This window comes from Pteropus medius, unplaced genomic scaffold (assembly GCF_902729225.1).
Source record: "Pteropus medius unplaced genomic scaffold, Ma_sr-lr_union100, whole genome shotgun sequence".
NCBI lineage: Eukaryota > Metazoa > Chordata > Mammalia > Chiroptera > Pteropodidae > Pteropus > Pteropus medius.
In genome coordinates this window covers 5548447-5692625 of record NW_024349804.1, presented here as the reverse complement: position 1 = coordinate 5692625, position 144179 = coordinate 5548447, and the positions used below count along the sequence as shown (strand labels likewise).

The 144179-nt window shown below is 38.8% G+C and overlaps 1 pseudogene; it reads right to left on the bottom strand.

Annotated features, from left to right (window-relative positions):
* Positions 1–118480: 118480 nt before the first annotated feature.
* On the bottom strand, positions 118481–118597 carry LOC120583046 (uncharacterized; annotated as a pseudogene).
* Between the last annotated feature and the right edge of the window lie 25582 nt (positions 118598–144179).

Below are 144179 nucleotides of genomic sequence, written 5' to 3'. Positions count from 1 at the left end.
TTTGCCACAAGAGGTATAGTATAGGGCTTGTTAAATATATCGATTATCGAAAGTATCTCTTTCTTTGAACATATCATATGAAACAAATAAACAGGTAGATGGATAGATAAATAAATATGTGAATAAAATAAAACAAGCCAGCTTTCTAGGACTATAAAGAGATGGGGTGTTCTGTTGATTATCCTTAATGTAGAATTTGTGGCTGTGTAATCCGTGGGTAATTGCACTTTTGAAATCAGTACATTTTGTTCATTATCTTTTATCATGAGGTAGCCTTAATTCACTTGGTGCTTCAGTAAAGTTTAATGGAAGAATCTGAGAGTCACCCTGATCTTTCTTACCTGACAAATTAAGGTAATATAATACTCAAATCTAACCCAAGCTCAAAGTTACTAAATAATTTTCATCTGTGTTTTGTGTTGAAAATAATTTTAATATTAAAAGACAGCTGTAGACTGCTAATGACTTGAATACAGTTTGACTGTTTTCATGAAGTGCTCTGTGGGATGTCAGAATATTTAATTCAGGATGTTAAAAACATCCCAAAATGTCACAATAATTATATCACAGCAGGCAATTAAAACACTGGAAAATGCCAACTGACTAAGAGTGTTCCTTGTTATTTAGGAAACTATTAAGGACCTGACATATAAAGTAAAAAATGCTGGTTATAACTTTCTATTTCAATAGACAATTTCACCATCATATATGAAATTGACACTTAATACAGTCAGGGTCATGCTAAAAATGCAGCCCAAAGAAGAACTAAGGAAGATATCTCTATTTGATCTTTAACTTTATTATATCTATATTCACACACTATAAAAAACATTGTTTGGTTTTACACATCATACCATATGTGCTGTAATACCCTCCATACAAGGGTGTGTTAATTATGTCATATGTTGGCAGCCTTAATTGATCTGATTTTGCCATCCGAAATTATGGGCAATGGAATTATGTCCTTGTTTTTTAAATTGTACTTTTGTAAATCCTAATGGATTAACAATGTAATGCTGAAAGCCAAGGGCAGTGTTTGCTTAATCCCTGAGGATTTGGGTGTCATTCTCAGTGGGGATGTTAAGAACTGACTAGATGAGCTGGAGGGGAATATATTCAGGTAGGGCGAGGTACAGAAAACAAAGTGTACCAAAGTCCCAAGGGTTTAAATGCAATTACAGGCATGAGATTGTCTTGGGTTAGAGGTGAACAGTTTGTCCATACAACTGTAACATTTGGAAGAACTCTCTCAGTGGACAAAGAACCCACTGTTAACCTGAAGCTGCATTTTGGGGAGCTATGTCTGTTTATAATGAGTCATTTGAAGGGTTAAATGTTATCTTTAACCAGCACACTTAAGCAGGATTTGTTAAGATATGTAATTAGCATCATAGTATTCGTAGAGAGCGCTATTTTTGGTTTAGGGAAATATAATGGAACACAATCTCCCCGCCTTCAAGAAATATATGTGATTCAATGAGGTAATGTCATAAAGCTCCTCATGTGATGTCCAGCACAAGGTAGTTGCTTAAAACATTTAGTTTCTTTTTTTCTTTGTGAAAACAGATATCAACACAAAGAACTATGAGATAGAGGTAGCATTTGGGCTGAGCATCGAAGGATATATAAACTAAGAAGAGGAAGGCATATCTTGGAGTAATGTCCAAACTCAGGGAAAGATTTCAGGTTTATACAATTTTAGGGATCCTCTTTTAGAAAAACAACACAAAATGATCAGCACAAAAATTAGGGACAAAAGTGAATATTTAAAAATGAGAAAATAAAATGCAACAAATTACATATTTAAAAATTCTGACAAATACCTCAAATATCCAAAAATTGAGAAAAACAGTATTTTATTTTTATTAATTATCTACCTGCTACACCACTAGAATATTTTCTTTCCTTCATTTTTCAGCTGTGTACTTTTTAATCATGTTTTCATATGACAGTGATTTTATAGCTCCTATAGAGAGTCTAAGTCGATAATTCAATGTTTTTAATTTTTTTGGCATGGTAATCAAAAATTGATTTTTAACAATTATTTTCTAGAAAAGTTTTTAAGAAAAATTTTCTTTTTAGAAAAGCTTCAGAATTCATTATTTAAATGCTATGTAACAATTTAAGTCTGTTGTCAAATTTGGGGAAACCTCTATTAAATTTCTTCCAAATGCAAGTTGTAAGGTTTCAGGACATTTAAAATTTTCTTGTTCAGTGTAATCTTCAGTATCAGTAGAGTTTATGATACACATTAAGCAGTTTGTCATTGATGTTCTTTCTGCAGTGGAGTATTAAGAGTTACCCATCATCTTTGTTGATTTGAATATTTCAAGTCGAATTAGCAAGAAACAAATCTTTTCCCAATGTGTTCATATAACTCACTCCTCTTCATTAATTAGATTATCAAAATATCTAAGAGCCTATTCATTATTTCTATTCTAAATTTATTTCTTCCTCTTAATCATTTCATTTGGCATGATCTGAAATATTTCTGTTACAATTTGCTTTTCAGTGTCAGAATAAATTTTATTGGTTTAATTCCTTATCTTTATTGCTTGTATTTCATATTTTATTATTTTCATCTAAATTTATTAGTTATTTTGAAAGTAATTTAAAAATGATAAAGAAGATACTTGTCATATACACCCAAGTTAGGAGTCTGTAATTCCTCACGTATTTTATGGCTATGTTGTCATATACACACAAATTAGGAGTCAGTAATTCCTTACTTGTTTTATGGATACATTTTTCTAAATGGCAATAAAAATTACACAGTTAAACTTTATCAAATGTGCCATTCTCATAAAAAAAAAAAAAAAGGAAAGAAAAGGAAAAAGCCTTCCTTACCTTGAGATGGCTTGCAACAAGAGCACCATGTTATGAACACTAAACGCAAAGTAAGTGTACAATCAGCTCGACTTCCCTTAGCTGGAATCCCCCAAATGTCCTCGCCATTCCAGTGCTACCTGACACAAGAGCGAGTTTGATGGCGGGGAGTCGGAGTGGAATAGACAGCTGTCATTACCAATTTCAGTGAAAGTGTCTTTCTTTTGTAAAATTTTTGAAAATGTATGGCCACATGAATCCCTTACTAGGGCCCCTTCCAGAGACTTGGAAAGGTTCTATTCATTAGCTTTAAGATAATTCTCCCTTTGTTCAAACTTCTTAATATAGCTATTTATGATTTGGTTTCTGCTAACTTCTCCAGCTCAGTCTCTCATCACTTTTTCCCCTTGCTTTCTCTGCCTGAGCCTTATTCACTTTCTCTCAATTCCTTAATTCTGACCTGTTCTATGTTACTGTGGACCATTCCCTAGTACTTCTTTTGGCTAAATGTTTGTTATCTACATGCCACTTTAGAAGTCACTTGGTTTTTCTTGACTACCCAAGTGAGATAAATGTCTCCTCTATTTGTTCTTATGATATAATATATTAACAATAGTAATAACAACCAGTAATTAATAATTCCATAGTGCAATGTAATAAGAGCAATAATTAAAATCTATAGCATATCTAATTTTTTAGCATGTACTTGCTTTCTTAGCTGTATCTGTCATTAGAGACAAACTCTGTGAGAGAAGGGACCTTATCTTTCTACCTCTGCATTGTAACTCCATTTCAAGGCACTGTTCTGGGAACATTCAATAAATATTTATTGAAATGAGGGAGGTGTAGTATATTCTGGGCCGAGGGAATAGTATCAACAGAAATAGAAGTTTAAAAGACAGTGTTGGATAGTGGTTGGGAGAATAAGTTCTGGATCCAGATGTCTGTTTAAATCCCAGGACCATCAGCTACGTTTCTGTGCCTCAATTTCTTCACCTGTGAAATGAGGATAATGATAGTATCTGCCTCTCATGGACTCTGAAAATTAAAAAAGTCAAAATATGTAAGGTGCTTAGTACAATACTTGATACATAATAAGCACCTAAGAAATATTACTTATTAAGATGCATAGCTTAATCCCAGTCAGAAAGTTTACTTATTTCACACTAATCACCGTTCAGCTTTCACACCGACCTAGCATTTACAAGATAAGAGGTCCCTTTGAGCTTGTGGACTTTGTAGAGCATCAACCTAACCTTTTTATTTTATAGAGAAGGAAATGTAGTGCAGAAAAGCCAGACTAGAATCCAGATCTTGAAAAATCAAGCTGATGACTGTGATGAGTTTAGAACCAGAGGTTGGGCGATGCATGGCTTGAAGTGATATGGGAGCTAAAGGTGGTTGAGCTGTTCTCTAAAGATGGTGGTTGTGCTTTGATGCTGTGGAAGCTGTTGCCTACTTCAAGGATATGTGATTTCAGCAACAAAAAAGGGTCATGGTAGACTTCTGACTTGTAATCCAGTCCATACTGGCTGTACTTGGAGGTCATAAAGGCCAGTGCAATGGGTGGAAAGCCACCAAGATGATTCTGGATTCTGGCTCTTAGCCTTCATGTCAAAAAGCTGTATTAATATACCCTCCCCAAGTGTATCATCCCTTTACCTTTGCATGCCAAGACTCTCCAAACAGGAGGGAGCAGTCCCTCTGTGGAATTCAGCACAGAGGCATCTGGAATTGTAGGAGACCAGGGTAGCTCAGATTTTAGAGTTCATTTGCTTAGAGAGATGCCACATATACAGAGTTACAAAGAAACAAGTGGAAAAACTTTGTTAGATGACTGGCTTTGAAATTCATCCCAATGTACTGACTATTTTGCACGTCCTGTAAGATATTGCTCAAATAGCTGGACTCTCTATTCATATGTAATTTTGTTAGGAGGACTGCTTATCACTTCTGCTGGAAGTAAATAATAGGATCTTATCTAAAAACATAGATTTGGTCCACTGGATTCTGCTCTCTCTAACAATAACAGTGAAGGGCCTCATTGAACTCAGGACTCTGAGAGAGACAAAAGATTGGTTGAGAAACAGAATGAACAATAAGGAATGAACTATATTTATTTTACTAAATAGATAAATAAATGGACAGATAGCTAGCTAGGTAGAACGGCCCGCGATGGGTCTGGGTCTGATATTAACCTCTCTTCAGAGTGCTTGTTGGCAGGCAGTGCTTTTGTCAGAGGGGTTACAGTATCCAGTATTTCATTTATGCTCTGCTCATTTAAGTCACATACACTTCTAAAAATATTTATTAAACACCTACTATGCAATAGAATCTGTGCTAATTATTATGTACGTGAGGACAACTAAGGTGTGGTTCTCATCTTCAAGCAGCCTACTTTTGGAGGGGGCTGGTAGAAGTCCTGTGATCTGAGCCAGATAGGGATTATTTCTTTTGAGGGTTGTGTGTGCGTGTGTGTGTGTATTGTTCTTTTATTTCCATGTTGATTCCTCCGCTGGACGTCCTCCACGGGACTAATTGATTCTTGGTATGAGAATGTTTCTTTCTCAGCACAGAGCAGCTTCAGTCGGGTAGAGTTCAGTCTTTCACCATCAATTAGAATCCAACTACTGTATGTTTACTGCATTAGCTATTTCCATCCCAACCGGCTATCACACAGATGTAAGCCATGCAGGAAATAACACAAAGAAAAAATCCTCTGACTAATGCTTTTTTGCCTGCGATCGCTGAGGTGGGAAGAGGCTTATATTCCACTTTGGTTCGGAGCTGGAAAAAAAAATATACTCAAGGCTGGGTGTTGCCTAGAAGACTACTCTCTGTCACTCTTAAAGCCTTTCCTTTAGTAGTGTTTCCTGTCTCCTATAAGCAGATTCCCTCTGAAATAGATAACGTTTAGGATTAAGAGCTGTTCCTTTTGAAAAAGTTCAGTGCTCTTAGGCTTTTCCTGCTTGAAGTCTCCTATATTTTCTATGTTTACTCTTCTTAAATAGAGGTGTGCGAAGGCTGATTCATGATTAGAAAGACGAGGTTATTTGGTTCGCTTAAAATCTCAAGTGATTTTGCAAAATTCCCACATTTATACCATGTCTCTGTGTGTACATCGTGCATATTTAAATCTTATATTGTTTTTATGTAAATATTTTTTACCATATAGAGAGAGCTTTTATATCATTCATTTTCTTCTGGTCTTTAAATCCACCCATTGATTTAGCAGGAGCGTGTGAGATCACTACCCAGTGACAGATTAGGAAACTAAAAGTCAAAGAATCGACTTGCCTGGGCAGTGTGAAGTAAGGAGCAGAAACAGGATAATTAGGTATTTGTTTCTCTAGAACCTTTTCTCTTTCAGCAGTAACTTCCAGGTTTCACGTGGGGAGCCATGCCCTCCCCACCTTCTGTCTGTGTGGACCAGGTGGCACTCCACCCATCGTTTCAGAGGTGTATCTCGTCCTGAAGGCCTAAGACAATCACATCTCCATTGTCTGGCCCAGGGTTGAGTTCAGAGTAGGCCAGTGACCGACACATTAGCAGGAACATTGGCCTTTGGGGGAGTGGCTTGGAAACATCCTCTTTCCGTCTGGGTTTGCTCTTGAGATGAGGTAGGGCTGGAGCTGCTTACCACTGCATGGAGCCTTGGATGAAAGCCCAGCGAGCAGAAGGCAATGCCAGATAAGGAGAAAAAAAGAAACCACGTGCCGGTAATACCATCCATGCAGGTAAGCCCCAACATCAAGCCACACCTGAAAGTCTGCCGTACCTTTGGACTTTTTACTTAAAGTGAAAAGCCGTTTTCTGCTTAAGCCTATTGGGTTGGTTTTGCGTCCTAACTGCTTTAACTCTGTAGGTGAGTAAGCCATGGTTCCAGCTTTCAATGACCACAATTTCTCAATCTAGAAAATGCAGGTGATTTTCTAGCTTATCATGGCTCTGAAGTCACGATTCCATCTTGAGTCACGAAAGGTCATCGCACCAGCCTGCTGAGACACAATGAATGTTCCTTGGCGTCTGCCAGTTTGAGTTTATTCTTGGGTGTGGAGCTTCTTTCCCTATGGCAAATAGCTAATTTTCCCAAGGCTAATAGAACCTAGGAGGGATTTATTGTAACTCAAGATTTTGATTCAGAAAAGGTTAGGCCGTCTTTTAAAATGGTAATGGAAACATTAAAAAACTCAGTCAAAAGTCAACACCAGATATAATATATCCAGTCTGACAGAAAGCTATGCACTAAATCCATGCATTATTTTGGCTTTAAGTAATGTGTGTCTTAGTATATAAAAAGTAACTTCCCTCCATGATGATAAATGTGGTCTCAAAAATTTAGTCATGAAAACATGGTGCTTCATTGTTGCAGTGTTAAGCACAAATAATATTGTGCTTAACACAGAACCAGAAAATACACAGAACCAAAAAAGGGCCAAGCGATGGGGGAAGAGTCGCTGTTCACACCGCCCCTTTCCTCACGACCCTTCGAAGTTGCCGAGTGGGAGTGCCGCATGGAGGTTAGGAGCAAACTGCCAGTTGCTTCATGGCCCTTTTTTTTTGCACCGTGAGCTTTTATTACATTTGACAAAATGGTGTACACATCCTCTTTAAATCCTCATGACAAATCGAATGTTTGGGAAAAGTTTCTACAAAGTGAATTCTTATGGTGCCCTGGAACACACAAGGTATTCCACGTTTTTGTATATGTGGTTCCCCCAGTCTGAAATGCTGTTCCTTACCTTGTTCACTGAATGAGTCTCTGCTTACCTTTCAAGAGGTAAGTTCAAGAGCTTTGTTTTCTTCCTGGCTCTCCCTCTAGGCATTTGATTGCTCTGTCCATGGTCTCACTACTGTCCTTTGTCTATGGTTTTTATTATAGAACCAGTCAAAATCCATTGTACTAATTCTCTGCTCCCTGTCTCTGCCAGTGGACTTTGAGGACCTTGCACTCAAAGACTTGCTTGGCCCTGCAAGTACCCAGTACACGTTTGCTGTATGAATAAACAGCCTTAGTGGCCCTCATTTGAGTGAACCTTCTAACCATAACGATTATGGGCACCCACTGAACACTTAATGATGGCCAGGCAATTTATATACATTGCAGTTTATTACAATTTAATCTTTAACCCTGTAAAGTGTATATTATCCCTCTCCCCATTTTGGAGAAGAGAAACTGAGGCTCAGAGAGGTTTAGAGGGTTGTCCCACACGTTGCTGTTAAGTGGTTGTGCAGAGATTCAAAGTCTGTGCTCTTTCCTCCACATAACATCTCCAGCTTTGCTTGAAGTCGTTATTTAAAAAAAATTTTAAAAATGCTTCCTTTAAAACATTCCCTGAATATCCCCTTGAGGGTTCTGTTTCCTGCTAGATCCATGCTACCTGCTTCCGTCTGCAAAATCAAATAAGCTACTTTGTGCAGCTCCTTCCTCAGGAAATCTGGAAAACGGAGCTGTTCTTTCTAGGAACACGAACGATTCATCTCCATTTACTGGCCCAGCTTATGATTTTCAGTTTAACCCATTGTGGCTCACGTTCTCTGGGCTGGGATTGTTAGCCTGGTGGGTCTAAAAAAGTCTTTATTCCCACCAAACAGAATCATGAAGTGGAAGCAGATTTTTGGAAAGACTGGTTAAGAAAGAAGTTCTTTTAGTAATGGAAGCCAAACAAACATTTTGATTAAAATGATCTGATTCCAATTCTTTGCTTTGCTCCGCCAGTGTAGACCTGGTCTATACCTGTTACACTCTGCGGCGTACTTTACCCAGTCATTGCCAAATGCTGGTTTGTGAATTCGGCCTGCTTCAGGTTTTAATGAGGTTTTCGTCAATCAGAAGAGAAATCAGAAACAAAGAGAGAGTATTAAGAGGAAATGAGAATGCGCCTCCGAATATATATGTACCTATGCACAACACACACACACACACACACACACACGCGCGCGCGTGCGCGAACACAATTCCTTTTTGATAAAGATTGCTTTTTATTCTAAGATTATTTCTTTCTACCAACTTTTGGCATTAAAAGATTCTTCCTCTTAAGAAATTACAGTACAAATAGAGGATAATTTTCTTAATGCCTCTACCCACCTGACAAAATAAAAATGCCTTAGGAAGTCCTATTCATCTTGATTTGTAAATAAATTTTACGGAGCCATGAAATTCTAGAGTCCTGGAACTATGTCTCACTCCCTTTTGCCCCCTGGTTCTTTGGTTGGCTACAAATAACAAACCTCTCAAAGAAGGAAGATTAATGTTTTCAAAGTGGTTTCCTCCTCTGGACTGTAATCTTACCTGCTGTCTTTTCCCTTCGCTGGCAGTTGGAATATGATGCCTGTATCATTCATATAGGTTCATGTCTTAGCTGATTAAATAGGTTGTAACTATGCTTACCCAAGATAGGAAGCATCTCTTTCTTTCTAGGTATTGCCAGAATCTACACATAGTAGATGCTAAGCTTTTTAAAAACACATTTAACCACCTAGGAAGACCAGGTGCTGTAGGCATCAAAAAAAAAATAAAAAATAAGGGATTGTAAGCTGTAAGCTGACAAGGTCCTTGCAATCTGTGAGGTCAACCACGGGTTGCCGTGCCTAAAATAAATAAATAAATAAATAAATAAATAAATAAATAAATAAATAAATAAATAAATAAATAAAATAGATTTAATGTTAGGAATTTGCGGGAGGTGTGGAAATTAATAAGATAATAATGACAATAGATTAAAATTGATATTTATTAAGTGCTTTCTATGTACTAGGCATTATTTTAAGCATTCCATATATGAGACTCATTTAATCCTCCCAACGACCAATAAAGATAGGTTTTATTTTCATTGCCTTCATTTTACAAGGGAGAGGAAACAGATTACAGAGGGTTAAGTAAACTGTCTAGAGTCACATGGCTTTTACTTGACAGGGTTGGGATCTGAACTCAGATAGATTTAGCTTGAGAACTCAGCATTACTAACTCCACACCTTGCTGCCTTCTGCAAGAACAGTTCTCGTAGCTGCATCTGGAGAAGAGGGACAAGAATAGCAGCAGTGGTTGCAGCTAAAATTAGGATGATCCCAGGGCTGCATGTGTGCTAAGTGCTTTATATGAGTTATTTCAGGCTCACAACTCTGCGCAATCTGGGCTCCTATTATCCCACTTTACAGATGAGGAAGCTGAGGCACAGAAGTCTTGAATAATATGCTTAAGACTGAGAAGTGGCAGAATGTGAAACTCAAGCACAGGTTCGTCTGACTCCAAACCCCTTGAGCGATGATGGAATACTTGGATGAGCGTAAGATTTGGGGCAGGAAAATTTCATTTCCAGGCTCTCCAGCAGCCATGGCCATATCACCGGGCTCTCAGAGATTATTCCATCGTCGATAAGGAGGAGGAGATGTGTGTAAAATGCTTAATAAAAAGTAATGTGCTGCTTAAATGTAATTTATTTCTATGTGTGGCAGAGACTTGTTTCATTTCCTGGTCCTCTGAGCATTTCTGGAGATTCAGAAAGCTCACTGTCTTTTCTCTTTGCTTCTCTGGCTAGCTTTCCATACCAGCAGGCACCTCTGAAAGATTTGGGCTTCTGTTGCAGAGTAGCTATAAGAAATATATTTTGAGTTACCGATCACCTAGAACCACAGAAAGAAAATCAAGGCTGACAAGCACCATGCTCATTAGGCAGACAGTTTTATCCAGCCACAAAGATACTAGGAAAAGATATTTATAGCTGACCTTTCAAGATTAATAATTCCTGTGAAAGAAAAACTGTGGTATTCAATGTAATCTAAAAAAAAAAATCTTGAGTATTAAAGGAAATAATTATTTTACTATGTGTAGTAGTTTGTTACATTTATTAAAAATTTAATAAAATGCATATGCATATCTATCACACTTAAAAGACTGATAATGTAAAATCAGTGTAGTTTGCTTCTTTAAAATTGGATATGTGACATTCTTATGACTTCTAATTATTTTGATATTTTCTTTAAAATATGTGCATCACTCTTGTAATTTGAGAAAATAAAATTCCATAACAGTTAATAAGTAACTCAAAAATGGATCTTTTAGGCACACTAAAATCAATTGCTAAAGAATTCATGATTTTAAATGTTAGTGAATAAAAATAGAAAAAGATAAAATATTAACATGTTTCTTTTTCTTAAGTTTTGATCTCTTATTCTTCCTTTTGGCTCTACATTAGATTGACAACTAATCTCATGTTTAGATATCATGTGTCTGGTGAAGCTCTTCACTTATTTTATTGTCTGGACAAGTGAAGAATTAGGAGAATCTATTTTGTCTCCAAATAAATGCATTCTCGTTGAGGTAACTTCAGTTGAAAATCTTTATACCATACATAATTAAATGCTTTGTGCTTTGATCATAAAATATGTTATATACTGAGTGCAAAAAACCCCACAACTTTTCTAAATGGGAGTGACTGGAGTTTTTCAGGTGGGGAGATGAGAGTGGAGGCTGACAGGACACAATGTAAGTTCACATTTTGAGAATATTTGCTAAAGTTCTTGATGCTTTTGGTTTGTTGTTTTGGTGGAAATAAAAGGCTGTTACAAATTAAGCAGAAAAACAATTTAAAATAGTTCTGTAAAAATAAAAGCGTTTTCTGAATAGAAACACCTCATCCTTTTTGAAATTGTAAATTATTATAAAAGGATTTCAAGGAGATTTTTATAAAATAATCATGAGCACACAAAATAGACATTTTATTTATACATATTCCTTTAACATCTTTGTTCACCTATTGTAAAAAGTTTCAATATTAGATTTAAAAATTTTGAAATGACATTACATTGACTTTATTATTACCATTATTAAAGTGTACACAGTACCTTGATTAGGTTAGTTTCTACTTATTTAACCATTTCCTTATTTTTTTATAATTACGTTTTTTGTTTATTTATTTTTCTAGAAATGGCAACTACACATTCTAAGTTTTCTAAATATTTTGTTTCATTATTCCTATAATCTTCTTTGTATTTGTGTTTCTTGCTTTTTGCTTTAAAAAGTATGGTCTTGTTAATCATGGTTAACAATATAACAAACCTAAATATGCCTACAGAATTTTTTTCCTGTAGTGAGTTACTTCTTTTGGTCAAATTTTTCTTCCCTCTGCCTGTTACCTTTTTTGACATACTCTCATGATGAAGTCCTATTAATTATTTAATACCTAGCTCTAATATCTTTTTGCCGAGCCTTTCATTGTTATTGTCTAGCAGTGTTTATCCGTTAAACATAACTTCTTTATAGCAGAGAGTACATTGTAGTGTGATTATATTTAATTTCAAAAATTTATGATTTTATTGGGGAAAGATGGTGGAGTGGGAGACATCCCCAGATAACTCCCCTTGAAACAATTATAAGCTGAACATCTAAAACTCAACAAAAAACACCCAAACTGCAGACCAGCATGTCTGCACATAAGAGCTACCACAGGTCAGAACCCCAGGTGTTGGGCGGTGGACTGGGAGAAACAAAGAACCTGCCTCTCGCAGCTGCAGGAGCTCCTCGCAGGAGGAGCGGGAGGAGAGAAGGTGCAGTGACTTCCCTGAACAGCCCCGCCTGGGAGTACTCTGAGTTCCACGCAGTTGGCAGCCGGGCCCAGTCATCGAGGCAGAAAGCAGAGAAGTGGGAAGGGACCACAGAGAAACAACAGTTGATTTTTACCAGTTTCGGTTGCAAAACTGAGGCCGAGCCACAGCCCCCAACTCCTAACCCAGAGGGCCCATCTGAGACGGATCACCATGGAGCCCCAGGGGAATCTGAGCAAATACTGCCGAGACTGTCGCTGACACTGACGGGCTGAAACTGGGGGTAGCGAGTGTGAATAAATATCTACAAGAAAATAAAAAAGGCATTATTTAGGCTTTATATAAAGCAGGGATCCAAGAGGCTTAGACACCATCTACTGCAAACCAAAAGAAAAACGGCTTCTTTGCAGCAGGCTAAAGAGAGACCTTTGTATAATAAATCTTCTTTCTGAAAAAACAGCAGAATACATTTCCATTAATGCCCAGGTGGAGAAATAGTCCATTAAACATCATGAACAACCAAGGTGACAAGGCATCTCAGAAAGAAAGAGAAAAATCTCCAGAAAATAAGCTTACAGATATAGAAATATGCAACTTAAATGACAGAGAATTCAGGATGGTACTTCTGAAAAAACTCGGTGAGTTTCAAAACGAGTCATATCAACAATTTCAGGAACTGAAAAAATGGCTAGATGAGCAAAGCAAGGAGATCGAAACCCTCAAAAAGAACAGAATAGATCATCTGGAGATAAAAAAAAAAAAAACACTGCAAGAGTTGGAAAATGAAATAGCAAGCTTGGCAAATCGATTTGACCAAATGGAGGAAAGGATCAGAGATATCGAAGACAGAAATCTAGAAACAAATCAGAAGGAAGAAGAGAGAAACTGAAGAATGAAAAATAATGAGAGAAATACAAGAACTAGTTGATACCATCAGGAGAGGAAACATAAGAATAATGGGCATTCTCGAAGGCGAGGAAAAGGAGCAGGGATTAGAAAGCATTTTCAGACAAATAGTGGACGAGAATTTCCCAAATCTAAGGAATGAACTGGAGTTTGGAATTCAAGAAGTCAACCGAACACCCAATTATCTCATCCCAAAAAGGCCTTCACCAAGACACATTGTATCAAAGCTATCAAAAATCAACAACAAAGGTAGAATTCTCAGGGCAGCCAGGGAGAAAAGGGCAACTTATAAAGGAAAACCCATTAGATTATCCTCAGACTTCTCAGCACAAACCTTACAAGCCAGAAAGGAACAGAATAAAATATTTAAACTATTAAGTGAAAGGAACTACCAGCCTAGAATAATGTATCCAGCTAAGCTCTCCTTTAGATATGAAGGAGAAATTAAGACCTTTCCAGACATACAAAAATTGAGGGAATTCTTTACTATGAGGCCTGCACTACAGGAAATACTGAAAGGAGTCAGCTCACCTAAATCAAAATGACAAAAATACCCTACATAATTAGGAGTAAAGTGACTATCAGGCAAATAGAAGCAGAGGAGTGCAACCTTAACTGAGAACAGGGCATTATAAGCTTAAATAATAAGAAGAGAATTGCTATAGCAAGATAGCAATGAACGTTCAGCACACATAGGGACAAATTGAGATAATAATGACAAAAAGGGAGGATTCGAAGATCCAAATTCACAACGGGGAATGGAGATAAGGCACACATAGAAGAAAATGGATGACTAGATATATATAATTATCCTTTTTATATTCGTAATGGTAACCACACACCAAAGATTCAGAACTGAAGTATATAACATAAAACAAGAAGAACCAGACAGAAAACCCACAAAAGCCAGCCAACCAAAATAAAGAAAACAGAAATACAAGGACAAGGAAGCAATGGAAACATCGAGCTACCAGAAAGCAAAAGATAAAATGGCTATGAGAAGACCACATATTTCAATAATCACCCTAAATGTAAATGGATTGAAGTGACCAATAAAAAGGCACAGAGTTGCAGAATGGATCAAAAAACAAAACCCAACCATATGCTGCCTCCAGGAGACACATCTCAGCTTCAAAGACAAATATAGACTCAAAGTAAAAGGGTGGAAAATGATATTTCAAGCAAATGCCATTCAGAGAAAAGCAGGAGTAGCAGTACTAATATCAGACGAAACAGACTTCAAAATAAAAAATGTAAAGAAAGATACTGAGGGACACTTCCTAATGATAAAGGGAATCATGCACCGAGAAGACATAACACTTATTCATATCTATGCTCCCAATCAGGGAGCCCCGAAATATGTAAAACAATTACTAACAGAACTAAAGATAGAAATAGACCAAAACACTATCGTAGTAGGGGACTTAAATACCCCACTGTCGGATATGGACAGATCATCCAAACAGAAAATCAATAAGGAAATAACATCCTTAAATGACACATTAGAACAACTGGACACAATTGACATTTACAGAGCCCTCTATCCCCAAACAGCTGCTTATACATTCTTCTCTAGTGCACATGGAACATTCTCAAGAATCGACCACATACTGGGACACAGAGATAGCCTCAACAAATATAAGAGGGTTGAAATCATACCAACCATATTCTCTGATCATAATGCTCTGAAACTAGAGATCAACTGAAGAAAGAAATCAGGAAGAACCACAAATACATGGAGATTAAACAACATGCTACTGAAGAATAACTGGGTCAGGGAAGAAATAAAAAAGAGACATCAAGAGATACATAGAAACGAATGATAATGATAGTACAACATAGCTAAAATTTTGGGTCATGGCAAAAGCGGTCATAAGAAGAAAGGTCATGTCAATACAGGCCTACCTCCAAAAACAAGAATAAGCCCAAAGAAACAACCTAAAGCTTCATCTTAAAAAACTAGAAAAGGAAGAACAAATGAAGCCTGAAGTCAGCAGAAGGAAAGAAGCACAATTAGAGCAGAAATGAATGAAATTGAAAACAAAAAAACCGATAGAAAAAATAAATGCAACAAAGAGCTGGTTCTTTGAGAAGGTATAAAATTGACAAACGTCTGGCTAGACTCACTAAAGAAAAAAGAGAAAGGACACAGATAAACAAAATCAGGGATGAAAGGGGGAAATTACAACTGACATCACAGAAATACAAAGGATCATACAAGAATACTATGAAAAAGTCTATAACACCTAATTTAATAACCTGGAAGAAATAGATCAGTACTTAGAAAAATACAACATTCCTAGACTGAATCAAGAAAATCTGGAAAATCTAAATAGACTGATCAGCAGTATAGAAATTGAAATAATCATCAAAAACCTACCAAAAAGTAAAAATCCAGGACCAGATGGCTTCACCAGTGAGTTCTACCAAACATTCAAAGATTTACTACCTATTCTCCTCAAACTCTTCCACAAATTGAAGAGGAGGCAATACTTCCCAACTTTTAATTTTTAAGAGGCTAGTATTACCCTGATATCAAAACCTGGTAAAGATAACACGCACACACACAAAATACAGACCAATATCTCTCATGAACACAGATGCAAAAATCCTAAATAAGATACTAGTGAACTGAATATAGCAACATATTAAAAAGATTATACACCACGATTGAATGGGCTTTATCCCAGAGGCACAGGGATGGTTCAACATATGCAAATCAATTAATGTGATACACCACATAAACAAATTAAAAAATAAGAATCATATGATCATATCAATAGATGCAGAAAAAGCCTTCGACAAGATACAGCATCCATTTTTGATCAAAATACTAAATAAAATTTGTATAGAAGGAAAGTACCTTAACATAATAAAGACCATATATGACAAACCCTCAGCCAACATTATACTTAATGGTGGAAAACCAAAAACCTTCCCTCTAAGATCAGGAAGAAGTCAAGGCTGTCCACTGTCATGACTGTTATTCAATATAACATTGGAGGTCCTAGAAAGAGCAATCAGACAAGAGAAAGATATAAAAGGCATCCAAATAGGAAACAAAGAAGTCAAACTGTCACTATTTGCGGATGACATGATTCTCTATATAGAAAACCCTAACGACTCCACAAGAACACTACTAGAAACAATAAGCAAATACAGTAAAGTTTCTGGATACAAAATCAATGTTCAAAAAGCCACAGCATTCCTATACTCTGATAATGAAGTGTCAGAAAAAGAAGTAGAAAAAATAATTCCTTTGCAATTGCAGCAAAAAGAATAAATTACCTAGGAATAAATTTAATGAAACATGTGAAGAACTTATATAATGAAAACTACAAGGCCCTATTGAAAGAAATTGAAGAAGATACAAAGAAATGGAAAGATATCTCGTGTTCTTGGATTGGAAGAATCAACATAGTTAAAATGACCATGTTACCTAAAGCATTATACAGATTTAATGCAATCCCCATCAAAATCCCATTGTCATTTTTTTAAAGAACTAGAACAAAAAATCATTTGTGTGGAAGCACAAAAGACCCCGAAATGCCAAAGCCATCCTGAGAAAAAAGAATGAGGTTGGAGGCATCACTCTGCCTGACTTCAAATTATACTACAAAGTGACAGTAATCAAAACAGCATGGTATTGGCAGCAAAAGAGACACACAGACCAGTGGAACCAAATCAAGAATCCAGAAGTAAACCTGTATTTATATGGGCTAATAATTTTCGACAAAAAAGCCAAAAACATACAGTGGAGAAAGGAAAGCCTCTTCAATAAATGGTGCTAGGAAAACTGGAAAGCCACCTGCAAAAGAATGAAACTAGACTATTGTCTATCACCACACACCAAAATTAACTCAAAATGGATTTAGGACCTGAATATAAGACCTGAAACAATAAAAGCATGGAAGAAAACATAGGAACTAAACTCAAGGATCTTGTACTTAAAAAGGGTTTTATGAGTTTGACCTCAAAAGCAAGGGAAGTAAAAGCAAAAATAAATGAATGGGACTACATCAAACTAAAAAGCTTCTGGTCAGCAAAAGAAACCGTCAACAAGGTAAAGAGACAACCATCCGAATGGGAAAATATATTTGCAAGCAACGCCTCCGATAAGGGCCTAATATCCAAAAATACACAAAGAACTCATATGATTTAATAACAACAACAAAAAAATGATCTAATCAAAAATGGCCAAAGGACCTGAACAGACACTTCTCCCTAGAGGACATACAAATGGCCAAGAAATATATGAAAAGATGCTCAACATCACTAGCTATTAGGGAAATGCAAAACAAAACCACGATGAGATACCATCTCACACCTGTTAGAATAGCTATAATCAACAGGACAATTAATATTAGAGAGGATATGGAGAAAAAGGAACCCTCACTACTGGTGAGACTGCAAATTGGTACAGCCACTATGGAAAATGGTATGGAGGTTCCTCAAAAAACCAAGAATTGATCTACCATATGATCCAGCAATCCCTCTACTGGATATTTACCCCAAAGACTTGAAAACCCATATCCGAAAAGATATTTGCACACCGATGTTCATAGCAGCATTATTCACAGTGTCCAGGACATGGAAGCAACCGAAGTGGCCTATGATAGATGATTGGCTAAAGAAGCAATGGTACATATAATACAATGGAATATTACTCAGCTGTATGAAGAGATGAAATACTGCCATTTATTACAACATGGATGGACCTTGAGATAATCATGCTAAGCGAAATAAGCCAGACAGAAAAAGTTGAAAATCACATGATATCACTTATATGTGGAATATAAACTTAAAAGCAACAAATGAACAGGACAAACAGAGACTCATGGACATGGACAATGGACTAGTGGTTACCTAAGAGTAGGGAGTAGTGGGGGGACGGGGAGGGAGAAGGCTTAAAGGAGGTCAAATATAAGGGGATAGGAGGGTGGGTGAAGTGGGTAAAGGGGATCAAATATATGGTAGCTGAAGGAAACCGAACTTTGGGTAGTAAACACACAATAGAATATACAGATGTCAAATTATAAGGTACACCTGAAAATTATAGAATTGTATTAACCAATGTTACCCCAATAAACTTAATTAAAAAAGTACATAAAAAAAATTACTGCCCCTACTACACTGAACTTTCATTGATAATGGGCTCTAAGTGTATTTTGTACATATATCTCAACTTCAAGAACAATTTTGGACAAATTCAATATTGATTGTATAACTGAATGAATTAAATAAAAGAGCTTACCAGGGCCTAGATGAATGGAAGAATAAATATATAACTGTATAGAGGAGTTCAGGGAGAGGAGAGACCATTTGGAGCTGGAGGAGGAGGAGAAGGGGAAGGAAGGAAACCTATTTCTGTTGAGCTTTGTTACGTACCAGGCACTGTGCCAGGTACTTTACACACCTTATCTCATTTAACCCTGAGAATAACTCTTGGAGTAGGTTCTGTCACTCTCATATTGCATATTGCACATAAAAAAATTAATGTCATAGACATGAGTAATTACAAAAGTTCACTCCATTAATAAGTTCCAGACCTGGAGGACAGAGAATGGGTGTTCCTCTGAAGTTCAAAATAAGGAATGAATGAGTGGATTCTGCATAAGCATATGCACAAATCAGCCATTGTTTATAGGTTACATGGTAGGTCAACCTGATTAGCCTGGAGAGTGTGAATGGGGATGGAGATTGGTAATCTGTGTTCACGGTGTCTTACAGTTAACAATCATTAAGTTACGAAGTCCTCTGACAGAGTGGAAGGGGTTAAGGTTCTGCTAAAGGGTGTGTCTGTATAAATAATGGTTACAGCTAGATTGGCCTGGGCAACTCTTGACACCCAAGGCAGGTTATATTCTCAGCATTGCTCTGTTACAAGATGATTATGCCTGAGCCCATAGGAATTAATTTACATTGCCGAGAGCCTTTGGGAATGCCCAGTTGAGAGTTTTAATGAAACAAAAGAGATAGTTGAACTCAGGAAAATAGTTCAAGATAGAAAGAAAGCTCTGCTGCTTGAAGGGTTACATTAAAAATCAAAATGTATTATTTAAAAGAGAGAAGAAGAGTAACAAAAATTGTTATTAAATTTCCATTTTTCTTCCATATAGGAACACTTGTAAAACAAGGAACAACTTTTAGGCATGGGTGGTGTCTTAGTCCATTCAGATTGCTATAACAAAAATACCATGGATTAGGTGGCTTACAAGCAGCAGAAATTGATTTCTCATACTTCTGAAGTCCGATAGCATTGTGTTGGTGAAGACCCCGCTTTCTGGTTCATAGATAGCTGGCTGTCTTCTTGCTGTAATCTCACATGACAGAGGGGCTGTATCATAAAGAGATAGTAAAAGTGAAAATTAAACATTTGGGGGTGAGGTGAGACAGTCAGATACAGTGGCTCACGTTGATCCTTTCTGAAAAGAAATTTAGATGAGCTTGATTGGTTTAATCAAGGCCCCCTGCTTATATATGCTTATACGCAAACTGCCTAAGCAAGGAGGGCTAGGAAAAGGAATTGTGAATTCTACTTCGGAGAGGTCAGAGTCATAATTTAGAGTTTTCTTTAGACATATGAAAGCTGTTCAGAAGGTGCTGGGAGAGCCACAATATCATAGACCCACTACAAATAGAAACCCTTTTTGAGTCTATTTTCATCTCCTTTATCTAGATTATAGAGACCCATGGAAATAGTGCCCAGGGACCACTGTGTGTAGAAGTGCTAGCTGTGCACTGCACAACTTCCCCAAGTGTGCCATTCATACAGACTGATATGAATGGCTCCCCTAGAGCTGTGTAACTTGGAAGCCCTCAATGTGCCCATCACATTTATAATGTGAAATAATAAGAAGAGCATTATCGAGCGCCTAGCGTGATTCAGGTACTCCCCCGCTGCAGGACAGCGGAGCAGTCCAGTGCATGTACTTTGAGGTCTAACAGTCTTGGGTTTGAATTTCATACCTGCCCCTTATTAGTCATGTGGTATGGATGAGTTATTTAAACTCTTGGAATCTTATTTTCTTTGTAAAATGGACGTACTATGCTTATATCGTTCAGTCATTATACATGCCTAACCCAGGGCGAGCATGTGGGAAATGATAGCCGTAGTTACGATTCACAAGCATTATCTCATATAATTTCATTACAGTTTTATAATTTAGCTCTAATTCATGGGGAAGCAGGTTCAGAGAACATAAGACCTACCCAAGATAAGGTAGCTGGGGGGTGGCAGAGCATGGGTTCATACTTGGATTTGGGAGCCTGAGCTCATTCTACACTGACATGTTGATTTTTACCTGGTGTTTTCCAAGGATGGATCTTCAATCTAAAGTCTTTTTCCTCTGGGCCTCTTTTGCTATGTCCAACATAAATATTAATGCAGCTACCATCTGCCACCATGTAAAAACACATGGTCATATCTATTTTAGCAAATGAAGCAGAATTGCCTTTTGTTTGGTTTAGTGTATGTATGTGTTATGCTTTCTTTTGACCAGCCAATCCGTTTTTGGAGTCTGGGTTACCTAGGGAACTAGCCTATACACCGGTAATTTTTTTTTTTTTAAGATGCAAGTTCAAAGTTGTTAGAATTGTTGGCAGAATTTCAACTGGTGACCACTGTATTGACTAAAAAGTATCATAATTTTACTTTTTTATAAAAATAAAATTAAAGGTGAGAGAAAATTAAAGAAGTTGCAGCTGGAAGCTAGCTAATTGATATTGTTATTTCAGTGTATAATTTGCACATAATTCTCATTGCTTTGGGACATGGTTTATATATTTTTAAGTGTAAATAAATTTCATATGGCATGTTTTAGGAGGTTTATAGCCATTGATGATTTTAAGTTCGTTTCTGAGTGGCACTGTATATAAAGTCTATGGGATCTTGTCTGTCTCTAGACTTATCTTTCTTTTTGAAGAAGCCTGGGCTTAAGTTCAGAGATTCAAAACTCTCACAATGCATCAGTTGTCATTACAAAAATAGTTGAACTTTAAAAATGAAATAAAAATGATCCAATATTTCTTCCTGCACCTCCAGGACTACAAATTGTAAAGACAGGCCAGGGCATAGAGATTCAACCTAAAGTGACATAGGATTTTGGGAACTAAAGGTGTGAGTCAAAGCATTGTTTGTCTGAGAAATGTGAGGCTCCTATACCAAGTCTGAAGGACTGTAGGAATGGAAATAGGGTTCAGAATGGAAAGTTTGGAGCCAGGTAAAGATTCCAAAGTTATGAACCCGAATTGCAAATTTTCGAGGGAAAGTTAGATACGATTGTGTTCTACTTTTAATGATAGACACTTGGGTTCGTTCCTGTATTCAGGGGCCAATATCAGGGCAAACATTTCCTCACAGAGTATATGCTTAGTTTTAAAATATATTTTATATTAACCAGAATTAAGTCTGACTGTGAGGGACTGTCTTTAGTCTGGTTTCTTGAAAGTAGAGCCTGAGAACATAGAGTCAAGGGAGGTGTGTTAAACAGTCCAGGGCTGAGATTGGAATTGAGAGCCAAGTATATACCAAAGCATTGATTTAATGCATCTGAGCAGAGAGATTACCAATTATGTGGTGGGAATTACATAACAAGCAGGATAGGACTAAAAGGCAGGAGGTGCCCTGAGGTGCTGGATATAGCCACATTTAGAGGCATTTCCTAAAGTGACTTTGGCTTCATCTGTTAGAGCTAAATGGGAAGTTATTATGGGTTCTCAACCAGTTTAGACTAATTGGACCTTGAAGGATGGGTAGGGTCTGATGGTGTGATATAGAGAGGCGACATTTCAATGGAAATGTGCTCAGGATGAGCCAATATAGGAGAAGCTGTGTGACACCAACGTTATGCCATTTAAGATGTACTTTTGTGGTACCTCTGGGCCCTTTCAGCTTAGCCCTTACCTTAGCAAATACTGAGATAATAAAGCCAGCTGTTGGTGATGCCATGGGTTGGGAGGGTCGCCATTAACATTGTTCTGAGGAGCCTTCCTCACACTCACAATGATGTTATTCTCTGCTTAGTAAAAGATCAGAACAAAGTGGTCTTGGCTTGTCCTCTGAAGACATTCAGACTGAAAAGATGAAGGACTTTCCAGGAAGTTCACTGCAAGGCCAAGTATTTTCAACTGAAAGGGGCAATGGCAGTGGAGTGCAATGCTTAGACTGAGCAAATGCAGAAGAGAGACAAAGTGTGTAAGGATGCGTAATTAGAGGAGAAGGAGAAGGTGAGATTCTAAGAACTGGTCTTCAGAACAGGAAAGTCTGAGTAATGCAATGAAGAGGTGCAGAATAAACATAACGGGAGTCTGTGAGTGAGCGGCAATCTCTGCAAGATGACCGAAAAAGAGAACACAGGCAGAGATGGAGCAGTCAGACACTGACTGGCCATGTCCAGAGGGAGTACATGGACCAGCTCTTGGTGGGAGGAGGGATAGGTGGTCAAAACTAAGGCACAGGTGGTTCATATGTATATAATATGTATCTCATTTAATAGTTTAGCAAAATCATTTAGTATATATGTTATTCTCAAGCATGTTCCTTTTTAAAAATTACTAGCTCCAGCTGAGAATACCAGTAGTTTAGTGAAATACTTCCATTTGGGTGGATTTTATCAGCTTCCTGTCCCCTGGATTAATGCTCAGACTAGACAGTCTCTGCTAATTTGAGTCTACCTATATTCTTATTCTCTTAATAGGAATGAAAAGGCTTTGAATACTTACTTGTATATTTGAAATAAAGGATCTTGATGTAATGAAATTGTGTATAAGTGTAGACAAGCTGCCTACTCTTAAAAATACTTCACTTTCCAAGTGCAGAAAGATGCAAATTTAAAGACAAATTCATACAAATAAGTCACTCCATATACACTTGCTGATGATATATGCATGTATAATGCTTCAGAAACAAATAGAAATGGACTGAAATATTTACATAGACATGTAAAGTCTTCACATTTGAAAAATATGGCCCGGGGGCATTGAAGTATTCATAGAGACCCTTTTTTAAAAGAATTGACTTTAGATTCTTTTCACCTGCAACAAACTGTATTGAATTGTTATGAGGAAGACTAGAGAAATCCACATCTTCATCTCCCACAACAGGTACTGAGGCCAATTCTCTTTGGGAGGACAGTACATTTTAAAACCTGTTCTGAGTGAATTGTAGGTAAATTATAAATCTTCTGGAGACACTGAATTATTATATTTAAATGCGCAAGCATGCATAGTCATCAAGTAAATGATGTGTAATCCAGATATGCTATTTGATAATCTAAAAAGCATGACATGGAGGCAAAAAAATGCATCTTTAAGTAAGATGCTCAGGAGAGAAAACCTTGGCATTATTGGCTTCAATATTTGCGATTTTTGCTATTTCTCAGTGACCCTGGAATCCATAAAATATAATCCTTGGCCATTTTGCCGAGGCACATGTATTATAGAGATTATATTAGTCACATAATTTATGTTAATAACTTTGTAAGTTATTTTCTTTCTGTCCCTATAGAATCTGTAAATCAGAAGGGTGTCAGTTGAAAATTTTAGTTATACTTACTCCATTTTTAGGGGAGAAATTATATGTTACGTTTTAAAACATTTTTCATGGATATGAAAGGTCTGAAATATAAATAAAGGGACTAGAACTGTGTTTCTATGTGTAATAGGAATTCTGAGAGGGAACAGAACCTGATAACTATGAGTCGTTGGAGCATATGTGAGTGGTGCATGAATGGTGATAAAAAGTTATATGATTTACTATCTATAGCTGTTCTCATTTATTGCTTTTATGTTTAATTACTAAAGAACAACAATTATTCCAAGGTATCATCAGAGAAATGCAAATTAAAACCACTATATCTCCTCAGATCTGTCAGATTGGCTATCATCAATAAATCAAAGAACAAATGGTGAGGATGTGGAGAAAAGGGAACCCTCATACACTGTTGGTGGGATTGCAAATTGGTACAGCCACTATGGAAAACAGTCCAGAGGTTTCTCAAAAAGTTAAAAATGAATATACCTTTTGAACCAGCAATTGCACTTCTGGATATTTATCCAAAGCAAACCAAAACAATAATTTGTAAAGATCTATTCACCCCTATGTTCATGGCAGCACAATTTACAATAGCCAAAATATGTAAGCAACCTAAATGCCATCAACAGATGATTGAATAAAGAAGTTATGGTTCATATATACAATAGAATATTACTCAGCCCTTAAAAAAAATGAAATCCCGCCATTTGCAATGACACGGATGGACCTCTTAGAGGTTATTATGCTGAATGAAATAAGTCAGATAGAGAAAGAGAAATACCATATGATTTCACTTATATGCGGACTCTGAGGAATAAAAAGAACAAATTAATCAAGAACAGACTCACGAATTAGAGGACAATCTGGTGATGGCCAGAGGGGAGAGAGTTGGGAGGCTGGGAGAAAGGGGTGAAGGTTCAAAGAAGTACAATTAGTAGCTGGTGATGGTCACGGGGATGGGGAGCATGACATAGGGAATGCAGTCAGCATTAATGTATATAATGGCTATGTGTAGAGCCAGAGAAGAGAAAGAGCAATCAGGAGGATCATTTCATAAACTATATAAGTCTAACCAATGTACTATATACTTGAAACTAATAATAAAATTAAAAAAAAATTATTCCAAAAAGATAGAAAGGCTAAAACTGTAGGTCAAGTTCAAAGAGCAAGGCAAGAATTTGAGGGCATTTGGCATCCAAGAGAGTAAGGGCATGGAGGACAGGGATTGAAGATGGAGCAGAAGTTCACAGTAGCAAATGCAAGCCGTGTAACAGGAGGAAAACTGGAGGTTGTCACATTGCCTGGAACTAAGATTTTTCAGCTTTCTAATAGGTAGTTGTTTAATCCCTTTTTGAATACCACCTTAGAGATGAGACATTCTATCTTGGGGTGGTTCTAGTATTCTAAAAGTTATCTTTTATATACTAAACACAAATCCTTATTTTCTTTTTATTCATTGGTATATTACAATTTCCAGATACCTCATGAGTCCTTCTTTTAGCAAGTATTTAATGATGACCTGCTATGTGCTCCCCAAATGCTTAGAGATATACTTGTACACAGCACAAAGATATATATCTAATAATATTCACTGTTGTTTAGTTTGATGTAGCAACTGATTGTAAACAATCTAAAGGTTGACTGACAAGGAACTGGTACAATATACCATGTCACATTCACACAATGCAATTTTATGCAGCTATTAAAATAATAATGTATACCTATAAGTACTAACATGGGAAATTTAGAAAATGTATTGTTAAGTGAAAAAATCAACATGCAGAACAATATATAGAGTATGTTTCCATTTGTTTTAAGAATAAGGATATAGATACAATATATGCCTTCTATACATGTATGAAATTTATTGGTTCCTTTAACTGAAAAGTTTAGAGCATTGAATTGTCCTCAAACAAGACTAGGTCCAGGACCTCACACGGTGTACTAGATGCTGCGCCTCACTCTGTAGCTGGGTTCCACTTTTCTTTCTTTGGCTTTCTTGTTGGACAGCTTCTATGCCATTGGGAGCTCCAGGCTTCCATGGTTATCACAGTGCATAGGAGACATCATCTGTTTCTGTGTTCCTTTAGCAAACCGAATAGATTTGGTCTGGTTTGCATTATATGCCCACCCTGTGGGTCCGTCATTGTGAATGGAGGGATGAAGAGCCTTGATTGGCCACGTGGATCATGTGCTCACACCTGTGACTAAAGGTGGGAATGAGCACACGAGGAAGGAACAGTTCAATAGAAGGGATGATTTTCAAATTAAACCACACATGCCCATACACTGACCTTCATAGCACCTTTTCTGTTCATGCACAGGTATGGTGATTTTTCTACAAAAAATAGCTAAAATTGAGCTCCTGCATCTCAAGAAATTCTTTCATGCCCTGCCAGTCACTCTCAGTTCGGACATTCCTACCTCTTTCTTCTTTCCTTGGTTTTCAATTTAAGGACTCTTTTTTGTTTCTCTCATTTAGCCTGGTCCACTCAGACTGCTAACCTACTTGTGCTATCCGCCAGGGATTGCATTTAGTGTTCACCTTAGACCTTGACCCCCCAATCGTACAATATGGTTTAAATGCACCTCGACTTCTGAGAAAATATACTTTCTTCCCCATCATTCGTCTTAGTTGAGTTCAATTTCTGGGCTCCCCCATGTCTGGGAGGAGAATCAGACAAAATTATTTAAATTCTTGCTCTGGTTGTTTTTATTAGTGCCTAATGGATTAAGTAACAGTACTGCTTTCATGCCTGTATTTTCCTGCTGGGTCCTCTTGATTCCTATAAAGGTGTATGAGTGAATAGTAAACCGGATATAGCATCTGATCTCCTTGTTTCCAATTAAGAATCAGGTAATATTGCTTGTGATCATAGATTATAAAGAATTAAATTATTCCGTAAGCTCTTACTTTTTTGTATTCAAAATAAATCTGGGTGTTAGCACTCTGTTTCTGAATGGAATAGTTTCTTTGCTGTAGAATAATATATTAATCTGGAATTGGTTTGGATTAAAACTGTTCTAATTGTGATTGGTACTGACTAGAGAGGAGAGCAAGATAGTGAGTTAAGATGTGTTGAGATAAAAATAAGTTGCAGGATGATAAAATAATAGATAAAAAGAATAAATTTGGATATTTGGGTGAATTTTAAAAAATGTGTTAAATGAGCTGAGCCATCATCCAGATTATGACAGCCAGATAGGCACAAGAAGCTCAGAATGCAGAAGCTTCTAATTAGAGAAATATATCTACTCAAATAATGCATCGCTAATTTTGAAATAGGGTGCAGAGAAAGGGATTGCCTTGGTTTTAGCTTCACAGATAAATGATCAGATATAGTAATTGATTTGTTCGACACTTATTCTTTCACTCATTCTTAGCCAATCGTGGCAATATATTCTTTAGTCATATTTATGCTTAGCTTTCAAATGGATACAATTCATTCATCATACACATGAGACCATGTAAAAGCCCAGCCCCTGCAAGCATCCCCCACCCTCAACTTTAGGACTCAGACACGCCACCCTCTTGCTTTGCCTGGCTCTTTAATATTTGGACAAATGTACTCTGAGCATCCTTTTTTTGGATATTTTATTTAGACTTCCTTGCAGACTGGTCTACCCCACTGGACCACTTAAAATTTATATTATTCATCTAATTTTGTTTATTGCAAAAAAAATAAAATAAAAGAGAAAGTACAAGTGTAAAGAATGACATAAAGACCAATTGTAATTTCATTTATGCAAAATAATTACCAGTGTCAAATAATTACTAACATTTTACTGTATTTCATCAAATCTAAGATACTATTAACTATAATTTATACTACTTACTACTAAGAAAGAAGAAATGCTGTTAGTCAGACTATAAAATACTGCTTTCTTTTCTATTAAAAAGTTTATACTCATTGGAAAGTTTCTTTTAGACTTGTTTAGATATAGACTTGTATCATGGATGGCCTTAGAGTGTATCTAAAAAGGAAAATATAAGAAAAACAAATTGGTTAAAGTAGTTCTAAAGTCTCTTCACATCAAGAGTCCAGTACTTCCATGTCACTTTTTGATCCAGAGTTGTCAATATCTGTTTTTCCTAATGGTTTCATCCTCTGTGCTATCAAAAACATTGATGATGCAGCATTGCTCTGAAGAGAGCTCCACTGTTGTCTCCCAGATTATTATACAAGCTCATTCATTCTGTTTTTTTTTTTAATTTAAAAAATTTTTTTTAAACCACTGAAACTATCCTTTCTCCAGTTTTAGGTGGGCACATTGTGGCCCAGTTAGAGACATTTCTGAGGCTGCCTGGTAGGTTGGTACTGAGGTCTAAATGTTTGTGTTCCCAAAATTCATGTTGAAATCCTAACCCCCAAAAGTGATGGTATTAGTAGGTGGGGCTTTTGGGTGGAGCCCTCACAAATGGGGTTAGTGCCCTTATAAAAGCGGCCCCACAGAACTCTCTAACTCTTCTGCTGTTTGAAGAGACAAAGAGAATTCTGCACCCCAGGGTAGGGCCCCCACTTGATCATGCTGGCACCACAATCGTGGACTTTCAGCCTCCAGAACTGTGAGAAATAAATTTTTACTATTAATAAGCACCCAGTCTGTAGTATTTTGTTAGAGCAGCCCAAGCTCATTCAGACGCTTGGTCCAACTAGTGGACTAGGAGAATTGGTGTACGCGACTTCTAATTCAGATCCTTGAAAGGAAGTTGCGTGCCTCTTACTTTCTCTTTCACCCTTTCTGTGGAATGAAGTGCAGCCATGGTGATAATGAGCCAGCTTTAATCTTATAGAAGATACCCTAGGCAGGGTGGAGAAGCTAGATAGAAAGAGCTTGACCTTTGCTTCACCACGTAGAGCAGAGCCGCCTACCTGCCAAAACCGAACAGCAGCTTTGACAGAAGGGAAAAATTAACCTTCCATTTTGTTTAAACACTGTTATTGTCAAAGCAGCCAAATTAATATCCATATTGTATATACTATTTTAAAAATTTCCTTTTTTATTTAATATGTTGAAAAATACTTTTACTTACCATTAAATATTTTAATGGCTAAATAATATTTGTAGTACAGATATACCATTATTTAATTAAGTCCCTATTATTGGGCATTTAGGTTGTTCTAAGTTTCTATGTTATAAATAATGCTGGAATAAAAATTCTAATGCTATAAATATTTGTGTGTGTATATATTGCATTATACATGCATATAAACACACAGTAAACACATGTATATGTATATGTGCACACAGAGATCTTTGTTTCTCTAAAATAAATTACTATAAATAGAATCACTTGATCAAAGGCCTTTCACATTTTTAAGGCTTTTAAGATTTATTACCAAGTCGAATGCTTGTACTTCTTCACTAATTTACCCTACCACTAGGAATAGATGTAGATTGCTATATAATGTGAGTTTGTAAAAATGTTTTCGAGGTATGATTTGCATACTGTAAATCCGTAGATATTAAGTGCTCCATAAATTTTAACAATTGTCTATACCCATGTAACTGCCACATAAAAAAAGATAAGGACATCTCCTATTCAGAAAGTTATATTGTGTCCCTTTCCATAGTCCCCACCCCACATAAGCAAGTACTTTTTGGCTTTCTAACTTAGCCTATTTTTTGGACTCCTTATAGATGAAATCATACAGTAGGTATTCTTTTGTTTCTAGCTTCTTTGCTTTCATTTTTGAGATTTATCCATATTGTTGCAAATATCAGCAGTGTTCTGTTGTATGAAGTTACTACATTTGAAAAAAATCTGTTCTCCTATTGATAAATGTTTGCATTATTTCCAGTCTGAGGCTGTTATGAATGTGACTTTTTCTGAACACATGTTCTTCATTTAGTTTCTCTTGAGTAAATACCTAAGAGTGAGATTGCTGGGTTATAGGGTAGATGCAGATTTAACTTTTAAAGAAACTGATATGAAGCTCTCAAAAATGATTGCACGACTTGATGCTCCCACCAGCAATGATGAGAGTTTTAGATGCTTCTCATGCTGACAAACATTTGGTGTTGTCAGTCTTTTAGAATTTAGCCATTCTAGTAGCTGCGGAGATGTTAAATTGCATTTTCCTTTTGACTAATAATGTCGAGCTCCTTTGTATATACTTATTGGCTATTCGTATATCTTTTGCGAAGCCTTCATTCAAATCTTTTGTCCACTTTTATAAATTGAAGTTTTTTAAATTATTGATTTGTAGGAGTGCTTTATATATTCTAGATATCAGTTCTTCATCAGATATATATGTTAGGATTTTTTTTCTAGAGAGTAGTTTATGAACAGAAATTTTAATTGGGATGAAGTACAGTGTATTCATTTTTTCTTTTATACTTAGTTGTTTCTTGTGTAGTCTAAGTTTTTACCAAAAGGTTACAAAGACATTATCCTATGTTTTCTTTCTAACTTAATGATTTAAATTTTTCAAATATACTTAATGATCCATCTCTGTTATTGGAATAAAGTAGGGGATAAGTTTCATTTATTTTCTAATTTTTATAACAAGTTTTCTAAAACATTGGTTAAAATAATTCTATTTTAGTTTTTTGCCAGTATAAATATAGATGGCATTTTATTGTTTTATGCTTTGAAGAACTATTGACTGAATATTTTTCTGGATTTTCATATTCCTATGACTTTGAGTCAGAGATATTATAATAGCCAACCCCAAAGAGTGGGCTTCTTGACTTTAGGGAAATATCTCGTTTTCTTTTTGAGAGAAGTAAAATTGCCTTAGCAGGACTGATCTAGTGACATCTGTGTCACTCAAGATTAGAAAACATCCAGAAGAATTATTGGCAGCCATCAATCTATTTTAAATTAGTAAGAGTTTAGACTGACTTCTGAAGCATTAAGATGGCCATATTTGTATGATGTTGCTCACCTGGAAGAGGTCAAATTTTTCAATATAGGTTAAAACATAGGAAAGGACTAATTATAGCAAACACTAAGAGTAATGCAATAACTGTGAGCTCTGAAAACCATGAGCTGCGCTTCTCAGAGAAACAAATGAAGCTTGTTTAAAATATATTTAATATGAAGAACAGAGAATACATTTTAAGGAAGCTGCTGATGCTGACAAGTTAAACCAAATTACTTTGGCAATTTTCCCCTTCGCTTTCTACGACCTACAAAAAATAGGAGCCGTCCACATGAAGTCAAAATTTGTTTTTCTCAGTAAAGGGCAAATCTCAACCCCACTGAGTTTTTCAGGGCTCATACTGTACGTAGACAGGCTAGAGCTCTAAGGAGGGGTCATACTTTCACATTCATTCAGGAGAGTTAATGCCAGAGAAAAGTGACTAGCTAAGCAGCTATAATAATTTCAATAGAAAGTACATTTACATTTTTCTAATACTACAATTCATGTAATTCTTTATGCCACATAAATCTTTTCCATACACTTTCAGATATTTGGCTTCCAGATACTCTGTAATAGCTGTAAAATGAGCTCAAATCTTCTTTTTCTCTGGTATTTATCAGTTAATTGCTTCCCACGACCTCTAGTAGTTATGTTGTGCCATTTGGACTTTGAACTTTAAATAATTTTTCTGCCATTCTCTCCATCTTCTCATCTGACAAATGTAAGGATTATTATTTAATTACCTTAAGATATTTCTCATGTATATTCTGTTATAGTTTGTATTTTGTAACTCACCACACCTTAATTTCTTGTTTTCTATTTGGTGACTAAAAAATAAGGCAAGTAATTGCCACAAGGAGAGCACTGTCTTAATTTCCCCCAAGGAACGCCATCTTGTTAACTGTTTAAAATTGCTTAGCACATTTTTCTTAAGGGATTCAACATTTATTATTTTTTTCAGTGCTTTTATACTGCTAAAAAACTACTTTATGTTTGAGTAGAGTTCTAGTAATATCTGTGATAGCAGTTCTGTCAAAACACTTGAAAAGTATGCTCACTCATTATGGAAATTTTGAAAGCCTCTGTCCCTTCAAAAATAATGTTTCGCTTTGGAAACTATGCAAAACAGCTTAAATTTTGGAACATCGTTGGAAGCAATCCTCAGAGAAACCATTTTAGTTTTCTAATTTGCAAACCCAGGACAATGTCACAGGAAGCAGCCTAGACAACATCACTTACATTATGTAAGACACTTCTCACACCTTCCAAAAGGTTCTCTGCAGCAGAGAAGGTTTAATTTTTTAGCATTGCCCTAACAATGTATCAGTAGCTTAAGGGATTGCAGTGCCTTCAGTGCAAACCACTGAAGATCCAGATTCTCTGAGTTGATCCTTTCTGACAGAGGAGAAAGGCCAACAGGCCAACCCCAAGTGGTGTAATCAGGAGCAGTGCATAATTATCAGCCATCTGCATGTCTTGTGTGCTCCTTTCTCTATGCGAAATAGGGCCAGCACTATGTCAGCACTTAAAAGCGCCTTTCAAAAATTTTGAAATTCCTATTGAGACATTCCCCTACTTTCTCTTATACAGAGAATAAGACAAACCAAAGTATTCATGACCGGTCCCCTCCCACTTTTTATTTTCTTAAAATATGTATGAGTAATTTACAACCAAATTAACATAACACCATACCACCATACAAGAAAATTTTATTGTAGATTTAAAAATATTCTATAGTTCATGAAAAGAAGTTAAGTTCTAGGAGCTAAGAAAATAGGAGCAAAGAAAATAATGTCATGTGTCTCTGTCAAGAGTATAGTCCAGAGTCCATTCTGAGTTCTAACAGAGGCTGTGCTTTACTCCCACAAGCACATGCTAGTTACTAAGTCCTCAGATTCAGAAGTTTTACATTTGATTTTTTCTTCTTTTGGATCATCTTGGCTTCTAAGCAGATATATTATTTATTTATATATGTGTGTGTGTGTGTGTGTGTGTGTATGTATGTGTGTGTGTATACACACACACACAGATAGATAGATAGATAGATAGATAGATAGATAGATAGATAGATAGTAGGAATTAACTGGTAAAGGAGCTTATTCATTAGTTTTCATAATAGTCTTGTAATGGACTTGAGTCATAACCAGGTGATGCTCTGGACGTATGCTGGCCTGAATAGATTAAGAGAACATATGTGTTTAGCCTATAATTTAAAAAAATTGGCTCATCTCACACAGGTCATCAGTATCATCCAAGAACACAGCCTCTTGCCGTGTCCTTGTAGTTTTGGTTTGGGTGTTATTAAGGGACTCTGGATTGTTATAGAGGGGAAGTTGGTCCTGATGCCCTCAGAAGTCCCTTCTAACTCTTAGATTCCATGATTTTATGAGTTTTAGTTTTAGAATGCTGTATTCAACAGTCAGTGAAAATACATAGGGTTATTATTTAAATCGATGTAAGAATATTCAAAGATCTGGAACTTAAAAATGTTTATGTTTACATTAAAAATTTTTGTTAATGATTTTGCTTCCTACATATTGTATCTATAGAATTTATGTCTGTACTCTACACACTCTGTTATTTCTCATGACACAATTCTTTCTTTTGCGATTTCAAGACTAACTTTTCAGAAGTTTAATTTAATACTCCTTTCCAAATGTAACTGGTATGTTCAGGCTGGTATACAAATAAATGATAATCTCAAATGCAACATTCTGAATTTCCACAGGCCTGAGCATCATCCAGTCTTTCCTTAGAGACCCTCTACTCATAGAGCCCTATAATTTCCAGGGGTTTACTAGTCACTTCTGGTTATTTTTCATTACTCACAAATGCAGCCAGAACTCAGTCTCTCTGATACTTTTGGGGTCAGAGGATATGATAATCCCAGAATATCATCCCTTGTCTGTTAGGCCTTTGTTGTTCTTGCCACACACACAAAAAAACCCCAAGTCTTCACAGAACCGCCTGGTCTCCACGTGGTTTTGTGGCCAGGGGATTCAGCACTTGAAGCGTGCCAGGCCTCTCTAGAGGGCAGCTCTAGAGAAGGAAGTCTTTCTGTCCTCCAGTCTTCACACTCCACTTTCTGGTTTAGGATTAATTTTCTCACGATATGATAGGAAAGATGCATTCCCTGCAGGGCAGTCTTCATCTCCTACCTCAGGGTGTGGCCTGGCTTCAGTGGACCTCATGAGACGATTAGTAACTAACCTGACATCAGTATCAGGGCTACGTGGTCATTTTCACTGTCAACTTCTGAAGCATGGACGGTCTAATGAAGGGATTTACTGAGTTGATATTTACGTGGAACTTATGGGGAAGGAAATGCAAGTGTGTTAAATTCTTTTTCCCTATTCAAGACTGTGCTTTCTAATTTTTTAGAATCCCAATTCCCTCAATTTTTATACCTCCATAATGACTCCTAATTCTAGAACATTCTCTGTTTAATAGTCATTATTATAAATTCTACTCTGGAGTGGATAAGTGTAGGCTTGGAACTTATTCATCAATAGTTTTGTTGTTCTATTTACGGAAATAATTTATATATGGTATCAAATTTCACTAATTCCATAAATATTTATTTCATGTCTACAATGTATTATCAGAGTTATAGATTCTCTGGAGACCATGAAGAATATGAGACAACTCAGTAATGTTGACATTTGAAAACCTGGGAATAAAGTGGTCATAACAATCATAATCAAGAATCAAGAGATTATAATAATAATCATAAATATGAAATAAATGGTTTATTAAATAGTTTTCAAAGGAGTATAATAAAATTCTATGGAAATATGTGTGAAATTCACAATTATTTCAAAAGCTATGAAAATTAGCATGACAAAAAATTTGAACACTATTACTTATACAAAAAGGGAAAAATGTAAATTTCTCAGAGAATTTCTGCTTTTCCCTTTGCTATGTTAAAATGTCGCTGCCTCTTCTTATTTCCCCCAAGCTGTAGGATGAAAACAAGCCTTTTATCAAAAGAACTAAAAATGTTTCGATGCAGTAGTTCAAACTGATGAAGCGAGATCTATGGATTCATTGTTTAGTGGTGTTTTACATAATTGGGAGGTACAGTTTCAAGGATGTTGGTATTGAAAGAAAATTTAATTGCTGATTTCATTTATATCCATGACTACAGACAGTAAGAGATTAACTCTTTTATTTCAAAAGTGGATGTTGTTGCTTTTTAAATCATGTTTTGAAACATGTGATAAATTAGAGATTTTATTTGACTTAATGTTGCCACCAGAAATGACAGGGAACTAAAATTTTTTTTAAGTCACATGGTACTTCATGCTAGACACTTTCCATGCATTTAATTTTCACAACTCTTGGGGGAAGCTGCTCTCTATCCAATTACCCATTCATTCATTTACCCAACAAATCTTTATTGAATGCTTACTGTACATAATGATAGCATAATAATAACAACAAGGTATGCCTTGTGAGTAAAGGGAGAAGTGTGTATCCATGACTTGAGTGATTGGAAGGGGTGGGCTGGTTCTGGACCAAACATGTTAATGATGCTAAAATCCCTCCTGATTCCAGTCCCTGGGCAACTCCTGTAGAAGACAACAGTGAAGACAATTGTCTGGAATTTGGTTGGAATTTCCCAGGATGCCTGAGTTTATTGTCTATACCATATGGCTGTCAGTATCAGGCAAGAGGCCCTTTTGCATGAGCTGCTGATATTCTCTGGCAATGGTAAATGGGATTGTTGCTGTGGACAGAGAAAGCAGCACTTATGGCCCAGGGGAATACCTGGCAGCAGTATGGACTGAGATTCACAGGATGGGATTTCGATGTACTAATTCAGATATTAAACGAGTGACATCACTGTGTACCCCAAGATAAAAGATTGGTGGAAAGGGTTATGTAAATATGAAGAAAGTGAAGCTTCAGAAGGTCATACAGTGATAAGCAAAGACACTGGGATTCAAACCCAGGTTTGTACTACTTTCTTGGGCAACATTTTTAACCACTTGTAGACACTGATGTGGAATGGTTTCCTTGGAATTTGCCTATGCTACCGCATGAAAAAAAATCTGTATAAAGTGGAGTACTTTATGTAACAGCAAAATGCCTCAGTAAATAGTGAGATAGTCTTTCACAGTTGTACTCTGACTTTCTGTCCTTTGTTCATATTATACTATTCACATATTCAGAGACAGAGTGTCTCTATGACTTAATTATGATGAGAATAATAATTGAAAGTAGGTGGTTATATTATGCCAGAGGAGATAATTAAAAAAAAGAATTGCACTATTAGCTGGGCTTTTAGTACCATGCATTATCCTTATGAAAGATGGTATTATGATTCCAACGATCCATTGCTCAGATAAAAAATATTTACGGAATCAACACTTCAGATAAGAAGACATTACGAAGTACATTAAATATAGATAGCATCCCAGAGATAACATTAAAATACTTCAGAAATTTTGTAAGCATAGATATAGAGCCTTGACTTCCTTTTTGACCAGGAGTTTTCTTGTCAGTAGGACTGGCAATTCTTGCACCTACAATTTCATAAACCGACCATTCCTGTGTAACTGGCACCCAAATAAAGAAACAGAATATTACTTGGTCTCCAGAAACCACCTTATTGCTGGCAGTGGCCTGGCTTTTCTTTTTGAAAATACATATCCTGATTTTCACTCCATTGTAATCTTTAGAGTACAATCTTTAAATTTGTCTTTCATATTCTTGATTACTTCTCCCACTCTTGTCAATTTCCTACGCATCAAAAATACCCCAACTTTATCAGTTTCTTGCCCTATTACTTTTTAACAGCTTGAAAACATTAACAGAGGAGAGAATTCAAAGCTGTGTCAAGCCAAGCAAAATGAAACTAGCACAAGATGTAAGATGGCAGTAATTTTTCCCCCTAAAGAGACAGAACATAACGTTGAGAAATAACATAGTACTTCACTTTAAATAGATTAGAGAGAATGACGCTTTGTGTCTTCAAGGTAGCATATACACAATCTAATGGCAAAGTTGCTATGGCAACTATTGAATGATAGAAAAAACAGTTGCATAAAATTTGTATAATTCATGGATTTCTGAGAATTTTCAGCTCTAAGTTTATAATACACAGAACTTCTTGTCCAATGGGGCATTTTCTATTTGGTAAACATCTCTTTTTGTCTATAAGTGCTGAAGTACTTATATTGATTGAATTACTCTGAAAAAGCTGCCTGGAATGATCAAAATTCCGTTTTGAAGGCTTGCAATTGTTACATATACTTGTTTTTATACAGAAATGGCAGCACATATATTTTTCACCTATTTAAAGAAGCAATAAAGTCCGATAAACAATTTATATTATATTATCAAGGTACTGTTTAGTCCTTTAGGAATTTAACAGCGATACATGGTCTGCGGCAAATGAGAAGACTGGTAATGGACTTGGTCCTTCAGAGTGACCTCTTCTTGCTCTCCTACAGTCACAGAAGGATCAACATGCCCTCTTTTCTTTCCTTATACTTCTTTTTCTTTTCCTTCCCCTCCTCGTTCTTACTGGCTGGTCTTCCCTTCTTCCTGCCCTTTCTTCTTTCCTCCCTCCCACCCTGCCTCCCTTCTTTATTCAGTCCCACAAACATCTGCGAAATGCCCAGGGTGTGTGTACATCGCGAAGGCACAATAAAAGAAGTTTTGTGGGAACAGATTCATCAGTTGGAGTTCACCAAGAACAGGTGGTCCCCATCCAAGAAATTCAAACACACAGCTTGCTTCGGCTTTGGCTGATTTTCTGAGGCAAAATGTAAAAGTTCCAGATTCCCAAATTTTAAAACACAATAACCTCTTCTGTTTGTTTCGCTTATTATAGCAAATGGCTCTCATTTGTGAGATCAACATTTTTGGCGTGTGCATTTTGAGGTGGGAGTGTGTTATGCCAACAGTCAGGGGAAAGGAAACTTTCTCTATGCATGAAAATAATGACTAATTCATTTACATCAGGGTTGGCCTTTGAGAAATTGGTTTTGAAAACTTAACTCCTTGGTAGGGGAAAAGAACCAGACATACAAATGAAGCCATAGGAAAGTGCAAAGTGGACTATGTGCTAAGGATGAACGTCAAGTAAGACCTGCCATCGCAGGTAGTGCATCCAGATAGGAGTGTATTGTAGAGCATTTTTTTAAGCATTTGTGTGAATTGGGAAGCATTACTTACCTGTTTTACCCACTCTGCACTTCAAAATTTTGAATATAGTTGTTAGTGGAGTCAACATCACTTGAATATTGTTATTACTATTACTATTATTTTAATTAACATTATGTGAGGAGGTTCTTTAGACTATGAAGATAATTAAAGGATTCATACTAGCAAATGAGAACTACGTACAGTTTATTTACTATATGTAAAACTTAACCATAATTCTATTTTAGTTCATTTAGAATAATAACTAGATATGAACTTCCTATCTCTTCTCACTAAGACTTAGTGTAACTTTTAGCTCTGGGCTGACTGAGCTTCTTTCTTGCTTTGGTCTCTTGACCTGCATCCCATATGAATTGGTCACAGAAAAAGCTGCCTCATTATATGTGGTGGTTTATGTATGTGTCAACTTGACTGGGCTCAAGGATGCCCAGATAGCTGGTAAAACATGATTTCTGAGTGTGTCTGTGAGGGCGTTTCCTGAAGAGATAAGCATTTGATTCAGAAGACAAGGAGAAAAGATCCACCTTCACTAATATGGTTGGGCATTATCCAGTTTGTTAGGGACTTGGAGGAGGGGTGAACTCATTCTCTCTTCTTGAGCTGGGTTGTCCATCTTCTCCTGCCCTTGGACAACAGAGATGCTGGTTCTTGGGCTTTGGGACTCCAGTACCTTTGCTGTCAGCTCTCCTGCTTCCCTTCGTACTCAGATTGAATTATACTCAGTGGTCCTGGTTCTCTAGCTTGAAGACAGCAGATTATGGGACTTCTTAGCCTCCATAACCATGTGAGCCAATTCCTATAATGAATCTTCTCATACATACACACACTCTATTGGTTCTGTTTCTCTGAAAATCCCTGACTAATACAGTGTATTAGGTTAAGACCAATTAGGAGAATTCTCAATCCCTGCTTTTTTTTGTTGTTTGATGTTTAAGTTCTGCAATGGTCTGAATCTTTGTGTCCCCGCCAAATTCTTGTGTTGAATTCTAACCTCCAAGGTGATTGTATTAGGAGGTGGAGCCTTTGGGCTGAGCCTGGTTCATGAGGATGGAACCCTTAGGAATGGGATTATTGCCCTTATGAATGGAGCCTCAGGAAGCACCCTCACTCTCTCTGCACTAGGAACAATGAGAAGTCTGCAGACCAGGAAGAAGGTTCTTACCAGAACCCAAACATGCTGACACCTTGATCTTGGACTTCCAGCAGAACTTATGAGAAATAAATTTCTGTTGTTTATAAGCTGTCTAGTCTATGATACCTTATTAAAGCAGCCTGAGCTGACTATGACACTGCTTTATAGTCACTCCTTTCCGAATTATGATTCCCAGCCCTGGCTTATATATCCAATTGATATCTCCACTTAGGTATCTAATAGTCTTACAGGGTATCAAATCCAAAATGGAATTGTTAATGCTACCCAGTCTTCTATATCTGAGGACTCTACTTTCCAGTTGCATATGTAAAAGCAGCTGGAGTCGTCCTTGACTCCTCTTTCCCCATAATTCACATCCAGTCCCTTAGCACATCCTGGGCCCATATTGTAGGTTGACTGCCTTAACGACTGCAGCTAATGATGTCTCTGTGTTCACATCCTTTGCAACGTGGCTTTGGTGTCTTTATAAAAGAAGCCCCTTTTATAAAGTCCTTATAAAAGAAGGGGAGAGATCCCTCGCCCCTTCACCGTATGAGGTTAAAGAAAACAGCGATCTTCGAAGAGGTGAGCTCTAACCAGATACAGAACCTGCCAGTGCCATGTTCTGGGACTTCCTAGCCTCCAGAACTGTGAGAAGGGAATTTCTGTTGTTTATAAGCCACTCAGTCTTTGGTATTTTCCTATAGAAGCCCGAATGGACATAGACAATGTCTAAGCACAGTTTTTATTATTTTTCTTCACTGTTCTTTTCAGAGCACTCTCTGCGCAGGTCTGCTCTTGTGTGGCTCTGTGTTCTTAGCAGCATCTCTCTTCTCTCTCCCGGGTCCCTCCAGACTTTAGCATTCGTGGGGTTTAATCAATTCTGACTTCTTTTGTGCGTGCGAAGCAACTGCCTGACTAAATCGGAACCCATAAACAATTCCCCTTTTCGATGACTGTCTGTGGATTCTGTTGTCCTCCCTAATGCTTCTGATACACACCCCTCTGGCTGTCAGGCCTATAAGCTCTGAAATCTACCTGCCTACCTACCTACCTACCTACCTATGTACTACCATCTACCTGCCTGCCTACCCTTACCTCTGTCTATCCTGATCTTTGTGCCCCAGATACACTGGGCTTTTCTTAGTTCCTGGATCTGCCATATTCACTCCTGTCTCAGGTCTGTCTTACATGCTGTTCCTTCTGCCTGAAAATCTTTTCTGCTTGTACTAGCTGATTTCTGCATACGTGTTAGATCTCTGTTAAATGCCTCTGCCACAGCGATGATGTCCTTGATCATGGAATCCACATTGGACTTGCTTATAATATAGTCTCTTTGTTAGCTAGGGTGATGCTAACTAATTTAACTTCCAAATTTTAGTGGTTTTATACAAAGTTTATTTCATACTCACTGTATCAGTTTCCTAGGGCTGATATAACAAAGCACCAAAAGCTGGATGGCTTAAAACAGCAAAAATTTATTGTCTCACAGTTTTGGAAGTGGGAAATCTGAAATCAGGGAGTCAGATATTCTCCGATGGCTCTAAGGGAGAATCCTTCCCTGTGTTTTCCAGTCTCTGGTATTTGCCAGTAGCGACTTGTAGATGCATCGCTCCAGTTACGTGGCTGCTTACTTCCTGTATGTCTTCACGTTGTCTTCCCTCTGTGTGTCTCTCTCTGTGTCCGGATTTCTCCTTTTTATAAAGCACTAGTTATATTGGATTAGGGCCCGCTTCAATGACTTCATTTTAACTTGATTACCTCTAAAAAGGCAATTTCCAAATAAGGCCACTTCTGAGGTACTGGGAGTTAGGACTTCAACATAATTCAACCCATGATTCTCACAAATGTAGATTGTTTTTGGTCAGTGGGCAGCTTTCCTATCCATGATGATTGAGGAACCAGACTCCTCCCACTTTATGGCTCTGTTATTGCTCAGACTTTGGATCATCCAATGAAGGAGAGAAGAGAGGATGCAAAGAAGGCGCATTGCCTCATTCCCATGTTGGCCCAGAGGTGGCACACATCCCTTTCCTGCACACACCACTGGGGAGCCCTTGTTCCAGGCTCTGCCTAGATGTGAGGAGAGTACGGAAAATGTAGCCTGTGCCTAAGCCCTGTGATGAAGAACTGGTGTTTCTATTTACCTTTCATCACAGACAATATTTTATAAAATTCTAGTTAAAATGATTTTAAAATGAAATTTAAAACATACAAGAGAAAAGGTCCATTTTTATTATTAAAATTTAAGAGGCAAAAAATTATTTTACCCAAATTCCATGTTTCTAAATACATAAACTCTCCATTTCTATACTTACTCTCTTTGCAGACCACTGACAAACAGTTTGCAGATGGGCACTAGTCCATGGCCCACACTTTGAGTAAGCACCCTCATACTGTGGAAGGGAGCTGTCTTGGTCACCGTGGGTTGCTATACAAAATACCACGGACAGAGTGGCTTAAATGGCAAATTTAGTTCAGGAGGCTGTGAAGTCCAAGATCAGAGTACTTGCAGGTTTGGTATGGTGAAGATCCTCTTCCTGGCTGGCTTGCAGACAGCTGCCTTCTCACTGTAGCCTCGTATGGCAGGGAGAGAGCTTTTCTCTTCTTAAAAGGACACTAATCCCATCCTGGGAACTTTACTCTCATGACCTTGTCTAAACCCAAAGGTTCCAACTCCAAACACCATCACATTGGGGGTTAGAGCTTCATATGAATTTTGAGGGAACACAGTCTAATGTTTATTGTATAGACGACTATCTCTGCCTTACTTTACTAACCCCTGGTGCTTACTCCACTCCTGCCTTTATACTTTATTATATTATAGTTATTCTTTTGGCATTTGTCTTTCCTGCTTGTACCCTGGGCTTCAAGCTCAATGAGGACAGAGCCCACATTTGACTTGTTTACAGCTGTGTCCTCAGCACTCAGTTGAGTGCTTGGATTAAAGTTGGAGATACTTGTCAAAATTCTGTTTCTGGTCTGCACCTGGAACAATCCCTAAGAAAATATGTTTACCTAAAATCTGTGACATTAATTCATTTAACAGAAGCTCTGTTATTTTCTCCTGCTTTATAAATGTTTTCCTTATGTCTTGTTTATCAAACACTTGTGCTCTAAGTCTATATAATTGCAGAAAAGTCTATATAATTCTGCAACTATATAATAGTTGCAGAGAAGAAGGATTTCCTTGGAACAGTGGGCTTAAGGAAATGTCAAGCAGGTGGCCTGGCTGAAAAGCTGGCCTGTTTAGGGCAAGAACAGTGGCAATAGTTGTCAGGGTACCGACTGCACACAAGAAGAATAATTTTGTAAGCAAAATAAGAATATTTTGCTAAAGAAGTAAATATTGAGAAATAAAAAGAAGGCCCAGCTAGTGGCAATGAGAACTCATCCAGGAAGACAGAAAAATATTATAGATAATGGGTGGTGAAAACATGTAGCCATGGAGAATGGGATGTCACTGAATTCTGTAAAGGATACATTTCGTGAGTATTCTAAATGCCAAATTCAGATGTGATACCATTAGTTAAGCAAGAATCTAATAAAAGACTTGAGTAGGATTATTTATAGTATTTTTCTTTAGCAGCTGGAAATATTATTGTTCTTCAGGAAAGAACTTGGGTGGACTTTTTTGTAATATTGTATCCAGAGTCTTTCTCAAGGGTTTGGTTGCTCCATACAGAAAAGAAGGTATTAGCATACATACAAATAGCTAACATTTACTTAGAGCTTTACTTCTTTCAGGCACTGAACTATCTACTTTATATGCAGTGTTCGTTTAACCCTCACAATAGCTCTACAAGGTATATTCTGTTATTTTTTTTCATTTCATAGGTAGGAGAACTGAATCTGTAAAAAGTCAAGTGATTTGCCAAAGTCTCAGAGCTTGTAAGTGAGGAATATATACCCAGTTGTTAATAACTTCTTATTTTAATACCAAACTCAGTCATCTAAAAGGCAGTCTTTTTCCCAAGGACAAATCGCCATAGATGTCTTTTAGTTTTAGAAAAAAATGACATCCTTTGTAAGCATGTTTTTTCTTACTGAAATTCTTTATGTTATGTTATATTAGATTATGCTGTGTTATACTATATTCTGTTATTAATTTTCTCTGACAAAGACTTTCTTAATTGATAACTTTGAATATGAGATCACACCAAATTTTCAGAGGTTATATAATTAAGAGTCAGAGGAACAAGAGACTATATAGGGATTTAGATTAACATTATCCAAGATTTCATAGGCAACCTACTGCTTTTATTTATATGTTACCCTCAGGAGCTAGGTAGAAAATTATTAAACTCCGGTGACAATAAACCAGCAAAATAATGGGTTTCAAGAATGTTTACTGAAGATAGAATTCTGGTGGAATAAAAGTTATTGCTGTAAGAAAGGAGATGATGGTAACTTTCAGTGACTCAGTAACTTTCCAGGCATTAAAATGTTTCAAACTCACAAGCGTTTGTCTGTCGTGTATTCCCCGTTTCCTATTTAGTATGGCATGACCTTCTCTTCTTCCTTTAAAGTGACACCCAACTCAGGTTGCGTGTTCCTTCCCTTCCTCTTCTTCATATCCTCGGGTTTGGGTCATATGTGTGCCTCAATAGCTTGGCAGGCATCCTGGGAAGGGAGCATGGAAGGCACTTTGCTTGGCCTGTTGTCTGGGACACAGTAAATCATGATACAATATGCTGTGTGCTCTCAAGGTACTAAGTGTAACACGCTGTGGATGCACAGATGAAGGAATTCATTGTATTTATATGAGGGGAGGCTTAATAGAGGAGGAGAAATTTAAGCTGTACTTTTGAATGCACCAGACTAGCAGTTCTATGAAGGCAAAGCTTAAATCGATCTGTTTACCACTCTATTACCCAGAACTTAAGACCATTTTTTAAACACAACGAGCACTAAGTAAATATTTGCTCAGTGACTGAACACATGGATAAATGACTGAGAAACCCCTGTGGCATAGTGAAAAAATTTAAGGCCTGTGGAGTTGAATATTTAGGTTTGTTTCGTTCCTGGGTTTGCTCCTTACCAGCTGTGTGATCTCGGTGAAGACACCTGAGTGTTACCTTCCATTGTAAAAATGGAGAGAGTAAAGCAAATATATGTTCAGATATCATTGTGAATGTTAAATGAAGTAAAATATGTCAAAATATAAAAAAATTAGGCCATTAATACTTTTTAGCATTTTTTTGATACTAAATTTATAAAAATTTAATAATATACCTTAAAGCATCCTACATTTTTACAGTAGCTCTTTCAGATTTCCTTAGGGTTAATTTCCAATTACTGTTTCAAGAAATCTTTAAAGCAGAAATAAACTTAGCTACCACCCATTGTTATGTAGTAAGTGGTGATATAAAAATATAAATATATTTCCTCTCATAAGGACAGATATTCCTTTTTGGCTTAGCATAGGCAATTTTGGTACACCTAAAATGTATAGTCATTTTCTAAATACAAATATTGATATTTTCCCCTATAGTTTACTGTATTTATTTGAAAGGATATGTTCAGTGAATCTAATAATACAACATCTGAAACTAGACTTTCAGAGACACAAAGAGCTGATCACAGACTATTCAGCTTTTTCCTTGGTTCCAGACCTAATGCCCATGGTCTCTCTCTCTTTCATAAACCCTGAGACCCAACATTTGCTTCTCTAGTAGTGTTAATAAAACATGTTTTGACAAACACAATTACTTAATTCCTTTGAACTTAAAAGGAATTCCATTCTTTACTTTCATTTCTAAAAAAATACTGAAAGAATTCAAATATATAGTACAGTAAGCAGTATTTTAACATGACAGCCCACTTCTCCCTCTGGTTTACGTGCTTTACATTATCACGTCCCCTGGAGTGTGCATGGGACCTGTGAATATTAGGTTACTAATTAGTTCGGCTTTGAGTTAATCTGAGGGGTATTATCCTGGATGGGCCTGGTCTAATAATATGAGCTTTTAGAAAAAGGGGAAATGGTGGCCTAGAAGAAAGCAGATTGACCCATGCTGAGAACTGTGAGGCAGGAAACGGTAGGCAACCTCTAGACACTGAGAATGGTTCCCAGCCACCAAGTCCACATTTTCCTGCTAGTGGTTCCCAGCTAGCAAAAAAATGTAGATTTTTTCAGTCCTGTGCCACAAATAATTGAAGTCGGTCAACATTGAATGAGTGAATGAGTTTGGGAAAGGACCCCATCCTCCAAAGAAGGTGGCATCTTGTTTGTAGCTTTGTGAAGTGCTGAACAGAAGGTCCAGTTAAGTCATGTGTGGACTCTTAATCCAAGGAAACGGTGAGATAATAAGTTTGTGTTATTTTAAGTCTCTAAGGTTGTGATAATTAGTTATGCATTAATAGAAAAATCAATAATATAGTTTTTTTTAAAACTCATTAGAATCCCTTTCATGGGGATTTTCCATTGCACATGCATGATGAGGCTTAACTATTCACTTTTGACTCATGAATGAAAACAGAGCCCGTTTGGCTTACCTAGATTTTTTCTCCCAGATACCCAATTATGGCTTATCTTTTTCTTGATTTCTTAGCAGAAATTGAATTGTCTTCTAAAATCCGTTCTTTTTCTTCCATGGTAATAGAAGTTTGACCATTGGGCCCATGGCTAGCCAATTAATAGATTACATTCCCAGCCTTGAGGCAGCTAGGTTCAGGTGACTATGATATAAAAGAAAGTGATATTTACAACTTCTACGGCATGCTCTTGGAAGGAAGGAGTGAGCCATCTCACTTTCCCATTTCCTGTTGGCAGAAATGTGGGCCTGTGCTGGGAATGATTCAACCTTATTGGACAACAAGATGGAGACCATGTGATGATGGTGGCAGAGCCATGACATAGTACAAACGTGGGTTCCAAGGAAGTTAAGGGTACCTTTTTGTGACATAAACTTCCAATTGTCCCCATTATTTATTCACCACTTCTTTTTTTTTTTTTTTTTTAGCATTGGACTCCATGCCCCCAGTCTTATCTAGACACATAGGCAACCAACTAGATAACTCATTTCTTAGCTTCTTTTGTAGCTAACAATGGCCATATGACCAAGTCCTCACCAATGAAATGTACCTTTTCCTAGTTAAAACATGTTCACAGTCTTTTTGGTATTTTGGGGATAGAAGTTGAACCATTCTAATTCTCGAGGTAGGTAAGGTAGATTAATTGAAATTTTTATATCAGTTGGACAAATTGTCTAGCATCTCTCACCATTATGTAGTATAACAGCAAGCAGACATTTGGTGTAAGTGTCCTTTAGTTTTACATGGCTCCCTGTCAGACTTTTATCAAAGTACTTGCGTTCTGTGTTAGTCTCAGTCTATCGATAGTGATGTAATCTGCTAGGAATGCCTTGGCAGTCACCTTGGCCTACACTACTTGTAGAGAGCCCACACTGATATTTCTCTAACTGGAGCCAAGGTTAGGGTCAGATCAGTCCTTTTGGTTCTTAACACGATTGCAATATGCACCTCAGGAACAACCATCAGGTTTGTTACTCACAAGTTCTGCAGATTATATGCATGCTCAGGGCCACACAGCAAGGTCAAGGCTGGGGGAAGGTGCGGTGCCTAAACCTGGGGTTCTGCCTTTATTGGAGTTGCGGTTGGGGTGCTTGGGGCTTCTAGGATTCACTCTGTTGGTAAATTTAAAACTTAAAAGCGGGAATTGAAGCAGTACACATAAAATGGGTTTTGGTAGGGTACCTCAGTGATCCTAATTCTTCATATATCCATGCCTGTTGCTATGTGACTTTGTGGTTTATCCTACGAAAGAGGCTGAGTTTATTTCTCTACTTGTTTATTTTGTGTGCAGACACACACTTTTGCCAATGGAATGTTAACAGGCATGACATGGCCAAAGGCTTGAAATAAGCCTGCACGATGGAGCTTGCTCCTGATACCGGGAGCAGGATGATAGACAAATGGAGCACAGACTAGTTGCTATACTCAAGCCCAGTCTAGGATCTGCTGACCCCCTGACGACCTTCAGATGTGTGTAAACCCAGGTGAGAGCAGTAAAATTGCTCAGTTGAGCCCCGTGTGAATCAATCTACTCACAGCAATGACATAAGTAAAATCTTTATTATTGTATGCTGCTGAGGTTGTTATACAGGACTGTTGTAACCATAATTAACTTGTAGGGGATGATTGCTAGAAATAGGTAATATAGATGATAGGGAGTGATGTCAGCAAAGTTTTCTTGAAAAGGAATTGTGGGAATTAATGGTTGCATTTCAGGGGTGGGGCAAAGCCAATGAAGCACCATATTTGCCTGTTAGCGGCGTCCTGATGACACATATTTCAGTTTCAGATGGCAGTGTTTTATTCTAAAAGTGGTTAAATTATTTTCATTTTACAAAGACCAAAGAGTCAGGAAATAGCACATTTCCGGAACTATGTTATGAAGACTAGAAAGGGATAAGTGGGAAATAAGATAAATATGTATCTGACTCTTAATTATTGCTGTATAGTTAAAAAATTAGAGGAAAATACACTTTATTAAAAGACAGAGAGCTTAAAGTTATTTGTAATATTTGCACAATAAAGGGCATTTGCTTTAAGGGGAGAGATGCCACTTTACTCCATCAACACATTTGCCTGTATAATTAGAGAACTCGCCGCTGCCAAAAATACATTACTGACTTTAAATTATGGCAGGAAAGTGAAATACTCTCGGCTGGAAATTTTTCAAATTCGTCTTGATTTAAATCAAGAGGCTCAATGCTAGGCAGGCCCTCCTCTCTGCCTTCTCTCCTTCAGCCAAGTCCTCTGACTCTGTCATCCTTAGATCTCTTATTTTTTTGAAAAATTTCTCTGCCTCCGGCTAGGAATTTCTTTCCCTCAGCTTCAGTATTATCACATTCTTATGCCTCTTATTCATAACTCTTGCATCTCTTTTATTCCAAAAAATATACTGAGTTTAGGTGAGTAAGGGCAAGGATCCCTAACTATCTGAGAAGATACCATGCTGCTGTAGAAAGGGGACTCCAAATGCCAGGCACAAACTAGAGAGAAGCTTATTTCTCTCTCATTCAGTGTTCCAGAGGGAGGGAGTAGTCCAAGACAGGAAGATGGCAAAGTCAGCTCAGCCAGTAATCCAGTTACTTTAATCATGTTGCCCTAGGGTGTTATTCCCATCTGCATTTTTGATGCTGGTATTTTATGGCCACGTTTATGTTCCAGTGTTTAGGAAGAAGAAAGGAGAAAAGTAGAGAGCAAATGATTCCCATTTAAGGAAGCGATATAAAAGCTGTACACATCACTTCTATTTGTATTCCATTGATGAGAACTTAGTCAGTGGCCATATTTAGCTGCAAAGGAGTCTAGGAAATGTATTAGCCAATCCATTGGCCACATGCCATGCTACACCTTGTTGATGGGAATGGAATATTAAAAGGAAAGTAGGAAAGCCTGGGTTCAATTAGCAGGCTCTGTTACAAGAACTCTTTAATTTCCCTAGAAATGCATACATGTTTATTGCATGAGTGCTTTTCTGTAATAGTAATATTCCTTAGTGGAGATGAGTAAATTTTGATACCACGGCTGCTCCCATCCTGTGCAGGATAGGAAATGCTATCAAGATCTTCCAATGTGAGTTTTAAGGTCTGGTGCTGGACCCATGAACTAGGCAGTAAACTGTTCCCTTCAACTGAACCTATCAACTACTTAAAATGAAAAAAACAAAGACATTGCACATTTATAAAATATATAGTACAAAATTATGGAATGTATTTTTCCTCCAGATACTGCTTTGAACAAAAAAGTTTAAGTAAAGTTTGTCCACATATATTAATATAGTCTCTTATCTCTGATTCTATGCCACTAAATACTAAAGCATCTTGAAGTCGTTTTCTTCTTATATAATTACAACAATTAGACCCTCTAGTTTATCTGGAAAGGCTTTTTTTGGGGATTCAAAAGAGTTGGAATATTTCCTTTCCATTCCATTCCATTCCATTCCATTCCATTCCATTCCATTTAATTCCACACTAGAGTCCCTCTCTCTCTCCCTCCCTCCTTCCTTCCCTCCTTATCTCTCTCCCTCCTTCCCTTCCTTCTTTCTTTAGTTTCTATTATAACAATCAAGGTTCATCTAGGAAGTATAAATCATTCAATTATTTATTATTGAAACAGATTTATTAAAGTATAGTTGATTTACAGCAAACCGTGCATATTTAACGTGTAAAATTTGATGTTTTGACATATGAATACACCTGCAAAACCCTCACCACAATCAAGATAATGAGCACCTTCATCACCTCCAACAGTTTCCTGTATCCCTTTATAATCCCCCACCCCCATTCATTCCCTGCCTCATCCTCAGGCAACCACTGATCTGCTTTTTGTCTCTTTAGATCAGTTTGCATTTTCTAAGACTTTATGTAAATGGTACAGTACAACATGAGTTCATTTTTTTTCCTGTCTTCTTTCATACATTACAAATTATTTTGAGAGTCATGCAAGTTGTAGCACAGCGGCCCCCAACCTTTTTGGCATTATGGACTGGTGCTCGTATGAGAATCTAATGCCTAGTGATCTGAGGTGGAGCTGAGGTGGTGATGCTAGTGCTGAGTAGAGGCTGCAAGTACAGATGAAGCTTACCTCTCGCCTGCCACTCAACTCCTGCTACACAGCCCAGTTCCTAACCGGCCACGGACTGGTGGAGACCCCTGTTGTAGCATGTATCAATAGTTCATTCTTTTCTATTGCTGAAGAGTTTTCATGGGTAGATAAACCACAGTTTGTTTAATTGTCTGTTGATGGGCATTTGGGTTGTTTCCAGGTTTTGGTTATTATAAATAAAGCTGTTATGAGCATTCACATACTGGTCTTTGAATGGATATATATTCATTCATTCCTTTTGAGTAAATACCTACGCTGGAATGAGTAGATTAGATGGTAGGCATACATTTAACTTTTTAAGAAACTGCCAAAATGTTTTCCAAAGTGATTGTACCATTTTACATTTCCAGCAGCTGCGTATAACAGTTTTAGTGCCTTTACCTTCTCATCAAGGCTTGGCACTCTCAATTTTTTAAACTTTTGCCTCTTTAATAGGTATCTAGTAATATCTCATTGTGGACATAATGACTAGTATTGTTGCACTTTCACTGGCTTATTTGCCATCTGTATATATTTTTTGTGTAACATGTCTGTCTTTTGTCCATTTTTTTGTTTTGTTTTTGTTTGCTTCAGGACGTTCTTTTTAGTTTATTGACTAGACACAGTGGTTTCTTATTATTGAGCATTGCGATTTCTTTATAAATTCTAGATGCAATTCTTTTATTATACAGTTCTTTTATATATGATTTCAATTATTTTTCCCATTTCTTTGCTTGTCTTAGTATTCTCTTAACATCATCTTTTAAATAGCAGAAGTTTAAAATTCTAATGGAGTCCAATTTATCTTTTCTTTTTCTTTTATTGACCCTGATTCTTGTATTATATTTGAGAAATCTTTGCCTAACTAAAGCTTCCAAAGATTTTCTCCTGGAAGTCCTATAGTTTAGGTTTTACATTTAAGTCCATGCTTTGAATTAATTTTTGCATATAGATATCCAATTTTTCCAGCTTCATTTGTTGAAAAGAATATCCTTTCTCCACTGAGCTGAATTTGCATCTGTGCTGAAAATGAGTTTTCTATATATGTATGGGTATATTTTTAAAATTCTCTTTCGTTGTTCTATTTGTGCTTCTTTTTCAAAGTTGTTTTGACTGTTGTAGGTCAATTCCATTTTTACATGAATTTTAGAATAAACTTGTCAAATTTCTACAAAAAAACCCTGTTTGGATTTTGATTGTGATTGCATTGAACCTATAGATCAGTTTAGGGAGAATTAACATATTAACAAAATGGAGTCTTCTGTTCCATGAACATGGTATGTCTTTCCATTTATGCCTTATTCAATTCTTTAAAGCAGTGTTTTATAATTTTTATTATACAGGCTTTTTTCATATATTTCATCACATCTCTAGGTTTTTCACATTTTGATTCTATTGTAATTTGTATGTTTTAAAAGTTTAATTTTTGATTGTTCATTGCTGGCATATAGAAATATAATTGTTTTTACTCTATCTTTGTAATTTTTCTAAATTTGATTGGTTATAATAACTTTTTATAGATTTTATTGGACCTTCTACATGATGATCGTGTTATCATCATGTGTTATCTGCAAATAAAGGCAGTTTTACTTCTTCCTTTCTATTTTGCATCTCTTAAATTTTTAAATATTGCCTTATTTTACTTGTTAGAACCTTGAATAAAATGTTGAAAAGCAATGGGGAGAGCAGACATCCTTGCTTTGTAACTGATCTTACAGAGAAAGCATTCAATCTTTACTCATTAAGTATAATGTTAATTGTAGGGTTTTCATATGTATCCTTTATCAAGTTAAGGAAGCTCCCTTTCATTCATGATTTTCTAATAGGTTTTATCAGGAATGGATGTTTAATTTGGTCAAATGCTCTCCTTGTACTTCTTAAAATGATAATATGGCTTCTACTTTTTAGTTTGACAGTATATTTAGTTTGTTAACAAACATTGCATTCTGGGATAACCTCCACTTTCATGTATAAAAAATATATTTTATATAACATTAGATCATGATATATTATCTTTTTCATATATTGTTGGATTTGAGTTGCTAATTTTTTCAGTAGCTTTATTGAAATATAATTTGCATACCATAAAGCTTACATATTTAAAGTATATAATTTAATGGTCTCAGTTATATTACAGAATTGTACAGCAATCACCATAATTAAATTTTCAAACATTTTTCATAACCCTCCTAAAAAGTAACCCTGGACCCATTAGCAGTCTCCCCCATTCAACTCTTGTACCCAGCACTAAGCAATCATTAATAATTTATGTCTCTAAAGATAATTTATGTCTTCATAAATTCCTTTTCTTTAATAGATAAATGGCTGTTCAGGTTATCTATTTCTTCTTATGTGAACTTTGGTAATTTATGTCTTTCAAGGAATTCATCCATTTCATCTAATTTGAATTTATTTGCATATAATTGTTCCATCTTTTCAAAGAATAAGTCTTTGTTGTTGGTCTCTATTTTTTCCTATTTCATTGATTTCCACTCAGATTTTCATTATTAGTTCTTTTCTTGTGCTTACTTTAGGTTAAATTTGTTCATATTTTTCTAGTTCCTTAATGTGCAATCAAAGTTTATTTGAGAACTTCCTTCTTTTATAAGATTAGCATTTAGTGCTGTAAATGTCTCCCTAAATACTACGTTAGTGGCACCCCCTAAAACTGATATATTATGTTTTCATTTTCATTCGGTTCAGTAAAAACACTTTCTGATTTCTCTTTTGAGATTTTCTTTGGTCCACAGGTTTTAGAAATGTGTTATTTACATTTCCAGTGTTTTAGGCATTTTTCAGAAATGTTTTTGTTCTTGAGTGCTAATAAAATTGAGCTGTAGTCAGAGAATATTTTTTAAAATGCATCGAAGAAATTTTTATAACCCAGAAATATGACATATTCTGGTCAATGTACTGTGAGCATTTGAAAAAAAAAAGTTTATTCTGCTGTTGTTGCATGGAGTCTTCTATAAATGTCAATTAAATCAAATTGGTTGAACTCGTTGCTTAAATCTATGTCCCTACTGAGTTTTTGCTTAGTTATTTTATCTATTATTGCTATGGCCTGAATTATGTCACTCACAAACTCGTATATTGAAGCCCTAACCCGCAATGTGATGGTATTTGGAGACACCAGAGAGCAAGTGCCCTCTCTTTCTCTGTTTCTCTTTCTCTGTCTCTCTGTCTCTGTCTTTCTGTCTCTGTCTCTCTCTCTGTCTCTCTCTCTGTCCCTCTCTGTCTTTCTGCCATGTGAGGACGCATATAGAAGGTGGTCATCTGCAAACCAGGAAGAGAGCTATCACTAGAATCTGATTATGCTGACACTCTGATCTCTGACTTCCAGCCTCCAGAACTGTGAGAAAATAATTTATGCTGATTAAGTCCCCCACTCTATGGTATTTCGTAATGGCATCCCAACTTGACGTAGTTATTGAAAGAGAGGTATTGAAATAGCTGATCAAAATTAATTTTTTTCTTTCTTTATTCAGTTCTGTCAATTTTTGCTTATGTTTTGAGGCTCTATTACTGGACGAATATGCCTAATTGTAAAAACTAAAAACTTAAAACTTCTAGAACAAAACATAGAAGCAATTCTTCATGATCATGGACAGGCGAAGATTATTTAGGGCACAAGAATCATGAGTCAGAAAGAAAAAATTGATAACTTGGAATTCATCAAAATTGACATCTGTTCTTTGAAAGATACTTATAGAAAAGTAAAGGGGAAGCTGTGGACTGGAGAAAATATTCCAGAGAAAATATTTATATACATAAATCTAATTAAAAAACTTGCCTTTAGAATATGTGGAGAACTCTTATATCTTAATAGTAGAGGACAAATTACCCAATTTAATAAAGGGATAACATACGTGAACAGATACTTTACAAAAGAAGATATATGACTGGCCAATTAACAATGAAAAGATACTAAAAATCATTAGTCATTAGAAAATGCAAATTAAACCACGATAAAATACTCTTGTACACACAGGTGAATGGCTAAAATTAGAAGACTGACCATATCAAGTGAGGATTTGGAGGAACTGGAACTTGCAAACACTACTGATGGCAGTATAAAATGTTACAGCCCCATTCAAAAACAGTTTGACAGTTTCATGTAAAGCTAAATGTACAACAGCTCTATGCCTCACCAATCCTACTACTAGTTATCTAAAAGAAATGAAAACACACGTTCATTCAATGACTTGCACAAATTTCATTTATACTATCCCCAAACTGGAAACAGCTATTTCCAACAAGAGACTAAACTATAAATAAACTGTAAATAAACTGTAAATAAACTATAGACCATCGATGCAAAGAAATAGTTATCAGCAATAAAAAGAAAAAATTATTGGTTCCTGTAACCACATGGAAAGATCTTGAAGAAGTTATTTTGAACAAATGAAACCAGACACAAAAAAGTACATACTGCATGCTTTTAATTTTATGAAATTCTAGTAAAGGCAAAACTAGAAAACAGAAAACAGATAACTCGTTTTCTGAGACTTTGTTTGGGGAGGGGTATTGATTGTAAAGGAGCACAGTTACTTTTGGGGTGATGAAGTTATTTGTATTTTAATTGGAATGATAGTTTTATTATTAATATATGTCAAAACTTATAAAACTGTACAGTTAAAATGGTACCATTTAATTTTAAGTAAACTAAAGCTCAGTCAAGTTGATTAGAAAAAGTAGAGGAGAATTTTGAAAAGGATTTGAAACTCTGGCCTCAGTGAAGGGGCACCAAACACCTGATACTGGTGTCACTGGGGTGGCAGGATAAGGGTACTTCTACCAGTGTAGGGGGAAAAACCTAAAGCGGATTCAGTTGCTGCTCCAGGAAAGCACCACCAGAGGTGAAGAAGCATTTCTAAGGTGCTCTTCCTCTAGGATTAGGGAATAGAATGAATTTCAACAGGAAGTAAACAAGAATGCACAACTTCCTCCTCCAGTCCTGCCTCTATGATACCCTGCCTCTAGGATACCCTGGAGCAGAAGTTTGATTGCAGTCCCAGCATCATGCAGTAAGTAGAGCAGAATGAGTCTGGAGCTGAGAAACAGTGGCTTCGTATGGGGCACACTGGTCAATGAAATGATTTCTATGATCTTAAAACATTGACTATGTTTGAAAACCTACTATATTTAAAATATTAGGTTTTTGTTTTTAATTAGCTGCTCCTCAGTTAATAAAATATTTATTGAATAGCTAGCAAAAACAACTTATCAGTACCACACAGATTTAGAATAAGAACTCTCTTTCACTGAGGTTTATGATTCGCAGTGAATTACAGAAAGCTATTATAAAATTGATGTCACTGTATGTCATCATAAACAGGCTTCCCAGGAAGTACAGTTTAATGTGATGCTCTATGGGACAGGGAGATGTTCATGTTGTTTTTCAAAGTCGTATCTATTATCTGTATATGGCAAACACATTTGAAATATAGCATAACTCAAAAAAATGCTGGATCAAAGTTTTACCAGGTCACAATTTCATCATCCATTGTCAGTGGCTGCTGTCTAAAGATCTGTAACTACAGCAGAGACATTGAAATTTGTTTAAGAAAGAAATAACAAAACTTGCACATCTACTTATGTGCCAAGCAGTGTTTAGTTTTACAGGAAGGACAAGGTCGGAGAGTCTGGCGTTTGCCTTCAAGGAGCTTAGAATTTTTTAGAGAAGATAAAGCACATGCCTCAATAACTGCAAAAAAAATTAGCATGAGATATTGCAGTTTTAGGAGTATGAAAACAAAATGCCGAGGGGGGTCAGGAGGAGGAGGAATCATTTCAGGTAGGGTTTGAGGAAACTTCTTTGGGGAAGTGGTATTTCAACTGGTAACCACTTCTTCTTTCAGGAGTCCTCTGAAAGTCTTCCTCATTCTGGGAAGACTCCCACGATCCCCCAAACAAATGAATGTTACTCCTGTCATATTTCTGTAAAGTCATACCTAACTCTTATTGAACATGTAGACCAGACAGGCGCTGGCCTAAGCTCCAGTGTAGGTATGATCACTTTTAATCTAAACAGGTAACCCTATGAAGTTGATCCTATTATCCCCCATTGTACCAAGGAGGGTACAATAACATGCTTAGTAAAAAAAAAAGGATTCCGATCTAGGCAATCTGACTCTAGAACTTATGTGCTGGTCTATTGCATCTGACTGCTTTTCCAATAAAGTCTATATCTTCTTCAAATAGCTTTATTATATGGTTATAATTTGTATTTAGACCTGTCTTCTTGTGTTTGTTTTGTAAAGTGTTTATTCAACTTTGTACCATAATCTGTAGCCCAGTGTTTGGGCCGAGTAGTTGCTCAAACTTTTTCTGAGTGGATGAATATGGTTGATTCCATTGTGCTTGGCATTATGGAAGAGAAATTACAAAGTAGTGCTACCTAGGAGACTCAGAAGATCAGGGGACTGTATGTAATACTTGGTGTTCAACCAGGACAACAGAAATCTTTAAATATTTAGAACAGAGGGAATTTAATACAGCAAGTTGGTTACACAGGATTTGGAGGGGCTGGGAGGTCAAATGGTGATGTGGAAACCATAACATTAGCAATGGCAGCAAGCCATTACTGCCCCCAGGAAGAAGGGATACATAGAGGAGGTGGAGACTGACATCATGCCAGATCTGTGCAGAGGGTCCTCGCTGCTAGGAATGCAGCCTGAGGGAGAGTGAGGTCTACCCTGCTTCTCTTTCCTCTTGTCTTCTAACCTGTTTCCATGACCTTGTATTGACTTTCACAGGTGCCTGGAAACTCAGCCTATAAGAACAGTGTACTTGTGATACAGAGTAGAGCAGGTGGGGTTGAGAACTAGAGCTGAGGCCAAAGAAATCCAAGACTGCATAGCGTGGTGGGTTTTGGCATCGAAAACGTGGGTTGAAACTTGTGATAAACTGCAAAAATGGTCTCTCAAGAGGTGGAGTCTCTATTCTGAACTTGAATCTGAGCTGGTTTGGGGCCAGTATTTGGCCAGTGGGAGAATAGTACATGTAATACAAGCAGAGGATCAGAAACTATTTGCAAAATGGAACTTGCCCTTTCCCACTGTACATACAACCCTAAGACTACTGTGTGGATGAGCTTGAGTTAGCCTTCTGGATAATGCGATGCCACATGGATGAGAACCATGACCCAGCAGCTGACTGCAGACACGTGAGGGGGGCAAGATCAGTTGAGCTGAGATCAGTTGAGCCGAATCCAAATCTCTGACCTATAGTTTTATGAGCTAAATTAATGGTTGTTGTTATAAGCCATTAAGTTTGGGGTAGTTTGTTATGCAGCAAAACTAACCAATAGTTAATCCCAAATCCACTACTTACTAGCTATATGACTTTGTGCAAATTATTTCATCTCTAAGCCTCATTTTTTCTTTGTGACATGGGAACATAACATATCATAGCACGATTGGGAAGATTTAATGAAATAATGCATATAAAACATAGCCAAGGTGCTGGGCACACGGTGAGTGCTCAGTAAACCGTAGCTATTATGACGATGATTTCAGACCTTTGCAGACTGTCTTCTTTGTCTAATTGTTGACTCTATGTGGAAAAATGATGAGGAGGGTATTGCTTAACAGGGCACAGGTTGACCCAAATGTTTTATTAAGAAACTGTCTTAATTTTCCTGCTGTCAGGAGGCAAATGAAGGGGACAGATATTTTGTTAATTAAAAATTTAAAAGTACATAATTCTCTCTTTGGAATAAGTCTACATGTAACTCTGCAAAGCTAAATCTCAAACAGGATATTCACAAAGGTGTGTCTTGAATAACAATTGTGATTCATGTGGAATGTGCATTTGTATTAGAGATGTTGTGGATAAGATTATGTCAGAAAGTGCAGGATAATAAATTGCTGAATCTCATCAGTTCACATAAAATCGACGTGCAGGGCCATATTCCAGATGCTTGATTGCAGTTCTTTAATGTAATGAGTTGCCAATTCCTTTCTCTAGAGAAGGATTGACAGATTGTAACGCAATCTGTTGGTGTTCTTTGACGGTGATTCTCAGTCATTGCCACCTCCACCGATGCTACGGAGCTGGAAACCTAACCACGAGGCTTTTCTGTGGGAACTTTGTGTGTCAGCATTGGGTGTTGTGGCCATTCCCATTGATATTAGGAAATCTCAGCTATCGGTTAAAGAGAGAGATTTGAGGAGCTTCAAAAAAGAAGCAGAAACTGGCTAAGGATATGACACAGAGGAGCCAACAATTAAGTTACAGTGTGTATTTTACAGAACGAGATGCCTTCACTGGAGACAAAGGAAAACTGATAAAAATGAATTATATAGGGAGATTAAAAGACCATAAAACCTCGAGTTTGTTGAAGCTTGTATCTTTAAATCTTTGGGCAGAGATGAGGCTGGGGAGAAGAGATTTGGTGTAGCTAGGAAGGTAAGATTGCCTTCAAAAATATGTAAGAAAGGTCACGAGGGAGGAATAAACTCATAGGTCATAATGCTATTGATTTTTGGCTAGTAAATATAGTTGCTTTGAGTTGATATTTCGATCTTCTTTTGTTTACTTAAATTATAAAAATAGTCCATGATCATAGGCAGTAGTATGGTGCAGTGGGTAAGATCTGGAGTCAGCCTGCCTGTGCTCAATTCTTCATAGCTGTGAGACCTGAGAAAAATTATTTCACCTCTTTAAGTCTTATGTGTATAATAGGGATAATGGTAGGACTTCAGATGCTTGTAATGAGGATAAAATGAGATAAAGCATGGAAAGTACTTAAAACAATGCCTAGAAAATAATAAACACCCCCCGAATATTATCTATTGGAGAAAATTGGGAAAAGACAGCAAAGATAATAAATAAGAAAAAATATCATCTATCATCCGGAAAATAGTTATCTCTAGTATTTTGCTGTATTTCCTTTTGGAGTTCATGTCTTTTTAAAAGGATATTGGTGAACTCAGAGAAGAAACTGCATCCCTATTAACTAGGAAATTTCTTCAGGGAGAAAATGGAAAATAAAATTCGTTAATTCAAATGAATAAAACAATTTGTATGTTACAGCAGGTAGGTTTTTAAAAGAAAAATAAATTCAGAAGATGCATTAAGATAGAAGAATACTTTTAATAAGCTCATAGAAAAGCTGGTTTTGTATATTTACCCTATTGCAAAATTTGGAGAGTTTGATAATATCCAGCATAGGTGAGAGTGTGGGGAAAAGAATATATCTAAACATTGCTTTTAAGAATGCAAATTGGCATAGCCTTGTGGGAGGGCCGTTGGGCAATGTCTGTTACATTTTTTATTGTACATACTCTTAGACTCAGTAGTATCATGCTTGAATCTTTTCCAAACAGGGCATATCCAAGAACGTTCATAACAGCATTGTTAGTAATAGGACAAGATTAGAAACTATCTAAATGTCTGTTAGAAGTGGGGTAGTAATGATAAACAATGGTATTTCCATACAATGGAATACTATGCAGAAATTAGAAATAGTGAGGTATCTGGGTATAATGACTTCATAAGAATATCATAATCCATTAAGGGGCAAAGGTCAATGGCAGGAAAATGTATATAAGATAATAACATTTTTGTTAGAAATTAAAACAAAATTACAAATTTCTATGAGTAGATAATGTGAAGTTGACTAGGGGAAAAAAAAACAACGGAAAAGATACACTCCAAAGATACTGCTTGTGTGTAAGTCACGGAGGACAGAGTAGGGGCTGGAGACTCACTTCATCTATGTTGTTTGAATTATTTATGAGGATAGGGCAGTCACATATTTTATCATTATTAGTAAATTGAAAAGATTAAAAATTTACACAAACTTTGCTGTAAATTTATAGGCTTTTTAAAGAGGGAAATGTCACTCTTGATTGTTAGGACATATTTATAGAGAAGTGTCTAATTTAGTAGAAGGCATTGTAAAACACATTCAGCACAGTTTGGCATATTCGTTTGTAAGTGAACAGAAATGCACTCAAGTATAAGATAGGCTTTTTAGTTCTGAATCAGACAGTCTATTCTATCTTTATGAAGGAGATTAAAAAATTTTCTTTAAAGAGTCAGAATTGCTGGCTTGCTTAAATTTTTGCAAGAGGAGGAGATTTGTGATTTTTCATAAGTTATTTGGAGGCTGAGCAGGTGGTGACCTCTTCCTTGAGAAGTTTGTACAAGGGTCCCAGGTCCTTTCCATCTGGGATCTTACCTTGCTCATCCGGTTTGCCATTTTCTTTCAGAAATTTTCAGGAATCCACTAGCCCAGTGTTTCTTTTTTTCCCTCAGCTTTATTGAGATATGATCGACATATAACATATAAGTTTAAGGTGCACAACATAATGATTTGAAACACATATATTGCAAAATGATCACCCCCATAGTATTAGCTAACACTGACTTCATGTCACATAACTACCATTTTGTTTTTTGGGGGAGGAATTTAAAATCTACTTTCTTAGCTGCTTTCAAGTTTATAAGACAGTATTTTAACTATAATCACTGTGCTGTACACTAGATCCTCAGAACTTATCATTCTTACAAATGGAAGATTGTACTCTGACCAGCATCTCCCCTCTTCTCCCTATTCCCCAGCCACTGCTAACCACCATTCTGGTCAGTTTCTATGAGTTTGGCTTCTTGAGATTCCTTATGTAAGTGATAACATACAGTATTTGTCTTTCTCTATGTGAGATATTTCATTTGGCATAATGCCCTCAAGTTCCATCCATGTTGTGGCAAATGACAGGATGTCCTTCTTTCTCATGGCTGAATAATATCCATTTGTATGAATAACATTTGTTTGTTTGTTTGTTCCTGATGTTAAGTTTAGAAAAATGAGACTTTTTGGTGGGCTGAATCTAGATGGTTTATTCCTTGGCCTATTTAGTGAATTATAGAGTTGTAGATTATTACATATTGTTTCTAGGAAGCCAATAAAGGTTAAATAAAATTAACATAGTTTTAAACTCCAATTTGAGTATGCCATTCTGTTTCATTTTTTTGAGCTATCTGCCCATTTTTACAGTGATTTTGAGTATTGGAATTTAAAGATACAAAGTTTCCTTCAATTATTCATGTGTTCATTTTTTCACAAGTATATGTTGAGAATTTAAAATGTGCCAAGCAAATAATAATTTTCCAAATGTGAATAATTGTCCTCACAGTGCTGAATTTAATAAATGTAAATGCCATATAGTAAAATCCTTCTTTGTTTCAAGTGAAATTGCTCACTCATATAATCACTCCCATTATGTAGTAAAGATTTGATGGTTATTTAATAAATTTCAACCGTAAGGTCACATGGAAAGCCGATGCTACAGGGTTGGTTTCCTGGATCAGAGAATCTGGTTTTGCTAGCCACTGAGATCAAAAAAGTGGAGAATTTCCAGATACCTACTTCATTTTGTGTTAGGTGGGCACATACAGAAATGGGCAAGGAAGCTGAGTTTTCAAGGGCAGGATGACTTCAAAGGCAGAGATAACACTGGGAGAATGATCTCAGGTCATATGGAAGAGCATTGATTATATAAGGCTAGATGGGGTAACAGACAAGGAGGACCTGGTATCTGAGGCTCTGGGATGGTCAAGGGTTCTGCTGGACAGTGTCATGGAGGACACTTGGCGAATGGGTAGTTTTTGGGAAGTCCGTAGTGTGCTGCTGAAAGTGGCAGATTCTGTGTAAGTTGGTGAGAAGATCTGAGTCTTCTTTGATCTCAGATGTGGCCTTTTAATTGTTGCCTAGAGTTAGTGGCTGGGAAGGCTTGCTTTGGATTTTGCCACAGATGGAGAATCCAGGACAGCTTTTAGGTGGAAGGACGGTCAGAAATCCCAGATCGTTTGAGGTTCCGGGCCATGGTCCTTTGGCGCGGGGTCTGTGTGTACCTCACCTTTGCATCCTGGGGCTGAGCCCTCCCCCTGCCCCGCCCCCCAGTTCTGTGAGGGTCTCTGAAAGTGGTTGGATGGCCGCATCTCTTTTAACAGCTCGTGTTACCTGCTCTTCAGATAAGGTCCCTCCCTGAGTGAACTCTCTGCAAAGCTGGAAAGACCAAGAATATCTGAGAACAGGCATTTGTTTTGGCAGTGATAGTTTTACCTGGGAACCTCATTTTAAAATGTAATAACAAACATCTCACCATTGGAACAATAGGTTTTAAAGACCTGTAAAGAGTTTTTTTTTTTTTTTTGAAAACAAATACAGCTTCTGCATGGAACATACCGATTTATTTGATATATATTAAAGTCATCAGAGATTATTTTTACTTCAAAAAATTGGGGAAAAAATCTTTGAGATCATAGGAAGCTCCACAGCCCCTGAATGTCCAGATGTTAACTTGGACTGTGAAATGGAGGAAAAATCCGAGAGACTAAAGACTTTTTTTTTTTTTTAAATCATCCAAGAAGACTCTAAGATACCCAAAGAAAATATCAAACACAAGTCTCTCAAATTTTTAACGATAGGTTTGGGGGAACCTGGCCTGTGCTCCTTGGTTGGGCTTGAGCCGGATAAGTAGGAGGTTTAGCTTCGCCTTCTCCTAGCTCCTCCTCTTTCTCTGTGTCCTTCTCCACTTCAAAAAGGCCAGACTAAGGGGGCATGAGATTGCAACAGCGACTTGAGCCTCCTGCAATAGACTGTACTTGCGCCATCTCAGTATAGGTAGGCTTCAAGAACTGCCAGCTTCTTCTCCAGTGCCTCCTCTGCACGTCCTTCTTCAAGACAGCTCTTATGTTACCTGCTCTCGAAGCCTTTACACCCCTAGGCAGATTTTTCCTTTGGGAGCATTGTATTGTAATGACACATCTCCATGTCTATCTCCTCGACTAGGCTGTGAGTCTGTAAAGGTGGCACTTTCTGATTTACTGTTGTATCTCCAGTGACAAGTAAGGGCCTGACCTATATATAGAACGTGTTCAATAAACCGAAAGACTAAATTACTCATACTTTCAAATGTCTGCATTGGGAACCGTGACTTTTAAGGCTTTGAATTCGAAAGGGACATTCCAAGGACAGAATGAAAGATCTTTGAAATGTTAATATGTTGCGATTATTCCTGAGATATATTTTGAGCCCAGCAACTGAGTGGAGTTCAGACTAGTTTAAAGAGCTCCACAAAAGGTGTGAACACCTGCTCCAAAAGAGGACTAATAAAAGCGATTCTAACAGAATCATGTGCAGAAAAGACGTTGCTCTGGCCATTGCCCCATTGTCTTGGGATAGTTGAGAAAGAAATCGAATGACTTAGGTTTATACAGTGCTTTATAGCATATGAGTCCTTTTTCTAGATGATTTCACTCATAAACTACTGTGAAGTAGGTATAGGTTTTTATCCCCATTTTAGAGATGTAAAAAGTGAGGGTCAGAAATGGTAAATGACTCACCTAGGTCTCACAGCCAGTGCTTTCTTCATCCCACTTTGGCTCTGAAGGGACACTGCTAGTTATCTGAGCAGAGCCATGGTATAGCTTCTGTCGTGGAATAATAACTACCATTCATCAAGTGGCCATTTTGTTCCAGATTCTAGGTCACACACTGTGCATCGATTCATTTAAGGATCACAAACTGTATTATTATTGTCCACATTTCATAGATGTGGAAACCAAGACATAGAAAAGTTAATCAGCTTTTCCACAGTCACATAGCTGTTAAGTAGCACTACTGAATTTAGAATTCAGGCAGTCTGAGTTCAAAGAACACATTCCTAACCACTCTAATGCACTGTCTTGCAAGAATACAGGTTCTAAAATTAGATCACCAATTCTAGAATGCTGGCTGCTACTCTTGCTAACTGGGTAGCCTTGGCCAAGAAATGTAACCTCTCCAAATCTCAGTTTTCTGATTTATAAAATGAAGTTTAAAATACAGCCAGGAACAAAAGAATGAGATATGCCACCATGCCTGACACATAGTAAATGTTCAACAAATGTTAGTCGTTATCTTGGCAGTAAATATTCTGTTATCCATCCCTGGATGACTTAATGGTAGGCAGTGATGGGAATCTTTCCTGGAACTTCGAAAATTGGATTAATGAAATCAGAACATAACAGATGAGAACACAGCCATGTAAGTCACTCTAAAGAGAGTGACTCCCAGGCTACCAAAACCTGATCATAGCTTAACCGATAAGATGAGAAAGAATATGAGGATGGAAGAGCAAAACTCAGCATGGGAATCGCAAAAGAAAAGCCTTGGAGAGGCAACGATGGGGCGTATGCATCCAATACCGTTAGAGAGAAGGGAACCTAACCTGGCTATGCCCCTTCCTGGGTGCTTGGGAGGGCAGCAACTTCATATTAAGCATTTCTACATCAAACGGGAATCTGACACCCATGGATTAATCCAGTGGAGGATTTGCTTTTCTCTCACGTTGTCTGGTGATATATCATCTGGGGCTGCTACTGCCAGAGACCTTGTCTCTTCCCATGTTTCTGCTCCGCCATTCTTGGCTGTCATCCTCATGGCTGCCTCGTGGTAACAAAACAGCTGTTCTCTCTCTGTCCTCTTGTCTGCATTTAGGTAGGAAGAAGAAGGCAGTAGGCACAAGAAGGAAAGAATGGCATTTATGTTTGGAAAGAATAAAACTTCTAAAACTTCCAGGCAGACTTCTGCTTATATGTCATTGACCAAAACTGTGTCACGAGGAGCTTTTATAAAGGAAAGATGCGAAGAAAGATGCTAAGAAATTGCGCAGCAGTTTTGTCTCCCTAGTTTCATTCTTCAACCTTCACCATCTCTTCTGCCCTTGAAGCTGGTTGGTATAGATTGGATCATTGAGTTCCTGGGCCTTTGGCTACTAGTTGTGTTTGGCCAATGGGAACCCAGGCAGAAGGCTGAAGAGAATGAAGGGAGGGAGGTCAGGGCATGTTTCCTCAGCAAAACATAGAAACCCTGGTCTGTGATGACTTCATCCAGATGACTTTGCTAAGGAAGGCTCTTTCTGGGTGGCCTGCAAGTTAGTCCCCATCCTCCGCTATGCTCGAGGATGCAATCCATTAACAAGAAAGTTCTAGTCCTTGGAAGTCTGGAGATTAAATCTAGTTCCAGCAGGTAAGAAGTAGATATCCAAGGCAAGGAGAGGTTGGCAGGACCAGACAGAAGCTCTGGAGCCAAGTAGACCACAGGCAGGGGGCTGTTTGGATTCAGGTGAGTCAGAAAACAAGGGAGACATCACATAGTGTAGATAAACTCTGTCAAGGGTACAGGGCCTCAAAGGCTGTAGGAAAAATTCCAGCCAGGCAGGAGACACCAAAGTAGAATCCTGACTACCTGCTTTCTACAATCTTTTATGTTTCTTCTTTGACATAGGCAGGCATGTTTAAAGATGTGTGATTTTAGCCAGAGGAACAGAATTGAGAAGGTATAGCTAGAGTCTGATCAGAACAGGGTTTAGGAATTCTAGAATTTTTTCCATGAAGACAAGGATTAGTAAAGGCTGTTTTGGAAGACTCTAGAAAGTATTTCTTCCTGTTTGCCTATTTAATTTCCATTATTTCCAAGCCGGAAATAATTCCAAGAGCCTCTCATCATTGAGAATCCACAGAATAAAGTGTATTTTGCTACTACTCTCTTATGTTGTCTGATTATACATTGTTTTTAGCTTAATAATACCTTATGATTCCATAGCATGTTACAGTTTTCAAAATGTTTTTACTTGGATGATCTAATTTATAGCAACACTGTGAGGTAGTTATTATCACTCTCCTGTAGATTCAGTTCAGCTCAATTCCACTGAACATTTATTAAGCACCTACTGTGTGCCTGGCACTCTGCTACGTTCTGGGGTTTAACTTCCTTCACACAAACGAAGACCATCCAAATGAGAGCAAGCAAAGGTTATTTATCCAGATATTTCTATAGCAAAAGAGTGAGTATCTATCACTTGTGTTTGGCAGGACTCAAAGGCAGGTGGAAGAGTGGGAAAGCTTGATAAAGTGAAGGAAGGGGGCAGTTTCAGCTGTGCTCTGATGGGAGGCTGCTGTTACGGGGAGGTTGGAGGTGGGCTGTCTAGATGCAGGGCAGCCCACGTTATTGATTAGGGGAGCAAAATTGGCCTATCCTGGTTAATCCTAAATCGGAAGCAGGAACAAAAATTAGAGAAGTTGGGTTATGGGTCAAGCCCTCCCTGTTGTGGGTGGATTGCTACAGAGGGTATGGTTTTGTTTCTCGGACGGGTGGCTGCAGAGCTCGTGGGTAAGAGTTCTATTTGTGAGGGTGGTCTGGTCATTTTCTCTTTGTATATTCAGTCTCTCCATACTGTGGGTGACAAACACATAATAAAAGTAATAGGCCCTGGAATGGAGAGTGTTTGCCTGGGGAGGTGAAGAAACAAGCAGGGAGGTTGACCAACTTTCCTGGAGTCATGAAGCAAATGGAGTTTAATCTGGATTTTCCAGCTCTGTTCAGTACACTTTCTGATTATGGCTTTGGGAGTTTAAATTTCATTTGGGGGGCAGATGTGAGCTCTTTTAGTATAGTGACAGGGCACTTCTGAGCATGAGTAAAATTTTCCCCTTACATCTTGTGTTGGTGTGGCTGAAAGTGGTGACCAGTGAAACACTTTACTTATTCGCACTAAAAATTTGAGAAGAGGAGTCTAGTCCAGTAGCAAAGATGCTGTTGAGCCCAGCATCATGTCTCCAGTTTACCAGCCCTGGGCCTTCTTTTGGAGATTACTTGACTGATTTCTGTTCTCCTTGGGATTATCATCGTTATTTGCTAACCTTGCAGACCACCCTTCCACCAGTATGGCTTCACACATTCTATCTTCATTTGTTTTTTCACTAAACAAAAACCTACTAGGCAGTGACTAGGTGACAGGGTCTGTTTCAGGTTTGAGGAATACAGAGTGGGTAAGGACATTAAATCCCCGCCCCTGTGGTACTTACACTGTAATGAGAAACCAGACAAATAAATGAATAAATATGTTACATCAGGTGGTGATAAGTGCTGTGAAAAACACTAAAGCCAGTCAAAGGAGGTGGAACTTAGTGTGTGTGTGTGTGTGTGTGTGTGTGCACATAATGGGCGCAATTGCTTTAGGTAAGGTGATCAAGGGAGATCTCTCCAAAGAGGTGATGTGTAGGCCAAGGCTCGAATGGAAAGAGGAAGAGGAAGTGAGCCATGGAAGTTCCAAAGGGATATCATTCTAGGAGTGAGATTAGCAATTGCAAGTCCTGAAGGCGTTGAGGAATCTGTGGAAGAGGAAGAAGTCCTGTCAGGTTGGAGTGGGATTAGTGGAGGACTTGTGAAGCTATAGTTTAATAACTAAACTTTTAACTTGAGAACGAAATCCCATTGGTTAAAGGAACATAGACAATCGATGCCCATGATGTTGTTTTAGTACGAAGGATGTGTATGGCTTTCCAGCCCATTATGCCTTCCTGTCAGGGGTATTGCGATGTGTTTTTGCATTAACAAACTTTGAGGAGTGTCGTCTTTTATTTTTGTTTCATTGTGTTGTGTTTTTATGGCCACATCCTTGGCCTTGACCTGAACTTATATAATGCTCATGCACTTGCAATTATATATTTGATAAAGGAAGAGTGGGGAGCACAAGAAAGAACATGACATGAGTGTGACACATTCAGTAGACACGGTTGGGCTGCCTGCCCACCACGACTTCCTCCTCCTCCTCCTGACAGCACTCCTTTACCCTTTCATGTAAGAGATGCTCTTCTCATCAACTATGGAGCTTTAATAAGAGCTGCTGTCTCCTTATGGAAATTGCCCCCATCTCCAGCCTCCCAATGCCATGTCGACTCCTCAGCACAGTGGATGATACCAAGATGAACCAAATGGGCTAAATGGAGAATTTGCATAGATTTTTGGGGGGCTGGAACTAGAGAAAAAGATTTATACTGTCTTGGGTGGCAAAACCTGCGTCCAAGGCGGGGGGTCAAGATATGTTGGTAGCTATGTTCTTTGCTTTATGTACCTTGTCATAGAGAATGAAGCAGGCACATCAATACAATAGCAAACATGAGTGAAGGTCTGGTGGCATTTTATATCTGGTTCCATTAATTTCTGAAGCCTGGCTGTGTGCATATTCTTCCCTTTGTTATCTGAAACTTCAAATACGTTTCTCTTTTTAATTTAAGCATGTTCGAGTTGCCACTTTCAATGGAAAGTGTTCTGACAAATACAAAATACATTTGAAAATATACCATTTTGAGCTTGGGTACATTATTTTTTACATTCAAAGTCATGGTTTTAAGTGATCCTGTAAGTTCCCAATATAATCTTTATAGAGTCAAATGGAGCAATGCTTCTCAAACTTTAAAGTGTGTACAACTCACCAGGGAATCTTGTGAAAATGCACCTTCTGCATCAGTAGGTCAGGGTGTGTCCAGAGTCTTCATCTGCAGTGAGCTCCCAGGGGACACTGCGTGTTGGAAGACCGCAGTTTGAGAGGCACAGAACTATTCATATGCAGGGTTGGTGCTCACAGGTGTCAGCTGTTAAATACATGCCTATTGAGCCGAGTGAAGACTTTCGCATCCACATGGGTCTATTGAGGTTGGATAATTAAATGATGCTGTCAGTTGAGAGAACAGTTTAAGGCATTGTGAGGTTCACTCGCCAGAAAATACACTCTCGTATTTTTTTAAGATTTGAAAATGTGAATAACACATTAAAAAAAATCCTTTGACAAACCGAGACCTAGTTTTTAGAGAGATCGCATGGCTCAGTGGAAAGACTGACCATTCCCGTAGCCACACAGCCTATGGCTGGAAACGTGCTCGTTCCTTTCCGACTGTGTGTACAAGAAAGTCCTCGTCTTTCATCCCTACGTAGTGGGTAATTTTATGGTCAAATGTGCAAATATGAAATTTTCTTTGTTTCTCTAATAACTGAGTTAAAGTGTATCGTCTAAGCTTTTCTCTTTCTCTGAAAAGCAGAGAATTCAACCTTACTAAAACTTGGTAAACTCAAGCCCGTTTTCCTTTGTCCCTTTTGAATAAAATTGACTCAATTCAAAATTCCTCCACCCCCTCCTTTCTTATTCTTTTCAGAGATGTTTCAGTGTTGGAGGGCTGAGGCGTTGGTGGGAGGCAGCCTTAACTTCTCATTCTGGGCCTTTCTCATTTCTGTGATGGTATTTGATGCTCCTGTATCTTGTACACTTGTTCCTTGTCCATCTTTTTCTAGGCCTGTGTGCTGCTGAGCTATCCGCAGCCCCTTGTGTTTCTGTTCTCTAGGTTCTTGCAGACCATTTTGCATCCTTCTTGTCTACTGAGCAACCTCACTAGGTCAACTGACCAATTCTCAGGCACTTCTGAACCTTTCTTGGGAGCATGGGAAACATTTAGAATCTCTCAAGTTTCTCCAAGATGCATCCTATCCATCTTTTGTGCAATTATTCCATAAACATCAAGTGTCTCCTATGTAACAAGCACAGTGCTAGACACTAGCACCAATATTCTTAACCCTAACACAGCGCTTAACATACAATAAATTCTTAATGAAAGTTTATTGAACAAATGAATATTTTCTAACATAAAAAGTTTTCTAGGAAGAAATGGAAATATTTGGATAGATAAATATTTCCCAAAATAACAACCAGTCATTCATGAATACAAATAGAAATGTTTCAGAATACTTAGCCTAATACAATCTAATCTCTCTGAGGGTGGAGTGAAAATGTTCTTTGATATAACAGGACATTACCTTTAGAGAATTATGACGTTCTAAAGATGTCAGACTACAAGCAATGTATCCTAGTGCTCAGTTGTGGTATCATTGATTTACTTAATTGAATTCTTGATTTACTTAAACCCTTACTTGTTTTTTTTAAAGTGTCACTAATTCTAATACCTGATTATTCAAGAATGTGACAGTCCCTTACTCCAGCTTATTTCCTTTACCCTCTCCCCTGCTTGGGCTACATCAGTTCTTGTGTGTGCATTTTGTGGATTAGCAGCATTACTAATGGACAGCATGACAGGGAATATCAGAAACATTTATAAATATGGAACGTGTCTCATTGTGTTGTTCTGACATCTCTGTCCTATGTTATACTTTGTCTTGGAGGCTTTTGTGGGGAAGGACTGGAGCTACTTAAGTTTCTTTTGCCTAAACATGGTCATTCAACTCTATTGTGGCTTGATAGTAGAAATTCGATATTGGGGAATGTGGTGAATTAGGAAGAAAGCTTCATTTGGATGGGACTTAGAGATTGCCTTTGCTCAGGAAAAACCTAAACCTACATAGAGCTTTCCCTGGGCCATGGCTGGAGGTAGGCAGAAGGACGCCTTAGGTAGCCATTACCATCAATCAAGTCTTATTGCTTCTAATTTTCCTTCCTCCACTAGTTATTTGAAACTTAATGTCTTTTTGTTGAGGAAAAAAAGGCTTGCACAATATAATTTATTCTTTTCTATTCTGAGTTGATGTCATAAACTTTCTTTCTTAAGTCCTCCAAGCCCTTAGCTTATTAGAGTTCAAACCCCATTTTCATTCTCTTAAGTCTAGCTTTAATGTAGACAACTTTAGCTTTCAAAACAATTTTCTGAGCTCTGAATTAAAACAAAACAAAACAAAACAAAGCCAGCAATCTATTCGGAGACTCATTTGCCTTCCTGGCTTTTATCTGCATTTGCCCTCCCTGCGGAGTGATGAAGTCCCGCAGTCAAAGGCTGGTGGGTCACAGGGCACTGGGGAAAACTGAAGGAAAGAGAAACCTCATTCACAGTCCTATGATTTTATCCCTTCATGTGTAAAAGCGGCAAAGGGCCAAGAGGTAGCCAGACATGGAACAGGAAGACCTTCTCCAACAGGAACACTGGTACCTCTTGGGCTCCCAGAAGTGGGCCACAAGGTACGGAGAGGAAAGGGATGTAGGCAGCTGATGTAGTTATAAGTGGACTGTGGATTTTATTAACTGGTAACTAATTTGAAACATTTATATTTTTATACGAAAACAAATGTTTAATATGTATATATGTATGTAGAACACCAAATTTTCTTTGAATTTCAACATAGCACCCATAATTAAAACATCCAGCTTGTAGAGGACTACTTAAGCCTTTTCCCATAACCCTCGAGGGGGCCCGTGGTGCTTTTCTGCCATTAGGTGTACGTACTGGATGCCTTCCGGAAGCACTGAGTGAAGGGAATTGTTCTGAACTGCTTGGCTGCATATTAAGACAATTCTCCTTTCCTCTCAAATGAAATCTTCAATCTTTATCAAATGGCTAAAGCCCAATCTAAGAGAGAGAGCTGGCGATGCTACAAGAGTTTATGTTTCCATCCTCCCAGGTCCCATCTGTGCCCCGGATGTCACCTGGAGAGATTGTTCTTGGAAGGAGCAAAGCAGGGACAGGCCAAGGACAAATTGTGGATGAGTCAGTCAGGAGCCGTCAATAGGGGGCAAGGCCTTTTCCTTGCCTTCTTGAATTGTTCCTGATGGTGGGGGTTGTTTATCTTAATGTTTCTTTCCTGTGCTTTCAAAGGCTGTTTTCTGAGATTGCAAAAGCTTCCTGAGACCTTTAGAAATTCTGCCTGGTTACCTATCTCTGAGCCCTTTTAAGGTACAATCATGAGATGTTTGCTTCTCTTCCCAGGATTTTATTTATAATTTTAAGGTTATTTCTAATGGACTGTGGCTGAAGAAAGACAGAAAAATAATAATTTGTTATGGAGTTCCCTTCCCCCTTCTCAACACACACACACACACGCACGCACGCACGCACGCACACGTTGCAAACGGGAAAAATGTTCAAAATAGAGGCAGACTAATTATCCAGGTTGGACTAGGGCCAGGATATTGGTCATTGGATTCTCTCTCTTCCCTCCCCAGTTTCTTTTCCTCTCCCTTCTGTCATTTTCCCCCAACCATCAGGTGGGTGGGTGGGTTGCTGGCTGGCTGCTGGTTGGCAAACAGAAATAATTTAGGAGCAAGTGTTCTTGGGGTATGTTCACTGAGGAATGAACCAGACCCACAGAGGATGATTTTTTTTTTCTCGATGTTCAGCGTGTTTACATCCAAGTAGAGCAGGTGGGGAGATGCAATTTATAAAGGACTTCAGACACAGAAATTTCAATTTGAGTCAGAGATAGCAAGATTTTCCAAAGTGAAAAGATGGAATGTAGAAATTAAATAATCTTGAAGAAATATGAGTGGGGTGGAAAGTGTTTTACCCAAAGGGCAATAAATAGGCAAATAAATATGTACATAGATGTCACAGCAGACAGTAAATCACTCCATTTCTGAGAGGTGCAGGAGTGAATGTGGACACCTTGAAAGAGAACGGATTCTGTTGTGAAATGAGCAAGAGGGTATTTAAAACCCATAAAGTTGAAGACTGCACAAACTGAGCAACTTAAATGAGCCAGGTGTGTTTAATGAACTAGATTTTTTCCTGGTTGGTGATATGTCCTTATGTTAGCAACATCACATAGTTCGTACCAGGAAACTGTGCTCATAGATTAATTCATTCATCAAAGATACGCCCAATGAGTGCTACGATTTGTAATCTGGATTTCAAAGCTGCAGTCTGTTGATGTTCAGACAGTTTAAGAGGATTTGTTCAATAAGCAGAGATTTGTCTTGCAACAAGACTGTCTGGGCCACCTACAGATGAAAGCGAGCTAAATTTTGAAGGTCTCTAGCAGGTGGCTGCCCCAGACCTGCCTTTCCACACATATCACTGGCTTCTCTTGGGCTTCATGATCCCTTTGCTCTAACCAGGCTGGGTTCTCACCACCAAAAGCACCTGTCTTATCTGCCTGATTCTGAGTATGTTTCGGCCAGTGCTTTTTCTCTTATCTAAAAAGACTTTGATTTTCTCATTGGCCAATCTGGGCACATAATTTTTCTTTGAGGTTCTCCTTCCAGATGAATATCTTACAAAACACCTTCATTCTGTGATGAGAGAATCTTTTGATTGAGAGGGAATAATATTAAAGATTTTCTGCTGGAATCAGCCCTCATTGCGTAGCGCAGTGGGAAGGATACAGCCTTGGAACATGAGCTCCACTTGGTAACAGTTGCTATGTACATTAGATCCTGCATGAAGTAATTATAGTCACTCACTTATTTCTCATAGTGATCTAATAGGAGAAAAGTAAAGCAAGAAAGATTCAATAACTTGCCAGGGCTATACATTGAGTAAGTAGTTGATTGGGAATTAATAACCAAAGTCTCTCTGATTCCCGTGCCTGATGCATACTGCTTCTAAGATCTTTCTGGCTTGGGCAAGTTACTTGCATTCCCACTCCTTCCAGACTACCTTTATGAATTGCGGACAAGGATTAGAGATTAAACAGTTAGTGCAATGCCTGACAATATTAAGTGCTTCCTAAATGGTAGTTAGGTTATTGTTAATAATCCTGTGGTGGTTTCGCCCCTTGCTATTCAGAGTTTGGTCTGTGGACCAGAGCATCACCCTCACTTGGGAGCCTGTTAAAAATCTTGGCGGAATCTTGGACTAACCCCAGACTTCCTCAGTAAGAATTTGCATTTTAACGAGATCCCTAGGTGATCTGTATACACTTCAAAGTTTGAGAAACCCTGGTCTACCCTGTGCTTGCATCCCCACTGAGAACAAGTCTTGTTACCTTTTTCTTTTTCTTTACTCTTTATTATTTTCTATTTTTGTTATTTCTTTACTATTTTCTTTACTTCTTATTATTTTTTTACTTACTTTTTTATTTACTTATTAATTTTACTTATTTACTTTTTTTACTTATATTTACTTATTTACTTTTTTTACTTATATTTACTTATTTACTTTTTTATTTACTTATTTTTTTATTTCTTTACTATTTCTTTACTTATTATTTCTTTACTATTTTCACACAGAAATACGACAAGAATAGTATGAAGAACTCTGATTTGTTTCAGTGGAGAATTGTATTTAGAAATTAAGATCCACGTGTCAGGTGTGCTCAGAATCACAGGATTCCTTCCAGCTTTGACCCTTTTCATATTTGTAACTCCCTTCTCTGATGTTAAAAACCTGGCTCCATCACTCCCAATATGTTTACATATTTGATCCCTCCCTTTGTATGTAACCAATTTCCTGATTGGCTGATCATCCCATTTGTATGGGTCCTGACCCCACCCTCTCACCACTCAACCTGGTGGCCTATTAGTCATTTCCTGAGGCAGCTCCTTCTAGCCCAGAACAGCTCATACCAAGTAAAGGTTCTTTCTTATATTGAACAAAGCCATACTCTTATTCCTTCCTCTCCTCTCTCTTTCTACTTGGGAGTTCGAAATATAAATGTACTCATATGTGTGATGTGCTTAGAAAGAGAATGGCCTGGAGCATGAGACAAGGTTCAATACTTGCTTAGGTATATTTGCTCAAGCATGTGAGAACTGCTCATGTTATCTCCCATTGCCTCAGCTTTTCCGTTTGCAAAACTAGGGACAACATATCTACTTGTATGAGGACCAAACGAGACAAGAATATAAATGGCATAGCAGAATGCCTGGTCCATATTAAAGGCGAAATAAAATGACCTACCTATTTCCTCCTTTCTTCCCTTCCTTCCTTCCTTCCTTCCTTCCTTCCTTCCTTCCTTCCATCCATCCATAAAATATTTGTTAAGTGCCTAATCTGCGTCGTGTAGCAGTAAACAAAAGAGAGATGGTAGCTTCTCTTAGAGAACTTACAGGACAGAGGATAAATAGGTATTTTTAAAAAATTACCTAAACATGCAATTAGAAATTATAATTAGATGCTGTAGGTGCTGGGATACAGGAGTGAGCTAGATAGAGAGGGGCCCTGCATGGAGCTAATATTCTAGGGGATGAGAGAAACAATAAACAAGAAACCAATAAATAAATGCATAAGATAATATCAGATAAAGATAAGTGCCATGAAGTAGCAAAAGCAGATGATGTAATTATAATGGGTACAGGGGAGTCTCTTTGGACTGGGTGGCTATGGGAGGCCTCTCTGATGAGGTGGCCTTTGAATTGAGCCCCGACAGGCAAGGAGTCAGCTACATACAGATATGAAGAAAAACGTCCTAGTAAAATGGAATGGCTGGACAGCGTGACTGTGTGTTTGAGGAGCAGAGGGAAGGCCCATGTGACTGGAGCTCAGTGAGTCAGGGATGGATGGTCTGAGATGGGGCTGGAAAGAGAGGTCCAGCTGGGTCATGTAGAGCCTCAGAGGTCACATCGGGCTGTTCTGTGCCATGTCACTATAGACAGGAAGTTCACTTTTCGAGGGCTCAGTTTCTCCGTGTGTAAAAGGAAGATACTAATATTCTGCAGGCTGACTTCTTGAGGTTTGTTGGGACTATAAATCAGGATGAAACGTAAGAATTTTGTAAATTGTAACGTGATTGTTGTCATGACTAGTAGGCGGTCAATAAAACTTGAATGAAGAGACAAACAAAAGGATAAGAACAAAGAGGCAAAAGACGGCCAACTGTGCAGTCTGTCTTTGTCAGTCCTAAAATAGAAGAACAAGAGGTACTTGGAAAAGGTCTACAAATTTGAGAACACAGAGAAAAAGCTTTTTTTTAGATGGTCTTTTAGAACGCATTTTCAGGGAAGCAGGTAGACAGCATTTAAATGGCTTGACAAAAACACTTTAAAATGCACGAGTAAAAAGGTTAACAGTTTGAATCTATCTTGACATTTCCGAGTGTCAGCCCCAGGGCTATTTTCTTCCTTGCTTAGGATCATCATCTTTCACATATGCTCGGGACTGCTGTTTCCTGGGCTGGACCACCCGCCGTGGAGAGGACGCTGAGCCGGCATGGAAGCGGGAGCAGTTACTGGGCAGCATCCACACTCCTGTGCTTTTCTCTCTTCCGCCTGTCACTTCCTCATCCCATGTTCTTATGACCTGTTCATCATGTGGGAGGTGGTGGTCTCATCCCATATTATGGTGGCCTAGTGATCATGTGAACCACCGTGGTCTGGGACTGGAGCCTGTCCTCATACATGCCACAAAACACTCGCCAGATCCTGTGCTCCATAGACAACGACGCCGATCTTTAAAGAGCTCGGAAATCAGCATATCCAGTGATCTTGATGAGTTGGGTTGGTTTTAGGGAAAACTGGGAAGAGGGCAAGGGATGTCTTTTATGATTTTATCTTTTTTTCTTTTCCTTTTTTTTTTTTAAACCAGTGCAGTTGTGGATATCTTCCATTTATTCCTCTTGATTTCCTCTCCATTTTCTTTTCCCTGCTCTCTGCCCCTGGAAGCTGACTTATGTGGGCTAAATCAACAGGGCTACTTTTGCTTCTGGTAGGGCCCCTGGCAGGAGTTGGGAGAGAGAGAGGAGGGTGAGGTTGGGATATTTTTACCTTTCTTATAAGGTCTTTTTAGATTGAGTATGGCCCCGCAACTGAAAGTCACTGCCTCTCACTAGAGGGTTAACTAGGGGGCTAAAGACTTTAAATGACTTCTTCTGCATATTCTGGTGGTCACACCCTCTCTTTATCTCTGGGCCTTGGAGGGCTAACAGCTCAGTTGCTATAGCCAGTTCCAGATTATTGCACGATCTCCGATAGTTCCCGTACACCCACACTATTATCGACAGCCCCTTTGTAAATAAACCCTTCTCAAATCATCCCATTGTGAGTGTCAGACCTGTGTGGGACGCTGACTAATACAGGTGCCATAGGCTGGCTGACAAAGCCTGTAAGCATGGCCTGTACTTGGATCGTGGTAGAAAGAGCTTTGACTTTATTTGTACAGTGTTCGAAGACAGTTTTGTAATTCCAAGTTTGTAACTGTGAGCAAATTTTATGTCTCTGGTCCTCAGTTATAAAAATAAGATAATAATATCTCTTTACAGAGTTGTTTTGATGCTTTTAAAAAATGTCTGCACATGGTAGAGCCTCTATAAATGCTGGTTTGTCCCTATTCTCACAAATATTCTTTCATATGAGGAAAAAAAAGTCTAAATGAGATTAGAAGAGGGATAGGAAAGCTGGTGAAAAGGTGAGTTAGACCAATGCCTGAAAATCTCTTCATCCAGTCCCTGCCTTGTTTCTATCTTCCCCATGGGCCCCTCTGCAGAAAGCGGAGCTGAGAGGGGATGTGTTTCTTCTCAGGTCAGTGACAGACTAGTTCTGATTGGAGAAGTTCTCGAACAGCCCAGCAGAGCAGAACTCAGCCAGCCCGGCTGATATCACCCGGGTAGGGAGAGCCCTAGGCTCCCAGGGCTCAGGGGCTGGCAGCAGTGAGGAAAGGGCAAATGGTGGTGATGGCTGGAGGGCGACTGGGTCCAAAAATGCCGCCTCGACTGGGAATCACGTTGAACTTCCATCCAGCCTTCCTTTGGATTCCACTCCCGCTGTTTTTTTTTTGTTTTTTTTTTTTTTGTTTTGCCAAGTTCTCCCTTATTCTGCTGCCATTTTTCTGCTCCACAGAAGATTTATTCTCCATGATAATCAAGAGTCTGCTTTTTGAGAGCAGAGCCAAGGGATACTCAGAGTAGGGTCTCTTCCACCGTAATCTAGATCTGTGTACAAACCCATTCCAGATCAACACACAATTTAAGAGAAAACTGGTCTTATGTGAATTCAAGACACATTTTCTAATATCACAGAAGTGTGCTGTCCCTAAGTACTTCTCACAGAGGCATTCTAGAAGTCCCCATGCTCTTCTCCACCATTCTTCAGCCCTTTACTGATGCCCCGCAGATAACACCAGCGCCCACCTGGGACTTCCTCAGGGCGCCTGATTTAAATGCAGTCATTACTGAAATAACTTAGTGTCTGATACAGAGTAGCTGTTTCACTTTTCTCTTTCCTGGGAGCTTCGGGAAAGCTACACACACCTGATTCATGCGGGAATCTTTCGGGGTCATCTACTCATCTTCTGCTTGCCTCCTTTCTGGCTAAGATTACTTCTCCTAACTCAAAAGTAGCTGTTTTCAACTTTTATACCTTCCCAACAAACACATTCGTTGTGATGATTAGTATTCTCACATAGCAGACACTCCTATGGGCATACATTGATTCATCAATTACATTTAATGAATAAATTTTGAGCACCTACTATATGTCAGGTTCTGTTATAGGCGCTGATGGACATAGCAGTCAATAAAGCAGACGAGGGCCTTGCCCTTCGGGAGCTTCTCTTCCCAGATATTATCTCTCTCCCCATCACCTCACAACCCCTATACAGCAACAAAGCAGATAAAAACAAAACTAAACTAAAAGAAAAATATCAGTTTTTTTGATAATAAAGGATGGAGACCCAATAATTGTAAGTGATGGCTGAAGTGTAAAGATTTAATGTTCATATCAAGGATCTACCACTTACTAGCTGTGTAACCTTGGGGACATTACTCAATTCCACTGTGCTTCTGTTTCCTTATTTGCAAAATGAAGGTATCTATAGCACCTGTCTTGAGTTGTGAGGCTTTATGGTGCCAGCCGTGTGGAAGCCTTCTGTGAAACTTGTGTTTTAGACCCGTGGACAATGATGACATGGCTGATGGCCTGTACTAACTTCCAAGCACAGTCCTAAACCCCTTATATGTGTTTAAGCATTCACGGTGATGTTATAGGTAGGGGTTATTATTACCACGCTTATTTTAATGACGAAGAAATGAAGACAGAGAAAGGTAGGTAACTTGCCTAAGATCACACGGCTGACACGTGCCCAAGTTGGGCTTTGAACCTGAGCCATGTGGATACAGAGTCTATTCTCTGCATTACTCTATCCTTTCAAGGTGCTGGGCCTTAGGTCAGTTAAAACAGGCTTTGTACTATTTGTACCTTCTCCTTGTTCAATCAGGAAACATCAGAAGGCAAATTAGTGAGTATAACCTTAGCATTTTTTACTGTGACCTCCCTATGACCTTCCCCTTTCTTCGCAGAGGAGACTTATTGGGACCCCACTGAGGGATTCAGAGGCTCTGGGATCCATGTTCAGTAAAGAAAGGAAATCAGACTGACTCAAACGAAAGTGCGTGGCACATGTATCTTGTTGATACTTCCACCTCTTGTTTCCCTCTGGGATAATTTTATGTCTCTGTGATGGTGTCTCCTTATTATTATTATGAATTTGTGAGCTCTAGGATGTGTAGTTCTGTCCTTCTCTCCTCCCTGTGTGAAATAGGCAAAGCCATTTTCATCTCGTATTGCAGGGACATTCTTAATCCTGCCACAGATGCAGGGCTTCAGTGACCTTTGCATTTCCTATTACCTCCAAAGGTATCTGTCTTTGGCAGTAAAGTGGCCTGAGCTGAATGCATTATACTTAAAAGTGAGGATGCCCCATTGGCTTATGTTACAGCTTTATGGCATTTTTCATTTTATCTATTCACTTTTTAATATAGTCTAATTTATGCACTTTTTGACCACTGCCATGCATTCAGTAAATATCTTTATGGGCCTGTCTGTAACAATGCCTAGATCTGTTTCCTGTGAGGTGGCAATTAATTTAGATATATCGGTGTGTGAGAACGTTCTACAGTCAGTCTCCTCTCCGAAGTTCTCCTATCAAAAGAGGAATGTGAAAGATTAACACATTTAATTAATAGACATGACATTCACTTGTTTTTAAGGCTGTCTATTTGAAAGGGAGATAAGCATTTTACAAGATGTAATTTTAATTGTGGGATGAGAATTTTAGTGATATTTCTTTATAATGTATATAGGCATGGTATGGCAAATTGGAATGCTATTATTCCATAAAGCATTTCTACAAGAATGCATTATAAATAGATCAAATAGTCTCTATCTGCCTTTCTTTTTATCTCTGTTACACCAATAATACACACACACCCACACACGTATATATGTACACATACATATATATATATGGTTAGACACACCCTGAGTTATAATATGCAAAGGTGCACTCCCACATGTGCACTCATGCAGCACCACTGACCCAACCTCAATGGGGTAGGCGACATTTTCTACCCCCATTGATAGATTTTTTTTACTGATTTAGCCTACCATTGTTCCTGCTAGCTCTGATCACCTCTTTTGGACTGTCTTTCCCTTTTCTCTCTTCTTATAGAGCTCCTTTCCCTTCCTTTAAAGCCCAGATCAAATCCCACCTCTCCACAAAGCCTGCCCGGATTTGTTCAGCCCACTCTGTTCTCTCCCTTATTTCTCTTCATATAGGATTCATAGACAGTAGCATACAATTTGATGTTACAGTTATTATCTACCTGCTTCAGGCGAATTATGTTGCCCAGATAAGATTAGAGAGCCATGAAGAACTCTGATGATCTGTATCTTTCGGTGCCTGGAATAGAGTAGGTTTTCAAAAACTTTTAAATTAAAATTTAGTTATTAACATTAAAGTTTATATTAAAATTAAAAATTTGTTCTAATATGAAACGTTAAAATCTTTTGTATTTTTCATAAACATCTAATACAATACTGGAGCTCTGTAGCTGATGTCAATAATATTTCTTTGTGTGATGCATTGATAAGGAAAGACAATAAATAACCTGTGGTAAAACAATAAGCTTTAAAAATATCAGAACATGTTTAGCACCAGACAATTGTTTTTTCCTAGAATAGGAAGTTTTTCATCAACGTGGTTTTCATAAGGCTACATGTGCAAGAGTAGCCTTTGGGGGTGTTTAGAAAAAAAACCTGTCTCTGAGGAGCTCTTAGAAAGCTGGCTTGCAGTCAGCATCGCTTCTGGGTTCTCCCCAGCAGGGAGAAACTGATGACTGCAAAGGGTTGGGGAGCCAAGTGTAAAGGAGAGCACGTGGATTTGTGCCCCGGTGTGAACAGTGTCTTCCTCAGTGGCTAGAGGACTGCCTGGCCCCAGTAGGGACTTAATAAATATTTCTTAGATTAATTTAGATGTACTTCACAAATACCGATGTCAAGCAAGTTTTGTGATTTCTTAGTCTGTTGATCACAAATATTCCTGCCAGACAATATTTCTGGAAGGAATTACATCAGCATAATGCAAAACCCAAGACAATCTTTGCATAACCAGCTGGCCATATTTTTGGTGTTAAGCACTGACATGCCCTATAGATTACTTTAGGGGGCCAAATGGTTCACTTTTCCAGTCGCAATACCAGTTAGGAACTTGATTAAAATGTGCCAGAATCAGGACCTTTCTCTCCCTATCAGCTGGTGATTCCTGTTTATTGCGTACATAATTTACCATTTTGCCTAGAGAAAAGGCTTAGAACGCGGGGAGGCTTGTAACAGGTGTAGTGTATGTTCTTGTTTTTCCTAGTAGCAGATGGTGCTGAAAGAAGATCATCTCTGTGGGGCCGTTACAGGATAATGCACAGGAATAAAGAAGCACAATGATAGGTCTCAGCAAAGATAGCCGGGTCTTGGGGTCAGACCCACATTTGGAAATGGTACATATACAACGAGCAGGCTTATCTATGAGCTCAGAAAGCCCTATTTAAAATTCTTGTTCTTTCCTTTTTTTCCTTCCACATAAAAATTTCCCCCATAAATCAAACCAGCCTTCTTTATAGGTAGCGTATTAACAGAGATCTAAAAAAAGTAAAGTTCTTTACAACAGTGCTTTATACTAAAAGGGAAAAGGTAATTTTCCTTGGAGTTCCTTCCCAGCCCCCAACAATTTATGTTTTTATTTTAATGGGTTTGATGAGACCTGGTCTTTGATCTTGGCCTCTTAACATCCAAAGCAGCAAAGGAAGGTTAATTTCAGCAATTCTACCCTAATGTACATCTGCTATTTTGCATGAAGGACACTGGTGAATATAATTTAACCTGGTATTGGACTGAAGATATGATTACTTTCTTTTGTGTAATTTTTCATCTTTTCTAGAAAAAATTAACCCTCATGTGTATTAGTTTTGTGTGTGTGTGTGTACACACACACATATATGTATTCATATATTTTTATAATCATACATATTCATATATGTATATTCAGCAGATCATACTCTTACATTTCTCATATTTCAATACACCTTCAAATTTGACAATGCCAGGGCAGTATTTCAGCAGGACCCAGGCTCATTTTCTCTCTCTCTTTGTTTAGATTTTATTTCTTAATATTCCGGCCTCAGCAGTATTTGAGGAATATTGTTCCCTTGGCCTAATGCAATTTTTTCCACATGATATATTCTTAGTCTGTCCCTTATCTTCCCTTCACTTGCTGACACCAGTGTTTAGTCCGTTTGGGGCTAAAATGCACTGAAAGCAAGCACATACATTCTGCCTGATTCTCGTTCATTAGCACGAGATTCTTTCCTGCAGATTGGTTAAATGGCTTTCACCCTTTTTAAGAAAAAAGAGCAAAGAATTCTATAGCTTTGACAAAAAGAGGTGGTGCACAGATACCAGCTTATCAAAAATAACATTTCCCAAATCATCTGACGATGTATATGTGTGTATGTGTGTGTGCATGCACGCGGGTTTAAACATTTAATCGTGTATCCAGAACTAGATTCTTTTTTTTTTTTAATTTCTCAGTACCATAATTATCAATGCTTTCTGAAATCTCATTATGCATCTAGATCTAAGACCTACTGAAGTGTTTCCTTGCCTATATTAAAAAATCATATTTAATATAAGTATTTAAAATGGGCCTTTTGAATGGCTGAACTGTACATAAATATAAGCATTTGAACTATGGTTAACCTTTGCAGAGCAAATGTCTGTGTGCCCCAGTGGGTTAATTTTTGATCGCCAGCTCTACCTGCATCCTTGGAACCGAAAGAAGTGTGCGTGAGAAGGAACAAAAACAGACTGTCTTTGTGATGTCACGTGCATCTGCCTCTAAACTCCAGTATGGAACATAAACGGCAACGAGACTTGAAAGAGAAAACAAAAGAGATTACTCTTGAACTGGGATGATGATTCCATTTTAAAATTCGAAATTAATTATCTCTTCAGTTTTGTAGTTTCTCAAACATGGGGTGCAAGTATGGGTGTTGATGCGGTATGTAGGGCAAAAGAAGACTCATAAAAATTGGCTAAATCTGAGGAAATCCCGTGTCATTTTCCTATCCTCTAATTTGCCTAAATTGCCAAATAGTAATCACTGAGGTACAAACAAAGTTAAGAAAATGATTTTTTTTTGGTCAGGTTCTTGTGTCTAATAGTAATGAACATGTAGAGAAGGCAAAGTTATTGTAATGCTGATCGTATACACTAAGCTTCTTACATAAAAACAATACATTCTCTAACTGAGAATCACGCAAAAGATCTTCTCTTTAGTTGGACAACTTAATATGAATTCCTTTTATTGTTTACTACGTCTCATTAGCTTCAGCTTCATTTCATAGGCAATATTTAATTATCGGTATTTTTAAATTACCTTTTTTTTTTTTTAATATCATTTTACCTCGAGTGCTATTATCCATTCCTGTCTAGTAGGAGTAAATTTGCTCAGGAGTTACTGCAAGATAAGCATTGCTTAGAAACCACAATTTTTCTATTGTACTTGTCTAGTTAATAAAGGGAGGCATTTTATTTTACCCTAGCTACCACTTATACTTTGTTTAATAATTAAGGAATTAAGTCGGTGCTCCTACCTTGTAGCCTTTTTATAACCTCTGCAGGTTTGTCCAGGCTGCCAGAGTCAGTTGCGTTATGGTGTTGGCTACTTAGGGAAAAGCTTGTTACTCATAGTAACACCTTAAATTAGTATCAACAATTTGATCAATGTCAAATATATAAAATAAATTCTGCCTGAGAATAATCTGCGGGTTTCTTTTCAGCGTGTATGTTTCTGAGTTTTCAGAAACAGTGGAATACGTTTAAAAATGCTCATCATTTCTGTATATTTTATGTATGCTCAGAGGAGATGCTGCAGTTTGCTGTCAGATGAAGATTTGAATTCCAGCTCTGCCACTAATCAGCTGCATGATCCGAAGCAAGTTACTGTACCTTTTTCATTAAGCTTTTATATTCTCATCTGTCATGTGAGAATAACGATACTGCTTCATTCATGGTATTAATATGAGGGTTACATGAGGTAATGCATTTAAGGTACTTTGGATGTTAAACACATAATAAGAGTTCAATAAATATTTCAATTATTACCATTGTTAAAGTGTGTTTATATATAGACTGTTGGATTATAAAGTTGCAATTCTGTATTTTGGATGAAGTTTATGAAATCTACTCACTTTTCACTCTGTCAATAGAAAGCTCAGTGACAAGTGATCCTTGTGAAGTACACTTTTCTGTCTTGTTCTACTCACACTTCAAGTCTTCAAGTCTCCACCCAGATGTTTCCTCTTCGTGGAAACTTCTCCACTCTTTCCCGCTGGGCCCCGTCATTCTGCGTGGCACAGCACCTCATCGCCACGAAGCCTCGGTCATTACACATGTACTGTAATTGACTTCCACGTCTTCTTTTCTAGAAGGTGAACGTCATGTCTTGTTTATCTTGGTGTTCCCACTGGTTTGCGCACATGTACTCATAGCAAGAGATCAATAAACATTTCTCGAATAAATACGTAAAATATAAAATACTGTTATTTACGTATGCAAACACTGATCTTTCAGTGATATTGTCCTTCCTTATATTATTTTCCCTTTAAATTATCTTTAACCATGTTTTTGTTTTTTTTATTCAAGTCATCTTCAGAACTCGTGACATAACCTTTGGAAATATTGTATCATGCAACATTTAGGAGAGTTATGTGTCTTTTTACTTACACCTCCGCGAGATCCCCTGAGGTAGCCATTTATCTGGGTGGGGAAGCAAACTTTTCAGAAACCATTACATTTTTAACTGTTTTAGTTAGTATGTCGATTTGCCAGTTGTTAAGACTAAAATGAAAAGAGACTAATAGAAGTGACATGAAAGTGAAATTGTCATCCAGGGACGGCATTGTTTATGGGATTTGATTGACTTACCAATTGCTCGGTCTTTTCCTAATATGTATGTCAGCAAGCTATGATGCTCAAGTCTCTGGAAAAGCCTTGAGTCTTACTTACAGAATGTGGTCCAAGCTAGGCAATTATGTCCGGCTTCTCCGTCGCTACTAATATATGAAACCAAGAAAAGGGAATTATTTTTTTAACCATCAGTCAGCGTTTAATGATTGGGCACATTAAGATTTAAAAGATTAACCTATATGAAAGTTAAAAAACAAAACAAAACTAATGGTGACCAATTAGATACCTCAACAGCAGGGAGAAAAACAAATGTTAAGGGTAGATTTTATGTAATTTATGTAACTTTGATTATTTATACTTTAGATTTCCTTAAATAACTCACCAAGAACAGATGAAAACACCCTCTCTTTTCTACAGAGAAAACGTATTTCTTTGTAGAAAGACTCGTTAGATCTCCAACATATTGTAGGTGATATTTTGTGTGACAGCAAAAATATGTGAAACTCTTATTAGGTACATTACATTTGGAAAATTAGCAGCAAATAAAAAATGATTCCTCAGATGCTATTTTACTTTTATAGAGATGACATTGATGACTATCATATTAAGACCTGAAAAGGCAGTATTCCGAGCTTAGCAGTAGGTTAATTTTTTATTTTTATTTAGCATGCCTCATTTAACATTCACCCACCTTTATTATGGACTTGGCACACAAAACACAAAGATGATTAGAGCATGGCTCCTATGCTCAAATAGCTTATGAATCAACTACAGGAGAAAAGAAAAATATCCAAATAACTACAAGGTAGAACATGAAAAGCACATTAAGACAGGTGCGGAGTTGTAGGCAGGTTCGGGGCCCTCAGAGACCCCAGATGTGGGAGAATTTGGGAGGGCTTCTTGGAGATGGTGGCCACAAAATGTGAGTAGGTCGCTGCCAGAAAATGAAGGGCAGGAAGAGGTGGGAGGAAATGGTGCCAGTCACTTGTGAGAGAGGACGCTTTGTGTGGTAGTGTTTGCCGCACGGGACATAATGCATCTGGCTAGTGTAAGAGACACATAGGAAGGGAGTGGAAGAAATGTTTGAAATTATAGGTTAGTCCCTTATCATGAAGGAACGTGACCATGTGGTTAAAGAATTTGGAATCTGTTTGGAAGGTATCATCACTGGAAGTGCCTGCATGGAGGAGTGCAGGATCGGCCATGCTCTGGGAAGACTCTTCCGGTAGAATATGCAGGTCTCCCATTGATGTTGGGAGAAAGTCCAAAATCCTTAATGTGGCCGGTAAGCCCCTGTGTGATCTAGCCCCTTTTGCCTCTCCAGTCTCCTCTCCTTGCTCTCGAGGCCCACTTTGGTTTCCTTAGCCTGGAGATGGGGATACTGCGCTGCTTCCTGCTTCTCCTACACCCTTCCGTAGCCACCTCCTCAGGGATAGCATCATTGGCCACCAAGCATCTTTTCCATTTCCTTCATATTTATCACTTATCGCAGTGGTGGAATTTGTACTTTACTATGTCTCTCTGCCTGTTGCTGGTGAGAAAAATGAAGCTCAGAGAGGTTTTTTCCCCTCCCTCACAGTAAAAGACAAAAGAAAGAGGTGAGCAAACCGAGGCCCAGAAAAGTATTTATCCCAGAATAAAGAGAAATATTTTCAGTTTTTAGTTGATTTTATGCACTGATTGCTTGTTTGTGGTCCTGGGATTTGAAAATGTTAACATGTCCTCTTCCATAATAAGTAGCCCTTATATGGAGGTTTATAGTTTTCATGTTCACAGGAGTATGACATTCATATCTCACTTGACTTAATAACACTCCTGGAAAGTATGCAGAGCAGGTGTTACCCAGTTTTACAGAGTGCAGCTGAGGGCAGAGAGGTGACTGGCCACGGGCAAGGCTATGAAATAACAAACTGGGACTTTATCCCTTCTGACTTTGATTCCTGATCTTTTTGATTGAGTTGCTTTTCCTCTCAAATAGAATATCATGAAGAGAAATTAATGTAAGTGTACAAAATGCTGTGTAATGGGTAGTATAAACATTTAATATTCAATTAACATTTGGAGAAACGGCCGTAGAACAGAGAGCCCACCAAAAGAACAGTGGAGTCAGCTAAAGGCTTTGATGCGCATCCACCTCATTAGAGACCAACAGTTCTTTACAGTCATTTTGAAAACTGGCTAGGAACAAAGTGTTTAAATTCTGCCTAAATGACCTCGATTTTTTTATTCCAATAAATTACTGGTCTTTTTTGCAATTAGTCATGCAGCTTGTCAACCATATGAGCAGAAGATTTATTTTCTGTTTTGGGCAGTTCTGTTGAGCAGATGGGCAAGCTGCCATGTTGGAACCTGGCTGTGCTTCCAGGTAATATGGGCGGGAATGGGTGGAGGGGCGAGAGGCAGAAGCTGGGATTATCATCACTAGAAATTTTCTTATTGTTCAGTCAGCTTCGTGTTGATAGACAGGCTTTGTTTTAAAATTTGGTTTCAGATGCATTGCTTGGAAGTTGGGAGACTTTATTCCTATTGCTGTGTCTGGCTCAAGACCAACTGGGCAGAGGGAAAAAGCAGGGTGCGTGCAGGGTTAGTCCTAGAAAACACTGAGGGAGTCATGGTTAGTTTATCATCTGCAAGGTGGGATCTTGAGTGGCAGCCAGATTTAATTACTTGGAGGTCACTGGAAGGTGCTGTGATCCGAAGCAGGACAGGAGCTGCCAACCAGAGCCTGGGGAAACAGAGAACCAGGAGACTGAAATGTAGGAAGAAATGGACACGGAGCAGTGACTGATCCTGCCAGAGGATGTTGCTCTTGCCCAGAGTTATGTTCACTGGACTGTTTCAGGGATGTGCCTTCTCGCCCACTGGGTTTTCATGGAGCTTGCAGCCCAGATAGTTCTAAGTTACCATGATCATCATAGGTCAAGCTCCCCACCCCGAGTCCTCCTAAGACGTTTTCCTGATAGTACCATCAAACCTAGACATTATGTGTAGCAAAGTTTCTATGGGGAACATGGTCAAGATTTCAATTTGGCCTTTGTTTTAGATTAACGCAATAGCTCCGTAACTGTTCTTTCTGTGTCTACCCTCGATTTGTTTCAGTAGTATCTCAGTATGGCAGTTCGAGGGATCCTGTTGAAATATAAGTCATCTCCTGTTGGTTCTTTATTCAGAACCCTTAGATGGCTTCCCATTTCACTCAGAGTAAAAGCCAAAGTCCTTAAGGTATTTTCCCTCCCATTCTTTACTTATAGGATCTTATCTATTGTGCTTATCTCTCTCATTCATATGCTTTGGACCTACTGGCATCTTTGCAGTTACTCGAATATGCCAGGCAAACTCCCTCACCAGTGCACTTGCTCATCTGTCTTTTTGGATCCTCTTCTGCCTGTATAAGTCTCTTCTTTATTTTCTTCAAATCTTTGTGAGCAATCACCTGTTCAGAGTCCTTTCCCACATACTCTACTTAAAACTTCACCTCTTGCCCTTGCCATCCTCCTTCCATGCTTTATTTTTGTAACTTGCTATATCATTTACTTAATGTTTATTTATTGTCTGCTCCTCCCTAATGTAAAGTTGCATGAGGACAAGGTTTTTGTCTTTTTAAAAAACCTTATTTGTTAACTCTTGTATCCCCAGTGCCTAGAACTATGTCAGGCATATAATAGGCATTCAATAAATACTTCAGTAAATAAATAACCTTACATTGGCCCAGGTTCTCTGTCCTATTTTTTTTATCCATCCATCTATCCATCCATCCAACCATTTATGACCCAATCACTCATCACTTCCTCTGATACTTCTCTCCTCTTTATTGTTCTCCAATTTCATTTGCTTTCTGTTTGCTTCCTGATCAATCTAAATTGGTTTTCTCCTGAACACCTTTGAATTCACTCTTCCCTTTACCTGGAAATCTCTTCCTCTAGATCATCTCATATCACTAGATCTCAGCTCACATGCCACCTCCTTAGAGAAGTCTTCCCTGACCACCCTACCCAAATGTTCTCCAGTCCTCCAGCACAATAAATCTGTTCGCTCTGATGTTACCCTATTTTATTATCATTTTGGGGATTAAATATCACCATCTGGAGTTACCTTGTTCATATATTTGCTTGTTTACTGACTCTCTCTCCTCTTGTCTTGCCCTCTGGTAGAATGTAAGTTCCATTGGAGCAGAGACCCTGGTGATTTTGTTTCCTATTGTATACCCAGTGTCTAGACCAAAGTCTAAAACATAGTTGATGCTTAATAAATATTTGTTGGTTATATGATTAGGAATATGTTTCCTGGAGTTAAACCATCTATATTGAAACCCCAGCTTCATCATTGACTTATCTCTCTGACTTGGGGACAGTGTTTGACTTTTCTGTGCCTCAGTTTCTTATCTACATATGAGTATTGCAATAATAAATTTATCATGTGGTTGTTGTGGGGATTAATGATGATGATGATGATAATAATGATAGCTACCATTACCGAGCAGTTACTGTATACCAACCACTGTTTTAAACTCTACCTATATTTAGTTATTTAAGGCTCATCACAACTCTGTGAAGTGGGTACTATTTCAATTCCCATATTTCAGATAATTCAATTAAGTTTTGGCAAAGCAAATAACATATAGTTTGGCTCTAGCACTGATGCTTTTACATGTGCTTGGGGCCTAGTAATTTCTCAATAAGTGCCAGCCATTATTATTATTAACTATAAAATATTACAAATGAATATACTGCAGATCCTATTATTTTCTCACAGATGTCCACTGTGAAACAGGCAGCTTTATATTAGGTTCAGGAAAAGCAATAGGAAATTCACACTGCTGTTGGAATGTAATTTGAAAATACAATCCTTTCGTTTCTTTGAGAGTAATTAAAATACATACAAATAAACATTTAATTTGATCACTAAATTTTATTGGAAATATAACATGTGCTGTATTACACTAGCAACTGACATCTGTTAAAACCAACTTTCAGAACTCCAATTTGGCTTAGGTAATTCTATGAAAAAGGTTCAGTATCTGTGTTCTGAATAATTCCCCAATAAAAATATCTTGGCAAATTATAACATACAGGCTTTCGAAATTGCTTTTGAATAGTTAAAACTGAACTACAAATCCTCAAATGTCAAGGGGATACTCTATTTTTTTCGTTCCATACTGTGTAACTTGAATTATGGATATTTGTATACTTATCAATATTTACTAAGCTGCAGTATTTTTTGAGAGCAGGTAATATATTTTCTTAATTTTTTTCCCACTATACTTAAACTAGAACCTTGCGTTTTGTAAGGAGTAAAAAAATCTACCAGTCATAGATAACCATTCTTAACTTGTGCGTATTTGGGTTTTATATTTCTTATTTAGGGAAATTGTTTTTCCTGGAATTAGGTCATGACATTGAGTGATTAATTGCTATACATGTCAACTATGGTTTATAGGAGACGCAACACCTCTGTTCAAACGAAAGATTTGTGTTTAGGCCTTCTGTAAAGGCAGTAGGGATATTCAGTGAAGGAATTTAGAGAATGACAGGATTTTAGGGCTGGAAAGAACATTGGGACACTATAATCCAATTCTTTCCTGTTTTAAGTGAGGACTCTGGAAACCAGGGAGTGTAAGTGACTTGTCTAAATCACACAGCTGGTTAGTACCAGAACTAGAGCTAGGACCCAGTTTTCCTCATTCCTGTTTTAATGCTTTGTCAAAAGGAAGAGATAATATGCTCCAGAAATTTTGCTTTTCTGTCACAGACAGTAGAACTTAAAAAATCTAGACAAATAGTTAATGTGCCCATTAGACCATCTGTCTCAAAAATAAATGCATGTAGCAAAATTTTTATGAGTCTTTTAACTGAATCTGTAGAGTTCAGTAGGGTTATAAAAAGCAGCTATTTTGGTCCTTTGTGGGCAATTTTAATGAGTTAGTTAATAAGGGTCTGTAGTTAGTAGAGATATATTTTAGTTTTACTAAAAATAATAAATTTCTCTGATTAAAATAGTACACATTTATTATAGAAATTAGTAGCATACAAAAAACATAAAAATAAAATAAAAGTTATCCACCATTTTAGCACTTTTCGACAACCTTTGTTAATTTATGGATATTTGGTGTCTGTATTTTATGTAGTATGTGTGTGTGTGATTATATGTATGTGTGCATAAAATATGTAACTATATATAGTATAGATCATTTTTAAACATGTTATATATCAATGCACATCTTTCTTATTATATGTAATATATTTTATGTATTTTTATATACATAAAATTATAATGCTTGCTTATTTAGGGTCATATTAAACATTATTTTGAAATTTAAAACCACCTTGGGTAATGTTCTCTGTTTTCTTATTCTTTGTCTGAATTCAACTTCACTGTCTAGTAAAACTCACTTTGGGCATAGTGATTTTGGAGGGAAAGATTTTTAACTACTAACCCCCTTTCTTAATAATAGAGATTTATTCAGTATTTCTGTTTCTCCTTAAGTCATTTTTGATATGATCATTTTCAAATATATTGGCATAAATTTGTTCATAATATTCTACTTTCGAAATCTACTTTGTCTCTAGTTTTATCCCATTTATATTCCTAATATCTTTGGTTGTTTCTTTTTCTTTAGTCTCATTTATCTCATTTACTTTTGGATCAGACTTGTCAGATGAAAGTCGGTGTTTTCGATATTTCGAAGAACCAGCGCTGGTGGACACGGACGTGCGGCACCTGGGTCCTTCTTTTAGGACGTCCTTTTTGTCTCAGTTGCTGGGAGTGCTTTCAGTGGACGGCCTTCAGTCGTCAATGCTTTCAGGACAGAGAACCAGAGTCCAAGGTCACACCCTTACCCCTCGGGCAGCTCACATACAATGATCGATTAAAGTAGGGTTATAAAGGCCAGCTATTTAGGTCCTTTGTGGGGCAATTTTAATGAGTTAGTTCAACTTCAGAGCTCCCCATCAGGTCAACTGAGGCTCCTTGGCTCGAATTGCAAACCATCTTCCTCCTCTACCTCCTCCCTTCTGTTCCACAGGTGTTAATCCGAAGAGCTCTTCCTAGTAAGTGTCCTGAACACTAAACTCAGTCTCAGAATCAGCTTCTTGAAGAACCCAGATCTCAGCACTTCGTATCAGAAGTAGGCCAAGAAAGCTGGCAATAAAATGGGATTTTGGAGCTATATCATTCATCGCCCAGTGGACAATCACTCGGTGGCAGGAAGAACACAGACAGTCCCTAGCAAAAGATGGTGGTCCAGTAGTGAAAACTTTCATTGGTGGTGATTTGGGATATTTCGCTAGAAGGCAATGCACTACTAGCTAGTGTGAAGTATTAACCGTTTGTAAAACATGGTGGAAACAGTGATTGTGGGATTGGATTGCTATCGCTATGTTCTGTTGAAGCTCTAGAAAAGATAATGAAAGACTAAAATAAATAACAGGCAATTGAAAGCCAAATGTGAAAGTGGGAGGACCGTTTTGGCAGTCTGTAAAGAGGATTGCATCTCTTGTCATGGAGGGGTGAATAAGCTGAGGACCTTACCTGTAGTTCTCTTTTCCTGAGATCATTACGAAAAAGAGGAAATAATAGAATATGATATATGTCTAATGGGAATTCAAGGTAAAGAGAACTGGAAAGAGGTCATACAGAAGAGATAATGGCTGGGAATTTTTCAGACTTGAAAGATATGAATTCTCAGATTCTGGAAATATAATAACAATCTCAATCAAGTTAAATAAGACTCAGTCTTTCATAATGAAATTGTAGAACACCAGAAGAAAAAAAGATCTGAAAAGTAACCAGAAAGGAAAATCAGATTACTCATAAAGGAAATATTATTAGTATGAGAGCTATTTCTTGGTAGCAGTAATAGAAACTGCAAAACAGCAGAATATCTTCTCAAAGGAGAGCCTTAAAGATTCCTGGAGAAGATGACAGTATACATTATTAGTATAATAATAAATATAAGTCAAGAAGCCTCTGATAGAAAACTCTGGAACAAGGTAGTACTCGTTTGACATTTATGACCTAGTAAGATTCTTAGAGCAGTGTATTAGTTTCTTATTGCTATTATACAAGTTACCACATATGTTGTGGCTTAAAACAACACAAATTTATTATCTCACAGTTCTGGGAGTCAGAAGTCTAAAATAAGTTTTATTGGGTTAAATTCAAGGTATTGGCAGGCCTGCATTCCTTCTGGAGAGCGAGAATCCATTTCCTTGCCATTTCCAGCTTTTAGAGGCTGCTTGCATTATTTAAGGCCATAGCCTCTTCTTCTCTCTTCTGGTTGAGATTTTCTTATGTTGTATCACTTTGACACTCTTCTGTAGTCAAATCTCGTTCTGTCTCCCTCTTATAAGAACACTTCTCTTTTAAAATCGGGCCTACTTAGATAACCCAGGATAATCTCTCATCATAATCGCATCTGCAAAGACCCTTTTATCATTTAAAGTAACATGTTCACAGGTCCTAGGATTCCAGTATTGACATCTTTGGGAAACTGTTATTCAGCCTACCACAAGCAGAAAGGAAGCTTCAAGGTCAGTATATCTAGATAGTATAATGTGAAGAATTCTAGGTTAGGTTAGCAGAGAATCTCGGAGCACTTTTACTTTGTCACTAACAACCACAGTGACTTTAGGCAGGTTTATTCATCTCTCTGGGCCTCTGATTCTTTCTTCTTTCTTCATACATTAATTCAAGTAATAGTTCTTGAGTATTTTCTATATACCAGGTGTTATTGTAGCTTCTGAAAAATAGCACTTTTTAAAAAAAATAAAAAATAATATGCTAAAGCATCTAGTAAGATGCTTGGCACATAGTGAGAATTTAATAAATGAAAACCATTATTAATAATGTTATGGATTGATATGGAAAACTAAGACATTTAAATTGCAACTCTGTCTTCAGAAGTGGAGTCCAAGAGGGTAAACATTCACTCATCGAGTATTTGCGTAATGCCTACCATGTGTATTGTGCTAGGAACTGGTAATACAAAGATGAGTAAGCCCTGTAAAAAAAATCTCTACTTCTGAAGAGAATGTATGAACACAAGTAACTGTACAAGGTAGAGTCCTCGGAGCACAGAGATGGAATCACAGAAACAGCATCCCAGACTGACTGAGTCTGGTCTGACTCCCAGAGGTGGAATTCTTGTCCTTACAAAGTGAATCAGTTCCAGGAAAGGTCAGTCAAGGGGTGTGTATGTGGGGGTCTACATTCTCCTTGTCTTTCGTGTTCTTGCTACTCTCAAGCCTCATCTTCATTACCACCGTGTTCCCATGTGTGGAGTTGCCTTGCTTTTGTGCTTCTCTCTCCATGGGTCTGTGATCAGGAATGTCATTCTGCCCTTTGAGATTTAGATCTAGTTGACTATAGCCCTGTTTTTATGTTCCCTGGGAAGTCTGGTTTTCTCCCAATTGGGTCTTTAGTCTATGGTGCTTCTGGCTCTGGACTCTTCCCTCAGCTGAACTCCGTATTATTTTTTCTCACATTCCATGGTGGTCTTTCTGTTCTCTGTGACACATCATATACGAATCTGTCTTTGTTTTTCTCCCTATGGATTTTCTCTAACCTTCTAGACATTTGTACATGAAACAGCAATTTGGAGAGGTGAAGAGACTGTAGTTTGTAGCAGTGCAACAAATCAAGATAGACTCTTATTCATTTCTGATTTTGATTCCTTTGGCAAGTCTAGTATAGGGATTTCTTACTAGTTCACTACACAGCGTTGTTACTAATTGTATTCTCTCTTCTCTGCTTTTCACTATCATTTAAATTTCTATTTATTGCTAAGGCAGAGGAGATTAGCATTCTCTAATGTCTCTTTCCAGCTCTTCTTCTCAGGTCTATTTTCCTAAGGCAAGCTTTGTTAGAACACTTTCTTAATCAAAGATAGTTCCCTCCCTAAGAGAAACCTGATATCAGCCACTTACTCATTCATCAACATTAATGCAACTGTCACTTTTTCTGGTAAATCTGTTCTTATCTTCCTAGACAATTTATACCTGTGTACTCATAGTTTATAGCACTTGTTATAGCATGATTATTCGCTTTCATTTCTGTCTTTCCCACTTACCTTGGGAGCAACACTAGGGAGAGACCAAATCTTATTTCTGTAAAACCAAAGTGTTATTCGTGCTTTGTCTAAGAGTGAGTGTCAACTAATGATTGCTCAATGAATGGGTGCCTTCAGGATCAAAGCAGTATCTTAAAATAATTAGAGGGCCCCCAGAATTGGTTTGATTCCATTTCTCAAAACTCAGAAATCTTCAAATGTAGGGCTGTACCCAGGTAGGAAGTCTTGCTTTTTTTTTTTTCCCCTTTAGGCCATTAGTGTTTATTTAATAAACACATGTGTCAAATACTTTATATGTGTTATCTCCTACCATCTTTAAGACAACTCAGTTATGGAGATATTAGTATCCCTGTTTTTAAGATGTCAAAGCTGAGGCTAAATAACTTGCTGAAGATTGTGTAGTTACAGAATGGTAGAGCCAGGACTGACACCCAGGCCTACCCCTAAAGCTCAGGCTCACTCCACTATAGTATACTCTCCATCCGCCTGAGCTCTGCAGCTGCGATGCGATTACTTGGCTTCTTCTGGGGAGTAGATTGGGGAAGAAGAAGGCTCTGTTATGATACCACCAGGGGGTTGGTGCCATGATGTTCAAGAATTCCTGATGACTGCCACTGTCAAGATGATTGGTGACCTCTTTGAACAAAGGCCAGGCTGCCTTTTGGGTTAGCAGAATGTTGCTTTTTCCTAAAATAACACAGCAAGCTTGGTTGTTTGAAGTGTGCTTTGGTATGTCTTTATAGGCTTCATTATGACTGTCTTGCTTATGACTTCCTACTCTCTGTGGCCATTTGGTGATGTTTTAGGTATCCCATAGTAGCCAGTACAACACTGGGTCCTACCTACCTGGAGGATAATAACAGCTTTTTTCACTGGCAAATGCTCCTGCTGTGTTGACTCTACTGAAGGGGACCTTAACTAATGATTCAATATGCTAATGAAATTGTTCTTGCTTGAGTGATTGAGCTGCACTATTGGAAGATTAATCTGGCAGCCTCAGGATAGATGGGAGTGGGGAGAGAGCACAGGTAGACAAACGAAATAGGACATTAAACTCTGCAGAGGAAAGGGATCGGAGCCTGAACTAGAGTCACAGCGAAGTAAAAGGCAAATGCAAGAGACACTGGAGATATAACTGAAGTAATAGTTAAAGTAGTTTCAAATTTCCTAAGCTTACAGAAGTCAGGGCATTGCTATTTCCTTACAAATCTTTACTTTGGTCCCAAATTTGATGGAGCATAAATTTAATTTAATTTAAAAAGTATTTGTTGAGCACATGCTGTATGCCAGGAATGCTCCTAGAAGTCGTGAGACCTGCCCTCAAACAGCTAACAATGTTGTAGGTGGTACAGATAAAATGGTGAAATATAGTTCACTTGAATTGTGAAAGTTGGGGGAAAGCTGTGTAAAACTGTTGGCGATTGAGATGGGTTTGACAGATGCATGTGGCTTTTAACAGGTGGTAAATGTAGAGGAAAGATAAGGTGTTCCAAGTGGAAAGAGAGTGTATGAGGGTAGAAGAGATGTTCAATTTGGAGTAAAAGTGTCGTCCATAAGAGAAAACTGGAATTTAGGCTTCAGCCATATTTGTAGAATGAGGAATTTTATTTCATTTAACAATAGGGAGCCATTGAAGAGTTTCATGCTAAGGGACATAATATGAGCCATATTTTAGGAAAGATTAGAATTTGGCTACCATGAAGTAGCATGCTGTTAGGAAAAGAATATTGAATTTGGGATGCAATATACTTGGATCCTTGGTCTAGCTGTTTTGTTCACTAGTTGAGCAACATTAGATAGGTCGTTTAGTCTTTCTGAGTTAGGATTTCTTCATGAAGAAGAGCAAATAATAATCTCTGTGTACCAAATGAGAAGCGGGTGACAAGATTTAATCAAGTAAGACTGAATCAAGTTATAGTTAAAAAGGGGAATAGACTTAGAAAAGGTGGGAATATGAGTTTAGAGAATGTGATCACTCTTTGAGGTGATAAAGAAATAAGGACAGTATCAAATGAAGTGGCAGTGGAGGAAATGGAAGGAAACAATTTAAAAATAATAACTAACAATTTCAAAGTACTTACTAAGAGGCGTTCTTCCAAACACTTTGTGTACATTAATTCCACAAGCCCACGAAATAGGAACTATTATTATCTTTACTTTACAGAATGGTTAAAAATCTTTCCCCAGTTTATTCCATCAGAGAGGCTGGAATTTGAAATTAGGCAGTTGACTCTACAGCTTCTGTTTTTCCTACTGTGATACTACCTTTCAACGTTGTAGAAGAAGTTTTGCTTAGCATGGAGTTTCCGTATTTTGCTATTAACACTGTGTAGTTAAGAAGATATTGTATAATGATCCACTGTACAGATCTGAAATCAGGCAGTTTGGGTTTAAATTCCAGCTCAGCTAGTTTTCTTAGCTCTCTGGCCCTTGGATTTTCCACCTGTAAAATGGGAATTAATTTAGTACTTAACTCCTAAGGTTGTTGCGAAGATGATTACAGATAATCTGGTGAAGCACTCAGTGTAAAATTGCCCAATTGATTTTAGCCATAATTATTTTTGTATTCTGGATCTGTTTTTCAAAGCATCACTCCATTCAGAATTATGCCCCTCTGGTTGATCTATCTGTTGCCTTTGTGTGTATTGCTTCCACAGTATCCTTAGCAGCTGAGTTTCAATGAGAGCTGCATATTTCAATACAAGCCGGGGGCTTTCAAAACACTGTTGTCTTTGATTTATTGTGTGACTTTCTGTTGTACACTTAACCTTTGTGAGTTTCAGGTAGCTCTCTCTAGGAAATGTTGCTTACTCTTATACAAAAAACTCAGTTCACTGGAATGGAATCAAAGTGGCTCCATTCAACCCTGGATGAGAACAGTGTCGGAAGGGTTAAGAAACTGGTAGGAGACTTTAATTCCAGCTAAGTGGCATTGATCTCTCTGAGCATCAGTTTCCTTTTTTTTTTAAAAAAAAAAATCATAAGAGTAACGGTAAGCTCATGATACTGTGAGGATTAAATAAGATAAAGTGTAATGGGTCTAAAACAGATACTTAATAAATGCTATAGCCGATTTCCATATTTAGGGTCTCGAATGAGGAAGACAAGTACCTGGTGACTATCACTGTGTTTCCTCACACTTTCTGAATGACTCCAAATGCCAAAAGTTTGTCTTCTGAAATAGGAGACAAATTTGAGAGCCATTCTTGTTCAAAAGTACCTAGAATTGCTGAGGTCATTCATATTAATTCTGATTGAGAAAAAATTATCTTGCAGAGGTAGAGCAGTTACCTCTTAACTAAGTGACCAGGTGTATTCCCACTAACAGTGAAGGTGCCCTGACATCCTAAGTCCCCTGATGTGACATCCTAAATCTCCTAATGTGGGGCAGTAGCTCACAGTGTCACCTACAGGTTTTTCTACTGAAAGGCTTGAATTGAATCTAATCAAGTTTTTATACCCAACTTCCAGTTTACAAGAAATATAGAGAATAGAGGATCAATGACAATTTAAGGATGTAGTCTTGAATGTGGGACACTCTATAAAACAACTGGTCTGGACTCTAAAAAGTCAATGTCATGAGAAAAGAAAGGGTAGAGAGACTGTTTTAGGTTACGGGAAATAGCGGAGACATACAATTAAGTGTAGGTTAAGGACCTTCACTGTGCCCTCAACTGGAAGGTTAAATGGGTGTAAAATATGTTTTGGGACAATTGGTGAAATTTGAATATTTACATATTAAACATTGGAAAAAATGACACCCCATCTTCCTATCTCCATACTAACGCTCATTTTCCCATCTCCCCCACCTCTATCCTTATATTCCGAATCAGTCATTTAGTTGGTCTGTGATGGGGCCAGGATATCACCATGTAGTAAAAATTCCCCAGGTGATTTTAATGAGAACCACAACCCTAAAATAACTCTTGCACCTGTGCACCAAGAGACACATACAAGATAGTTCATAACATCATTGCTTATAATATGATTAAATAGAAACACCCACATGCCTATCACCAGTAGAATGGATAACTTGTGCTGTTTATAACAAAGGAAAATGATTATTTTAATGCCTTTGAATCTCTGATAGTTAACTTTCCAGTCACTTAAGTTAAATTCCCATTTCTCATTTAATCTGTCCTCTTCTACTCCATCATTAGTTATATATTATAATAAGGACATTCCTAGACATTGCTTTAAGAGCTGACCTTAACCCCTTAATTTCTACAGTTTGCACTCATTAGTTATCAACCCTTCTAGAGTGAATTTTGCTATTCAGCTTAGATATATAATTCTCAGCTTCCAGTTTGTGGTTTTTGGAGAATGGAAACTGGCTTACTTCTTTAAAAGCTACTTGCAGTAGTCTGCCTGGGATTTAAAATTTTATGGCTTATTCCATTAGTCCATGTGATATTGCCCCATCTGAATTTAGCTAACTGAGCTACTGCATAATTAGCATTTCTCTCCACTTGTACCTTTGCCTCCCTAATGAGTTGGGAATTATGTTTTCACAGTGTGTACCGGGAAGGCAGACATGTTTGAGATGACTTTCTGAGCTAATATTTTCCTTCTTTTGCCTCTAAAATCCCAATTTGCTATTTTGGTTATCATTTTTAAAGAAGATGTTCTAAGGTGATGGAAATATTATTTAATAAACTTATCAGATTTGTGGTTGCTCGTAAATCCAAGTTTTAGCATTCTGACTTCTACTAATTAACTGAGCCTCTCCTAGTGAAAGCAACAGTGTTGTTTTATTTCTTACTGTTGAGATGTGTTAATGACTCATCAGCAGGGTATTAATGTTCATTTTCATCCAACAGGACTGACGATACACCTTTCATAGTTTATTAATTTTAAGGTTCCCCGGATCAAAATCATCTGGGAGGGTTAGAAGCCTCTTAAAAATTGTAATGCACTTACTTGGTTTGTGATAATTGGAGCCCACGTTTGTTTTGACAAAGGGTGGTATATTAGTTCATGAAGGGATGATAGTATGTGATCAAGGTAAACACATGTGTGAGTTTCTAAGATAATTCCAGAGGCTGTCACTAATTAAAAATCTAAAATTCAGGGACATTTACCACCGTTAGGGATCTCTGATAAGAACCTTTGGATTTCATTTTTAAAACATTATAGGAGATAATGTTGTGGCATAAAAGAACATTAAGTATAGAAACCAAGAGGTCTGCATTTTCTTTAAGATTTTTTTTGCAGATCACAGTGCCAAAACAGTTCAGTTAGTGGGCATATCAGTTAGCTTTTGCTCCATAATAAACCATCTTAACATTTAGTGGTTTAAAATGACAACCCTTTCTTTAGTTAACAGTTCTGTTAGTTGGCAATGTGGGCTGGACACAGATGGGTGATTCCTTTGCTGGTCTCAGTTGGCGCTCACCCATGTGTTGTTTGGTCAGTTAATAGATTGACTGGGGTCAGGTTGATCTAGGAGAGACGTCAGATATGGGATGCCGGGTCTCTGCTCCATGTTCTCTCATCTCTTCCAGGAACCTAGCTGAGCTTCTTCACCTGGTGGTGGTGAAGGACCCAAGGGCATCGAGAGGGAAAGCCCCAGGACACAAATGCTTTTCAAGTTTCTGCTTACATTGTGCGATTGGTGTTATCTATTGGCCAAAGCAAGTCCCATGGCCAAGCTGAAAATTAAAGTGTGTGTGTATGGTAGGGGGCAGATGAGCTAACAAGGGCAGGGATATAGTGAGGTGCAAACAGATCAGGGCTATTACTGCAAATAGTTCACTAGAGTGAGAGAAAGAGTATTCGTCTAATTTACTAGACACATAGACCATCAATTTTACCAAGTAGATTCTAAGAAATAGTGGTTTAGGGAATATGTCTACATGATATTGAAAGAAGAGTCAAATAAGTTTGGGTGATATTGGATTAGGCAAAATGAAAGTGGTTTCTTCATTGCAGGACTTCTCATGGTCGTTCATATGCTAAGGGTCATTGTGAATGTTTAAGAGTAGATGCAGAACTTCCCAAACATATTTGACTATAGAACTTTCTATATCTCCCTGTCTGCCATGGATGTTCTTTAGAGATATGTGCTCTTTAAAACATATTAAAAATGCTGCTATAGACAAATGATGAGCCCCTTGACTAGCCTTTTATTTTTCAATCCTTGCTTTTGACTGACTATGGTCCTAACTGTATCACCTGAATGTACTTACCATGTTTGATTTCCTCCCTCCCTTTTACCTATTAAAATGGAAGAGAATAAATTTTGCTATTAATTTTCTCAGGAAGAAAAGAAAACAAAGCAGTGCGGAATGCCAAAGGACCATGCCATTGTCCTATAAGGTTAGTTGTATTCTTTATTGGTATCCCAGGAAACCATTTGTGTGCAATCTCATTGTGATAAGGTTTTCAATACAGAGACTTTTCTATAGTTTAAACTTTATTCTAACACTTTCCTCCTGATATCAACGAGAATGAGTCAAGATGCAGGAGTAAATGATCTTCATATCCAACCTTTGGGAAGAATTAGCAGTATGTTTTCCATCATTTAATTCAGCATATAGATAGTTTATTCTAGTAGAGAGGAAGCCCATAGAAAGATATAGACTTTGGCATCTCTATTTAAATTCTGAGCTAGTCCCTCTCTAGCTGTAGGATTCTCAAGTGCTCTAGGATTCACTATCTTTAAATATAAAATGACTATGACAATCTTTAACTTTCTGGGTTCTGATGATTTAGTGAGATAATGCGAATTAATTTTTGTATCATGGTTTTTGGAATACAGCAGATGCTTAATATGTGGTAGAGATTGCTGTTGAGGAAGGAATTCTGCTTTCGAGGAAAGGATGGCAGAGCTTGGGGCCTTGTAATGGATTGGGGTTTAACCTAAAGTTCTGATTTCATAGGATTATGACAGAGAGATTCTCTTTCTAGCCCTCACAGGCCAAAGCTTGCTTTTACCCCATGGCCTTTGAACTTTGTACACCTTCTGCCTGACACGATGCTCCTTCCAAGGCTTGTATATGGTTTCATGCCATTTACGTGTCCTTTTAAAAATTAGCTCCTCAACCTCTCCCTGACCACGCTAACTAAAGCAGCTCTTTCCTCTACTTAATTGCTCCCTCCCCAGTCTGCATCTCATTATCCAACTGCTTTATTTTCCTGATAACACTTAGCATGTTCCTATATGACTTTATTCGTTGATTTGTGCTTTTTGTCTGCCCCCGTCCAGCTAAAAATTAATCTCCATTAGAGCACGAACCTTATATGGCCAGGGCTGAGAGCGTGGTCTAGCCTATAGCAGCAGCTCCGTAAATATTTGTGACTGGATGCTGAATAAGCAGGGACCAGGCAGAGAGTTCATCTTATGGACTTGGCATTGAAGGTGTCACAAGGGGTAGCCCCGGAGTCCATCTCTCCTCCCTGGGGCTCTAGATTTTAGTGCCGGGAGCCTGATCATACGCGGTCTCCCTGGCTAATGGAGAGGAGACCCCTGGTACACATCAGGTTACTCTGAGTTACTCAGGACCTGGAAGGGGCAGAGGCTTCCAGGTAGAGGTGGACAAACCTGTGAGGATCCAGGGACAGTGGAGGTGGGGGAAGCGAAGTCGAGCACTCTGATGCATTCCTCGAGGCTGGCAGGCTGTTTCACAGCTCAGTGTTTTTACTCAGAAGGCCACCTCCTTTTCTTCTCAGGGTGGGGCAAGTACCTGCTTACCTTTCGGGACTCAGTTCAAGCCTGATGAGCCCTTCCTGATTTCCTCTCCCACGTGTAGAATTAGCCCCTTTCCTCCTTCGTGCCCTCCCATGTTCTATATATGCTTCCCTAACCCGTAATACCTTATTGCACATCAGTGTATACACAGCTGGAGAAGCCATCTGCAATTTTCATTTTTATTATTTATTTACTTATTTATTTTGAATTTTCATAAGAGTTTATTTGAGCCAAACTGACGCTTATGCCTGGGAGCAAGATCTCAGACGTCCTCACATCTGCAGTTTTTACCTGGCCAGCATCCGTCCCTCTTCTCTTTGGTAGGAGCACCTTGGTCTTTAAACTCATGTTTGCACTCCACGTGGTTTAGGTGGAGCTGATCGTCCCACCCTCCTTGCTTGACAAGGAGCGGGGGAACGACTAGCCCATTGGCAATGCCACCCCTCGATCATAGCGATTGGTTCGGAAAAAGATGTGTATCGCAAGCCTGATGAGGCAAGCCCAGTACTTTTGCTGGAATCATTGGAAAACAGGCTCACCCTTTCCCGTGGTTTTGTCAGACTAGTTGAATATAAGCCTGGACTGGCCGGAGGAGATTTTGCCACCAAAAGTGTAGAAACTGACAGTAACAGAAACCAACATAGAAGAAAGCAGGACTTTTGATGGACACAGAATTCTGCTGGTTATTTGAATATCAGAATTCAGAAGTGCCTGAAGCAACTGGACTTTTCCAGTGACATAGCTGTTTCTCTTTTTTGTTTAATTAGGTCACTTGGGGTTGAAATGAGCCTCCCTTGTGATCAGTGTCCTGGCTAGTGCAATGTCATCTTTCTGCCACCAGAGTGGGAGCTCCCAGAGGGCTGACCGTCTGTCATCTTTAGCATCCCACTCTCGGCTCACTGTCTCCTGAGTCCGGCGGAGTGATTTAATGAATTAGCGGAGGAGATTAGTGCGCAGTGGGTCACATTTAGTGGCAAACTCAGGATTTGGGATTTTTGTCTTTCCTGGTTTGCTCACACCATTCACTGTGTCTTGGCCCCACGTCAGCAGCTGGAAGTGCTTCTTCTTTGCTTCTTTAAAATGTCCATTAGCTTGTTTCACTGTCATTCGGTCCTTTGTGCTGAGGTGCAGGGGAAACGAATTCTCCTTAATTGAGGGTTCCTGTTATGAGGATTTGCATTATTGCTCGGTTTTTAACAAACAGGATATTACAGAAACTGGTGATTAATGTGATGGGAAGGAGCAAACATGCTACATGAGTCATTACATTAGACCCAACATGTTTAATGGTCTGTCGTGCTGAGCAGATAGCAGCAGGAGCCCGCTGGGGGAAAGACAAGGCCAAAGGCTCAGAGACAAATGTTTTTTTTTTTTTTTTTTTTCAGACTGTTTAACTTATAAGCAGAGAGCTGTCGCCATTCTTTGAACTGCAAAGGAAGCGGCAACTCTGAGGAATTTCTCTTCTTTTGGTGACTGATGAGTGTGGAATGTAAGTTGTCCCATGTTGTTAGGAATGCTCGAAAGGGACACGATGAAGGTCGTCAAGGTCGACTCTTAGGACCTGATAGTCAGCGGTGCATTGACGTCTGCTTTCATGCCTAGAAAATGGAAAAGTGAGAGAGACCTAATTTAAAAAGTCATCCTGAAAACACATTGGGCTTCTCAAGAGATTTATTTTTAGGGGGGAAACATGCTAATCAAAGCACGAAAGCATCGTACTGGGAGTTGGGAATCTTGGTCCTGGTTTTAGCTCAGCTTCTGTTTGGATGAACCATCTTGGGAAAGATAGTTAACATTTTGAGCCATAGTCTTCTCATCTGCCCAGGAGGCTTAGAATTTTCTATACCACAGAGTGATGGTGAGTATTGAGAAAGGATTTGTGAAATGCAAGCAACCACAAATGTAAGGAAAGTTGATTATCAAGTAGTAGTATCGCTGCTAATAATACTGCAGGTCATATGAGATGCTTAGAATTATGAAAGTGTGCTCTCAGACATTTTCCAGGAATGTAAATGAAATTTCCCCCTACTCCCACTCTGGGTACCTCTAATCCATTCTTTACACTGAAGCCAGGATGATAGTCTAATAAAAGATGACTTTGATCATATCACTCCCAGTGCTCGATGGCCTTCAGTGGGTTCCCACTGCTGTTAGGATCGGAGCCAAGGTTCTCACGTGGCAAACGGGGCTCTATAGCATCCGGCCCATTCTTACATCTTCCTTCTCGTTTCACATCTTGTCTTTTGCACTCCGAGTTGTACCCACGTGGCCTGGTTTCAGAGCTCAGTATACTGTGCTCCTCCTCGTCTCAAAGCCTTCGTACATGTTGTTCTTTTAGCCTTGAATGTTCTTCCTCCTCTGCGTCGTAAGTCTCACCTCATGCGATTGGCTGCATAATGAGCTCTCCCTCTTCTTCCAAAGATGTCCATGTCCTGAACTTCAGAAGTGGTGAACATGTTATCTCACGTGGTAGAAGGGACTTTTACAGATGTGATTACAGATCTTGAGATGGAGAGGTTTTCTGGATTATACAGTTGTGCCCAGTGTATCACAGGGGTCCATACGAGAGTGAAGAAGGCAGATCGGAGTTAGTACTAGGAGATGTGATTATGGAGGCGAGAGGTTGGAGTGAGTGTAAACAGTTACCATAGCATGTGGCAAGTTTGCCAGTGAAGCAAGTGGGGAAGGCCCATGGCCCATGGGAGAGTGCCCATCAATGGAGGCTTCTTACAGAAAAAGACTCAAGCTCCGATGCTTGTGTAGGAAGAGGATGTTGGCTGAAGGAGGCAGAGAATGCTCAAAGTAGCAGGGACACACGGGTGTACATTCTTGAGTCAAAAACTGGGAAGAGCACAGAATCTTGGTCTGCGCAGGTGGTGGTGGGTGAGGTTGGAAAAGTCAAGGGCTAGATGATCAAGAGTCTTAATTATTTAGACCCTTAGGGACTGTGGAAGCATTTTAAGCAGGAGAGAGAAATGATGAGGTTTGAATTGTTGGGGAGAAATGGGAAAAGGGAAGCAAAGTAGCTGTTTCAGGATTTGGCAATGGGAAGACTTTGGTCTGAGAAGAAGAGTGGCTGTGAGAATGAAGCCAAATCGACAGATCTTAGCGAGATTTAGGAGGAAGCCTCAATCGGGGTTGGACTGATAGGATATATAGGGCTGACAGGAGAGTGAGAGCCAAGCATTTCTCCTAAATTATTAACTTGGAAAACTGAAGAGATAGTTGGTGGTGCCATTCATTGAGATAAGGAGCAGGGGAGGAGACAGACACTGAAAAGTCTTCTACTGAAAATGCCCTTAGCAAACAGAGGCTTTGTTAAGTCTGTGAATTGAGCTTTAAGACAGACTACCTAACCTGGATGGATAGCAATTGGTAGAAGGGATTCTTGGTTGTGGATTTAGCCTGAAGTGGGTAGATTCAGAAGACAGGCCACATCTGAGAAGATTACAGAGACTCAGGATAAATATAGGGCCATACATTTACATTCCCAAATTTATATGACAGTGTAGAATCACAGAGATATAATTTCCTGGTACACATAAAATATATCTTATATATTTTAACTGAATACAAACCCTATAATGTTATGTAGTTTCTACAAAGCGAGTGTGACCTTTGGTAGCAGTATTGGAGACATAACATTTAAAATGAACAAGAAGATGCTTCTACTCTACCCTGAGCTTCTCAGTCCACTTCTGAAGTATGATATTCAGTTTTGGATGCCAGAAATGAATAATAACACAGATGACCTTAAGAGTATTCACAGGAGAGTATCAAGGATGGTGATGCCATTTGAAGCCATTGATGAAGAGAGATTTTTCAGGAAATTGGGGATGTTTGTGGAGAAGAGAGACTTTGTGTGTGTTTGTGAAGTTTTGGGGGAAGATGCATAATATTATACAAAAGCTGTCATGTGAAAGAAGGATTAATCTTACTTCATATTATTCCAAGTGATAGAACTGGAATTAATGGCAGTAGATGGGGAGGTCAGGGGATTGAGAAGCTTTGTGTTGAATAGATTTGTGTGGCATAGCCTTGGAATAAGTATTGAATAGAGTGGCACAGTTCCATCACACATAAAGGAAGACCACTGAAATAATTAGTTTTTCCAAAGTTGAAAGAGGCTGCCTCAATTCAACAACTCTGGAGGTTCATAAGTGGAAATTTTGGTTCAGTATCCAAAGGACCACTAGACTAAATGGCTCCGTGTCTCTTTTGTCTCTGAAGGCCACTCGTTCTGTTGAGAATGAGGGTCCGGGTCTACCAGTCTGCTCAGACAGGGCTTCTCAGGACTAGGCACAGGCACAGGGGAATAGCGGTGGCCGCCAGCTCCATGCGTTCATGACTGTTGGTTTTACTAGAAGCCAAGAGGGAGTCGGGGACTGGAGTGTCCATGAGTGTCTCTGCTGGCTGTTTGTAGTTGAGCTGAGGGAGCCATGACCACGTACTGAATAGTTGTGTGGGAAGAAGGAAGAGAGAGCTGTGCACCCTGGAGTAGACTTGTCCCAGGGATGATCTTGATTGATCCCTCCCATTGTTTTAAAAAATGCAATTTCCTTGAATCTCAATGATCTAAAGGACCTTAGGAGTCAGCTTCCCAGGCAACTTGTGAATCAAACCTTGCTGAGAATAACAGTAGCTTATCAGAGGTAGGAGTTCCCGAAATGACTCAGGATGACACAACAGCCTCAAATTTAAAACATAATATTATGTTTTGGTTAAATTTTAAATTCAGTCAGAAATTATACTGTTCTCCTCCTGTCCTTACAGACACATTCCTATATGCTTAGCAGTTTTGCATCTTTAAATATAAGTACTTGGTTTTATGAATTTTTCTTAGATTCTGGTAGCCCCCTCAAATAATATTCACCAGGGAGAATGAGGGAGAAGATGAAGAAGTCTTCTCCTCCCTGGGCCCTGGAAACCACACAATGTTCTACGAAAGAGCATTGAGTTCATTATCTGTTACAGACGGGATCAGCCATTTCTTTCTAAGAACAGTGTGGCATATTTGGAAAACAGTTTCTTCTCGAGCACTCATGCCTGATTTGGTCACATTTTATTTTAGAGATCTCAGTATAATAATCACTGAGCTGCATCACTAGTTGTCCCTCATCTCTTATATTTATTTTTCTACAACAGTATCCTGCTCATAGAAAATCTAAAAGGCAGTGAGGGAGTCATAAGAAACAAGTGGGAAGGTGAGATAGGGAAGGCAAAGTAGGCTTCTGTCAATTGGGATAGCATAGATTTTTTTTGTAGGGCTTATCTTTCATTATTCTTCTTTTTATCATGCAGTTTGTAGACTCTTCAAACACATTAGCACAGCATAAGGAGCCCTTGTCTCATTGGAACATATTTCTCCAGCCTCATTTCTCAATCGTACGATTCACTTTTCACAATAATATTATCTCTGTATTAGTTAATAAAAATTTTCCAATTCTCCAATAACTGGAATAGCTCTATTTCATTCTTCTTGATTGCTGTATAATATTCCATAAATTGAATATACCATAATTTATTCAAGTATTATTAATAAGTATTTATATTGCTTTTAGTTTCTGTTACTACAAACAAAACTGTAGGAAGCAGCCTTCTACATAGATTATTATACATTTGTGGTTGTTAGACAATTCCAGGAGTGGGGTTTCTGAAGATAGGATATGTAAATATTTAATTTTAATAGATGTTGTCAGCTTGCTTTCCAAAAAATGATAACATTTCATGTAACACTAACTATTTAATTAAGTACAATTTCCCTTACATTATCACCAAAAAATAAGTATTATAGGTCTTTTCAACTTTTTGTCAGTTTGATGAAAGTATAAAGTGATTTAATCTATATTTTCCTGGATAGTAGAAAATTTGAGTATTTTTATAACTTTTTTTTTGGCCACTTGGGTTTGTTTTTTAATGAAATGTCTATTCAAGTCCTTTGCCTGTTTTTATAGCTGTTACCTCTTTTACAGAATTTCCTAATCATTTGTCAATTGGATTTTTATATTATCTTTTGCTATATACAAATTAAAAATATATCTTTATATAGACAAATACCCTTGTTTTTCTTTTTTTCTTTTAAAAGTATTTTTTGGCTTTCCAATCTTGATTAAAAAGCTTCCCTTGCTTTTGATTAGTAGTTTCCTAGATGTTCTAGCAATATTTTTGTCTTTTTAGCCAGTTTCATTTATTAGACAAGCTATATTATTACCACTGATTTGAATGAATTGAACTACTGTATTTGTCACATATTAAACTTTTATATATCCTGGGGATATTCTCTATTTCTATGCCAGTGTCATCCTGATTTGATTAAAATGGCTTTATGATATGTTCTGGTTGGGTGAGTCTTTTCTCAATGTTAAGTGTATCACATTTATATATTAATTTTAAGGTACTAGATGGTTTATAGTAATTCTTCTCATCCAAGAATGATGATGTATTTTAAAAATATATTCAGATCTTGTTCGAAGTACTTCAATAATATTATATTATCTTATTTATGTGGATTTTTTTCTTTTCGTCAAACATATTCCTTTGAATGTTAGTGAATAGAATGTTTTTGTTACAATTTGCACATATTGACATTTTTTACTTTAATAAGACTACTTTAAAAATATATATATTTATCTTATATTCACCCATAACATTTAAGAAATTAATTCTAGGCATTTTCTTTTTAACTGCAGTATCTTATTTTTGTCCTTATCCTTCACTGATAGTTCAACTTGTTATAGAATTCTAGATTGAAATTGTTTTTCTTCATAACTTTAAAGGCATTTGTTCTTTCGTCTCCTAGTACTCAATGTTACTGGTAAACCTGATAGCAGTTGGATTCTCATTTCTTCATGGGTGAATTTTATTTTTTCTCTAAGAAAACTTTTAGGGTCTTTCTCTTTATAGTGTTCTGGAATTTTATAGTTTTTGATTTGGAGTGGGTCATATACTGTTTTGGAAATCAAACGGGCCATTTCAATTTAGAAATTTCTCTTTTTATTTACCTTTATAAATTTTATTTTTTAACAAATGTGTTTCATCATTTTTTCTTTTTTTCTGTTCTTATTTTCTTGAACCTTCTTAGCCTAACACTGAGTCTCCTGGATTGATTTCCTATGTTTCTAACGTTTTCTAGAAACATGAATTTGGGAACCCCCAACCCTCGTCAGACACACTTTCACAGCCACCCTGCATCCTTCATTGTAACATAAGCAAGAAACATATGCTTTTTGTAAACCACTGAGATTTAAGGGTTGTTGTTTGCGTAGCAAAAGCTGACTAAGATAATCTGTATATTTCTTTTAACTTTTTGCAATATATACTGGTAAATTGCCTTTTAAATCCTTCAATATGTCTATTTTTCTAATTGTCTCTTTTTCATAAGTGTCTGTGTTTTTATATCTTTGGATTTCTTTAATTTTTCTGAGGACACTAATTAGATTTTTAAAGTTCATCTCGTTTTCGAATTATATCTCTGTCTTGTGGTCATCGGTTCTGGCGATTTATGAATGCACAAATAACTTTGAAAGTAAAAGGATTGAAAAGATAGAGCATGACAACCATAAGCATAAGAAAATGACTGTGATCTTATCAATACCAGACAGAACAGATTTCAACTGAGAAAACTGTAAGAAATAAAAGGGACATTTATTATCATAAAATGGTCTACCCGAAGCTGTGATAGAGTGAGACAGATTTTTTTCACTCTGGCAGGAGATGGATGCTTTGTTTTCTGATCTTTATTTCTGATCTGATCTTTCACTAAGGTTGGAGCCCCATTCATAGATCCTGCTTTATACAAGGATCTCAGGCTTATTCATGGGTCTCAGGTCCCTTCTCTGTGTGACCAGCAGTCCTGGTTTTTCTGGGTTCCCACCACTGTCACTTGCTAGCAGGAAAATCCTAGGTTTTGTATTTACTTAGCACTCATTTTGTAATATACAGCTACTTTTTTTGGTATTTGGGGATTTCTCTTGCTTTCTTTTGAGCTCAGAAATGGCTTTTTAAACCTTACTATAATTTTTAGTGGGTGAGATTTTCAGACTAGCTAGTCTAGTGTACTGCCTGAAGAGGAAGTCCTTGCCTTTAAAACTCTAGTTTCATCATTTACCAGTGACTTTGGGTAAATTAACCTCGATTTTCAACTTCTTCACCTGGAAGGGGAGACAGTAATTTATACCTCATAGTTTTGTGTTAAGTGAGCTACTATAGTACGTATTAAAAATGTTTAGCAAAGTATCTGACATATCACAAGCACCCTATAAGTAGTAGCTATTCCTTTTTCCCTCTATGCTTTACATTATTAGTAAATATGAGGTAATCTATATTGAATAAAGTGGGATCATCAAATATTCACTACAGGTGTGGCAAATGACTGCTCGCAGGCTGGACACCTGTGTTTTGAAGTAACGTTTTATTGGAACATAACCATGCCCTATGTTTGTGTATTGTCTATCACTGCCCTTGCATTATAGTGGCAGGTTGAATAGTTGCAGTAGAGACCAATGCGATCTTAAAAAACTATCTGGCCTTTGAAAAAAAAGTTTACCTGTCTCCGTCGTGGTTTATAGGAGCAATGAATTTTCAAGACTTAAGCTCAATGCTAAGCCTCCCGAGGACTTACACAATACTTGCGTTAGATCCTCTATTATACTGTGTGCCATTTACTTTTTAAAGTAATTCTCATAACTGTTTCTCCATCATTCACACATTAGCCTTCAAGCTTTCTATTATCTTAAACCCCGAATGTCCCACTAACTCCTCAAATGAAACATTTCTCAGCTATCCTTTTTGTGTCTTCTGTGATTAACTCTTCTTTTTGCTCTTTCCCTTCTTTTTTGATCATCTCATTATTTTCATGGCTTTTATTTCTTTTTCTTTTTTTCACCTTTTTGTTTGAAACAAAATAGTACATGCATTCAATCAGTTTTCTAATTATGACAGTTCTTTTTTAAGTTGGCTGTTATTCTTTAATTTGTTGACCTCCTTTTCATTTTAACTGCTGATGCCCTAGCTTATTATTTGTTCCTTTGTGTCTCGATATTTTTCCTGATCTGGGCTCATCTTTCCATTCCATCCTCATCTTCCATTATAACCTTCATATACCTTCAGCTCTATATTCTTGAGACTTTTCAAATACCTCCTTGCCTTTGTTTATATGATTGGACCTGTAGCCCTGTGAGCCTTTTCCTTTTTCCACTCATCAGTATCTTCCAGCTTAACTCAAACTCTCTCTCTTCCCAGAATTCTTTCACTGTCTCCTGATGTAGAACTTCCTTCCTGCTTTCTATAACCAGTGCACCTCTAGTACATTAGAGTGTTGAACTTATTCTTAATAAATTGCATTATTATTCTTTCTTTAAACATTTGTCACTGCCATTAGATTATAACCCAACTTTAGTTTAAATGTAGCATCTCATTTATCTTTGTGTTTATTATGGTGCCTGGCACAGAAACATGTCCAGTAAAACTGCGTTAAATAAAGGAGCAAATTTAAATAGGTTCTAAATAACTTACATCAATGTGAATAATGGCTCAGGCATATTTTTTTGGGCTTGATGACACAGCAAAACAACCAGAGCTTCCCATACAAATACTAGAGACTCTTGGTCTGAGCTGTCACTGACCTTAGATGGCAAAATTTTACATCTGTAAATAATCTTGAGTAAGCTGCTCTGTGAAAAATTATTTTCCTATAGGGAGTGAGCAAGCTAAAGATAACGATTATGAAAATGAAAAGAAAAGTCATAATCTGTAGGATGATGGTTTAGAAATCTTGTACTTTGGCTTAGAATAAGTTTATTCAGACAGCCGTTCTCTTCTACTCATGTTGAACAGTGTAAAGATTCAACTAATCATTGTTCCCTAAATAGTACATGGCATTTGGACACATATCATACATCATCTTTATAAAGGAGGTGTCTATAAACACCGTTTCACAGCTGAGTCAATATGATGCTCACAAAGCTTCCTGGCGAAGGCAAGCCTAGTCTAGGGTGGGCCAGAAGAGCCCACCATGAAGCCTAGGTGTTTTACAATGCATAGAGGATCTTCTGGCTGGTATTTGGTTTGAGCCCACTGGAATTAGATCTGACCTCAGAGTGAACTGCAACCAGTAACTGCAATAGAGGGTGATTCAGAATAAAAGTAGAATCATTTATAAAATGCAGTGAGAATGCTAACCTCATTTTTCAGATGAGGAAGTGAAAGCTGAGTATCTTTCCAAGGTCATCTAGGTAATAAATGGCAAAGCCAGGATTCGAACACAGTTCTGTTTTACTTATATGTGTTCTTTAAATTGGTATGCTTCCATCTTTTACTCATATGTATGTTTTTTAATCAGTATGCTTCCACATTTCTGATATATGTGTACATATATATACACACACACATATCAGTATATGTTATTTGTAATATGTATAAAAATTTAGGTGGCTTAACACACATGGGGAATTCAGAAATCTGTGATCTCTGTCTATGGTTGAGGAGCCTATTTGGGGTAATTTGTCATATTATTACCCCATTACCCCAAAACTTATGGCTTAAAATAGCAACCGACCATTTATTTTTTCATAGTTTCTGTGGGTCAGAAATCTGGGAATGGCTTATCTAGATTCTTCTGGCCCAGAATCTCTAATGAGGTTTCAGTCAAGCTGTTTCCTGGAGTTATGGTGTCATCTAGCATATTGGCTGGGGTGGGGTTCTACTTTCAGCTCACTCGTGTGGTTGTTGGTAAGCCTGTCTTTCACCACGTGGCTCTCTTCACAGTGCTGCTTCACATCATGACAGTTGGCTTCTCAACAGGGCAAGCAATCCAAGAGCAAGCAAATGAGAACCCCATCAAGACAGAAGCCTCAGTCTTTTATAATCTAATCTTCGCAAGTGTCATACCGTTACTTCTGCCATAGTCTATTCATTACCAGTGAGTCACTGAGTCCAGCCCTCACTCAAGAGGAGAATTACTTAAGGGCATGAATTCCTGGAGATGTGGATCATTGGGCCATCTTGGCAGCCTAACACAGGAGATGTGTCTTGTCTTTTTTTATCATCAGCCCTTTCTAAGACCATGTTGTTTCCTGGGCTTGGCAGTACTTGTGTTTAGAGTTGCCTAATCGCTACTGCAGGTATCAGACAGGAATCAATACAATATGGCATCACATATTATCATTCTGGTCAATCCTCACAGCTAGTATTCCTTTCTGATGACAGATACGTAGGATCCGTAAATTAGGTTCTCATCATTACGGTCGTCTTTGGCAAGAGCAGAGGCACAATAATATTTACCTATTCATTACACTCAGTGAGGTGTTAAGTAACATGCATCCATATGTCTGCCCAAAAGATGTTGTTAAGAGCAAAATTTACACTAAGAAAATAGTGCGGCGTGGGTTAGGAGACCGGGACCTGGTCCTCGTTCCAGCTGTGCGAACGTGTTATTTAATCTCTCTGGTTGTCAGTGTCCTTACCTGTAAAATGAGGTAGTTGGACAAGAACTGGGGTTGACAGCCTCAAAGCCTTCAGAGATCAGGCAAGTGATATGAGAGAATGAAGTGTATAAGGTGTAAGACAGAAATGGATGATGGGACGATGACATCTGGAGATTACACAGACTTTTCCAGGAGTGACCGTTATTTCATGGGGAAGTATTGGCATAGTGTCACCAGATCTTTTGACTTTTCAAAAGAAGTTAGAAATCAAGGCTCATTAAGCATTTTCGTATTTTTAAAACTCTTCTCTTTACAGGCTAAACGCTACTTATCCTGTGCGTGGTCAGTTTGAAATCCTTGAATGAGCATTTTTTTTTAAGACTTTTCCAGTTAAAAAATGTGTCTCTGTTTTTTATTTAAAAATATAAACTTAAAAATACTGTAATATAGAATACATTGGATATGTTGGAGAAACATCTCATGTGTGGTATAATTGTTATAGGTACACATAAAAATGTTCTTTGTCTTTCTTTAGGTCATTTGTCCAATTGCTTTAGAAAGATCTACATTTCTGTTCCAAGGAATCAATAAAGATCAGTTAATGTGAAAGACATTTCTCTTTCATTTATATTTGACCCTTCGAGCTGCTGGGGAAATAGAACAGGAATCACAAAATGAGAAATTTAAATGAATCCTGATGTTATCTGATAGGAAATCTTCGCTACCTCAGGTCATGGGCTCAGCGATAACATCTATCTAATACTTGTTAAAATTAAGTCATAAATTATATTCATAAAGATTTTTATAAATAACCTCACACAGGGTCAGTGTCAACAGAAGAAATTAAAAAAGCAATTGAGAAGCCCTGATGAATGAGCTCGTGGACCCTGGAATTGACTGTGTGATTGTCAGGACCCAATTTTTACCTAATAAACACGCAAATGCCATCATTAATATTGACACAGGGACATTAAATGGAGATACTCTTCATGATAAAATGTCATTTTGGAAGAATTAATATGAAGATCATGAGTTTAAATATACAAAACAGACATGAAGTGGAAACTTCTGGGCCCTGCGAGTTGTGGAAGTGATAATCGAGAGGGAGCTATTTCTAGAAGGTTCAAAGCATTTTTTTTTAATTGGTTAGGCGGAAGGGACTACTATTGTACTAATTGAAGGGAAACTATTGTCTTCACGAGTTTCAGGCTTCAGAGAAAGTGTACCTAACCCCAGTGAAATATGTGGCTTTATCTGCTTTTGTTCCAGCAGCAGGCCCCAGACTTCTAGCCCTGCAGGGAGGGTAGTACCCAGCACAGACCTAGTGACTTGTTCTCTAGGGTCAGAGTTTGCTAATCATCCTCCTGGACTCTGGCTCCTGCCAAACTGTTTAGACAGCACTGTTGGTTTCGAGGCCCTCTAGCAAAGAGAATCTCAGCATGAACTTTGCACTGAGACGTCCTGGGTTTGCCTCCTGTTTAGATCACCTACTTCTTAGCTCTGTAACCATGAGCAAGTTACTTAATATCTCTTTGCTCTGGCTTCCTTATCTCTCAAATGGGATAATCCTTATACTTTATGCCTATAAAGTATAAAAAGTACTCATAACACACAGTAAGCATTCAATCGATCTTAGTTATTACTATTATTGTTTTTCCCTAATGCCTCTGCCAAACTCATAGTACTTCTCCCTTTGCTTGCCATGTCTTTTATGCCTACCACCTATTTCTGGTGCCAAACTTACTTCAGGGGTTCTATTTGTGATTAGGAGAGGTCCGTCTAGTCATCCCCTTCAAAATCATCAACAAGTCAGAGTTTCTTACAGATGGCAGGGACCTGGATTATACTTAATAGATAAAAGGGCTCCTGGGTGTGTTTCCAGGGAACTGGCCTACTACTGAGCTCTGTGTGTAGGCCCAAGATTCTGTTACTAGGATAACTAGCACTGACATGGATCTTAGTATTAAAATCCTACTGTAAGGTTCAATCCACCCCCGCCTCCCCACCTCTTTGTCTCCAATAAGAAAGCAACATTCACTTCACTTTCTAGATTTACCTCTTATTTCACCATCTTTCTAAATGTTTTGAGAGCCATTGTCCCCCATGTAGAATCAACCACTTCCTCTTTGGTGCCGCCACTGTATCTTGCACCAGTTTTTATCCTGGGAACCTACCATTTTAGTTCAACTTCTGCGTCTATGTCTTATTTCCTCTACTGCGAGTCCTTTGAAGGTATCTCCAGTATTTGACACAGGCCTGGCATAGAATAGACCTTAAAAAATGCATCTTGGGTAAGGATGAGAAGCAGGTTGACTGCCAAGAAAATGGCTCTGTCGGTGAGAACCTTCAAAGGAGGAACATTTGTTTTGTTCATTAACACTGGATCAGGCTCTATTCAGACATCATTTTCTAAGAAAGGTGACTTGAACCATATGTCTGAACACAGAGAGAGTGATTCCCAGGAAGGTTACTGTGCCTGCACTTGGTACAGCTACCGTTAACAGTACTGAAATAGGGTTATTTAACGCAAGACCTTGTAAAGACAATTAAAGGATTTTATTTTTGAGAATGTAGCTCGCATTGTGGAATGAACACGTGCAGTTATTAATATTCAGTATAAGCATAAAATCTCTCTCTCACACACACACAGATATATCTTATGTAGAAGATTCTTGGGGTGTGGTGGTAAATTACCAAACTCTTTTACTATAGTATTTTGAATAACTTAACCAGAAAGGTAGTATTTCATCTGGCCTTAGTAGAGTGTTATCATCTTTGGAGCCCTTGGTTTTATGTCTTTAGCTCGTTTGGCCCCCATCTGCATCTCATGTTGGCCTTCTGGTCTAGGATCTTCCTTGTGTCTGAGCTAATATTTTCAGTGTAAACAGGTCTCTGTCACTTGGTCAGTAATGCTTGAATGTACATTCTTCTAGATTTTCTGATTTGATTATACTGAGCGTAGCAACCACATTTCATTTTAATGGTCATTGCTATTTTTATATCTAGTTGTTATTACACAATTAAGTTAAAATCATTAAGGAACAGTGACCTTTTTTCTAAAGCCTTTAAATGACCTAGAATATCCTCCATTTAAATATGCCTTCTGAAGTGGTTATGATTTCAGTTGAGAATAAAGAATATTTTCCAGGTTGACTGATGACTGTAAGATTGTTTCCATTATTCAAATAACTTTTTTTTTTTTTTTACTCTGTGTTCTGTCTGTCACTACAAATGTCTCCTGATGATAGTAGCTGAAGTCAAAGCCATCTGCTAAGGTGTCTGTTACAATATCCAGCTGAAGATGATGTGGTTGGACCTTTGTGAATTAACGATTTTATGCCAGCCACATGTGGTATCACAGTTTTGGGCTAGACTTGGCATCTAACCAGGCAATTATCCATTGAAAGTTTTCACTATTTGGGTGGAACAAGGGTATTAACAGAAGAAAGTGGAAAGGCAGTGTGTTGCTGTGGAGAGAGTGAATCTGGAGTCAGATAGACCTGGCTTTCAATTCTGGGCCCACCATTTACAAGCTATATTATATCGGACAAGTTACTTAAGCTCTATAAGCCTCAGAGTTCTCATCAATAAAGAGGGATTAATAAATAGTTCCCATCTATGGAGTTATTGCATTAAACAAGATTATATGAAATCTCAATAAATGTTAGTTTAAAAAATAAAACCCAATCAATCATTGAGGGTTTCGTCTGAATTTGATGATCAGATCCTTTCTGCTCTGAGAGCGAGTTTGAAGTGGATTTGAATAAGGAGGCAAGTGGGAGAAAAGTCTAGAGTCTGTAATAAGATCGAAGAGCAGAGGGCACTTGAGGACAAGGAATGCCATGAAAGAAAGCAAAAAACAGAACATTGGTGTCTGTCACAGACCCAGAGATAGGCCGTTTACCCATATTTTTCCATTTTTACAATTTTTTGAGGCCATCGTAAAAGAGAAAAATGGGGCCCTTTCAAACAGGAGAAGGAAGTTGGGGATTACATATTAGGAAGTGACAAAGCTTGAATGATGGACTAAGGATTGATCTGAAGTTTATGGGCTGGTCCATAGTCCTTTTCTAGGGAAAGAAATGAGGGGAGGGCTGTGGTGGGATAGGAGGTTGTTCCATACCAGCTTAGTTCTCATCATCTCAGAGGCGTATTCCATACGTAGTGATATGATAGGGTTTGTCTTCAAGAAAAAAAGGTCTAGAGAAAATCTTCTACAATCTTTCAAAGTGTTTTTCAAAACAGATGATTTCTTAGATGATTTAAGAGATAATGTTCTATTGGTTTCTAGGTTTTTTTTTCACCCCCCAAAAACTGGCCAAAAGGAAAATGTCAGGCTAGGATCTTCTCAGGCACTTTGTCCTTTTAAAATAACTTGATGCCAGCCCTACCACTCAGCAGAATGCCACTGGAATTAATGTCTGTACCATGTGCCAAGCACTGTGTGAGGCCCTGGAAATGTACAGGTGAACGAGGCAACATGGTCTTTCTCCCCAGAGGACTTTCTCTGTAGACGGGGAGACAGACCTCAAATAATTACACAGATAATTCTGTAATTACAGTAATGAGAAGAACTATGGAAGAAGAGTGAAGGTTATTAAGGTAATTATAAGAAGAGGAATAACTACATGAAGGTGAGGAGGGAATTATATCAGAATCTGTCTCAAGGCTGTGATATTTCGGCTGAGCCCTGCAAGATGAGTAGAATTTATCCAGCTGAAGAGGAAGGAGCTCTCCAGGCAGAGCACGTATTTGTCTGTCACCTGGCATGTCGATTCCTGATGTTAGTTTTTCTTTTTGAATATCTGCTTAAGCTTTGAATTTGGTACCGATTTCACCCCGTCTGGGCATATTTCATTTTTTATTTATTTTTATTTATGTTTTTTTTTTTTTTTTTTTAAAGAGGCAAACCCTTGGTTGACCTCACAGATTGCAAGGACCTTGTCAGCTTACAATCCCTTATTTTTTTATTTTTTACTCCTCCTACAGCACCTGGTCTTCCTAGGTGGTCTCCCATCCAAGTACTAACCAGGCCCGACCCTGCTTAGCTTCCGAGATCGGATGGGATCGGGCGTTCAGTGTAGCATGGCCGTGTTCCATTTTGGATAGAAGGTAACTGGCTTGGGCTTCCACCAGTCACTATTCCTTGCCTTGCTCACTGGCTTTCTAACAGGGTCACAGATTCTTCTATATAGCCTTCTCTGTGCCTCTTGGTTTTTGCGTTTTTTTTTCTGTTTGTTTTGTGCTTGCACATTAAAATAGAAGAGGAAGAGATTTTAGAAAAATACATTTTTCATTTTTTAAAATGCTAGTTGTATTGAAGAGTGGTTCCCTGAGAAGCAGAGCAAATTTAAATTGCATCTCTTATTTGATATGACTGCTGGTGAACATAAGAAAATAGCATCCATTTATTAAGGAAGCCATGTGCAAATGCAGGGCATGTTTGCAAAGGCTTATTATAGTACAAGAGGCAATTGCTGCTTTGTTTATTTGGTTTGTGGCTAAGTCATTACAATGCTCCTCTTCTGGAAAAGAAAAGGTATGTAGACTGAGATGTCTCTGGCAGCATAATTGCTTCCATTTTATTTAAAGATAATCCGAATTTTGAAACCCTTGTTGTAGTGGATGTTGCTTATTTTGGGCTGTCCAACATCTATTTGCTCTGTGGTTGGAAACATCACTCCAATATTATTTGTAGTGTTGTGTTAGTTAAAGTAATGCTTACTGTTGCAATAAATAAATAATAAATTTTTAATGCATAAGCATTATAAAAAACATATTCTTGCTCAGGTTAAAGTCTAATGTGGGTGTTCCTGGGTTTTTTCTCATTCAGAGTTTTCTGCTTCTTCCATCTTCTTGGCTCTGACCTCCTCTAAATTTTTAGAGTCCTCTCCTTTTACCTGAGAGGTGGGAAAAACTAGAGGGGATTAAGCGTGAGGTTTTGTCATGGTCAAGGCTTTCGTACTGTTAGTTCCAACTCAGTCACATGCCTGCACCTAGCTGCAAGCGAAGCAGGGACATGCATTCTGGTCACCACGTGGGAGGGGAAGGAGCTAGCAGTCTATGCTATAGCTGTCTGTCTCTTCCCCATGTTTCAGAGGAGGCCGATTCTGCCCCCAAAAAGATGGAGCGTGTGGCTCAGCCCTCACGTATTCTGCTCAGGGATGGACATATGACCTGCGCTAATTAAATCAAACTGGGATTCCAGAGTTTTGTTGAGTGGTTGGTGGCATACGCTTTCTTTATGGAGATAAACAAGAGAACATATGTAGTTCCGTGGCAGCCGTCATGACATGCAAGGTGAGGGAGAGGGAGTTGCTTTGGAGATTGAAGCCAACACCTAAATGTGAACCCAGAGATGGAGACAGAAAAACCCAATTTTGGTCATCGTTTTAGCTGTTGGATTAAGCATTTCCTGAATCCGTATCTAGTTTTCCAGTTAGAGGAACCAGTTCTTTTTTAAAATTTAATTCAGTTTTCGTTATAGTTTTTGTTCCTGAAGATGTGCAGTATTTCAGATTTCATCATAAGTGAAACAACCCTACAAAGAGTTTGGGAATGTATACTATTTATGTGAGTTTATTTGAAGCATGATTTAATTGGCTAAATGGGCTGTCTCTTAATTTAAGGAATTGTAGTTATGTCTGATTACACACGGGCTAGTTTGACAAAGACTTTACGTCATGTCCTATTGTGCTTTTTTAACCTCACCTGAGACAGTTTCCATTATAAACACCGAGTTTCCTGCTGGCCACCATTTTGATTTCTCTTTTCTTGGCAATGTTAGTCATTTTTCAGTGGTGGCATTGTTTCAACTCACATATAAACTCATAAAATTATTTAAACAAATTGAGTTTTAAACAGAAGCCAGAGTAGGGCAGGGACCAAACCTTTTCCCCATGGTTACACACATGTAGGCGAATAGCATTGAGTGTTTTCATTTCACACTTCCTGAGAACTAACAATTAGTGCAGTGGTGTGGCCAAATATGTTTGTAAACGCCCGGTAAAGCACAGAACTTCAAATGTACAATACTGTGGTAACAGAGCGGGCATACAGGATTTCTTCGGGACCGAAGCGTAAGCAACCAGGCAGAGGAAGCATGGCTTATTTTATTTGTCAGAGATTCGGCCGTAACAAAATAGAACGTTTTAAACAAAATGGAAGTGTATGTCTCTTTCGGAGAGAAATTCGAGCTGGTATGTGGCTTTGCCCTGAGAATTCTTCAGAGACCCAGGTTCTTTCCATTTTATTGTTCTCATATCGCTGGGATGTTTTTCACAGGATCCGAGTTGGCTCGGCACCAGTTGCATTTCAGCTGGAGTGAGGATGGTGAGGGAAAAGGGAGGGGCTGTTAGTTGGAATAGGCTGGACCCTGCTATCGTAATAATCATCTTCACAATATCAGGGGCTTGATTTTTTGCTCGTGTGATATGTGTTCCATGGGTCGCTAGGGGTTCTGTCTCATGCCCCTCTCACTCAGGGATGTCAGAGGAGGGACCTGCGTCATCTGCAGCATTGCTGGGGCCTGCGGCAGGAGACGGGCGGGCTGGAGAGCCTTGCATCAGCAGTTAAATGACTTCGCCCTTCACCTGTTGGCCAGAACCGATCGCACGGCCACACTTAACATCAAAGAGTCAGAAGAAGTACAATCCTGTGGTGGAATGCAAGCGAGTGATCCTAAAGGCCACCACGGGGGCGTGGTCCTGCCAAGCATGACCTGAGGGATGCACACATCCCTTCTTCTCATATCCTCTTAGTCAAAACCCAGGCACGTGGCTTCACCTCGCTGAAAAGGAAGCTGGTAAATGCTAGTCTTCATTTCTGGGACAGTGATTACGATTTCTGGCATTTCCATTTGATTCTTTTGTTAGAGTTCCCACCTCTCTGCTTGCATTATAGCAGTTCTTCCATGTTCCACTTTTTTTTTCATTAGAGCTTTAGAATATTTATTAATCATAGTTATTTTACCTAGTCTGATAATTCCAAAATATCTGTCTTATCTGACTCTGGTTCTGTTGCTCGTTTGTTGTATCATGTGTGTGTGTGTGTGTGTGTGTTGCCTTTTAGAATGCTTTGTGATGTTTTATTGAAAGCCAGACATGGTGTATTGGGTAATAGAAACTAGTACAAACAGGCCTTGAGTATGCAGTTTTATGTTTGTTTTGCTAGGAGATGTGCTCTCTCCACTGTTTGCATGAGCCGTGGGATATGTGAGGCTTCCATTTTCTTTAGGGTCCTTGTCTTTGTCTCCTGGATTGTTCCTGGTTTCCACAGGAACTCCTTCTTAAATGGAGTCTTGGCCTTGCGGTTCCTTCAGCTGTGTGGCGGTAAGGCGTGGGAAGAGGGAAAGCATCCTGTACTCCCAAGATTCGAGATTCGCTCTCAGCCCCTCAGTCAGCATGCGCCCCAGGGCTGTGGCCCTTCAGGTGCTTCTCAGGAAGAGTAGAGGGAGGCTGGAGATGGGTATTTCCTTTCTCCCACGTGAGTTAGGCTCTGTTAAAGTAGCTCGTCTTAAGGGCAGATGAAGAGAAGAAAGCTCTGGATGTATTTCAAAGCGGTCACTTTCTTCTTCTCCCTGCTGGAAGCACAAAAGGAGTTTCTTCCAATTTTCACCCTGAGATCTTGATGGGCTGCTGGAAGTAACACTCACACAGGTGTGAGAGCTCGCCAGCAGGCCTGCCCTCCAGAGCTGTTAACTCTCCCAGTCGTTCGTCAGTGACAGTTTAAGTTCTGCTTCCGTTTGTGGCTCCGGCAGCTTCCATTCCGGATAAGTCGTGATTCTGTGGACTTGCTTGTCTCTCTCTCTAGTTTTCAGGGCATCGGTTTGCCCTGTGACCTCAATTCTCTGATGAATCTAAGCAGAGTTGTTGATTTTCACTTCGTCCGGCTTTTTTCTTATTGTGAGAAAGGGAGTGACAATGTCCAAGTTGCTTCCACGTCAGAGCAGAAACCAGCTGTCAACAGAGTGTTCATCGTTAAAGTAATGTCACTTGGTAACTGTTGTCTTTATTCCCGAAGGTCACATGTCCACCTCTTAACTGGGATCCTATCGCTATATAATAAGAAGGGGAAGGTGGATATTGGGGGGCAAATTTCAGTCTCTGACACGCCCACGTTAATGGCACTGAGAATACTACAGGGCTTAGGTATCGCCGGAGACCCCACAAAAGCAACCATTTGGAAAACAAAACATTTGGAATCGGCTGCGCACAGAGAATCCCAGTGCCAGGTTTTAACTGTGCCGATATCTCTCTGTCCTCTCTCTCCTTCTCCGGTGAGACAACACAGGAGCCGCCCCCGCCCTGCTCCCCAGTACACACAGGGGAGGCTTCAACTGGATGAGCGTTTGGAGTTTTAATATTATAATGGACAAAGCCTTTTATTACCTGAGTTACTGGAAAAGCTATGGAAGCTGTGACAGAGACTGCCACTTGCCTGTCCATTCTCTCCTCCCTACTTTGTAACAAACCTGGATTCTCTACTAGGCACATTGTACCCTACCTAGGAAGCTACTTTACACCCCCTTCTAGACAATAAACTAAACAGAAGCGTTATGTTGTGCTTAGAGTAAGTCTCCATAAGCCTTCCTTTCCTTTATCTTATTCCTTGGAATGCAGGTATGTTAGCTGGATCTTCAGCAGTGTTTTGGACTGTGAGGGCAAGGGAGAGGTGTCGCACTTTAGGTTTGGGGGCGCAGTGAGCTAGAAAGAACCCGAGTCCCTGAGGAACATGAAGCTGCTGTACTAACCCTGGACATTTCACCCCAAGGCTTGTTTTTTACGAGATATAAATAACCTATCTTATTTAAACCACTCGTTTTCAGGGTTTCTATTTCTTCTAATAAAACCTAATTCTAAATGATAAAAAACCTACCCAGGATTATGTGCAGGGAGGAGAAAATGGGTCCACAGGGCAGGTTTGCAGGTCTGCAGTGGTGAGAAAGATTAAACTCGATTTCTTTAGAGTCTAGATCATTCAATAAACCAGTTACAAAATAAGAAACTCACAGCTGAGCAAGGTCTCCTACCCAAACCAAGAAAGAGAGGGGAACCGTGTAAACGCAGATCCTCGAGGAAGCAAACATCAACATGACATTAAATATGCAAGGACTTTATTAGGAAAAACACCTGAATGAGACAAAATTACGAGGGAGCCAGGTAAGACTGGGAGAGCCATCAGATTGCCATGCAAGCATGACCCCACATGAAGAGAGAAGGGGAGAACTTTGGATGTAGGCATGGCACACTGTCCTGCAGGCAAAGAAAGGTTGGGCAAAGCTATCAGGAATTTTGGAGCCTGAGCTGACCGTGGGAGGAATCCTGTGTCTCCCAGAGATGGGTCTGTCTTACTGTCTCCGCCACACTCCGTTTCTGGCTTAGCCCTACTTAGCATTTCAGAGCTCAGCAGCTAGAGCCCTGGTCAATTATACACCTCCCCTCCCCACCCGCCGCCAAAACTGGGCGCTCTGTGAAGTGCCTTCTCGTGGCCATCACAGAAGCTAAGATGAGGCAGCTCCAGACAGTAGGTACTTAGATGTGCACAGTGTGCCACCGTGCATGGGGAGCAGACTCATGGCAGAGTGGCAGGATCACCCCGCATTCGGCAGGGCCGGATGCCACCACCAGGGTTCCCTGTGAGAAGCGAAGAAGCACATCAGCAATGTCAACTCAGGTACCACCTTGAAGCAGATGCGGAAAGACCGTGATGCTGATGAAAACATGGACTTCCAGGCCCTGGGCAGAGGCCACATTGCACTCGACGTCAGGAGCAGTACAAGGCTCTCGGCAGGCTGAGTGCCACATAAGGCAGCCAAACCATCACTGTGTTTGTCAAGGTTTTGCATGTACAAGGGGAGAATTCTACAATCATAAATGTGAGATGACTTTAAAAGTCATCTGCAAATTTTCCCAAAGTGTTGTATGTATGATGGTGGTAATATGTGATCTAATATTAGGGGATTCATAAATAGAATTATTTTAATAGTCATAAATTTATTTTTAGGGTTTGTGGATAATGATACATTTTCCAATTACGTGGTGATTTAACGTTATTAAAATTTTAGTTTTAAAATTTAAATTTTATTTAAATTTAAAGAAAAACATTAAGTACATGCAGATGGTTTATGGATATGGCAAAAGATCATGAAAGGAGGTGGTTATCTATTAGCCTCACACAGCGTGCCATGATGGGGCCATGGCAAGGACCAAGACCTGACTCTCTTTAAGATGTTTTGTTGGCTCTTCTAAAAGGACTGGCTTCCAGCAGGATCTGAGTGACATGCCTTTCAGAGGAGCAGGCCCACTGTGGAGTAATAGTAAAGGTTTAACGAATGTCCCAACTGCTGATTTTACATGCATCTTCAGGTAAATCAAATGTGAGGAGGAAAAATGAGATTCAAAGAATATCCAGAAGAAAGGTGGGGTTGAAATTTATGCAGGCTGTGAAAGCACTTCCTAGGAAGTAGGGTAGAATCTGGACACCTCAGGAGGGAGCCAGCAGGTCTGGGGAAGATAGAGAGGGAGAGAGTAATAGATGGAATCACGTCGTGACTCCTCACCATGGGGCACCTTGAACTTGTCAGTGCCCGGGAGAGGGAGCTATTTAGGAAGCGAGGCCCCTCTGGCAGGGACAGTCACATTAGTGGAAGGTTTTAAAGGTTTATTTTGTGTTTTTGCTTAAACTTTATATATATATAATATATACAGATTATATATATTATTAGTTTCAAGTATACAGTACATTGGTTAGACATTTATATAGTTTGTGAAATGATCCCCCTGATTGCTCTTTCTCTCCTCTGGCCCTCCACCTAGCCATTCCATTAATGCTGACTGCATTCCCTATGCCATGCTCCCTGTCCCTGTGACCATCTATCAACTTCTAATTAGTACTTCTTTAGCCCTTCACCCCATTCTCCCAGCCCCTCAACTCCTCCCGTCTAGTCCATCACCAGATTGTCCTCTATATTTGTGAGTCTGTTTTTCATTAGTTCGTGCTTTTTGTACCATAGATTCCTCATATAAGTGAAATCATATGATATTTATCTTCCTCTGTCTGACGTATTTCACTCAGCATAATAACCTCTAGGTCCATCCATATCGTTGCAAATGGTAGGATTTTATTTTTTTAATGGCTGAGTAATATTCCATTGTATATATGAACCATAACTTCTTTAGCCAATCATAAACTATATTTTAAACATTGTTACATTATACTTTGACGTTGCATGGTATTGAGCAGGTGTCCCCAACCCGCTAGCCATGGACCTGTACCGGTCCGTGGCCTGTTAAGAACTGAGCCGCACAGCAGGAGGTGAGCAGCAGACATATCTTCTTGAACTTGCTATGCACACAGTAGTTGTATAATGAATGTTTAGAGGAGAAGTGATTGAATATTTGACAGCATTACTCAGCAGCAAGTAGAAGGAAACAGTTTGGGTATTCCTTCTTTTCCACATAATTTCTTTCTTCCTTTTGTTTCTTAAGCTCTGCTATAATGGTTCATGAAGCAGAATGACAAAATGCCTTAAGGGATACCTGGATTGAATGTCGTAGAAATCAGCAGAGAGAGCATAATTCAGAGGAGATCAAGAGGATGGTGACAAAGAAGTAAATAGGTCCAGCACTGTCAGCTAGTCTCATTATTTAGGATTGTCCAGTAGTTTAGAACATGATCCTATTACTGAGTGTGTGCTGCCTGATGCTTCTCCCCCTGTAAGGAACCTAGGGTTTGGGATGCTTATGACTTGCATGATGTTCTTATGTTTTATTTTTACTGGGACAGGTTTGCTAGTTAGACTTGCTTTCAGGCAGCTTGTTGGGCAAATGGTGTACACATAGCACCAATTCTGATTCACTGTATCCCTCTCAATCAGGAGATGCTGTGTATCTTCTTCAAGAATTCTGGTAGGTATATTGTATCAACTCTGCAAGTGAAATAATGTAAAATGTTACCACAAAACTTTGATTTAACTCTGTGTTAAGTACTAAAGGTATTTGGTCCATTCTAGATATTTAATAAGTATCTGTTAATTAAATGAATAAGTGAATATTTCTTGCTCCAGTTGTTATAAATTGATTTGTACATGTATCTTCAATTATGATAGCATTCAATATCCCCCTACAGTTTGTCAATTTCTTTGAAAGCAAGGGCTGGGTATAGTTAGTACAATAAATTCAAAGAAGTGATAGATATACTCTAAGGGTTAAGACAGAAAGCACTAGAAGAGATGTCATGAATCTTGTGTTCTTACCCTTGGTACCTATCAGGAATAGTTGTAGTTAACATTTATTGCATGCTCATAGTGCTAGGCACTTTACACATACTATCTTATTCTCACAATGAAGCTATGTGGGAAGTACAGCAGGGGTGCCTAGTTTCCTACCAGGGTTCAGGGCTGAGTTTTCTCCTTCCTTGGCACACTGCTAGACTGTGTTTTCCAGCACCCTTGCTTTTGGGTACACAACCAGTTCTTAGCAGTGGCATGGGAGTGTGAGTGGCGTGAGTGATCTCTGGGTCAAGGTGAATAAGAGCTCATGTGTTTTTATCTACATACTCTCTTATTCATTCACCACCTGAAGCAGAAATGGTGTCCTGAAAAAATAGTAGAGCCATGTGCTGAAAGTTATCATTATTGGCTTCATGTCACAGAGGAAACCGAGGCTAGAGAGATCAATTAACCTACACAGGCAAGTGGCAAAGTTGGGATTTGGTTAAGTAGTGTAACTGAGCATGTCTAGTTTCAATAACCAGTAGGTGGACAGCTCTCTAAGTGTCCACTTTCTCAGTTGTAAATGGAGATACTAAGACTTTCTTATAGGCATGTTATGGGGATTAATGAGTTAAGACACCAAAAAACCTAGACAGAACATAGCACAAAGTAACTCAAGACAATAGGACTGTGTGTGTGTGTGTATGTGTGTGTGTGTGTGTGTGTGCGCACACACCCATACACATATTTAGAACTGTGCCATATCAAGGCTGCTTTTTAATAAATGATCCATAGTCAAGACTTGAGAATCTTTTTATAACTTGAGGATTTCTGTTCAGTGTTATTTGTTGGATAGCATTTGACCTGTTATATGAATTATGCCTTCCATCTAAAGAAACTGTTTAGATACTAATTTGCTTTCCTGCTTCTAAGCAACCACGAATAGGGAGAGGGTCAGGAGCTCCTCAAGCTGTTTCAGGGCAGCATCTGTTCCTGGGTCCTAAAGGAAGCTGTGTTCCTCCTTTCTGAAGAGAAGGAAGGGCAGCCAGCCTTAGGATGGCAGGGCGGGTGGTTCCCTGGCAAATGTGCAGCAGTGTAGGACTCTCCTGAGCTTCAGGAAAATGAAGTCAAAAGGATAATGCAGAGATAAGAGTGTTTTGATTTTTATTTTGAATAAAAATGCTTTGAGGTAGCACGGTGTAGAGCAGGGGTCCCCAACCCCCTAGCCATGGACCTGTACCAGTCTGCGACCTGTTAAGAACTGGGCTGCACAGCAGGAGGTGAGCAGCAGGTGAGCCAGCAAAGCTTCATCTGTATTTGCAGCCGCTCCTCAGGCACTAGCATCACCGCCTCAGCTCCACCTCAGATCATCAGGCATTAGATTCTCAAGGGAGCACCAGTCCCTGGTGCCAGAAAGGTTGGAGAACACTGGTATAGAGGACTAAGAGTCAGACAGTAGAATCTGAGCCTTTAATTTAACTAATCTTCAGACTTTGGTGTGCTTGATAATTTCGGTAAACCTCAGTTTTCTTGTCTATAAAATGAGGACAACACTGACTCTGATGACCTTCCTAGAATTGTTCTGAAGATGAATTGTGGTTACGCTCATGAATTGTACAAATGTGAGTCCTCGTAGGTGCTGTGACATTTTTATGGTTTGGTTGCATTTATAGCTTTCAGCATCTGAAAGGGAAAAAAAAAACTCATTTCAATATGGAGGAAATGATGTGTCTGTTTGCCACCCCCGTCTGATGGTTTGCTCCCCGCGTGCTTGTTAGAAAAACTCCTCTCTCTTCAGTGTAAATGGTTCTGCACCTGGGGTAGGCCCACGGAGGGTGCAGACGGTACCCTGTGAAGGTGACTAGAAAGGACAGCAAAGGTGGGAAAGAGCACTGATCAATAAATTAGTTTGCTTGTTTGTTAATTCAGCCTTTTTTAAGAGCTAAGTGTGTTGGGTCCTGGGGACACAAAAATGGAATAAGACAGAGTCTTGATCTTGCTGCCACGTTGCTCACAGTTTAATGGGAAAAGCAGACCCCTCGATGGTGTACGGTGATGTGGTGGGTACAATGAGAAAATTAAATCCAGGGGACTCTGGAAGAACAGAAGACGGGTACATTATCCTGCAGGTTGGACTTGGAGATCAGGGAAAGCTCCCTGCACTTGGTGACTTCTTGAGTCTTGGAGCATGAACAGAAAGTACTCAGAGAAAATGATCTGGGGAAAGTAAGGAAAGAAGGGCATTCTGGGTAGAGGGACCAGCATGATCCAAGTTACAGAGATAAAAAATAGCACAGTGTAATGTAGTAAGTGGGTCGGTGCTACCGGAGTGCAGCTGTGCGACCGTGTGTGTAGGGGTGGGTGGATCGTTTAGGGAAATTCTCCTGAATGGAAACATCAAAGGGTTTTAAGCAGGCAGTGGTTGGGGATAAGGTAGGGCTGTTGGCAGCTGTGTCAGGAGAAATCCTATTGTAGTAATTTATGTGAGAGACGGTAAGGATCTGATCTATGGCTGTGGTAGTTGAGACTGAATTTTTAAAAAGCAACCAAGAGGTATATCCCGGGTGGAAAAACAAGCAGTCCCGAGAGAGGGAAGAGTTACAATTGAATTCTAGGTTTCTAGCGTGGGCAACAGGTTGATGGTTTTACCACCAACTGAGATGGAGAATGCAGGAAGCAATTTAGATTGAGAAGACAGTAAATTCAATATTGCACCTGTTGAGAAAGGATTTGGGGCTTCCCCAGTTGGCATGGTGGCAGGCTTTTGGAAGCCTGGCAGCTTTGGCTCCATCCGCATGTGCTGCCAGAACTTCCTGAGCATGCGTGGGGCGGGTTACCTATGTTTAAGGCAAGGTTACTGGGAACTAAGTGGGGAATTCTCATTCTTTGGAGCAGACACTGCTCCTTGCTTTCCATAGCAGCTGTAATCTAGATTTATCTTTTCTCGAACATTCTACCCTTAATTCCAGGTAGTTACCCTTGGGCTCTCTTGGATAAAAAAGTAAACAATCAAATGTAAACTTCTACATCCGTTGAAGCAAAGAGTTCTGGGCAAGGAGTTGGAAGTCTTGGGTTCGAGTCCTTGTTCTGCCTCTGAATAGGTATGTCAGTTCACCTCTTGTGCCTCTCCTTCCTTCTCTTTTGAAGGATGAATGGAAATTGTTGCCTTGCGTATTTCATTCACGTCTTGAGATTCCGTGAACTATCTACACTGTTTTTCTGTTTTATGATGCTGGCTTTTAATTCTGAAATTCATAAAATATTAAGCAATAGCCTATCTTAAATAAAAAAAAGAGTAAAGGTACAAAATCTTCTAAATTAGCGAGTTCCTGGAAACTGGTCATAAATCTGTACACAGCACCCTCCTCCGCTACCTGGATTTCCATTAACCCAGAGCTCTATTAACCAGCCCTGCACACGCAGTGTAATCTTAGAGTGGGGCTCTAAGTTTATGCCCTCAGTGTGCTGATGATTGATATTCATCGTGGTTGCCTTGAAGCAATGTGAGAATCCACAGTCATCAAAGACAGAGGAAATTATGTCCAGCCTGGTTTCAAAGGTGAACTGTATTGCTTTCACATGATTTGAAAGTCATTAATCTGTGTGTGGTGTATATCAGGGCTCCCTGACCTTTTTGTGGGGAGAATTTTTTAATTTCCGTGAGACAGATTCTTTGATTAACCAGAATTTCCTTTTTCTCTGAATAGATTAGATAAGAGGATTTCATATTTACTTACAAGTTCCATTGCTATATTCAGCTTAATTTTGTGCTCATTTGATGTTAAACACAAGTGAAGATGAATATGATCTTTGAGGTATAGTGGGAAGATCTCCGGATTAAAAGTCAGGAGACCCAGGCTGAAGTATTGGCTCTGTCACTAATGAGCTGTGTGACCTTGGAGAAACCACTGGGCTTGAGTCTGACCATCTGTTAAGAATAGAAGGTTGTGGCAGATCTTTGAGGTTCTCTGAGGTCTTGGAGGTTCTAAATTGGCACACATATCCATCTTCCAAATGCTTCAGTTAAATATGACATTAATTGACTATTCCAAAGTATTTTGTGTACAAAATCTTATCTAATCAACATAAAGTCAGCCCTGGTTTATGACTAAGGCTACTGAGACCCAGAGAGTTGGGATTCCAGTACTTGGTTTTCAAGCACAGTGCTCTTTCCCACACGTGCTTTGCTGTGCTCTCTCTCACGTGAGCAGAGCAGGGTGCTGGCGGTGAGAGCTGACTGGGGACTTTGAGGACCAGAGGCTTTGCCTGTCATTGCCTCTGGAGAGGGTAATGTATATTTCACTGTCTTTCTCAGTTTAAGAAATGCTCTGCCCTGATTTTTTTCTGGCTTCTGATTGTTGCTTTCAATCTTTCTTGGATCAGATCATGTCTCTTGGCAATTGTGATACCATAACATGAGGATCAGATCTGCCTGCCTGTCTCAATAGCCGGCAATTTATCTCTGGGTATTTTTAGGTGCCTCAGATAAAGGTAATATAAATATAATAAAGAATGAATTTCTTTCTGACATTTTGTGCCATTTATATAAAAAAATGAAAATCTCCCTTAAAGATATTGTTTTTCTTCAAATATATTCTCTAGATGTAACTCGATATTGCAAAACTATAAAAAATTTTAGTGGCCAAATGAATCCAGGAAACCTTTCTTAATATAGTGGGGATTCTCAGAGCCTTTAGAACAATAATGTTCACTATGAATTTAAAGGTGGGAGAAAGCATATGTTCCTTTCTCCAACCAGTGCTAACTGCAGAATCTCCCCCGTCCTGTCTCCTGACCCCAGTCACAGAATGCGACAGGGCTAGCTTTTTGAAGAACTGACTTCATAAATAGTATTCTAAAGTCCTGTGTGCCAGAAGGGAGAGTAATTATCATTTATCAAACACCTACTGTATGCCAATTACTTTTATAAATGTTTATTTTTTCAATTCTATGAGGTGGTTTTTTCATCCATGTTTATATGATGAAGAACTTAAGGCTCGGATAGCTTAAGAAACACAATTCATAGGCGCATAGCCTGGATTCAAGCCTGCATCTGACTGTCGGGTCCAAATCAGGGATGTGGTCTTAGGATGATGTGGTGGCAGTCCAGATACTCGGGCTGAGGGAGCAGTGTTCTCTCCTGGGGGATCACTTCGACCGTGCTGGGACCTGAGCAGGCCAGCTTGAGGCAACAAGGTGGCCTATCGCCAGGGCTGCTTTCCTCTCTTGGGATTTCTGCAACGGTTTTCTCAATATTTTGGAAAAAGGGTTTCTCCCTGGGTCAGTGAACAAGGCAGACCCGTGGGGCGTCTGTGTCTCCGGAGGCCTGACGCAGGATGCTCTGTCTCCCAGTGTTCCGCTCCACCTTGGGAACGGGATGTTTCCGAGTAGCGAGGCGAAAGCTTCAACTGTGGTAAATTTAACAGGAAATTGTTATTCCAGTCCACATCTTGGATGCATTTCCATGACACTGGATTTATGTGGAGTGTTTGTTTATGCTGTTCATTGTGTGACAGGGTCAGTGGGGTCATCTGGAAAGAATGGGGGCACCAGGCTCCAGAGGTCCTCAGGGTGATTTCCAGCTCCAATACTTCTTTGCTGCGAGGCCTTGGATGTGTCACTTCATGTTCCTGATCCTCACTTGCGTGCAAGGAGGGTTAAGTTAGGCACATGGTAGGAGCTCACTGGATGGTAACAGCCATCGCTAATTACAGGTGGTGTAACCTGCATACCTGAGCCATTTCTTTACATCTCAGAGTAGCCGGTCTTTGCTGTCCTCGGTGAAATGGAGATCAAAGGAATATTTCTCATGATTATTCATGGCGGGGAGAGGCATCTGGTGGTTCGTAATCTCCTCTAGTTCACTTTTGTCCATAAGGCTGGTGAGGGCGGGCGGGTTCTCAACCGGGCGCTACAGGGCAGGAGGCGCTCCCGACACTGTCCTGTGGACTGAGCACAGATGAAGTACGGTGCTGTTTTAAACTCTCCTCCTAAAGGGCGCAAATGAGTCACCTACAATCAATTTCAAGGACCAGGAGTTAGGACTTCACCTAGCTAATCTGTTTCCTGTACCTTAGATAATAGAGGAGGGGAATATGAGGGGGCAGGGACGTCAAGAAAAGATCTCACGGGTTAGGCTATCCCATGGGCGCTGGATCTCACCTCTTTAACCTTCCATCTTCCCACGGCCCCCTTCGGTTCCCCCAGCGTAATCTTTCCCCCACCCCGTGATGTCTCTAACACTGTCCTTAGATTCCTCCGCCTCTCCGTATAAACAGATCTTCAGCCCCACCTGTCTTTTTGTGTTTTGCAAATGCTGCCTGCATAGGTTACAGCTGATCACTAAAGGGATTTTCCTTTGTTCGGTCATCTATTGCCTCGGAAGTGGTGATTTGTGTGACTCTATAGTCTCCTTGGTGGGAAGAGCGGAGTGTTTTAGCTACAGTTTCACCATTTTTCAACAATGGCAGCTGCATCTACATTTGCTTGAATTACATCAAGAGGAAAATAAAATGAACTTCTCCACAGAGGGGCATTCTAAGAGCCTAAAGTCAGCTCTGTAAACAGAACACGTGCCTGACAAAAATCCAGAGAACAATATGAGTAACAAATAATAAGACACTAGATGAGATTCAAATGCAAAAAAATATATATATATGTTTTGTCATGGAACAATATCATCGCCACTAACAAAATCACTTACCACCAAAACAACAATTAAACTCTCACGATTTCCTATGTAAACAATTCTATAGAAGAATTGAGGGAGAAGATTAATATTGTTGAGATCAAGTTTGTAAGTGCGAGAATTCTTTCAAAGCACAATTTTTTTTTTTTAAGAAAAGTAAAACAAGGTAGAAACAATAAGAGACCTAAGGATGGATCCGTGAGACTTGGATAGACATGTTAGAAGAGGAGCGATGAAACGAATCAATACCTGGCAGGGCTCACTGTGTTCTGGGGTGAATTGATAAGAAAATAACCAATACTTTAAGGTGAAGGAAGATGAGGAGAAGAGGAATGTGGGTACAGAATCAATCTCAATTTTTCTTTCTCTCTGAAAATTAGATTGAAGGGGATCAGAACATATTGAGAATATGTAACAAATGCTAAACAAAGTGTCTTAAAAAAAGAAAGTACATACTGATTTACTGTAAGGAAAAATCAAATAATTACCTAGAACTGGAAACAATAATCATTTTCAGTGAAACTAGGATCCTGGGGTGGAGGAGGAAGAAATAGACTTATATTATTGGGGTGGAGCAAAGGGAGGGAATAAAAAAATGTTTCGGTGGAGGAAATAGTTGGTGTGCTGTTTTCTCATAAGAATGGAGGATTTCGTGATTATGGGAACAAGGAAAAAGAAGGCGATCACCATGAAATGCAAAATAATAGGACTTTCAAATTAATGGGAAAAATAGAATAGGAATTTGATAAAATCTGCAAACACGAAGGAAAAAGAGGAAATAATAATCATAAAATTATCATGAAAAGAAGAGATCGAGTCATACAGAATATGGGCAGACCAAGTTTTTGCCTTTAAAGGACAAAGTTCGTTAAAACAAACTGAACCACACACCTTTAAAAAAAATTTGTGTCTATGGCTATATATCTATGTGTCTGTGTCTGTGGCTATATCTATATCTACATCTGTCTATATATCTATACTTAAAAAGTAATAAAGAAAAATGAAAATTAAGGTGGGTCAAGGAGATAAAAAAAACAAAAGAGCAAATGTAAGTAGAAAGCAGGTATTAGTTTACGACCAAGGACCTCAAGGTTAAATGCATTGAATAAAATAACAAGGGACATTAAGTAAATGCAACAAATAGTGAGGACAACATATTTATATTCATCTGTCCATCAAATATTTATGAATGTCAGTCATTTACTTGATCATAAATTAAACCTTGAAAATTACAAAGATTTCATAAGGTATATTCTCTTATAATTCAGTAAAAATTAAAATAATGAAAATGTGACAAAAATTTTGTTTTTTAGGAACTATGAAAACTCTCCTAAACATGGAACAAAAAGGATTTTAAAAGATAAGTTATAAACTACCAAAAATACTTAGGACGAAAACCTATGGGACATAGAGCTATACATAGAGAAAATTTTAGAATCGTAAATACATTATGTCTTCATTAAAGAAGAAAGAAAAAATTAATACTCATTTAAGTAAATTAATGAAATAATAAAAAAAAAGAAACAGGAAGAAGGAATTAATAAAAGTAAAAATTGAATTAAAAAATAAAAGTAAACAGTAGAAATAATGAATCAATTTAAGAGCTGATTGCTAAAAATCTGCTAAATAGATAAACCCACTGTAAGTCTTATCGAGAAAAAAGAGAGATCAAACAGTAGAGAGAAAAGTTGGCATAAGCAAAGATGCAAGAGAGATGAAAAGAGCAATCAGAGAATCCTGCGCACAACCTCTAGTAGGTACTGTGGTGTGTTACCCAGATACCCATTTCAGGACTGGAAGACTCATTCCGCCTTTCTGGTGAGTGTTGGTGACTGATGGCTCACAGCTAGCTGGCTCGCATGCTCTCTCTCTCTTACCACGCCCCGCCTCCCCGCCGCCATCTCCCCGCTCCCACCTCCCAGGAATTGCTTTTGGCCAAGGGGGCTGTCTTGCCCACAAAACCTTTCAGTGTATATGGTCCAATATGTATTGGAGACAGCTCACATCTCAAAACAAGTTGACAAAGAAATATAATATTCCTATCTTTTTGTCTTTTTGAGGCAGCTCTAAAGGACCTTAGCTCCTAGTGGAACAGCCACAGCCGACGCTGCTTCACAGTTCGCTGGCTCCGTCTGCTCAATCACACCTTCCATGCTTTCTTACAGGTACTTTTCAGTGCGCTTTTACAGGACACGTCCCAACAAACCTCCTTCACGCAGATCTCCATTTCAGAGCCTGTTTCAAGGGAACCCGATTGAAGATATAGCCCTATGACAAGAAAATGAAAATCCAGAGGACATGGATGATTTCCTATGACAAAATAAGTTACTGGAAAGGAATGCTTTCTCACCATTCTCATGTTTCCTTTACCAAGGTAAAATTTACATGAAAAAAAATACCCATTTTAAGTGCACAGTTGGGTAAGTTTTGTGCATTCTCGTAACCATGGCCACACACCTTCCTTTCTTCTCCACTTAGCCTCAACACCGGGAGTCACTAGTGTGAGCTCTCTCATTCAGCACTTTCTGCTCTTTTGGTTCCTTGACTTGCTCAGTCTTGGATCCAGTCAACCACCAGCGTTTTCTGCTGTGACACCCTAGTGGCCGAGCCCTTTGGAGAAAAATCACGTATTGGTAGAGAGATGAGGAGCCAACGAACTCCTGATCTCTGTCGTCAGTTGGGCCCCAACTCCACTTGGCACACACGTCTATGAATCTTTCATCGGTGCTTCCTCCTGTTCCCCGGGGAGCTCTTCCGACTGGACAGTTCTTTCCCGAGGTCCTCTTCCTTGCCAATGCCTCCTCTTCTCTCTGAGGATAATAAACTGCACATAGAGACTGGTGGCTTTATGAACGTGCTCCTCACTCTCTGCCTCCTTTCCCCCTAGTAATCTCCATCGCCTCCGTCTGATTTGAAAGTGACTCTCGCCTCTTCCCTTTCCTCCCGTTTTAGGCCAATCCCTCCACCTGTGCCCTCGACTCGTTCCCCTCTTACCCTTTCAGGCTCTTGCTAAATAAGTTAATCATGTTCTTTAATTCATCCCTCTCTACTGGCTGTTTCCCTTCCGCACAAAATAAGACACAACTATCTTTTACCCTGAAAAAACAACCTGTTTCTCTCGTTTGCCACAGAATGATGGATTGGACATTTTGGCTGAGGCAACCCGATAGATGCGAAATACTAGAGTGAGCTGGACCTAGACTTGGTTAGGTGACCGACTTTCAGACCATATATAAAGTGGTACCAGCAAAATGGGGGGAGTTTCCGTGGCGCTCACGGAGTACAAGAGCCAGGTCAACCTGAGCGAACAGTGTGGAGAGACCTGACTCCAGCCCTCACACCGGAGCCTGGATCCCACGAGTTCAGCTCGGCCCAGGCAATCTGCAGCCGGACTGAAGACCTGTGAGCAAGAAATAAAGCTCAGGACTATGGGGGTGGTTTCTCATGCAGTATTATTGAAGCAATAGCTGACTAACACAAGCTGGCAATGAAAAAGGGGAGAAACGAGAGTCAAGGGTGGGAAGAGACTGGCTCCTCTTTCTTCCATCCCTAGAAGGTCGTATTGCTGCCACCCTTCTGGTTGCCGGGGGAGGAAGTGAATGGACCACAGTAAAAAAAGTTTATCTTAATGCGTTAAAGTCTTTTCTTTCTAGTTTCCTTTTTTGCCTCTACCTTCCTTCCTTTCTTCTTTCATTCTTTTCTTCTTTTATCTTCTTTCACTGTTGAACCCTTACGTTTTGTTGGGCACTAGGAATGCAAAACAAGTAAGACCCATCTTCTGGTTTAATGGACTGTAAACCAATAATTGCTCTGCAGACTAAAGGCCCTGGAATAAAGTTGTATCTAGAAGGTAGTTTTATAAGAAGGCAGAAGAAAAGGGAGAGGTCAGCTCCGAGAATCGCTGCCGACAGTCACTGAAGCCTGTGCCCAGCCCGGTGCCAGGAGCAGAGTGGAACAAGGACATGGTCCCTGCCCTTGCTCTTTTGCAGCTTTCTGGAGCGTAGTCGTTCACGTCTGTGATCGCAATACTGTCTCTGCTCTGGGTGCTTCACACATGCTCCTCCTTGTCCTGGAAATCTTTTCTCCCTCTTCACCTAGCCACCAGCTTTGGGTCCTCTCCCAAGGAGGGCCTTCTCGACCTCCAGGGGTAGGTCGATTTCCTTTCCATAAGCACTCATAGCGCTTGGTACGTCTCTTCCTATATGTCATGCTTGAATTACTAGTTAAGTGTCTGTTTTCGCTGCCAGCCAACTAGTCCAAAAGAAATCTGTCTTATTTCCAACAACCAGCTTAGTGTAGGACACGTAGAAGGAACTCAGGAATCATTAAGTGAATTGAGTGGAATTCCATCTCTTAAAGGTCTGTTATGTGTGTGGGCAATAGGCAAGGGCGGGGTGGGGGGGGCAGGAAGAGGGTTTGCAGGAAGGACATAAATGATCAGTTCACTTCCTAGACCCTCAAACGAATCCCCAGCTGCCACCCAAGTTGACCCCTGAAGTTGGAAAAAAAGAAAAAGAGAAATCCAATTTGGGTCTCCAAGGAGCTCACCAGCACTTTGCTCTGCCGAGAACTCCCCGGCAGACAGAAAGTTCCGCTCCCGCCCGAGCAGCTGGTCCCGCTCATGGCTCCCGACGCAGCCGCAGCCGTGCTTGGCGATAACTTTTCCTGGAATTGATAAGTATCTGCTGTGTGTGCTGCTCGTGAACTTTGTCTCATTCATAGGAATACGAACCCCCTGGCACTGCAGCGTGGCCCCTGAACCCCGCGAATCCCGGCAGGCGACGCGGTGGGAGGCAGCGTGGGCAGCTGGTAGGAGGCCGCACGGGGCGCCACGCACCCCACCCGCTCGCCGGCCCGAGCCTGGGGGCCGCGGGAGTGCAGAGGGAGGGCTGGCCCCGACCCTGACCTCTGTCTCATTGTTGGGAAGCTGCTGCCAGTGCTCTGTTCTATATTTGGTGAAATCATTCAATTCCATCTCCTCTTTGTTTGTTGCAAACAATAAAAATAAGAAAACCTTAAGCTCCTGACAACCAGACTTCCTGCGGTCTCTGACAGTTTGAAGACTGCTCCGAATGAGAGGAATCTTTTAAACACACACATTCTTCTTCATATTCTCAAAAAGTTTTTGTCACGGCCACGTGGCCATGTGGGCTCATGTGTAAGGAGGCACAGGATGGCAGGGTTTTCTTAAAACCAACATGCCACCATGAGACTGAAGAGCAGCAGCTTAACTCGTACCACAAGGGTCGGGGGAGTTGCCTGCTTCTGTATATAGCCCTCAAGCTAAAAACAGTTTTCGCATTTTTCAATAGTTGGAAAAACGTCAAAAGAAGAACAGTATTTCTCGAAAAGGGAAAATTAGATGAAATCGAAATGTCAGTGTTCTTCATAAAGTTTTATTGGAACACAACCATGACCATTTGCAGACAACCTGTTTGGGGATGCTTTCCTGCCACAAGACCAGAGTTGAATACTTGTGACACAGACGGGACGTGGTTGACAAAGCCTGACATATTTACTATCTAGCCTTGAACAGAAAAAGTATGCTGACCCCTGCACTGGAGGGATATGGATGGAGTTTGTCATGGACGAATTGTAGATCTGCCGGAGACTTGCTCAAAGGCCCGTTCTGTGTTTCCGGTAGACCAAGCTTATGGTCACCTTTTGAGGAAAGATGTGTGACCACGGGCAGTTCTGTCCGCTCTTCACCTCCCCTTCTCCGCTCTCCATGTGTGTGTGTGTGTGTGTGTGTGTGTGTGGCCATCACAACCCAGGCAACAGGACTGGCTGAGCAGGAATCATATCGCGATTCAGCAGGGAAGGTAGAACCAACGTGCAGATTTGCTGCTGCACGTCTGGTGAAGGCTTCTTCTTTTGACAGCATCCTGCATACTCAAGAAAACACAAGGAGTTCTTTGTCCCCCTTATTTAAAGGGGGTTACACCTCTGGGCAGAATTATAAGGCTGACTGTTGTCCAGGTGATCTCCGTACACTTTCCGTAGTTCCCACGGTCCTCCGCTGGTCTCCCGTGCCCTGTTCTTTCCTCCGCTGTGGCACATCGTGCACAGAATTTTGACCGTTTGCTTCTCTGTATCTTCTAGACTCTGAATTCCTTGAGGGCAGGTTTTTCTAGCTCTGCATTATAAGCATCTGGCAAGGGCTAGGCACACGGTATATGGACACAAAATGTCCAAGAAATCAACAGTGTCTGTCGGGCTTCTCACACAATTACAAATCTGGGGAGTCCATGGCGGTATGACAGGAAATACAGGTTAAACATGACCTAGCTTTCTGGGCATGGATAGTACTTGAAGATGTGTGGTAAAAATTATGACTTTTATGTTTAAACGAGCAATGCTAGATTCCAGAGTAAAAACTCAGCATGTTTAAAAATGGAGCATAGACTTCAAAGAACTTGACCTGATAATGGTAGCCATTTGGGGGTCGACCTCAGGTTTCTGGAGTGGGAAGGAGGGTGGCAGGTACAAATTCATTCTTTCCTATAGTTAGAAGTCTTTGAGTGCAACTGTCGGAGAAGGACTAAAGTAATATATTTCGAGTCCTGAACATGGCATTATTAACAGTGGGGTTTGGAGCAGTCGGATCGAACATTCTGGTTTGTGCAGGAAGCAGGAATGTGGGAGAAAGAGACCCTTGAGAGGACACAGCAGATCCCGTCAGCACTTAAAGATGCACCGTATACTTTGTCAGGTATCCTCAGACACTGATGTGGGTGCTGAGTCCAAAGTGTCTGTTGAGAATCTGCTAAAAGGCATAGACTCTAAATAGTTACATTGTCTACCAACTTGGGTGTAGAAGAATGCAACTTTAACTTAATTATCATCATCTTCGCTGCCAAGTGGGGTGACAGCCTATTTAGGGGCTTCCCTGGGAAAGCCTTAGTTATACAGGGGAGGATAAAAAGTGAGTTAATGTTTAGTGGGCCATATGGTCTAAGTTGTTATCCTGGATGACTTTGTCCTTGACTCCTTCTGGTCTTCGGTAGTTTTTCCAGCAGGTCACTCATAAGCTGTCCCTCACAAGCAGTCTCCCGCTCTGTCTGTCTTTCTCTCTATTCTAATCCTTTTGTTCCTTTTAGGTTCTTTTTGCTCCTTCCTTGATCCTCGGTGCTCTGGGCCACTAAGAATCTGGATGGAGCCAGCTGCCCTGTTACTTCCCCACTTCCCCATTACTCTTGGGGGAGTATATACCAAGCTTTTGCATACAATCCATCGTGTCCATGGATCTCAGGTTATTAACTCCCGTCCAGGTCTAGGTTTAAAACAGGAAGCCTGCTGTTTTCAGGGGGAATGGAGGTGAGGAAGAGAGGATGAGATGAACCAGGAAGTTCTTTCTTGTCTGAAGAAGCGCGCGGGCACCAGAGTGTACATCATCCCTAGCGGAAGGCAGCAGCTAGCATCCAGTCGTAGCCACGTGCCTACTGTACTGTGTAAGTCCATAGCTCTTTTGGCAGTGCTTACAGGCATGCTTTCTCTGAGTGCTATTGATTTCTTGGGCACAGGAGATCGAAAACAAGTGTTACACTTGATGTCGTGGGTTTTCTGGGGGAAGTAAATAGATTAGCCAAATTGAACAGACAAGATCAGGCCAAAGAGAGAGGAGGCTCCCTGGAACTGCCTTCCCTGAAATGGGATCTCTTAAAATGATCCACAAGGGAAATAAAATGATTAGGCAGGGCAGGGATTTGTCCTCTACTCAGCTCAAATGTCACATTTCGTTTCCGTCTCAGCTTTGTGTCTTAGGACTCAAAGCCCTCTGCTCTGCACTAGATTGCTGGTTGATACCAGCAACTCTGCTTGCCTGTATCTTGACCATTTCCATCCCCCGCACTGCCAGGGCTAATTATCACTTTTTGTTTTTGGATGTTTTTCTAGATCAGCACTGTCCACTAAAACTTTTTGTGATGATGTAAATGTTTGAACAGTTCTCTGCTATAAAATCCAGTAGCCACTGATCTCACATGGCTTTTGAGCACTTGAAATGTGGCTGGTATGACTGTGGAACTAGATTAAAACTTTTTTTTTTTTTAATTTTAGTTCATTGAAATTGAAATAGCCACAGTAGCTATTTGCTATCATCCTGCACAGTGCAGCTTTAGACTCTTGCAATACTGCAAGTGTGAATCCACATCACCTGGGATGGAGAGATTGTTAGAAATATAGTATCTTGGGCCTCACCTCAGATCTGCTGAGCTAGAATCCACATTTTAACACTATCTGCAGATATTAGAGTGTACATTGACATTGGAGAAGCAGTGCTTGAAATAGCTGAGTCTCAGAAAAAGATGTGCTATCAATTAGGGTAAACTTGGTTATGCTGCGGTAACAAACAAGCCCCAAATCCTAGTGGCTTAAAATAAGTTTTATTTCTCCCTGATGCTTCTTGTCCATCGTGGGCCAGAGATGACTTCATTCTACATCGTTCTCACTTTAGTTCCCAAGCTAATGGGCCAGTACTCTCTGGATCAGTTTTCGATGCTGTGGCAGAGGGGCAAACAGACAGCATGGTGAATCTTGTCATTTCTTCTCACATTTCATTGGTCAAAGGACGTCATGTGACCACACCTACTCTTACCAGTGCAAGGAAGTGCAGTCCTATCATATGCCCAGAAGGGGGAGAAACAGAATGTTTGGTGAACATACTTGGTGAAAAGCACTAATGACTACCACACACAACAAGCATAATCATAGAGGGGTGTTTTTGTTTTTGTTTTTGTTTTTGTTTTGTTTTTTTTTTTTTTTTTTTTAAACAGCCACTTGTGAGCATCAGCATTTCAAGCCTGGACTTGCAATAGCTTTCTAATTGTCTCTCTGATAGTTTTTTCTTCCTTTATATCATTGCCACATTAGCCCCGCTAAGGCATAGCTCCAAGTATGTCATTTCTCTGCTCAAAACTCTTCAGTGACACCTCATTGCCCACCAAGTTAAGTAAACTTCCTTTAGCATGATGTAGTGGAAAGAATGCTACTATTTTATTGTGTGACCTTGGACAGGGTTGCTTAAATTCTCTGAATCTCAGTTTTCTCATCATTTAGCTTGGAGATAAAAATATCTACCTTCAGGGGCTGTTATGATTCTTAAATGAAATAATGTGTATAAAGTACCTAGTGCATTAGACATTTAGTAAATAAGAGTGTAATCATTATCATGAATTCCTAGAACACATTATGCATATCTCTATCATAATATTTACCCAAAACATAGTGAAATGATCTGTTGCATGTCTGTTTCTCCTAGTAGACTTCCTTAAGGGCAGGGACTGTATCTTTGACTTTACGACTACTGAATCTAGCATCAGTCTCTGCATGTAAAGTTTCTTATTAAATGTTATTTTAACTGCACATCATTAGTCAAGCATTTAGACCTCTCTCTTGCAATTTTGTCTTATGTGTCTACCTGGCGTTATAACCAAGCTGGACTGCTTGCTGTTCCTTGAATGAATAACATGTTTCTCACCTCTGGACCTTTGCTCATGATGTTTCTGTTTCTGACATATATTTTTTCCTTCCTCTACCTTAGCCTTTCAAAAATTTAATTATAACTTAAGCCCCATCAATAATGGCACCTCAGCAACTAATATATTTCTAATGTTGCACCTGAAAGCAACATTTCAATTCTATGAACATCCATAGTGCTCAGAGTAGGTTTCACACAGGAGGCCATGATCTCGAAGTCCTCTGAGAAACTGCTGACCAGGGATTTCCACTGGGAAGACAAGGTTGAAAGCAGGAGATAGGGAGGACATTCCAGGTTGATCTGGGTGGATTCACCCATCTGCACGTGGCTGGAGTGTGGGGAGTGTGGGAAAAAAGGCAGAGACAAGGCCCGAGAGACAGGCGGGTGTGAGAGGAGACTGGCCTTATAGGCCATGGTTAAGTAGTTTAAATCGTGTACTGAACCAGTGAAGATGGCTTTAAGCAGGGAAGTGACAGGGTCATATTTGTGACCTAGAAGAACCATTTTATTGAGGATGAGAGTCTGATATGAAAAGAGATATTTGATAATTGATCTCCAACTCTCTAAGTGAAGCCAGTTAGCATTATCTCTGTTTTCTGATCAGGTTTTGGTCTTCCCAGTGCCTCTTCTTTACTTATATAATTATTTATTCCGATTATCTACCTATCCCCTGAAGATATTTGCATTTTCTACCCTTTTCTTAGGCCTGCATTATAAGCAGATATCATCTGATAGCTTTAATCCTCTATCCATTAGAAATTGCCTTTGGCTATTTATAACAAAGACCTTTCTCTCAGTAGTGCTTCAGTAATTTAGAGGCTTATTTCCTTTTCATGTAAAAGAAGTTTGGAGGTAGCTTTTAGCTGTTTGTTTCCTCCACCATCCTTGGCTTTATGGCTTTCATTCTCCAGATTACATGGTACAAAATGGCTGTTGGAGCTCCTGCTATCACATCCCCATTTCAGACAGTAAGAAGGAAGAAGTGGAAAAGCATGCATTCTTTCCGTGAGTTCCATGTAGTGCATCTACTTATAATCATTGGCAAACATTCAGTACAGGGCTTCCAGGGAATGGGGTAAGAAATGTAGACTTTCATTCTAAGTCTACATTCAGTACATGGAAATGTACTTGGCTATTTTTTTTTTTTTTTAATTAGAAGGAAGAAGAGACTTCTAAGAGTAGGGAACTGGCAGCCTCAGCTATACCGTGTGACTCTAGCCTTCATTATAATATATCTGCCTTTTTGAAGACTTTATGCTTCTACTAAGTGGATAATTGCCAAGAGTTCCATGCTACCAGG